The sequence below is a fragment of the Dama dama genome, chromosome 23 (assembly GCF_033118175.1).
Source record: "Dama dama isolate Ldn47 chromosome 23, ASM3311817v1, whole genome shotgun sequence".
Lineage (NCBI taxonomy): Eukaryota > Metazoa > Chordata > Mammalia > Artiodactyla > Cervidae > Dama > Dama dama.
Genome location: NC_083703.1, coordinates 53,457,535 through 53,599,520, shown reverse-complemented (window position 1 = coordinate 53,599,520; position 141,986 = coordinate 53,457,535). Strand labels below are relative to the sequence as shown.

At 49.0% G+C, this 141,986-nt stretch overlaps 2 protein-coding genes across 9 annotated transcripts; one reads left to right on the top strand and one right to left on the bottom strand.

Moving 5' to 3' along the window:
• Window positions 1-25,477: 25,477 nt before the first annotated feature.
• On the bottom strand, window positions 25,478-26,055 carry LOC133044399 (large ribosomal subunit protein uL22-like). Its single transcript, XM_061125782.1, has one exon. It carries the CDS (start codon window positions 26,045-26,047, stop codon window positions 25,493-25,495), a length of 555 nt encoding a protein of 184 aa, XP_060981765.1. The 5' UTR covers window positions 26,048-26,055; the 3' UTR covers window positions 25,478-25,492.
• Window positions 26,056-69,052: 42,997 nt separating this feature from the next.
• Window positions 69,053-112,937, top strand: SIRPA (signal regulatory protein alpha). Of its 8 annotated transcripts, none has more exons than XM_061126760.1 (9): window positions 69,054-69,205; window positions 70,079-70,166; window positions 90,316-90,672; window positions 95,137-95,457; window positions 96,022-96,351; window positions 98,144-98,257; window positions 101,428-101,452; window positions 107,843-107,894; window positions 110,404-112,937. In XM_061126760.1, the coding sequence occupies exons 2-9, from the start codon at window positions 70,088-70,090 to the stop codon at window positions 110,656-110,658; spliced, it is 1,533 nt and encodes a 510-aa protein (XP_060982743.1). In that variant the 5' UTR covers window positions 69,054-69,205; window positions 70,079-70,087; the 3' UTR covers window positions 110,659-112,937. The 8 variants fall into 8 exon arrangements, with proteins under 8 accessions (XP_060982750.1, XP_060982743.1, XP_060982751.1 ...); XM_061126765.1 differs by having other exon boundaries at window positions 69,055-69,205; window positions 107,843-107,882; XM_061126762.1 differs by lacking the exon at window positions 69,054-69,205 and adding an exon at window positions 69,267-69,368.
• The last annotated feature ends 29,049 nt before the right edge of the window (window positions 112,938-141,986 follow it).

The following is a 141,986-nucleotide window of genomic DNA, read 5'->3' as shown; positions in this document are numbered from 1 at the left end:
TGGCAGACTCCAAACTCTCATTCCTCCCACGGAAGCACCAAAAACAAAAATAAAAACCCAGAAACTGGGCCGAACTAATATAGGAGCTCTGAAAAACAATCAGAAATTTATAGCAACTAAATGAACACACAGTCAAGAAAAATCCACCTTCAAAACAGTAGGAAATGTTTTGCGGTGATTTTTATTAGCTCTTATTCCATCCTCTCAGTGGCACAACAGTGATCTTGGTCTGGGGGAGACAGCAGCCCAGTTCCTAGTTCCCTCTCTCAAACCAGAGGTTGCAAGGCAGATCTTGTTTGCAACTTTCTGACCTGATGAGAGCTCCCTGAAGAACTGGTCCTTGTTTCATCTAATTTGGACCTCAGGTAGGGAGAAGCAGCAGGCACTGCTCATGAAAGCTTCAGGGAGAAGATAGAACCAAGACGCCTGTGTCCATAGATGGTCTGTTGTATGTGCCCACCCATAATCACTTGCCCCAGACATCTTGATTGGATGTTAACTTGGTTGCTGTAAACCTTTGACTGTTTTCCAGAGCTCCTATATTAGGTCAGTGCAGTTTCTCTTTTTGGTTTTGTTCTTGATGCTTCCATGGGAGGGATGAGAGCTTGGAGCATCCTAGTCTTCTAGTCTGCTGCCCTTGATGGGCAATACTGAACAGCCTGAAGAAAGATGCAGTGAACCTGAAGAAAGTGCAACTGAAATTATTGAGCCTGAAGAGCAGGAAAAAAAGAATGAAGAAAAGTGAATAAAATCTAGGGGACTTGTAGGATAGCATCAAAGGACCAATATATGTATTATGGGAGTCCCCAAAGAAGAGGATAAAAAGAGGCAGAGAAACTATTTGAAGAAGAAAATGGCTAAAACTTCCCAAATTTGATGAAGTACATGTATCTACAAATCCAAGAAGCTGAATAATTTCCAAGTTGGAAATTGGTTGCACTCTAACCAACCCACTCTGAGCTGCATTATAATAAAATTGTAAAATGCCCAAGCCAAAGAGAAAATCTTGAAAAACAGCAAGAGAGAGGTGACTCATTATGGACAATGGAGTTTTAATGTGATTATCAGCCTACTTCTCAGCAGAAACCTTGAAGACTAGAAGGAAGTGGGAGAATATATTTAAAGTGTCCAAATAAAAAAATTTCAACCAAAGAATTCTTATCCAGCAAAACTATATCCTTCCAAAAAATGAAGGAGGAATTAAGACACATCAAGATAAACAAAAACTGAGGTAATTCATTACCACTAGACCTAACCTATGAGAAATTCTAAGGGAATCCTTCAGGTTAAAATAAAAAGATACTAGATAGTAGCTCAAAGCTGTATGAAGAAATAAGAATATCTGATAAAGGTAAGTACTTGGGCAAATGTAAAAGCAAATATTATTGTAACTTTGGTTTCTAACTCTACCTTTTATTTTTTGTAAGATTTAAAAGACAAATGAATAAAAATTAATTATAAATCTATGTTAGTTGGTACACAGTGTTTAAAGATATAATTTGTGACATCAGTAACTAAAATGGGAGAATGAACAGAACAATAAAGGAGTGGAATTTTTGTATGCAATTGAAATTAAGTTGGTATCCATTCAAATTAAATTGTTATAACTTTAAGATGTTATATGTAATCCTCATGTTGTTGTTGTTCAGTAGCTCAGTCTTGTCCAATGCTTTGCAACCCCATGGACTGCAGCACCCCAGACTTCCCTGTCCTTCACTATCTCCTGGAGCTAGTTCAAACTCATGCCCATTGAGTCGGTGATGCCATCCAATCATCTCATCCTCTGTTGCCCCTTCTCCTGCTGCCTTCAATCTTTCCAGCATCAGGGTCTTTTCTAAGGAGTCAGCTCTTCCCATCAGGTGGCCAAAGTATTGGAGCTTCAGCTTCAGCATAAGTTCTTCTAAGGAATATTCAGGACTGATTTCCTTTAGGACTGACTGGTTTAATCTCCTTGCAGTCCAAGGGACTCTCAAAAGTCTTCTCCAGCACCACAGTTCAAAAGCATGAATTCTTCTGCACTCAGCTTTCTTCATGGTCCAACTCTAACATCCATACATGTCTAATGGAAAAACCATAGCTTTGACTATATGGATCTTTTTTGGAAAAGTAATGTCTCTGCTTTTTAATATGCTGCCTAGGTTTGCCATAGCTTTTCTTCCAAGGAACAAGTGTCTTTTCATCTCATGGCTGCAGTCACCATCCACAGTGATTTTGAAGCCTAAGAAAATAAAATCTGCCACTGTTTTCATTGTTCCCCCATCTACTTGCCATGAAGTGATGGGACCAGATGATATGATCTTTGTTTTTTGCATGTTGAGTTTTAAGTCAGCTTTTTCACTCTCCTCTTTCACTTTCATCAAGAGGCTTCTTTAGTTCCTCTTTGCTTTCTGCCATAAGGGTGGTGTCATCTGCTTATCTGAGGTTATTGATATTTCTCCCGGCAATCTTGATTCCAACTAGTGCTGCATCCAGCCTGGCATTTTGCATGATGTACTCTGCACATAAGTTAAATAAGCTAGGTGACAATACACAGCCTTGTCATACTCCTTTTCCTATTTGGAACCAGTCTGTTGTTTCATGTCTGGTTCTAACTGTTGCTTCTTGACCTGCATACAGGTTTTGCAGGAGGCAGGTCAGGTGATCTGGTATTCCCATCTCTTGAAGAGTTTTCCACAGTTTGTTGTGATACACACAGTCAAAAGCTTTGGCATAGTCAATAAAGCAGATGCTTTTTCTGGAATTCTCTTGCTTTTTCTATGATCCAACAGATGTTGGCAATTTGATCTCTGGTTCCTCTGCCTTTTCTAAATCCAGTTTGAACATCTGGAATTCCATGGTTCACGTGCTGTTGAAGCCTAGCTTGGAGAATTTTGAGCATCACTTTGCTAGCTTGTGAGATGAGTGCAATTGTGCAGTAGTTCTAACATTCTTTGGCATTGCCTTTCTTTGGGATTGGAATGAAAACTGAGCTTTTCCAGTCCTGTGGCCACTGCTGAGTTTTCCAAATTTGCTGGCATATTGAGTGCAGCACTTTCATAGCATCATCTTTTAGGATTTGAAATAGCTCAGCTAGAATTCCATCACCTCCACTAGCTTTGGAGTGATGCTTCCTAAGACCTACTTGACTTTGCATTCCAGGATGTCTGGCTCTAGGTGAGTGATCACACCATCGTGGTTATCTGGGTCATTAATATCTTTTTTGGATGGTTCTTCTATGTATTCTTGCCACCTCTTCTTAATATCTTCTGCTTCTGTTAGATCCATACCATTTCTGTCCTTTATTGTGCCCATCTTTGCATGAAATGTTCCCATTGGTATCTCTAATTTTCTTGAAGAGATCTCCAGTCTTTCCAATTCTATTGTTTTCCTCTATTTCTTTGCATTGATCCCTTAGAAAGGCTTTCTTATCTCTCCTTGCTATTCTTTGGAACTCTGCATTTAGATGTGTATATCTTTCCTTTTCTCCTTTGCCTTTTACTTCTCTTCTTTTCTCAGCTATTTGTAAGGGCTACTCAGGTGACTATTTTGCCTTTTTGCATTTCTTTTTCTTGGAGATAATTTTGATCACCACCTCCTGTATAATGTCACAAACCTCTGTCCATAGTCCTTCAGTCACTCTGTCTATCAGATCTAATCCCTTGAATCTATTTGTCACTGCCACTGTATAATCATGAGGGATTCGATTTAGGTCATACCTGAATGGTCTAGTGGTTTTCCTTATTTTCTTTAAGTCTGAATTTGACAGTAAGGAGTTCATGATCTGAGCCACAGTCAGTTCCCAGTCTTGTTGTTGCTGACTGTTGAAAGCTTCTCCATCTTCAGCTGCAAAGAATATAATCAATTTGATTTCAGTATTGACCATCTGGTGATGTCCATGTGTAGAGTTATCTCTTGTGTTGTTGGAAGAGGGTGTTTTCTATCCCCAGTGCATTCTCTTGTGTTTATACTAATATCAGACAAAATAGACTTTAAGCCAAAGATTGTTATAAGAGACAAGGAAGGACATTATATATTAGTGAGTGTCAATTGAACAAGAAAATAACAGCAATAATAAACATATATGTACCAAACATCAGAGCTCTAATGTATTATCCATCCTACTTCCTGAATGTTAGTTCCATGAGAGCAAGAACTGGATCTGTATTACTCACTGCTTTACTCCAGTGTTAGGTACTGTGTCTAGCTCACTTCCCACTATTCCCAGCAAGTGACTACAGAGAAGCAGGCAGATAGAATCTGGGGGTTGTCACCAAGCTTCATTTAGGGAGCACTGGCCACTGGTTGTCCTCAACTCTCCCAACTACCCTCTCCAAAAGTTTGAGATCTTTTCTTTGCCATCCTTGGGCATCATGAAGATGAGAATTAAGGTGTTTAGGAATTGTGGGCAATTTGAGCATCCTCAGCCTAGCTGCATAATAGGAAATCTGAGGGACCAAGGGAGGGTGAATCATTGGAGGGCATCCAATCTAATTGGCTGTTACCTATGAGGACACTGAGGCTTAGGGATGGCAGGGGACCAGCTAAATTTCACACAGGAAGCTAATGGCAGAGCTGGCATTCAGACTCAATTCAACTGACTGCCCACCCCATGCTACTTCTATAAAGTTGCCCAGGGGACTGTCCAAGGCACTGCCCATAGCTTGCATTTCCTTAAGTCATTCCCTCCTTCCTTCACTTTCACTCCTCCCTCTCTTCTCCATTTCTGCATGACACTATTTGCTCTCCATCCTCATACCACACAAGCTTCTTATTTGACTTTCACAATGGCCTTTAGAAAGTGCCTTTCTAAGCCCCATTTTACAGATAAAATAACTGAATAACTAAAACAGGAAGAGGTCAGCCAGTGAAGAAATGGGGGGCTAGAACCTTGCCCAGTTTTTGACTCTAGGTTTCAAGGTCTGGTCTGCTTTATCAGATCCTTGCACGTATCAAGAATTTGTTTCAGCAAAACCCATCACACTCATTGTCAACTTGCTAGGAAAAGCTTCTTCCAACCACAAAGACTCCTGGCTCCCTTTCTCCTATGGATATCCCCTTTTATCTCAGGATGACCTTGGATGACCAGGTACTCTCCAAACAGAAGCATGCAGAAAAGTTGGGGCCCAGACTCCAGGTTGGAGGCATAGGTGTGGATGTGGGGTCTCCCAGATCTGGACATTCTCAACCTCAACTAGCTCAGTGCACCTGCCATTTGTAGGTGCTGAGCTAAATGCTTTGCAGCTATTATATCAAGTTCATGCCCACCATGCCCAACAAGATCAAAACCTCTACCCCATTTTGCTGCTGAGAACACAGAAGAGAAGTAGCTTGCACAAGCACACTCATGGTCATTAGCTGGCTGGCCAGACATGCTCTTAACCCCTTCACTGTCTTAGATCATAGACTCCTGAGGTCTGTGGGTTGGTGGCAGTGGATATAAACCCTGAAAATGTACAGAACAGTATGTGTGAGCATGTGGCTTCTCCCAGGTCACCTTGGCAACACTCGTTTTTTTCTTCTCAGGAGTAAGGAGCAGTGAGGGTTGGGGCTGAGGAATCCCAGGGTATTTTTGCTCAAACTCTGTTCAAAACCTACTTCTGAAGGGGCCTGACCCACATGAAGAAAGGGACAGACACGAGATGCTGGGGGTCTGCCCGAGGTCTGGGGTTGGGGGTTGGGGGTTGGGTGTATCTCAGAACTCAGCAATTCCTCCCTTTCATCAGTGGTGGGAATTCCAGGACTACAGTCAGGAGAGGACCAAGCGGTGTTGAAGGTGGGGTAGAAAGTGTTCCTGGGGGAAGGCAGGGGACCCTGGTTCTTCCCCAGTTTGGGGGAGGGATTGTTTTGCCTTTAGGGAGGCAGTGGGCTACTGGCTGGAGGTCCCGTGTTCTGGCTGCAGTCACTTGATCCTCTTACTTTTCCTGTCAGTGAGGAAGCTGTTTACTCCCAGAAAGTCATTTATTCCCTGATAAGATCAACCTCATTGTTAAAGAGAATTTTCACTTCCTGTCCGGGAGGAGGCGAAAGGCAAAATTCCAGCACTTGAAGCCCCATAAACAGTCAGTGTGAGAGAGGCTGTAGACAACACTGTCCAACAGCCCCTGTCTCCAAAGTGGGGAAACTGAGGTCAGGAGAAAGGGAGAGTTGGGGAAAGAGTCAGCGGCAGAGCTGAACCCAAGTCCAGCCCTCCTGAGATGGCCAGGCCCCCCATTGCCCTGCACCCTGTCAAGTGAAAGTGAAAGTGAAGTCGCTCAGTCGTGTCCGCCGCTTTGCGACCCCACGGACTGACTATAGCCCACCAGGCTCCTCCGTCCATGGGATTTTCCAAAGCACCCTGCAATTGCCATCCTTAGAAAACATGCTAGCAGAACATTTCAACAATATTTTTGGGTAACGCTCTAATATACTACAATAACATAACATTCAAATACTACATTCTGACACAGCTTAATATTCGACTTCAACATTTTAGCACAGTTCTAACCCACATTCTAATCTAACACTCTGAAGAAACATACTATTATAACACACAACATTACATAATGTCCTGCTATGATAAGACAACATTCTAACCTAAGGATATGACATTTCTGTATTATTTGACTACAATTCTAAGGCAACACTCTAAAGTAACTTTCTAAGTAATCACTCTAATGCTGAGGACTCCAAGAGCCTAAGCCTCTGAATTTCACTGGACAAGGTGACACAGAAAGCTCAGTTAGGCTGACAGGCTCATGACTTCGATACAGACCAGGCTACTTATCGCACATCTGCCCATGCCCAGTCTGCTTCCGATCTGTGAAGCCAGAGCATCCCTTAGCTCTGGGGACCCCAGGATCCAGGTCAGATGTCCCCAAGGCACACTGTGGGACTCCTTGACCTCTGGTGACCACCCCTCCCCTCACTCCTCCGAGCCCCATGTTTCTATGGGCTGGGGTAGAGTGAGGACTGGGTGAGGGAGAAGGAGAAAGAGACTCATTTGGAGATCTCAGTTGGAGCATCCTGGGAGAGCTGAAGACAATTCCACTATTTGGATCAGGTTTTCCTTATTTTTCAGCTTGGGTTACTAGGGCTACAGTAGGAGGATATGCCTGGAAGGTATAGCCAGGAAGGAAGAGGAGAATCAAGACCTCAGAACAGCATTATCTTCTTCAAGTCTAAGGAAACCAGGATGTTGGAGCTTAAGGATCGGTGAGAGCAAGAGTTTCAGAACTTTTTCTGGCCAAGGATCGAACTGTTCACCTAGAATTGTACCCTGGCTGCTCCCCACACTCAGATTTCCCATGTTTCATTCCCTCACTTTCTTTGGGCCCCTCCCCTTCCAATGTCACCTCCCTGAACAGCCCTCTATGACCCTAAACAGCGAGCCCCTCTTGCTGGGCCCTCTTCCCTGAAGAGTCCTCCTTCAGTACCTATCCCAGCCTGATGTATTTATGGTGATTTCTTCATTTGTCTCCTCACCCAAACCTGTGGTTCTTTAAACATCAGTGTACACTGGAGTTGCCTGGGAGCTCTTTTTAAAACCCTGATCGCCCACTGCAGACCATTGAAACCAGATCACTGGTGTGAGGCCCAGGCATCAAGGATTTTTTTTTTTTTTTAAAGCTCCCCAAATGACTTCAGTGGGCAGCCAAGGCTGAGAGCCCGAGTTAGAATGTCAGCCCCTGGTGGCAGACCTCGTCCTTATTAACAGTATCTGATGAGTAGTAGGTGCTCAGTAAGTATCTGTTAAGTAAATAAACACATTCAACAAAATACTTCTGTTTTAAATCTTTTCCACAGAGGAAAAAAATTTTAAATAGTACCAAAAAGTTTCCCAGGGAAAGGTGAATATTCTCCTTCCCTAGACTGAGTCTCAGAAGGTGTGGCAGCATTAACCTGTCCCTATTCCACCCAAAAAGGAAAGGAAAGTGCATTCCCTACAGAAGGCATAGCACATGCAAAGGTCCTGAGCATTAGTCTCTGACTGTCTCAACATTTCTGCCTTGGAGATTCTTTTTCCCTCTCAGGATCTGTTGGTCTGTGAAACTCATGACCTTGTGGGTGTCCTTGCAGAAAGCTTCCCTAGGAGTTCTACTTCTCCAAGCTTCAGTTTCTTTTTCAGTCAATGGGGATGATTATCCCCATAGCCTCCTAGTCTGGGAGAGTGGTAGTGGTATTCTGAGCATGTATTGACATAACAGATGTTATCTCAATGTAAAGGACTGTGCATCATAATGACCAAGAACGCTCTCTGTGCCAGGCATGGGCCTTGTTTTTTAGCAATGCCACCTCACTGAATCTATTCAACAGCTGTAGATGAACCATTGTTGTGCCATTTCGCAGATGGGGAAAGCAAAACTCTGAAAAGTGTGAGACTTATCCAAGGCCATCCAACCTGGAACCAAAACCCAAGAAATCTGTTCATCTCCAAAGGCCATGGAAGCCTCAGAGTCTTTTGACCTCATAAGTACTAAGTCTAAGATTTGAGAATGTCCAACTCCATGAGTACCAGGTGGCCAAGACAGAGCAGACAGTCTGGTTTCATGATTTATTTCACTCCCATCCAATTGTTTGCCAAACGAAGGAGTAGGGGGTGTGGGGTGGCTGGTGGCTAGGAGCCTGGGCTGCCCAGTCACGGGGTGGGCTTGTCTGACCGCCAGCCAATCCGAACTACCGGAGCTGGTGTTGGAAAGGCGCTGGCCCCATCTTGCTGGGACACTCTATCTTTGTCCTGGGGCACAAAAGAGGCCTTGTCTTGGCCCGGCAGTGCTTATTCCACATGCTCCCGACTGCCCCAGCCCCTCTGCCTCGAGAAAGGCCCACTTTGTCGAGTCAAAAGACTAACTTGTTTCTTTTTCATCAAAACGTGTTGACTGACCTGGTTGATTTATCTTAGGAAAGTGGTGGATGAGGGAGGGGAGTGAGGTGATAGAGACCAGCACAATCTAGAAGGCCATATAGTCCATCCTGACTTGAGGGTGGACACCCAGAGGGTACGAGAGACAGGGGGATAGCTGCACACTGAATGTGCTCTCAGGACAGTCCCCCAATCTCACTAGTGCAGTGATTCCACTATTAGCAATTCACTTATTTGGCTTCAACCTTTGAAAGTAGCTAAAAAAATAAAATAAAAACTTCATTTCAATGAGACTGCTCTGTTATCACATCTGAATGTGAAATATTTTTTCTGAGAATAAAGGTGAGTCAGTAGCAGGACAGAGCAAGCAGTAGAAAGGGTATGACTAGGAACCCAGAAGGAAGGAGGAGGGTACTACTCAGATAAAAGGGGATTAAGTGAGTAAAGAAATATAAGTAGACTTTTTCTTTGGTAGTTTTTCCCTGAAATCAGTCCTCTCCCTCCACATCTACCAAGTCTATTGTTCAGTCTTTTCATTCACTCGTCCATTCTTCCATTCAAGAAACTTGCTGAGCATCTATCTACTCTGTGCCAGAGACTGTTTCAGGCACTGGAACCACAGTGGAGAATGAGACCCCTGTCTTCAGGAGGCATCCGCTCTGGGGAGCTACAATGAACTGACAAGTAAGCAAATGCAATAATGTGATAACACAGTCATTGAGCTGGAGCTATGAGCTGTGAGGAATAAGACAGGGTGGCTAGAGAGTGGCTAGCACGGGGGAAGAGCCATTTTGGCCCAGGCTCCCTGAGGAGGGTACGTTTGCCTGTGGTTGGAAGATGGAAAGAACCAGCCATGGGGAGGCTGGGGGACAAGTCAGAGGGAACAGCACTCATGGAGGTTCCGAGGTGGACTGATCTGCAATCTTCCAGATGCACAGAGAAGGCCAGCATGATTGGAATCACATGCCTGGGAGGAGAGTGGTAAGGGAAGAATCCAGGGGCAGGACAGACCATGGGACTGGGAGGCTCCTAGTTACACCCTTGGATTTTTATTCTGGGTGAGATGGGTGTGCCAGGGGATAACATGAGCTAATCCTTATTTTTATGTCCTCCCCCCACCACTCCTGTGCTGTGTAAGAACTGATTGGATAGAGGCTGCTGCAGCCATCAGGTGATAACTATGTAGCTGGGCCCACAAGGGTGACAGTGGTGAGGGGAGAGTGGAGAGAACTGAGGCATACTTTTAGAGAGGGGACACAGAATCTGAATGAATGAATGAACCCTCGAGGTGGGGCCTGGGAAATGTAGGTTCTATTTCCTATTCTGCCACTGAATTCCAGTGTGACCTGGGCCAAGCCTTCCCCCTCTTGGGCCTCAGTTTCTCCATCTAGGAAATAAGGTCCAAGGAGGTTGGAATAACAGAGGCCAAGGTCTCTTACAGCAGGGACTGCCGGCCTCGGGGTTCCTGAGCCCCTAATGCTCTCAGAGGCGGGGACTGTGATCCAGTTACTAATCCAGTCAGGCCTTGTTGGCCCAAGGGCAGCTGCGGAAACCTGGTGTTGATGCAGTGACTCAGGCTTGGTCCTCGCTGTCAGCAGAAACTGGGACAGCCAGGGGCCTGAGAGTCGCCTGCAGGCTCGGAAAGGCTTGGCAGGATGCCACCACACAGCTGGGGGAAGGAGCGGGCTGCCAGCACCAGGCTTCCTCTGGGGACTGACGTTCCAACCACTGCGGCCACCATACCTTTCCACCCGGCCCAGGCTTGGTACTGGGACTGAGCCCAACCTCTGTGGGATAACAGGAGACACTGGCAGGAGAATACAACCTGCTGTGTGACCACTCTATCCCCTCTTTTGGTGAAGTAGACATTTCTACCCCAATTTTATTGATAAGGGAACTGAGGCCCAGAAGGTGGTAGGTGGCAGAACAAGGAATTGGAAACTAAATTTGACTAATTTCTTTGTTGTTGCTTCATAAGTATGGAGAGAACAGGAGCGAAAAAGAAAGAAAGGGAAGCTAAATATGTTTTAATAAATATAGAAACTCAAAGTCACACCTCATATTTAGCTGGGGCTGCGGACTTTCAAACAAAAACTCCTTCATTTTATAGCCTAAAGTACATCCTTTTTGCAATGTTGATAAGCCACTTGACCACTGTTCACAGCTCTTTTGCTGCTCTTTTATTCGTTTGCACTTTCAGCAAATATTTCATTGCCAAGGATTCTGTGAGGCTCTCATGAGACCGTCACAACTGTAAACAAAAAGTGACTTAGTGCCTGTATTGACTGGCTCACATAGTATAGAGGGTGAGACAGATATGAACAAAAAATTTTGGAGACTCTACAGTTATTTTCTTATTGTGGGTTTGAGTAAATTATCTCCTCTGAGCTTCTTCCTCCATGGGGCAGCAGTAGGGATTAGATAAGTTGTTCTTATCATTTGCTGTGACTACCTTCAACCAGTGGATGACTGTGTGAGCGGAGTCCGTGTGTGTGAGATGTCAAGACTGGATGAGATAGGCTAGAGATTTTGAGAGAGGGAGCAGGGCAATTTGGCGAGAGATTTCAGACTGGAATGATGCAGGTCTAACACTTGGGGAGGGGGAAGGGAGAGAAGGCAGGTTGCATAGTCAAGAATCTTAGACTACAGCATGACTCCAAGAAAGGTTCCACTATGTTGATGGGGCATCCTTGAGCAAAGGCATAATCAGAGAGTCTCTGCATCTCTGCAGGGTGTCCTGCTTCAGTACTCCTGCCTTGCCCAGTCATTGGCTGAGAGCAGCCCACAGGAAGTAGGGGCTCAACAGAAGCAAGGTGGCATGTCCCAAGAGGCAGCAGCTGCGGCTTTCGGTCAAACCCGCTCCCTGCAGAAGCAGACCTGAGTGGTGCGTTTTCATGGCTCCCACAAAAACCAGACTTGGCTCTAGCGCCAGAGTCTCCAAATCCCATGCTAACCCATCAGAACAACTCAGCGCAGCGTGCTACACCCTCAGCGTGTTAAGTTCACTGGCTAGTGGAACTTCGGGGAGGGTACTTGGCCAATGTCAAGCACACACCCTGGACAAGTTTTCGATTATGCAAAGTGGAAAATATGATGAGAAGCAGACCGAAGCAGGGCCCATTTGGACCAGACACTGCTGACTTCAGGAAGGGGAAGTTGGAACTACTGTTGCAACAGTAAGGAGAATCCAAAAATATACCAAGGAGACAGCTGCTGCGAGCCCTTGCTGCTCAGGGGAAATGAACTCTGGGAGGGCTCCCCCCACCACAGAGGAAAGGCTGCTAGGGTGCTTGGGTCCCACTCAATCAGAAGGGGCTTGGGGTTTCTAGAGAAACTTCACTGCTCAGTGCAGAAAGGGACTTCTTCACTCATAGAGTCCAATCTTCATGGGGAAAGTGAGCCCCGAATGGGGACAAGAGCTTCACAAAGCCCCCTAAGAGTTACAAGCTGCTTACACCCTGCTCTCTGGGGCACCTGTGCCGCCACCGGACGGGGAGGGACTGACGCTCTCAGACATTAGTCAGCTCGTGGTGGCTAAAAAAAGAAGCCTCATGGCACTTGTGAGGAACACATCTCAGCTTCAGGTGCCAAGGGGCTGCTGGCTCCCCCTGCACCAGCAGTTGGGTTCCACCACTGGGGCCAGGGTAATGGGCACAGAGGAGGAGGGGCCTGGAAAAAGCAAGAACCCCCACTCCCGGGAGGCCTTCCTCCTCCAACCTCGCAGCTTTAAAATGATAAAAAGGACACAAAACCACTGGCAGTAGAGGTTGTGAAGTCATCACTCTTGCCACTGGCCCTGAGGGGGATGGGGAGAGCTCTGACCCCCACCCTGCCCAGGGGCTGTTCACATCCGGAAACCCCATCTCCTGGGCATGAAGAGATATAGTCAGCATGGCCCTGGCCAGAGGAGTGGCCCGTGTATAGCTGAGAGCAACTGGGGACCTCAGAGGTCCCTGGCTTCAACTTCTACCTCACACTTTGTAGATAGGAGAGCTGAGGCTCCTGGAGGGGAGTGACAGTCCACTGTCACCTGACAAGTTGCCCAGGGTTATCCCCAGCCCAGGGGTAATGCCAGCAAACCCAGAGGTGCTCAAAGAGCCTTCCTGCCACCTGACCCTGGCATGAGCAGGAAAAGTGATGGTTACTGCTCATTAGCACTAACTCTGTGCCAGGCACGTGTTAAGCTTCCTGCAGTCCTTGGCAATTCTATGAGGCAGGCATTACTCTGAATCCCATCTTCTATATGAGGATGTTTAGATGAGGTGCCAAAGGCCACAGGCTGAAAACTGGTAGAGCCAGGACTTGAGCCCAGGGAGGGAGGCTCCAGGGTCCAGGCAGTTAAACACCAGATGCCTGCCTCTTGTTGAACAGGTGAAGACAAAACTCAGGTACTAATAATGATTGTTTACTTGAAGCCGCCATTCACTGGCACTTATAATGGGAGGTGCTGTGCTAAATGCTCTACATAGATACATTCATTTACCCAGTAAACACTGGGCATCAACGTATGTCAGACACCAGCATACAGTTGTCAAAAAGAATCAGGGCGCCTACTTTCCTGGAGCTTGTGTTCCAGTCTTCACATGTTGAAGGTACACTCATCCCCATTTTTAGATGAGACACAGAGAAGGGGTATCACTTGCCCATGGTCACAGAGCAAGGAGTGGCAAAGCCCACATTTGAGCCAGCCCTGGCTGAGGCCTCATCCTCTGCTTTTAGGGACTCCTTTCCAGCAGCATCTCCAGAAGGGACTAAACCAAACATGGCTACACCGATGTCTATTCAGGGTTCAGACTCTTTCAGAGCCCCTGAACACACCATCCCACTCAGCCTTAGCCTCGGTTCCCAGCTGGCATATATACTAATGGTTCTACTCTCTTCACGTTGTTGTGAGATTCCTTCCATCCTCCCTCCCTCCTTTCTTTCCTAAAGCTAATTATGATGCTTCCTGACATTGTATAGACATCACAGGTTTATGAAACCCCTCCTCCACTTCTGGAGGTTATTTTTGCTCAATTGCGCAGAAGAGAAAACCCAGGGGGTCAGAAAGATGAAGTGATTCACCCAAGGTAGCAACCAGATCAGAATTGGAACCCAGACATGTGTACCTCAAAGGGGTCCCAGTCAGGGTCATGGCAGGTCCTGGCAAGAGCAGATGGCACCAGTCAGTTGAGTTGTTTGATCCTAGTTTCATAAAGAGATGATTTACAAGTGAATGGGCAGGGCATAGAAAGCCCCAAAAGATAAAGCAGTACCCCAGAACTGATGCAAATGGATTATCAGCCTAAAGGGTGAGAGGAGAGAGAAGCTACTGTCATCCAGAGACAGAAAGCTCCCAGAGAGCAGCTGTGCCTTCAGCTGGAGGACATAGCCCATCTGAGGTGATCCTGCCGGGAGAGAGCTGGGGAATAGATACCCCAACCTCACCTCCTCCCTCCCACGTCCTACCGTTGCTCTCCATGGGCCAGGTCCAGCTGAAGGCCAGAGGGCAAGGGAGGTCATTGACATGGTCCCTGAAGACCAACCTCCTAGGACAAAGAGCAGGGAGCAGGGTGAGAAGAGGACCCAGGAGGGAAACCACAAGATCTCCGGCCAGAGTCAAGTGTGCCTTCCCTAGTTACTGCCCTGCCCTCGCATGGGCACAGCAGGCTCTGTTGCCTGCACAAGCAAGGCCACAAATGCATAGTCAGTATGGCTGGCTCATGACACAGAAACAAACAACCTGCAATTCTCAAGGCTTCAGGCGGTGGAAAGTTTATGGCCTGAGAGCTGGCCACTTTCTTCGGTAAATTGAGTCTCATCGGAACGTAGCCATGAGCACTCATTGACGTCTGATGCACAGCTGCTTCCTTGCTACAACATCAGAGTTGAGCGGCTACAACAAGCCTAAAATATTCACTTTCTGGCCAAGAAAGTTTGCCAACCTCTGGCTTCAAAAAAAAAAAAAAAAAAAAAGGGTTTGTTTCTTACTCATGTTACATGTCCATCTGCAGTTGGCGGGGCCTCTGCTCCATATCGTCCTAGTCAGACACCCAAGCTGGCCGCCCTCCCATCCAAAGCCCACCAGTCTCCCTGGCAGCGTGTAGAGGAAGCAAACACTCCCCAACCCCAAGGCTCCACCAGGAAGAAGCGTGCCTCACTTCTGCGCACAGATCTTTCACTAAATCAAGTCCCATGGCCATGTTTAACTTCAAGGGAGCCAGAGAGCACAATCCTACCAGGTGCCCATACGAGGAGAACCAGAAATAGATTGCAGACAACACCCCTGACAACCGCAGCCTCTGAACACAGTGAATGGGTGTAAAATAAAGAAATGAGATGCCATGTGTTACAGCAAAACTCACCAGACTTCCTGCTGGGCACAAGTCTCAGCAAGCCAGGCAGGATCAAGGCTGGGGGTGGAGAAACTAGAGAAACATACATGGCACTCCAGCCTTGCTCCCTGGCTTTATTATATTATCTGTAGAAACAACCTTGAGACCAGACAGGCCCTGGGTCCTTTCCTTAGAACCCAGCCTTGAATATATGTGTATGGATGGAGGGATAGGGGCAGTCTTGGGCTTAGACTCCCAGGGGCTCCCTTCTCTCCCTATCAGGGAGCAGAAGCTGGCCAAAAACCCAAGAGATCTTGTCTCAATCGCCAGCTTCATGACTAGACACTTTTCAGCTGTGTGGACTGGGCAGGTCACTACCCCTCTCTGAGCCTCCATTTTCTCAGCTGTAACAATCACGTCATCATTTGGTTCTCAAGGTGAGCTCCTGGGACCAGCAGCCTCAGCATCACCAGGGAACTGATTAGAAATCAAAGTCCAGGCCCCGCCCCACCTTCACTGAAGGGAAACTCTAGCTGTGGGGCCCAGCATTCTGGGTTTTAACAAGCCTCTCAGGTGACTCCGGTGCTCGCTCAAGTGTGAGAGCCGCTGGTAGAAAGTGAGGCTTAAATGAATTGAGATGTGCAAAGCCCAGGCACGAAGCCGCTCTCCCTGCAGCTTTCCCACCTCCGTACGTGACAACTCCATTCTGGCTTAAGCCAAAAAGCCTGCAGTCATCCTGGATCAGGGTTCTCCTACCCCAAGCCTGCGGTTGAACCTTTAAAATGTAACCAAAGGTGCCCGCTGGTCACTGCCTCCTCCCCTCTAGCCGCCCCAGCCTCCATCATCCTACCGCAATAACTTTTCAGTCCACCTTCCTGCCCTCGCTCCCTGCAGCACCTCCTCACCCCAGGCACCAGAAGCATCCTCTTAAAAAACGAAATCAGATTATTCCACTCCTCCGCTCAGAGCCTCCAATGATTCCAACTCACTCCGAAGAAAATCCTGTAGGACCCTGCTAGGTCTGACACCCACTGACCCCTCCACCTCCTCCCCACCAACACACTCCCCTCTCTTGCTCTGCTCCAGCCACAAGGACGTGCCCTCTGCTCCTCCAACATGCCAGACACGCTCCCACCTCAGGACCTCGGCTCCGGCTATTTCCTCAGCCACAGACCCTTCTCTGAATATCCCCATATGGCTCATGCCCTCACCTCCTTTGGATCACCATTCAGATGTCACCACCTTAGAGAGCCTTCTCTGACCCTGCCATCAGGCACTGTCCCCATCTCCTGCTGTTTCTCTCTATAGCACTTATCAGTACCTGGCACACATCTTTATTGTTTCTCTATTTACCGTCTGCCTCTCCCGACTCAGAGGGAGGTCCATGAGGCCAGGGACTGCCTGTTTTGTTCACTGCTGTATCCTCAATGCCTGGAATACTGCCTGCACAGAATAGGCCCTTAATAAATATTTGTCAAGTGAATGAATGAAAAAGTAAATGAATTTTTAAAACAACAACAACAAACAAGTAACTGCTATTTCTCCTCCCTGCTCCCACTGTCAATGACTTGATCCAGGGCCCTGACTGGACCCAGTGTGAGGCTGCCCCATGATCACTCCCAAGAGTTACACTTCAGAAAGACCCCAGGATTAAGGACTAGGGCTCTTGAGTACCACTCTGGAATCAACAGGCCTGGGTTCACGTCTCAGTTCTCCCACTGTCTAGCCCTGTAACATGGGGCAAATCACCTCACCTCTCTGATGCTCAATTTTCTCATCTCTAAAATGGGGATTGTGTTAATATTGTCTAAGTTACAGGGCTGCTGCAAGAACTACAAAAGTGCCATGTGAAGGATGCAGCATTACACCTGGTACCAACTAAGCACTCAATACATAGAAATTGCTATTCTTCTGCTTTCTTCTACCAATACCCAATGGCCTGAGGTATCTGGGCAGTGGGAAGGTTTACCAGGGGTATACCTGGCTTCAGGAAAAGGGGCCTGGATTTGAGTCCTCGCAGCTGCCATCTTGCTACATGACTTTGAACAAGTCACTAGCCCCCTCTGGGCTTCCACAACTCCATCTGAGCGATGGGAGTGGGAGGTTTTGCAGGAGCTGGTCTCCATAGTCCTTGCAGCTTCCTCCCCAAGTCCTTCTGGAGAAACACACCCGAAGTCTGGGTTCACAGAGCCCTCTGTGTGGCCCACACATGGAAGCCCCTGGGCTGAGCCGGCTCAGCGCGTGCTGCCCCCTCCCACCTTCACTGGCTCTGTGGGGGCAGGGTGCAATGGGTGCAGGGCTCCATGGTCTATGAGGAGAGGCCCCAGCACCCACTTGGGCAGTGAGCCCCTCCTTCAGTCTGCAACTCACCCCCCCTCTTCCCATCCCTCGGCTTTATGACCTGTTTTATGAGCCCGGCCTGGCGGCTTCCACGTTGCCATGGGAACCAGCCTGGTGCAGGCTCCTGGCAGCACAATCTGAGATTGGCAATTTTAAGTCAGAAACCAATCCTGAGGAAGAGGTGGTAGGGGGGCTGTCCCAGGGTTGGGGTCTATGGGACCCCAAGGATGCATGGTGCCTGCCTGCCCCCTCTGCTCTGCGCCAGTTCCCATATGCCACAAATCTCAGGGACTTCACACCTGGGAGATTGTGGAGCTGTTGGAGCCCTGGAGGGGCCTGGAGCTGGCTGGGAAATGAGAAGGGGAACCGAGTAGGGTCATGGAAAGCTAACAGAGCTAGAGGGGTGGACACACACGCTCAGGGACACAGATACAAGGACAGACAACGCAAATGTCCTCACAATGGTATATGTGGACACACAGACTCAGACACACACAGAGAAACAGAGATATGCACACAACAGTCACGGGAACTATGCAGAAATCCAGAGGGATACTCAGGTGCCCAGACACACAGACACCCAGAGACACATGCAGATACACACAGACACACAAGGGATATATAGACATACACACCTCGAAAGCCATGTGAACCAGGCACACTGACCAACCTCTCCAAGACTCAGTCTGGTAAATTGCCAAATGGGTACCATAATCCCCAGCATAGGAGGACAGGGGAGGAGTAATGGGTGGAACACCTACAAGTGCTTAGACACCTTCATTCACCCACAATATGTACCAAGCTCCTGCTCTGTGCCAGGTATCTCCTCTGAGCTGCAAGAGAGCTAAAAGACCAGCTTAGGAAACTCATAGGTGAGTCAGTAAGAGAATAAACAAATGCACAAGCAAAACAATTTTAAATTGTGAGACTTGCCATGAGGATAATAAAAATAGGAGTGACTTGGGATAGAAATGAGTTAGGGTAGTCAGGAAGGCTTCTCTGAGGAGGCAATACTAGTCTGAGATGGATGTGATGGAGCTGGCCATGCAACAGTGTAGAGAAAAGTTCAGTCAGCAGGAACATCAAGTACAAAGTCCCTGAGGTTCAAAGGCAGGGCTCCATGGGTCTAAGAGCACCAAGGAGGCCAGGGCAGCTGCAGCAGAGGGAGTGGGGCAGGCGATGAGTCTGAGGGAAACTGGCGGCCGGGTCAGGCAGGGCCTTGAAGGCTGAGTTATGGACTGTGAATTTCATTATGTACGAGGCGGGACCCACTGAAGGGTTTCCATCGGGCAATGACCTGATCAGAACTGCATTTTAATAGGCTACTTGGGCTGCTGGGAGGAGACAGCCTGGATGAGGCAAGACTGGACGTGGGGAGATGAAGGTGAGGCTGTGGCAGCATCCAGGGGACGGATGACCACAGGCTGGACCAGTAATGGCAATGGCAGGAGAGGCGGTCCATGAGTGCACACATTCAGCGCATTCTTATTGGGTTTCTACATTGTTGCAGGCACTGGAGACACAGCAGCAAACAAAACAGAAATGCCTGCCCTCTTGGAGTGTAGGGTCTAGAGGGAAGAGAAAGGTTAATCAGTAAATAATTTTAACAGAATACATCAGTGGGTGATGGTGGTGCTGAGCGCTGTGAAGAAAAACAAAGCAGGGAAGGGAGAGTGTGGGGAGGCCAGGGAGGGATGAGTCAGTTTGTAGTTTTAAACCTGAGTTTTGGGAAAAGTTTCACTGAAAAGGCGACATTTGAGCAAAGATCAAGTTACAGGAGTGAAACTGGGAGTTGGTGGGAGCAAAGAATTGCAGTCAGAAGGGTCAGCGAATGCAAAGACCCTGAGGCAGGATCATCCCAGTGGGTTTGAGGAAAGCAGGAGGTCCACGTTAACTGTGGTGAAGTCAGATGTGGGATGCAGGCAGATCACTGCAGGGAGGAGAGGAAGGAGAGAGAGAGAAGGAAGAGAGGGTGGGGCTAAGTGTTTGGGACACATCACAGGACCGGACGCCTACACTGGGGAGGGCGAGAGCTCCAGGTCAGCCTGGGGCAAGGAAACAGAATCTCCACCATTCACCCCTAAACCTTCAACAGCCAAAGAGTAAAAAAGTAGGGGGATGAGGGGAAAGACATTCCCATGAAAGGAAATTAGTCAGAGGGTACCCTCATCCAGGACAGATTCCTGTCCAGGTCAGAACAAATTTCTCCTAGTGGCTCTGTCAGAGCTCTTGCTGCCCTCAAGATGCAAAGAGAGAGGTGGTGGCAGCCACAACTTCAGAATCAGGATGACTTTGGGTGGAGCCTAGAACAAGTCACCCCCCCCGCCCCCACCGCCCATTTGCTGCTGGCCTGACCCTACCTCCCTGGGATATCAAGATGGAGTAGGAACATGTACATATAGGACCTGTCCCAGGACATCAAAGGATGCTGGTCTTCCACATTCAGGAAACTGAACAGGTATCTTACGGTGGACTGGAGTTGGGGGTCTGATGGGGCCTCAGAAGGCAGAGAAAGGGGGTGCATGGCCTTTAGTAACTGGTCTCAGGGCTCCGAACCCTGCCCAGAGACACCCCAGCCTTGACACAGTGCAGCAGGGGGTTCCCGGGGTGAACCCCCTAAGCTGCAGGTGAGCGGAATGGATTTCCTGGGCAGCAGGAGGTTAATCTGGGCACTGCTCCCATGGCTCTCTAGGGCCTAGATGCCCTGGGCTGGATTTCAGGCTTGTTAGAGGCTTGACACAAACCCCTCTCTGGTTTCGAGCTCTTGGCTGCCCAGCCCTGCTTGAGGAGAGCAGGGTGGCTTGAGGGGGACTCACAGTGCCATGGTCCACCCCTCAAGTCAGCCCCAAGCAGACCCCACTTCCACGCAGCTGGCTGAGAAGCCCTCCCTCCCTGAGCCTCATCCTTGTCTGTCCAGAGGGGACTATGAGCCTCATTCACCTGCCTCCCAGAGCTGGAATGAGGTGAATTAAAGGATGGAAGTGAAAGAGCCTGAATCATTAGAGAGTCAGGGAGCCTCTGTATGCCACCCAGAGGGATCTGTGGTGAGTGAGGAAAAGAGACCTGTGCCTGCTGCTTCCGAAACCCCCTGCTTCTGGCCTTCCATGGGGCCTCTCTGCCAACAGTCCAGGGATTCTGTTCTGTAAAACACATAGGATCAAGCAATTCCACTTCTGGGTATAAATCCAAAAGAACTGAAAGCAGGGACTTGAACAGATACTTGTACACTGTGTTCACAGCAGAATTATTCATGACAGCCAAGAGATGGAAGCCACCCTAGTGTCCATTGACGGATAAATTGGTAAACAATATGTGGTCTATACATACAATGGAATACTATTTAGCCTTTAAAAGGAAGGAAGTTCTGACACTTGCTACAATGTGGATGAACCTTAAAGGCATTATGCTGAGTGAATTAAGCCAGTCACAAAAAGACAAACACTCTTTGATTCCACTTACGTAAGGTGTCTAGAGTAGTCAGGTCCCTAGTGACAGAAAGTAGAACATTGGTTGCCAGGGCAGGGGGTGGGGAGTACCGGAGTTATTGTCAACAGGCACCTAGCTTTAGGTTTTCAAGATGAAAAGTGGACATGGATGGCTGTGATGGTTGCACAACTCATCAATACACTTAATGCCACTGAACTGAACACTTAAAATGGTTAAAATGGTAAATATTTTGTTATACATATTTTACCACTATAAAAAAATTGCATGTACATCACATACACACACACACACACACACACACACACACACACACACACACACAGCATCACCACCACCACCACCTCTACCCTCCCCCTCCCCGATCAAGCCTCTGCTCAATATCTTTCTGTGGTTCCCATCACATATCCCACAACACCCCCCACCATGCTCTGCACCCCCAACCTCTCTGCCCAGCCTCCTACTCCTCCCCTGATTCATCCACTCTGGCCCAGCTGAACTTGTTCTTTTTCCAACCCACTAATTTCCAGCCTTAGGGCCTTGGCACCCGCTGTCCCTTCTGCCGGGAAGGCTCTGCCCCAGAAATCTACAAGTCCTGTCCCTCCTCACCCTCCAGATCCCATGTCATATGTCACCCCCTCAGAAGCTGCCCCCCCAACCACCTGAACTAACAGCCCCCCAGTCCCACTCCTTTCATTCTTTATCCCTTTATCTGAGTCTATGTCTCTTTACAGTGTCTATCACCACATGAAATCATACTTTGTACTTGTCTGCTCTCTACTTGATTAGAAGTCAAGACCAGAGGGCAGGAATCTCACACGAGTAGCCCTAGAATAGTACCTGACACATAGTAGTAGGTGCTCAATAAACAGTCGTTGCGTGAATGGAGGATGATCCCATAGATGTACAATATTTGTTTACACTTTTTTATGTCAATGCAGGTGTAAACATGGAGGAAAGGCCTGGAAGGATGCCCACAGGCCTACAGCAGTGAATCAAGAAGGAGAGTGGGCAGAAGGGGCTGTGGGCCGTGGTCGGCAAAGGACCTTTCACAGTTTACTCAATGCACCCAGGTATTGCCTGAGACCTACAGTGGAGCATGTGGTCACATGGTACCTCTGTAATAATTTTTAAAGAACTCTGAGATAGCGATCCCTGTCCCGTGTAGTAAGTATCCATGTGTGATATTCTCACCTCACTTCCTAGCAAGCCCTTGGGGTGCTACTATCACCCTCATTTCATAATGAATCTCATTCTCTATCCCCCAGAGGGTCCCTGTGCTCCTGATACACACCAGGCACCGTTCTAGTCTCAGAGACACCAGAGTGAAGACACAGTCCCATCTTCATGGAGCTTTAGTGGGAAGCAAGCAATAAACACATAAGTAAAACATGTCTGTGGGACAAGGATGCTATGGATGATGCAAAGTGGTGATAGCTGAGAATAGCAGAGCAGGGAAGGCAGTGGAAAAGGGGTTGCAGGTGAAGGAAAGAGATCAAGCAAGCCCTCGCTGGAAAGGTGACATTGGGGCAAAGACCTGAAGGGGCCAAGGAGGGAACCATGTGGATCCATGCAGGCAAAGGCCCAGAAGCAGAAGCACCCCAGTCCCCTGCGTGCTGGAGCACTTGTTAGGAGGCACCCGGGCTGGGGCAGGCTCCAGGGGAGAGAGGCTCAGAAAAGTGGATTCCCTTGCCTCACAAGCAGGAGGGCGCCTGTCTGACTGCAAAGTTAGGGCTCTGAGCCGCCAAAGGCCTGACACGAGCCCTAGGGCATGAAACCTCATGGGCTGAGCAGGTCTTAGGTGCCAGGCGCTGCACTGGGTGCACTGGGGAATCACACTGGTAAAGCCCCTTCTCCTGGGGCTGCTGCTCCCATGGAGGGTTGAGAGGAGCTTGTGAGAGGCCAGCAGAGAGTCAGGCCGGTTTCCACAGAATCGTGTGACTGTCATTTCCATTTATGTGTGTGCTGAGGGGGGCACGTGGGCACACAGCATACATGTGCCTACCTCCAAGTATGTGTCTTCTTGAGCCCACATGCTCTGGCTGAGCAGGGGTCTCGAGTTAGATGGTAGTGTGCTTAGCCCTCTGTGTCCAGGTGAGTGTGATGCAGTGGGCATCCTTGTGTGGCTCTTGTGTTTGCACATCCTGGAAGGGCTCCAGGTCCATCAGGGGGCACTTACCTGTGCTGCAGTGGTTCAGGCTCTGGAACATGGCTCCCCGGGTTGGAATCTATATTCTGCCACTCACCACTTTGCCAAGGTACAACCTTGGCAAATCGCCTAACCCCTCTCCACTTCACTTTCCCTGTCAGTAAAATGGAGACATTAATAAGACATACCCCATAAGGTAGCTGTGAGGATCAAATAACTTAATACGTGTGGAATACTTGGAACAGCACCTGGCAGATGCTGAGAGCAGCGTGTGAGCTGTTATTACGTCAGGGCTCTGTCTGCAGGTGTGCCTCCCAGGGCGGGCCCTGTCTGTGTGTCTGTCTGCGGGCACAGGCCCAGTCTCATCCCCGTGTTCGGAGTGCTTACTCTCCTCTCTGGCCAACGAGAGTGAATGTGGGGGCCAGGGGAAGGACTGGCAGGAGGGGGCTGGCCAGCTGGACTTTTCACAGCCCAGTGGCTCTCTTCCTGAGCGGCCAAGCAGCTAGATGGGCGAGCAAAGGAGGGGCTCCTCTTCTGGGTTGCCCTGGACCTGTGCTGGAGCCAACCCTAGTCCTGATCACAGGGCCTGATGCCCCTTGGGATTGGGGGATCTCAGAGGGCAGAGTCATGTCTGAGCCACCTCTGTGTCCCCACATCACAGGATTCACTCTTAGTGACAGCTGACACTTAGAGCGGGCCAAGTGTCAGGCCCTATACTCACACATGTCCTAATTCTCTGAATCCTCACATTAGTGCATTGAGATAGGTCTTTCCATTATTCCCACTTTACAGATGGGGAAGTCTAGGCACAAAGAGATGAACTGTTATTAAAGTTACACAAACCAAGCTGTCTGGCTTCAGAAGCTGCATTCTTTTATCATGTCTCTTTTACTGCTTTGGGCTTCCCAGGTGGCTCAGTGGTAAAGAATCCACCTGTGAATTCAGGAGACATGAGTTTGATCCCTGGGTCAGGAAGATCCCCTGGGGGAGACAGTGGCAACCCACTCCAGTATTCTTGCCTGGAGAATCCCGTGGACAGAGGAGCCTGGCAGGATACAGTCCATAGGGTTGCAAAAAGTTGGACATGACTGAGCACACAGGCTTTTTACTGAGTTACATATACTGAATTAAATTTACTAAATAAGCTCTGCGAACTGGCCGGCAGTGTGTTCGGTTAGCGCTTTTTGCTGGTTAATTTTCTCTCTCTCTCTTGCTATCCCACAGTTTAAGTTACTATCTCACGTTAGCTCCCTCCGATTGCCCTCAGGGCTTTCAGGCCCGGTCCTTAACCTAAGCAATGCTGCCCGCTCCTCTCTGTTCAGCCCCCATTTGCTGGTGGTGGATACAAGCGTCTGGGGTGCTTTTCTGCTGGGAGTTGCTTTTAGGCATGTAATCTGTGGGTTTTATTTATTTTTCCTCCCAGGTAGGTTGCCCTCCGAGATTCAAAAACTTCCCCCAGGCCTGCCAGTGAGAGGGTTTCCTGGTGTTTGGAAACTTCCTCTATTACGACTCCCTTCCCGGGACGGGTCTCCGTCCCTAGCTCTTTTGTCTCTCTTTTTATCTTTTATATTTTGTCCTACCTCCTTTTGAAGACAATGGGCTGCTTTTCTGGGCACCTGATGTCCTCTGCTAGCTATCAGAAGTTGTTTTGTGGAGTTTGCTCAGCGTTCAAATGTTCTTTCGATGAATTTGTAGGGGAGAAAGTGGTCTCCCCATCCTATTCCTCCAGCAAATGAGTAAATCAGTGAACTAAAAACAAAAGAATAAAGTTTGGGGTGGAAAGAAGTGGCTGAGAAAAAGGTGGATAGTGATTCTGGCAGAGGAGGGGACCAGCTTGGCACCCTGCTGCGAAGCCCTGGGGAGGGGAGGGGAAGGTAGATGGGGCCAGATGGTGGGGGTCTGGAAGGCTGAACAGAGGGGCTTGAATCTGAGCTGGCTCCACTATTCAGAGACCTGGCCACAGTTATATGCCATGGGGACAGGCCACCTGGATCCTTCTTTGTGGATAAATTGGTGAGCTGAATCCAGGCCTCTGGGAGAGCTCATGGCTGAAGGTGGAATAACAACAGAGTTGGTTAGAACAAAAGTCCTGCTGTCAGTCTGGGGCTGGAACCCTGGTGCCCTTGCTTACTGGCCAGGGGACCTTGGAACAAGTCATCTACCTGTTAGTTAGTTTTAAGTTTCTCATCTCAACCAACTTGTTGAAGAGATAAAAGGCATTAAACCCAATGCCTGACACAATGAATTCACTCAATAAATGATCATTTACTATCAGGCAAGAACTTTAAAATAACTATAATAAGCTGCTTAAAGGATCTAGTGGAAAAGGTAAACAATATGTATAAACAGATGGGGAATTTAGGAAGAAAATACACTTTTTATTTATTTATTTATTTAACTTTTATTTGCATTTATTTTCTGTGGCATTTATTCCCAGACCATAAGTTTTTGTTTCTTCAGTTTCTTCTGGGATATCTTTTTCTTCTGTGCAACCTCCTCTTCTGGTTTAGGAACAATCTGTTCTTTTTCAGTAAGGATCATCTCACTGTGGCAGGGAGAGCTCATGTAGGGGTTGATCCGACCGTGAGCTCTGTAAGTCCTGCGCCGCATCTTGGGGGCTTTGTTCACTTGGATGTGCTCAATGACCAGAGAATCTACATCTAAGCCCTTAAGTTCAGCATTACTCTCTGCATTTTTGAGCATGTGTAGTGAAAATTCAGCACTCTTTTTGGGCCACCGACCCTGCGTCCAACCCCATTGTCTGGCCTGTGCACATCTACCAACTCCACCATTGTAACGACGGAATGGCACACACTGCTTCTTTAAAGTGACATCCTTCAAATACTTGGTGGCTTTTCGGATACGCATACCCTTTATGGCCTGGGCAGTTTCACGAGTGTTCTTAAAGTGAACACGAAGATTTGAACCTCTTGATTTGCATGATTTTGTGGGGTTTTCTGGGTCGAGTGAATAGTGCACCATTTTTAAGGGTCAGCTCAGGCCACTTACCGGAAAAGGAGAATATACTTTTTAAAAGGGAGTTTTCTTTTCTAGCAAGCTAGAATCATTCTCAAAAACAAAACTATGATATCAGAGATGAAGAACCCTTTTGATGAGATTATCAGCAGACTATGCCCAGGAAAGAAAAATGGATAATGGGTCCAGAGAAATTCTCCAAACTGAAAATAAAAATTCATAGTGCAGTTTTCCTAGATTTGTTTAAGATAGTGCAGCTCAGAGGCAGACACACGGCGCTCAGTGTTATCATTTCTTCAGTCATTTAACAAATACGTTGTTGTCGTTGTTCAGTTGCTAAGTCGTGTCTGACTCATTGTAATCCCATGGACTGTAGCCCACCAGACTTCTCTGTCCTCCACTAACTCCTGCACTTTGCTAGAATTCATGTCCATTGAGTTGATGATGCTATCTACTGAGCACCTAAAATGCTTCAGACAGTATTTTCTGTCTGGGATCTCAACAGTGATCAAGAGGACAAAGGTCCCTGCAATGATGGACCTCACGCCTAAGGAGAGAGTCAGGTTAATAAATAAGTAAAACATACAGTCTGTTACATGGTGTATGTCCTGTGGATAAAAACATGGGAAGGTTCAGAAATTGTAGAGGGAGATGCAATTTTAGATAGGGTGGTCAGGGAAGCCTTAATAAGAAGTCAACATTTGAGCAGAGGTCTAAAGGAGATAATGGAGGGAATCATGTAATTATCTGAAATAGCATTCCGGGTAGAACGAATGGCTGGTGCAAAGGTCCTGGGGCATGTATGCTTATAGTAATTTAGTGGAAAAACCAGAAGGTTGGGATGGCCAGAGTGCATAATTGAGAATGATGAGAAATAAGGTGAGAGAGGAAGTGGGCATTTGAGGCCACCTGTAGGGGAGCAGATGAGCGTGTTGGGATTTTTACTTCAACTGTGAGTAAGATAGGACCCGTTGGAGGATTTTGATTGGAAGAGTAGCAGGACCCTTCTATGTGGAACAGATTGGAGAGGGCCAGGTGGAAGCAGGGAGGCCAGTGGGAGGTTTCTAGTAACTGTCCAGGTGAGATTATAACACCAGGAATGAAGGTTATGGCAGGAGAGACAATGGCAGGCTTTAGATGTGGGGTGCTGGGCCGATGTCAGGAGAGTCATAATTGTTATTGTTGCTGTTATTAGGGCCCCTCACAAGCCTTCTCTGGGCATCCTTCTCCTCACCCCCTGCCGCCAGACAGGCAGGAGCAAAGGGATCCACCTGGTCCCTTCTCCCAGGAGAACCTCATTGATCTTGCTGGGTGGCCAGTAGTCAAGAACAATCCCCCAGTGAGGCTCCTAGCCTTCCAGGCAGCCCTGGGCTGGAGGCAGGCTCAGGTCTGCTCCTCACAGCCTCAGTTCCACAGCTTCAGGGTTGAGTTGTTTGCTCAGAATAGGCAAAGGTCAACAGCAGATTCATCTGAAGAAGCTGGCCCCGCAGTGCCAGGCAGCTCCTTTAGCCCCCAAAGCCTCATGGAAAGAGGAAGGGGACAACCACTTCAAGACACCCCAATATGCTCAGTTCCCAGGCCCCTCCCCCTCCTTCTCCACAGCACTGCTCAGTCCAGCCCCTGCCCCCACCTGGCTGGGTGTCCGTGGCCTCTTCCTGGCGCCTCTGCATTTATCCCACTCTCTTCCACCCACCCCACTAAAGGCGGGAGAGAGGACTTTGGTCAACAGCATGGAATCCTCTTTCCACTTCTCTATGCTCAACAAAGTCCCATTGGTTTCTTAATGCCTTCTTCTCCAGAAGGTCCGCCTCGACTACCCCCAGGCCAGGTTCTCCTCTGGCCCCCGCAGCACCTTTGATCACTCCTCCTTATCCCATTCACACTGTGTTACAAGGACTAGACACATAGGCAGGCATGCCCCTGCCCACCATTCACGGCAGACACCACTGAACTATCAGGGCTCTCTTCCCCACAGAGCACAGTATGGCCTCAGAATCACAGCATTCTAGGATTAATAGTGCTAGAAGGAGGTGAACGGGTAGGTTAAAACCTTTTATTTCATCTCCAGTTGTTAATTATATGCACCACATACACACACACATTCACACATGCACACACCAGCACCTTTAGATAATTGCTTCCTGGAGGGTAGGGTTAAGTCTTATTCATCTCCCTGTCTCTCTAGGACACCACTGAGGCCTGGTATTGAGAAGGTGTCTGCAAAGGTTCATCCTACACCAGCCCTAACCGCTCCCTGGGATGGCTGGGAGGAACATCACAGCAAACTGGCCCGCTCCAAACATTCCAGTTGAGACAACTAAAGTCCAGAGAGAAAGCATCCTCCCATAGCCGCCCAGAAAGACAAGCTGCTCCATCCAGGACTCGAACTCCTATCACTTCCACCTCCACCTCTCCTGCCGAGCCGACACTCTGCATTACACTGAGCTTCCTGGAATTTTCTTCGTTCCAAATTCCAGTTAACATTTGTGTCTGACCTGTTTGATGTTGGGCTCCCTCAGAGGAAACTCACAGACCATGTGGGGAAATTTTGGGGAACCGAAACCTTTACCCTTTCTCAATTTTCTTCCTAACTCTGTCTACAATAACTGTTAATTTCCATCTCTTGTTGAAAGCCAAGGTCTATACCGTAGGGGTTAGTCTCAACAAGTCCCAGGGATGACCCATGTCTGACGGTAAAAGCATTCTGGGGACAATATATCTTGGAAATGACATGTGAGATCTTCCCTTTTGTGCAGCGTCATATTACATATTAGCATATATGTAAAAGAATCTAACTCAAGCAAAAAAAAAAGATGTCAAACTTGCATAATCTTGTTCTTCAAACTTATTTAACCACACAATTTTTTTTTTTTTTTTTTTTTTTTAGTTCCTGTTTGCATCTCTATTGGTTACAATTCTTTGAGTTGCATCAGAACCTCAACTGAGTTTGTTTCTACAAGGGGAGTATGTTGGCTTTGGTGACTGGAAAGTCTAGAAGTAATGAGGGCCTCAGGTATAATTAAATCAAGATTTCAGCACCATTTTCCCTTCCAAAGGGAATTCCCAAGATCCCTTTGGATAGCTCTTCCCTCCCCTGTGCATTTGTCAGCTTCATCTTCAGTTTGGCTTCTCTCATAGCAACAAAATGGCTACAGCAGTTCTGGGTATCACATCTGAGTACCCCACAATACAGAGGAGGAGCCTCCTCTTCTCCTCATTATGGACTGGATGTCTTTATCCTAATTAGGCCAAGTGTTCATCCCCAAGCCAATCACCAGGCAAGAGGAATGGGAATCAGCCAATGAGAGGCCTCCCTAGGGATGAAATCATGATGTCTTCCACAAAGCCCATGGCAATGTCCCCTCCCTGTTGCTATTCATCCCAACCACCCACACCCCATTTTTTCCTGAAAAGAAAAACTTGCTTTTTCCTATAGAGTTCGTGATCCACTGATCTCAAGGAGGGTAGATCCCTACCTGAACCCTGAGAGTGAATTCTGATTGTTCCAAAGGACACATAACCTTATTCCTCTTCACCAGCAATTGATTCTGGAATGGCTGTATGACTTAGTTCTGGCTCATGAGATGCAAGCAAAAATCTGCTAGATGGGGCTGCTAGGAAAGCTTTTGCCTTTTTGATGTGAAGAACAGACCTGGCTGGCATGTCCCTTTGACCCATTACCATTCCTTTTTCTTCAAAACGAGAATGAGGATTTGATACTTGGAGTTGTGGCATGGGACCGTGAAGCAAGAATTGCAAAAACAAATGCTACTATACCAGAGATAGCAGAACAGAAGGATTGTACCTAAGGCCTACACAGCATCATTGTGCACTTGCACATACCCTGGACTGCTATCTTAAGTAAAAAAATAGAAATTCATATTTGTTTAAGCCAAAGGCATTCCTAACTGACACAAAGCCAAGTCACTTTTTGCAAACTAGGACTAGTGAGAGCATAAAGACACAGCCTTGGAGACATAGCTCAAGTTTCACTGAATCCCAGATACTTTCTTAAACACATTTTTCTCGAGGGATATTTTTGAGAAAGCAACCTTCCACTCTAGCAGAGAGTTGAGTGTCAGGAGCCACAAAACAGTAAGCTGTAGAAGGGGGCCACTGTCGTATATACTGACATTACAGGGTATCCCAAGGTTGCTTTAGGGCTTATTTCAGAGGGTTTCAGTTATGCCAACACAAAAGCACATTCTTGAACCCAGATACCTAGTTGGTGTTCAGCAAAATCTATCCATAGCCTCAAACTTATCTCCCCTTTCTATCCCAGTCATCTCACTTCTAGAATCTCCCTTGAGAAAATAACCCAGAATAAAAGCAGAAAAAGCTAATAACTTGCCATTACAGCCACATATACAATAGCAGGGGGGAAAAAAAAACTAGAGAAATATAAATATCCTAAACCAGGAATGATTAAGAATGGAATATTACATGGACATGAAAATGAAGTTTACAAAGTTTGCAAGAGAATAGGGAAATATGATATTTGTTAATGAGAAAGCCAGCTTCAACGTTTTATATGTATATGGTATGATCTCAATTATATAAAAATTGCATTGGCAAAAATAAACCAGGAAAAAAATATACTGATGTGTTAACTGTGATTGTGCCTGGTTGGAGTATTATGGGTATGTTTTAGGGGAATTTTTCCTGCTGTTCTATATTTTCCCATTTTGCCTATATGTTCTACTTTTGTAAGCAGAAAGAATAAAATTGACTTTTCTTTTCAGAGCTTCCAGGACCCTCTGTGTGAGATCACTGCTGTCATCCCCCCCTCCAGTAATGCAGATAATCAAGCACTTCCTAGAACGGGTGACACCCTACTGCACTGGGCCAAAATAAAAACAGCTTCCAAACCTGGCAGATCTGATTAATAGCCTGAAATGTTTTCAATAGGCAAAGGGAGTGTTGGAAAAAGGGGAAGATCAACACCCTATTTTTAAATGGTGACGTGAGCTCACAGGAACTAAAAGGCAAGAAGAGGTACACACCATTCCAGGCCTTATGCAAAGCTATGCAAATGAGACACACTCCCTGGCTAACAGAATTCCGGGTCTGAGTTTCCACCTGGAATCTTGGGACTCACTGAGCTGAGCTGGAAGAGAAGACAGAGAGGAGGGAATGGTGATAACAACCATTCATTGAGCACCTACTAAATGCCCAGCTTGCATAGCATTGTCACAGCCTGGAACCCTTCTGACCCTCACCACACCTGTGGTTTAGGTAAAAGGATCATCTCTACTTTGCAGGTGTATCAAATGGAGGTCACAGAGGGATCAGCCAACGCCAAAGCTGTGGTGTCTGTGACCAGGCTAGGCAGCCCTGGGGGAAAAAGACAGATCCAAGGGGGTCAGTCCTTAATGGGGAAGAGAGGAGGAGAGAAGAGAGATGCAGGCTGCTGGGGGCCCAAGGAGTACAAAGGTCCAGAACCCCTGGATGCAATGCCGTTAGACTTGCAGGTGCTATGTATGCCCTGATCTTGCTCATCACCTGACGTTTGTGCCTGGAACACCCTCCCTTGGTACACCTCCTCGGTCAGCTTTCCACTCCTAGATCACCTTACTAGAGGGGCCTCCACTGATTACCTAAAAGAGCATCACCTGTCTGTCTCTCCCACCCACAAAACCTACACCCTGCTCTGGTTGGATTCTCCTCATAGCACTTACACCTCTCTGACTTATATATTTGTTATGGCAAGAAAGTGTGCTTCATGAGAGTAAGTTTAGCTTTTGGGCTCACCTCTGTGTTTCTAACACCTGGCACATACTTGATGTTCAAGGCATATGTGTCAAAAGAATTAATGAACAAATAATGAATGAACAAACAAATCTCAGTTGCCCTAGGAGCAAGTTACACAACTTCAGACAAAGACCCAAACAATAACAATAACCTTGTTATTAATGGTACATTATTATTGTAACTCCCATTTCTAAGCACATATTTCTACATTCCTTTCCTCATTGAATCCCCACATCACTGATCCAAGGCAGGAAATATAATTATTCCCACTAGACAGCTGCAGAAACTGAGGCTCCAAAAGGTCAGGAAAACTGCCCAGAATCAGAGAGAGTAACCAGCAAAGCCAGGTCTTGAATCAAGCCTGTCTTATTCTAGAACATGCTTCTCTACGCACCACATGATGCTCCAGGTGGATGCCACCCAGTGAGAGGGCAGGTGCTACAGTTCATTATTCATCACTGTATTCCCCATGCCTGGCATGGAGTAATTTGCCCTGGATGCTATTGCTGCTGCTTAGTAACTTCAGTCGTGTCCAACCCTGTGTGACTCTATGGACTGTAGCCCACCAAGCTCCTCTGTCCATGGAATGCTCTAGGCAAGAGTACTAGAGTGGGAACCTGTTGGAAACATTAGTTCTCGGGTCCTACTCAGTTCAGTTGTTCAGTCATGTCCGACTCTTTGTCACCCCATGGACTGCAGCACATCAGGTTTCCCTATCCATCACCAACTCCCAGAGCTTGCTCAAACTCATTTCCATTGAGTGGGTGATGCCATCCAACCATCTCATCCTCTGTCATCCCCTTCTCCTCCTGCCTTCACTCTTTCCCAGCATCAGGGTCTTTTTCAATAAGTCAGTTCTTCTCATCAGGTGGCCAAAGTATTGGGGCTTCAGCTTCAGCATCGGTCCTTCCAATGAATATTCAGGACTAATTTCCTTTAGGATTGACAGCTTTGATCTCCTTGCAGTCCAAGGGACTCTCAAGAGTCTTCTCCAACACCACAGTTCAAAAGCATCAATTCTTCAGCGCTCAGCTTTCTTTATGGTCCAACTCTCACATCCATACATGACTACTGGAAAAACCGTAGCTTTGACTAGACAGATCTTTGTCGGCAAAGTAATGTCTCTGTTTTTTAATATGCTGTCTAGGTTGGTCATAGCTTTTCTTCCAAGGAGAAAGCATCTTTTAATTTCATGGCTACAGTCACCATACGCAAAGATTTTGGAGCCCAAGAAAATGAAGTCTGTCACTGTTTCCATTGTTTCCCCATCTACTTGCCATGAAGTGATGGGACCAGATGCCATGATCTTCGTTTTTTGAATGTTGAGTTTTAAGCCAGCTTTTTCACTCTCCTCTTTCACTTTCATCAAGAGGCTCCTTTAGTTTCTCTTCACTTTCTGCCATAAGGGTGGTGTCATCTGCATATCTGAGGTTATTGTTATCTTTAATGGCAATCTTGATTCCAGTTTGTGCTTCATCCAACCTAGCATTTCTCATGATGTACTCTGCAAAGAAGTTAAATAATCAGGGTGACAATATACAGCCTTGACATACTCCTTTCCCAATTTGGAACCAGTCTGTTGTTCCATGTCCAGTTCTAAGTGTTGCTTCTTGACCTGTGCACAGATTTCTCAGGAGGAGGGAAGGTGGTCTGGTATTCCCATCTCTTTCAGAATTTTCCACAGTTTGTTGTGATCCACACAGCCAAAGGCTTTGGCATAACCAATAAAGCAGAAGTAGATGTTTTTCTGGAACTCTCTTGCTTTTTCTATGATCCAACAGATGTTGGCAATTTGACCTCTGGTTCCTCTGCTTTTTCTAAATCCAGTTTGAACATCTGGAAGTTCTCTACTCACATACTGTTGAAGGATGGCTTGGAGAATTTTGAGCATTACTTTGCTACCGTGTGAGATGAGTGCAATTGTGTGGTAGCTTGAACATTCTTTGGCATTGCCTTTCTTTGGGGTTGGCATGAAAACTGACCTTTTCCAGTCCTGTGGCCACTGCTGAGTTTTCCAGATTTGCTGCAGGGTTCCACTGCAGACTCCTGAATCACAACAGTGTACACTGGAGTGTGAGAACCACGGGGATAAGTGAGTGAGGGCCTACAACAAATTGCCCTATCCCTAAAGGAGGGCTGATCATCCAGTGGAGTCATTGTGAGGCTAAAACGAAAACCTCACCCAGCCCTGGTTCTGGCAGGGCTTCAAGCTCCTTCCCACACACAACTGAAGGAAAAGTTTTCAGCTCTAATTTCAGGCCTTTGATTTCGGCCTCATCTGGTTGAGAAGATGCCAGCTTGTCAGAAGGAGCAGGGAGCCGGGAGTGCTCGAGTTGGAGCAGGAGGATCTATTATTAATTGCCATGTAACATTGATTAAGAGCCCACAGGGCACTACATCTGTGAGGAGCTTGGGAGAAACTCCACTCCTGCCTGGAGGGGAAAATGATTAACCACGTTATGAAAGGAAACATTCATCCTGTAGCAGCCCTGAGCAAACACCTCCAGGGGTGGGGAACATTCCTCTCCCAGGATCTCTCTTCCGGGAGCAGGGAGCTGCTTCCAGGGTTTGGGGCAGGCTTGCTGGGGCAGGAGGATGGACCATCTGACCTCTGACCCACCTGCAGGCCTGGGGCAGATGGATAAACTAGAGAACATATGCTCCTCCACCCAGTTCTAGGGGGTGGAGATGCCCAGCTTGGCCTCTTGAGACAGCCGTGCAAGACAGAGGCAAACTAGATTTAGATGCTCAAATCTCCCAATTTTTAATCCGGGTAAGACAAATTCTGGGTAGGCAAATTTTCTAGCTACTCAGCTGCCAGTGTCAGACTTAATCCTTTCAATAACCCCGTCTCCATCTCTCTGATAAAAGTGAGGCTCATGGCTCACCATCAAGTTTGTGGAGATCCTGGGTTCCAAGACCACCCATGCTTCCTGAGACCTTGCTTTCTCCACCAGACTACTTAGGCACCCTACTGTTTTGTCCCTCACCCCCTAAAAATATTTCAGAAAGTCTGTCTTTGCCCAGTCCAGGCTACACTTGTCCAAACTGTGTCTCACCCCAGATACAGTATAGAAACCCTTAGACAACACATCTAGGTGTTCAGATTTGAACACCAGCTCTAGCCTCTCATGGAGTCTGCTTCTGAGCTTCGACCCCATGTTACCAAGAGTGTCTGGTGAGACTGACCAATTACGTCTCACTTTGCACTGCAGAACTCTATTCTCTCCAGCCACTGACTAGGCTCAAGCTTTAAGCAAGACCACTCTTCTCTGGGACTCGATTTCTTCTCTATGCCAAAGAGAATTCTTGGGCTTGGACCCAAGAATCAAATTTCTGACCTTATTAATTGTGCAATTAAGCCACTAACCAAATCATTACTAAACTCTGGAATGAGAAGACAGACTTCATATGTGGTGATGATGATGGTGATGATGATACCAAGTAGTAACACTGTTTTGATGCTACCTGTGTGCCAGGCACTTAACGTGGATTATCTTACTTAATCCTCATGCCAGCCCTATGAATAAAGTGGTATTATAAGTGCCATTTCAGAGAAGATGAGATTAAGACTGAGAAGGGGAAAATATTCCAGAGCTCACAAGCTCTGAGCCACAACCCTAATGTCCACCCTGCCTCCTCTCCCATCACCCCAAAGCCACGTGAGGCTTGTTGGCCCCTCTAAATCCCTCCATCTATGGTCCAGACCACACCAGGTCCCTGGGGTTGAGCAAGCTGCTCTGTTTCCCAGGAAACCATTTTGAGCCCTTAGGACTTATTAAGGAGCCCATGAGTTTGGGGATGAGATTTCAAACTGGTACAGTTGACTATAGCTCCCCAGAGAAGGAACGAGTTCCCCACCCCTGCGAGTGTACAAGCTGAGAACAGGCAATGAATTTGGGAGAATGTTGCAGCAGGGATTCCCACATCAGATGGGACGCAGAGAGGATGAGCTAAATCAGTAGCATTCTGGGAGAAAACAGTAGTGAAGAGCAAGCTGCCTGGGTTCAAATCCTACTTTCTTCACTGTGTGACCTTGGGCAAGTTCCTGAGCTACTCTTTGCTCAATATCCTTAGCTTTACAACAGAACTAGTAAATAGGCCCTGCTTCACTACATTGCTGTGAGATTACACAAATTAACACGTCTGAAACATCTAGCAGAGCGCCTAGCACATGGTAAACCTATAAAGTCAGCTCTTACTTTCAAACTTTTAATTTTAACTTTGGAGCGCTCTTCCAGTCAAAACTTCAGTGGATGCCAACACAAGAAATAGATCAAAGAGAAGCTGCCTGCCTGAGGAGATGGGGGCTGGTGGCATAGGAGCCCTGTTGAAACCACGCCTCCTCTTCCCACAATAGTCTAAGCACCACATCAAGGGTCTGCAGGGCCAAGGGGACAGGTGACAACCACAACCTGTGTCACAGCACGTCCTCCACCCCAGAGCCTCAGAAAAGTTCCCTGCCTCTCAAAACCCATTGCATTCAACTGCCACACTTCACAGATGGGGTAAGAGAGTCCCGGAGAGGAACGGGAACTTGCTGAGGTCACGAGTATGTATTACATAAACGTGTGTGTTACCACGAGAGGGCAGAGGGGCTTCCCAGCACCCTTGTCAGAAAAAGCGAACACCAGGTCACAGAGGGACCCCCGGGGAGCCTCTTCAACACGCTCTCCCCAGTGCGGGGCCTCTCACTGTGGGAAGCTGGCTGGCGGACGGTCAGAGCTGGCTGGGATGTCAGCAAGAGGAAGTAAGTTTTGGAGAAGGAAGGAAGGGTGGCAGGAGCCTGAGAGAGGGAGGGATGAGGAGCCGAGGGTGGGGCAGCTCAGGCCTCCCAGAGGCGGGGGGCCTCCACCAGCGCCAGACACTGAGCTGCCAGGGAGGCACCTGGAGTCAGCAAACCTAGAAGAGCCCCCAAATTCACCAAGATTCCCCCTCCTGGGACCCTGCAGCTCTTCACAACAAGACCCAGTCTCAGGGAAGGGACGATCACAGGCTGCGGACGTGTGGTGTCTGAAGCCCATCAGGGGAAGCCTGCAGCAACCCTAGGTTCCAGACACTGTTTCTACAGAGGGGACTCTAGCCCAGAGAGGGGCAGCAGCTTACCCAAAGTTACACAGCAAGTGGGGGCAGAGCTGGGACCACCCCACAGACATTGGGTCCTCATTGTTTTCAGTGGCATCCAAGCCTTATCCTAGGAACCATAGTTATAATAATAACAACAACAATTTAAGGGCCACATTTTTTGAATGCCTACTCTATAGGGCAGGCGCAATCCTAAGCCCTGATAAAACAAACCCATGGGGAAGGACCATGATTCCCACGAGGCACATCAAGATAACAGAATCTGCCTGAAACCACACAGTTGGTACTCAGTGGAGCAGTAATTACACAACCCACATCTTGATCAATACTGTGTTCATGGGAGAGGATCTTTCTAGAAGTTCAGCATTGGTGCGCATGGGCACAGGGAACTTCAGGGTTTGAGGAACCATTCTAGAGCTGTTGAAACCACGTATGGGCATGGCCAGCATCTTTCCACACAGACAACAGGTCCTCTCACACTGGCTACAGAAAACAAAAAAGAAAGAAAAACACAAACCCAGAAAACTGGTTTTCCCAGCTTCCTTTTTGGCCAGCAGTAGCATGTGACAATGATCTAGCCAATTGCTTTAGGAAAAGCCCAGAGACAGCATTCCTCCACAATTAGAAAGTCCTTTCCTTTGAACTTAGCACTTCGCCTTCATCCTACATGGAACAAAGAGGCAATGTCTGAGTCGTGGCAGTCATCTTGGAACCACGAGATACCGGAAATGAGGACAAAGGGCTACACATCAAAGATGGCAGAACATGGCCGACCACAGTGAGAGCCACGCTGGTCCCAGTGACCTTCCATGGACTTCTTGCCATACAGGGCAATGAGCACCCATTGGGTTATACCTGAATAGTAGGGTTTCTGTTATATGTGGCTGAGTATGTTTCCACCTTTCCTAATGATGGAAATGAGATGGCTGACCCCAGACCACACTCTCGCCTCGGGTTCACGCTGCCTTCAGGCAATATTCTTCCTCCCTGTCTCACCAAAAGCACTAGCATAGGCCTCTGCTCAGAACTGGGCTCAGAACACTGAGCAACCGCCTCTCAGGCCACACTGTCACCAGCCACCAGGCCACCGATGTAAACCTGGTTGGGAATTATGAGGAACAGACTGGGGATCCTGCCTGAAAATTACAGGGTCCCAAATATCCAGCAAATTGAATTTCCAAGCAGCACATTTGACTGGGCCCACAATGAACACCTGCACCTACATGCATTCCACTGTTAAACAAATATGTATGGAAGGCAGGCTGAGTTCCTGACGCTCTGGGGTGAACATACCAGCCAAGCCTCTGCCGTCAGATCTCACGTCAGAGGCAGACAGTAAGCAAGTGAATAACAGGTTCTCCTGGAATCCACCCTCACCTCTACAAGGCACTTTACAGTTTACATTATCTACCTTCATCCCCTCAACAACCCTGTAAAATAGGGACCATTTTACAGATGAAACAAAGGCACCAAATGGGAACTAAGAAGAGACTTCCCGAAGAGCACCCAGCGTGTCTGAGGGGCAGCAGGATTTGAGCCCAGCTCTGTCTGGCTGCAACTGCCCTCCCCAAGCTGTGCCCTCTGTCCACCAGAACAAACAGGTCCCTGTGCTGACCCGAAATGAAGTCAGGCTGGGACACAGTGTTGCCAGCTACATAGCAACCCCCTGGCCAAGCTGTTGGTGCCTGATGGTGCTTTAATTATTCATTCTATTCATCCCTGCTGAATGCGCAGGCTCAGAGCTTCAGCCATGCTTTTCAGAGCTTGCCCATGGGGCAGCTGGGTAATGAGTCCAGGCCTGTCAGGAAGTTTGGAATCTGTCTGCCTACAGAATGTTCCCTGGTCCTCCCACAGCAGCCCCGTCAGGCCCAGTGCAGGATGACAAGGAACCAGGACGCTTCAAAGACCAGGGCCCGGGGTGGGCTGCGGTTTTGATGGCCTGATTTCCGTTCCTTCCAGGGCAAGATCCTTCAGACTCTGACTAAACAGACTGTCGGGCAAGTTGAGAGGGTTGGTGAGGGGAGAGGGTGGGAATGTCATTTCTTCAGGGGAATGGGTGGAACACAGTGACTCAAAGAAGCATCAGGCAGGGAGAAGGTCTCCTTTTTCAGCATGGACAGAGCCAAATAATGTTGGCTTAAATGTTGGCTCTGTTACTTGCTAGCTGTGTGTCCTTGGATGAGTCACTCATCCTTTCTGATTGGGCACCTTGAATACAAAATGGAAAGTCACTCATATCATAAGCAAGTATTGGACCCCTAATATGTCCTAGGGACTTCCCAGGTGACGCTAGTGGTAGAGTCCGCCTGCTGATGCAGGAGACATAAGAGACATGGGTTCGATCCCTGAGTTGGGAAGATCCCCTGGAGGAGGCCATGACAACCCACTCCAGTACTCTTGCCTGGAGAATCCCCATGGACAGAGCAGCCTGGCGGGCTACAGTCCACAGGGTTGCAAAGAGCTGGACACAACTGAAGCAACTTAGCAGACACAATATGTGCCAGGCACTGGGGATACAGCAGTGAGGATGACAGTCCCTGACCTCAGAATGGGCCTTTTGTAAAGATCACAGTTCATATGTCTAAAGCATTATACATAATAGGGCTCAATGTATGGTCATTATTACTACTTTTACTATTATAGAAAACAGATTTAATGTATACAATTATTTTCTCTAATTTATCCTGTATTGTCATTTTTACCACAACAGAAAAGAATCCCCCTTATGCCACAAGCACACAAACACCCACACATACCCCACAACACACACACCACCCATTTTGAAGGAATTTATTTCCTCTTTCAAAGTTGCCTCTGACATTCATTTCTCCTAGCCTGTGAGTTTTTTGCTCCATTCATTTCCCGTAAGTCCTAAGCTAGTCTAACTTGTCCTAACCTAACCTGACGTTTAGCAGGGAACAATAAATGTTTTCTTCACTCACTCATTCATTCATTCATTCATTTGACAAACATTTATTAAATCCTACAGTGTGCCAGACCCTGCCATGATCAAGACAGATGGAGTCGCTGCTCTCCTGGAGTTTACATCCTCCAAGGGAAGACAGACGGCACACAGACAGAAAGTACGCTATATCCCGAGGCACAGAAGAGAGGAGAGTGGACGGGTTCTTTCGGATTGACTGGTGAGGGAAGGTCTGGATGAGAAGGTAACATCTGAGGGTAGGCCTGGGTGGGGTGGAGAAAGTGGCCTTGTGCACTCCCGGGGAAAGACAGCTCCAGGCAGAGGGAACGGGAGGTGTCAAGGTCTAAGGCTAACAGAAGGCTGGCAAGGAAAGGGAGCCTATTGGCAGCTGCCCTGGGTCTCCATGCTGCCTCACTGCATAGTCAGGTAGAAGCACAAAACTAGGCACCAGTATGCCTGGAAACCCCTTAGACTCACTAATTAATGAGTCTTGGAATGGGGACCTGAGGGGATCCCAGACTCGAAACCCTTCCTGATGAATTGGGAGAATGGGAACCAGAGAGGGAAGGAGTTTCCCAAGGTCCCACAGTCAGCAATGGCTGGTTGGACCTAGGTTTCATATGTCCTAACTCCAGCCAGTGTTGCCTCCACAAAACCGCTCGTTTTCTTTCTGGCTGTTAAATTAAGGGTTCTGGGAAGATCTCAGGAGACGTAGGGGGTCACAGAGTTTCAGAGACAGACAGGATAGAGAGAAACTCAGCCTGCCTCACCCCCAGTGCTGCTTGTCCTCCTGCTCAGAGAACCGCGGGGAACCAAGAGAGATGAGCCCTCATCCTGGCTCTGCATCTGGGAACCATGGTTACAGCTGCCTTTTGATTGGCAGGGGGTCTGGAACGCCTTCGAGCCACCCCTCAGTTCCTAGATGTTGTGTCAGAAGCAGGAACAAGGGCCAGGGGACAGGCTGAGGGTCACCAGTTGCCCCGGGATACCATTCACTTCACCTTCCCCTCCGAGCCGTTCATCCGGGCACCTTGCACCACCGCGAAATCTTTTTTGGAGCTCTGAATTAAAAATAAATTTGCAAGCACACAACCAGATGTTACATGGGAAAAAGATAAATAACTCTGCCTGTCAAGGAACTGCCTCATCTCAGTCAACCCTCTCTCTTTCACAAGGTTTTAATTTTTAATTTCACAGCGGTAACTATAGCAACCTGCAAAAATAATATATTCCAAAGCAAAACAACTTTCTTGGCTCTGGCTCGGCATCTCCGTGTTCCCTCCTTCCCTCCTCTCTACCAACTTCACGCAGGTCTGTGCCCAGAGTTGATGAATGCTCTCAACTTTGAACTCTCTCAATCATTAAGTCATTAATTTATTCACATACAGGTATCTCTAGCCACTCACACCCATGCTACTCACAGTTCAGGGGTCAGGATGCTGGACAATAAATTAGGATCACAAGGACCAGAATGCTCTTTTCATCCATTTGGTTAATAAGTCTTGAGTTAATAGGAGCAAGAGTTTGGTTAGCAAGGGATACCTGTATTCACAGGAAACCTAATTTGTTTCAGGGACAATGCTGGACATAAAGGAGAGACAGCTGAGGAGGGACTGAGCCCACTTCCGAGGGGAGACAGACATTTAAGCAGATGATTATAAAAAGGTAAGACAAGTCTTGGTTAAAAGAGGTGAATAATGTATAAAGGAGCACAAAAGAAGGGAGAATTATTGATAGCTGAGATGGTCTAGGAAGGCTTCAGGGAGGAGGTGACTGCTGAAATATGTCTTGCTGGATGAGCAGAAGTTTTCTGAGTGACAAAAATAGGAAAGGGCCTGCCAGGCAGATGGAACAACCAGTGCAAAGGCAAAGACATGAGAGACAGATGCCCTGAGTCCAAGCACAAGGTGAGCGTGGTGCCTGAAAGGGATGCTGGAGGGACTGCTGGAGCAGAAACACAGAGAGACTGGGATGTTGTGCTGAGGACTTTGCTTAGAAGCAAGGGGAAATCAGTAAAGTAGTGGGATGGACAAAACATATCTTTAGAAGGTGTCTTTGGGGACAACTATGAATTTCCCAGGTGGTGCTAGTGGTGAAGAATCTGCCTGCCAATGCAGGAGACTCAGGTTCAATTCCTGGGTCAGGAAGATCCCCTGGAGAAGGGCATGGCAACCCACTCCAGTATTTTTGCGTGGAGAATCCCATGGACAGAGGAGCCTGGCAGGCTATAGCTGATGGGATAACAAAGAGTCGGACAGGACAAGCGATTTAGCACACACGCACACATGGAAAACGGATTGGAGAGGATAGGGATAAGACCTTGGGGAATGCGAGTAGCCAGAATGGGTGGTGCTACAGGGAAGAAGAGGAGGGTAGATGTCTTAGTTTGGGTTCCAGGAGAAGCAGACCCTGAGCCAAGGATTTGAGCTGACGTGGGAGGAGATCCCAGGAAGCGCTGATGGGGGCTGGGGAAGTGAGACAGGGGAGGGAAGGAAGCCAATGAGTGGTTATTACTAAGTCAGTTTCCACCTGGCCACCTGGGGCTGAGCCCTGCCGGGGAGTTCAGGGAGCCAGTGCCCAGGGCGCCTCAGAGTTGTGCCCCCTGAGGGCAAAGGAGCTGGAGTATTTAAATGCCCATTTCTGTATTAATTGGTTGAGGGCTGCTCCCAGGAGACATTAATTCCCTGGTGCTTCTGACCTGCCATGCAGGTTGGAGAGGAGAGCAGACTCCAGGGCCAGAGAAAGTGCCCGCAGACTCCAGTGCTAGCAGCTGGACAAGGGCCAGTGTGCCGTAAAACAGAGAAGAAAGGCCCAGGGGCCAAGGGTAGGGCCTCCCCAGCTTCTGCCCCAGTGAGTGTGCACGGCGAACAAGCCCAATGTCTGGAAGGGTGGGCAGGCACATGGGCATATACAGCCAGGTATGGGGATAAGGCAATATACCCAAGGAAGGATGGACCCAGGGCCATGGTGGATGGGGCTGGCTAAGACTGGTCACATGGAAACTGATCAGTGCTGGGCAGCAGGCCTGGTACAACCCTCAGGACCCTTAAAGCATGGGCCAAACATTTCCAAACAGAGAGTCCTGTCTCAGCCAAGCAGAGATGTCCCCTCAGTCCCTGATTAAATGTGGAATGTGGCAAGAAAATGTATCGAGTGAGAGTTTTGCATTTTGTGTGTTCAAGGTTGTGTTTCTGCAGAGACATAGCAGGGATGTGTGACCTCAGGAGAGGGACATCACCTCTCCTGGCCTCGGTTTCCTTGTCTGTAATGAGATGTTCCCAGAAGCACCTACTGCATAGGCTTGACATAAGGATGCAATTAGGTGATGTGTTGTGATGCCTAGAAGTCCCCTAATAAATATTACCTGTTATTATTGTTTTTTTCAACAGTATTTTTTGAGCATGGTACACATTGCTAGGCCCTGGGGGCACAGCATTTATCTAAGAGACACAGTTCCTACCCCACTCTCATGCTGCCTACGGCCTCATGGACGTGCTGAAATGCTTTATATAGAATGTTAAAGAAAGCAGGATAGGAAATTATGCATAAAGCATGAGTCTAATTTTGTTTAAACACACACACTCACAAAGGCCCGAGGGATATACACTAACATGCAACGACAGTTAACACTAGATGGTGGAATTGAAAGTGGCTTGCATTTTTACAATTCTTTTCTGGTTTTTGTCTTTTAAAATTTCACAGTGGGTTGTATTATCTGAATAGTCATTTTCTGAAAAGAAACGAAAACAAATATGCTTCTTTCTCTGACTCCCTGTCCCTCACAAATTTCATCTGCTTCTAAGGGAAGTAGGAGCTCCCCCCATCAGGGGGCACTTCGTGGTACTTCCCAGGGTCCCAGGACCTGACCTTTCCTCCACTTTGGTGCACTTTTAGGAATGGGCTGGGGGCCACCATGAGAGCTACAAGCCTGTATCAGTGAGTGGAGAGTGGGAGTTGAATTCCCCATCCTCCTGCCCTCAGGGTCTGAGGACAGTGGTCTGTGCTTGTCTGTCTACCTGTGACAGGTGAGGCAAGGTGTCCAGTGCTGAGGGTGGGTGCTGACACCTCCATCTGCCCGCAGGCCCAGTTCACATTTGCTCATCTCTCGCCTAATGTGTCTCCTTCTATTGATCCTGAACTTAAGCGAGGGAAAAATAAAAGTCATGTCGACACCACAAAATCACCTGGCTCCTAGAAATTGCCTTCTAATAAGGATATTAATTAGCTACTGATTTTTCTCAAATTTCCTGTCCACTTTTACATCTAGGACACTGTGATAGACTCAGGGCTCTTGGAAAGTTCTAGTAAGGTCCTTTTTAGTGGACTTGTTGGTATTATCTGTCTGGGTCCCTTTTTGAAAAAATGAGACCTCACCTGTACCATGCAGGCTTCCATCAAGGTCACCCAAACAAGGGTGGTCACAGGTCCCAGGCAGGACCTAAGTGATTTTCTGGGCTTGATATACAGACATACACGTGAATATACAACGTGTGAGGAAAGGAATCCTCTCTTCTGCCAGGCTACTGACGTTGGGGCACATGGGCCTGGGCCCACCTGTGAGTGGCCATCTTCCCTACCACACTCTGAGAGCCTGCTTGTAGGGTAAGGCCAAGCCGAAGAGATGAGTGTGTTGAGTCTCTCTGTCCAGCCATTCCTGAAAACACCTTTCTCAATCAGAGACAAAATATCCAATTTTTTTTTCGTAAGTGAGTTCAAATTGGGCTTTTATTAATATCAATTGACTCCAAAAGAATCTTGATTAGCATCATGGAATGGACATCTATTGATTATAAGCTTGTGACCCCCTCCCCCAAATCCTCGTTCCCTTCCTAACCATCCTCATTGTTTAGGAAAATTGTCTCTCCAACATTGAAAATATCTAGAGGAATGTCCAGGTGCTGACACCACACCTCCTTCACTCGTAGATCTCTATCTCAATCCCCAAACAGAGCGGGTGAGTTGGTCATAAGTCCCTTACAAGCCTGCCCTCCTGCATGGCCCCTCAACACTCTACACTTTCCTCTCCTCTGCTGGGATAACACAGAAAAGAATCCCAGACCCCAGAGGAGGATAGAGGCACCAGAGGGAAGGGCCTGGACCTCTGAGTAACTGTGAGGGCTTGACTCGTATTGGACTGACACTCTGGTGTTAAGTCACTAAGATCTGGCGGCTGCTGTTACAGCAGCTGCCCTGTCCTGATCAATACAGCATGGTGGTACTTGGAGATCGTATCTGAGAGCTATGATGCTTCGAGAGACTCAAAGCTTTTCAACTACAAATATATATTCAGCTCCTATTTCTGTGCTTGTGTAGCCCCTGTGTTTCTCTTTATTTGACCCACAATTGCCTCCTTCCTCATCTGTCCTCTCTACCTGAACCATAAACTCCCTAAGAGCCAGGTCCTCCTCTGCCCTCTTCCTCTATTCTGGGCCCCAAGGATAGTGCCAGGCTTGATAGATATTGATTGATTGATTGGCTTTGCAAAATGACCAGCTGCCCAAAATTGATGTGAGGCTCAAGAGAGGTTCTGATGGTAATGTTATACAGCGCTAGTAGATCCTCAGCAAACAGCCCCAGAGCAGAAAAGAGCTAAATAAAGACACATGTGTTCCGGTGAAGGCTTCAGAGGGAAGGCTGGGACTCATCTCACCCCACACGCTCCAGAGTCAGTGCTCTCTGGTCCCTGGCTGGCCCCTGACTCTGTACACACAGCAGGGCAGGGGAGGGGACCCACTGCTTCTCTGAGGAAGCCCCAGTCCCAGAGGGTTTGGACTTTGATAGGGTGAGGTGACACTTCAGAAAATCATATTCCAGAGGCTTTTGCTGTGCGTGCAGACTTCTCACCCTTGCCTTGGCGTAAAGGTGGGTGTGGGATGCCTGATACGATTCTGGGGTAAAGCTTCCCTTTCACAGCTTGAAATCTCATCTCAGGAAAGGTTAACTCCTTGTACTACATCCTACTTACCAGAGACAGGCTCTGGGGATCCAGAAGACTCCTGGAATAACATCCAAACTGCACGACAGGGCGGGGATGAAGGCGGGCGTCCAAGCAGCAAAATGTAGTCATTAATGGCTCATTAACAAACTCTGGACCAGAATTCTTGATTTCCAATTCCACCGCTGGCTACTTATTAGCTGTGAGATTTTGGACTATTTAGATTATATGAGTCTCAGTTTTCTCATCTAAGAAGTAAGATGACAGTAATAGTAAACACACTAGAAGGTTGTTGGGAAAATTAAATGAGCTGATACAAGGCAGGTACATGACACCTTACAACCACTGGGGCTTCCTCTGGTGGTGGTGGTGGTGGGCGGTGTGAATTTCATGTCTTTATTCTTATGACAGTGCAAACCAATTAAAAGCTCTGATTTTATTAACCCTGTGATTGCCCTATGCTTCATTGTGAATCTCTGTGATTACATGTTTTGGATCTTTATGGCTATGCTTACTATGTCCCAAAAGCCAGGCAGTAAATCCTCCCTTCCTGGGGGTCAGTTGGACACCCACCGTGTTCCTCTACTTGCTCTGTGACCTGCTTTCTCTGAGCCTCAATTTCCTCATCAGCAAAATAGAGAAAATGACTTTGGAGGGGTGATGAGGATAATGTGAGATCATTATTGCCATTCGTATTGATTTGACAATTGCGCTTGTTGAGCACTTACTATGTGCCAGGCATTGTTCCAGGCTCCAGGGATAGAGCAGTAAACAAAACAGACAAGAGCCCGGTCCTGATGAAATTAACATCATCACAGGGACCTCCAGATGCTAAACAAATGCGCAAAATTACGTAGCATATCAGATGGTGATAACTGTTGTGTAAAAGTAATAATTGAGCCAAGAAGGGGAATAGAGAGTGAGGTGAAGGGGCAGTGTCATTTTAAATAGGATGTCCAGGGATGGCCTCACAGAAAGGAATTTGGCAAGGCAAGGAGGCCACGTCCGTGTCTCAGGGATGAGGTTTGCAGAAGGCAAGATCAGAGGAGTGGCAGGGGTCAGTGGTACAGGGCCTTGGGGCCACCACAGGGACTATGGCTTTTCTCCACCTGCCCTGGGAGCCACTGGAGCGTCCTGAGCAGAGGTGGGTGTGACCTCACTTTCATCTACTAACAGAGCTGAGCCCATGTGACCAGAGGAGATTGCAGCCACCATCCCCCCTCTGCAGAAGAACCCCAAGCCCTGTCCACTGGACCAGATGCTCCGCTCACTCTGCCCTCCAGCCCTCTTGAGCCCCATCAGCAAGCCAGTGCTGGCTCCCCACATCCTTGGCCTGGGACTCTGGCCACACTCCCCTCCACACTTCTCCATCTTGACTTTTGTTTGTCTTCTGGTGTAGGCCATACCCACCTCCTCTGGGAAGCCAGCCCAGAGCCCTAACCTGCCGTCATCCCTCCCTTCCCAGAGAAACAAGAAGAAGGATCAGGGACAGGTCTGAGCATTGAAACACAGGTTCAAATCCTGCCTACTTAAAATTCCTATGCCTCAGTGCTGTTCATCTATAAAATGGAGGTAATAATAACAGATTCACCCTCATCTTAGAGGAATCCCAAAGGTTCGGTCACACGAAATGAAGCCCAGGGAAGTCACAGAGTTAGTGAACATCAGAGCTTTAGCAAACCTGTGCTGTCTTAAGAGTAAAGACATGGAACTCACACTGCCCACCACCCCACAAGGTTCATTTCCTAACCTTCCCACTTGCTTCCCCCTCAGCTAAGGACTGTCCACATTTCAGAATAGGTGCTCGACCAAGGCAGGCTGCTCCTAACCAGTCAAATTATGCTCACCACCTGTGGAGGGGGGTAATGGGTCCATATGTGACACATCCTTGGGGGTGTGGCTGGCATGTTTGGTGAGTGTCAGCTGCCCATCACACCTGGGAAGGCCCTCCTTCCTCCTCAGCTTGATTCCAACCTGTGAGAGAGATGCAGGTAATGACCACGCGTGTCACCATTGCCTGGTATACAGCAAGAACTCAATAAATGCTCCTTGGAGGAAACAAGGGCACAGCTAGAGGTGGGTGTTTGGCCTGGGGCAGGTCTACTCTGAGCTTCCACTTCCTCATCTGTAAACGGGAGGACTCGCTCCTCCCGGTGGAGTGAGTGGGGCACCCCCAGGGCTCACGTGCTTCAGTTGTGCACTTCACCGAGCACCCAGAGGGTCTCTGGCAGGGCCCCAGGGGACCCGGTGAGCCGCCAGAGCCAGGGCAGCATCCAGGTGAAGATGGTGTGAGCTCTCAGGAGTCACAGGTGGGGCTCCGGATAAGACCCGGTGAGGCTCGCTGGGGTTGGGGGGCTGCAGCAACAGGTGGGGGTGTGAGCAAAGTCGTTGTTTCTGCTCTATCAAGGATTCTGGGTTTGGTAGGTTTTCTCTGGGATCAGAGAAGAGCAAGACTCACTGGGATCCTCTCTCCCTCCATTGAACCAGTTTAGGGCAAAAGCCCCAAGAAATGCCCTGTTAGTGAGGACTTTGTGGACCCTGGGCTCCTAGATAATTCCTAACAGCTAACTTACTGACTGCAGGTGACAGTTGCTGAGCACATGTTGGCAGAAGGTCTGCTCTGTGCACATCTCACATTCCATCTCACGTGAGGCCTCGCATAGCCCTTTGAGCTCAGTCTTACCAGTATCTCCAGGGCCACACAGGTAGTAATTGCTGGAGCCAATTTTGGGCCCATGGCTGACCCCTTCCGTCCACCTGATGGGGAACCAAAAGCACACGGGCCACCAGCCTGCGGCTCCCTAAGTCGGAGTGGTCTTGGGACGGGGGAACTCTGCTGCCCCTGGGAGCAGAAACCTGACCCTCCATCTGGTTTCTCCTCCCCCCAAGTAGCTTTCTGCTGGGAGCAACCTGGTCTAATGGTTAGAGCCATGACCTCGTCCAAAGCCAGGCACCAGGGTGCAAAGCCTGGCTCTGCCCTTTGTTCTCAGGCCTCAGTTTACTCGCCTCCAATGGGAAGACCTGTCTCATTGGGCTGTTGTGAGGGTCGAGCAAGGGCTGTGTTTAGAGTAATGGACAGTCCATGGTTAGATCTTGGTCCCACTGGATCGCCCCCTTCGCTTAGTCTGCAGACTCCTTGCCGCGTGTCTCCTCTTGCCTTATTCCTCTCTTGCTCTCTGCCTTCTCTTCATATGAGGCATATCTGTCTTGCTTTGAAAAGCTTCTCTTTGTCGCTCTCCTCTCTTTGTCACTCCCTTCTGGGTCCTAAATCCTGGCTCTGTATGACATGCTGCATAAACTTAAGCAGAGGGCAGAGCAGCCATCCTGACAGGGGACACCTAAAACTTTGCTCTCCAGAAAATTCTCCTGGGGCATTCACTAAATGTAGGTTCCTGCCCCATTTCAGAGATTCTGACTCCATAAGTCCAGGGTAAGCCAGGGAACCCGCATATTAACCAGCACCTTCTTCTGCCACCTTCCACATGAGATAGGGTGGCTCTTGGGCTGCACTGTGAGAAGCACTGCAGTTGCCCCAGTTTCTACAGTTTCATCTGTAAAATGATAGTCAACAGAACCCACCTCCCAAGGTTGTAAAGATGAAGTGATTTGTCTGGAAAAGAAGACATGCATCTTCATTTTTTTCTGTCATAGCTTTTGTAGGATTTCCTTTGTCTCTGTCTTTCCCATCCTCTGTTTCTGGTGTTTACATATATCTTTCTCTCTCCTCTCTCCCCACCCTCTACCTGAAAGTGAACCTGACTCCAGAGCTAAAGTGGAAGAATTAAAAAAGAGTGACCTTTTTGTAGCGGCTGGGGGCCCCAAGACCATCCAAATGACCTGTCAGTTCCTCCTTGCCTGGCACTCTGGCTGTCCCCAAAACAGAGCCTCTCCCGCCCCTGCAGCCCCCACAGAGGCGGCAGCAAAGCCCAGGGAAGATGGGGGGAGCCATTGTGCAGGAATGGCCCTGCTGCTATGGAAACCAGTGCTTAGGAACCGCTCAGAGCAGATCCATTCGGGGAGCAGCCCGGCCTTGGGGGAGGGGGAGAGGCCAAACTGCACCCTGGACTCTGCCCTCCCCATTACCCGCCCTATGATGCTGGGCAAGTCACTTAACCTCTCTGAGCCCTTTCTCCCGCACCAGCCTGGGGAGCAGCAGCCCCCATTAGTGATGGGTGATAACGGCCGCAATGACTGAACGCCGCTGCGGCTTTCAAGCCTAAAGACACGTCAAATTGCCGTTTGCTTTCATTACTGCGAGCTCGAAATATTCTAGTGCCAGCTTGCTGTGTGACCTTGTGCCACCCGAGGGCTACCCAAATGATTTCCATGATAGAATTTCGTCTCACAGAGGCGCAGGTCCACTCTGAGTCACCCTCGAACACACACGCACACAAACCAGCCACCGAGCTAAGCTGCCTAAACATCCTGTGACCCCAGTTGAGAGGAAGGGAAGAAGTGGCTCCATCTGCAGCCGCAGTGCTTGCAGCAGCTGCCACAGTGTCAGGCCCCTATCTGAGGGTGCGTTGCCCCTTCTCCCTCCTCCCCAGCACTCTGGGCTCCTCAGGCCTCCAGCCCTAAGTCTGGGGGCATCAGCCTGAGGCCCCAAGCACTGGCCTGAGAGGTTGCCCTGTCCCCCTGCTCCACGGCATCACCCCCTGGACTTGGCCCACAGAGAGGTGGGAACTGCCTGCCCTTCCTCCACTGAGAAGCACGAGGCCAGGGCTTTCCCTGTCTATGCCTTAACTTCCTCATACACAAGCCAGTGCAGAGCCAGCCCCAGTCCCACAGATGTCTGGCCGTCCCCTGAACAAGCCTCCTTGTCTTAGCACACATACCTCCAGAACTCTCTGGGATCCTCTGCATGCCACCCTTCCTCACTGACCCACCTAACTGTGACTTGCCCAAGATCACACAAGAAGCATGTGACTCAAGAGCCTGTGTCAAATCCCAGACCTCGGGGGGACACTGAGTCCAGCTGCTCCAAAGAGCATCCATGCATTCACTCAGCCAGCCAGGCGTCTGTTTGTTTGTTTTCCCAGCAAACATTTATTACGCCCCAGGCAGGCTGCTCAGTGCTGGGGACCCAGCCACGAACAAGGCCAGTAGAGAGAGCGTGCAGCTCAGAGAAGCAGACAGATGCTAAACAAGTAATTACAAGTGTGATGGATGCCACAAAGGAAAAGCAGGCAGAGCTCTGAGAGGGGACCAGGAGGGGGCCACTGATGTCTCCCATTTGTACAAGGTTTTACCCCAGGCATGGTCCTCTAGCCCCTTGCATCCACACCTCTGGGAAGTCTGTTTCAGTCCCCCAGGCCTGCAGACCAGCATCCCTGGGGAGAGATGCTTCCTTCTGAACATGCACCCAGGGAAGGCTGCTCTGAGGTGTAAGGACCACAGCTTAAGGGGTCTGGATGGATTGGGGGGGTGGGGGGCACATGTTTTCTAATCACCCAGCACGTCCTGAGCTCATCTGTCTCTTGCTAGGCCTCTGAGATAGACAGAATAACCTCAGTTTACAGATAAGTCAAGACCCAGAAAAACCCAGTGACTAGTGAGTGCAGAGCAAGGATAACAACCCAGGCCTGTCAGATCCTAGATCTCCAGAAGGCTCCTCAGAGATGGACCTGCTCCTGGATGTCCAGCACACAGCCCTGCTGAATGTGAAAGAGAAAACAACCAGCCCCTAGTGAGGCCCAGATTACTGATTACAAGGCGCTACCTGTACTTCACAATCAAGTATTTTCGTAACATGGTGATAAGAGGCTCTGGCATCAGGACAAGTGGGTATTTGATCAGCTGCCTCTGTTTACCAGCTTTGTGGCCTCAGGCAAGTTATCTAACCTCCCTGAGCTCAATTACCCCATCTGTAAGATGGAGATGATGATGGCGGGACTGCCTCCAGGGTGGCATCACCCTGGAGCCCTCCTCTCTCCCTTCATTCTCTCTCTCCATTCCTCCACTCCAGTTGCTCTGGCCTCCAGGCTCTTGTCAGACATGCCAGGTCCTCTCTTGCTCAGAAGCTTTGCACATGGTATTCCCTCCAACTGAACACTCTTCCTGTAGATATCCACATGTCTCTCTTACTCCACTGCACCCTCTGGGTCTCTGCTTAGGTGTCATCTTTTCAGAGAGACACTCACTCATCCTTCTAGTAAAAATAGCCCCTGCACCATCACCTGTGTCCCACCGTGTCACTTTATTTTTCTCCCTTAGGCTGCCTCCAGCTTTTACATCTCCCTGTACAAGAAAATAGACTGCAGAGGGGCAGAGACATTGTCTTGTTCGCTGCTGTTTCCCCAACCAAGGCACCTGACCGGTGCCATCCAAGTTACACAGACTCATGCATCCCATGGCCTGCGTAAACCCTGAGAGCCCAGCACTCCACCTTTAGCCTGGCAGACAGTAAGGCCCAGGCAGAGCATGTCCGCTGCTGTGCAAACCTGCTCCGGCCTCCTTGACCACAGCTAAGGCTCTGGGGACAGGAGCAATGCATCCCCCGGGGTCCCCTCCCTGAGTGCCCTGGAACCAGCAGGCAGTGGAAAACCAGGCCCAGGCTTGGCAGGCAATTGGCTAGGGCTCAGTGCCGAGGGGCAAGGACCTGCCAACCTCACTCCCCAAACAGCAACTGATTGTCCCAGCAGCTCCCAAGTCCCCTGAAGACCTCCCAGTGGCCACTCTCTCACAGGGACACTTGCTCTGAAAGGGGCAGGCCTCCTGGCTGCTTCCGGCCACAGACGGGGCATGGTGGTCCCAGCCTCGCGGGAGATCCTAGGACTTCCGGGCCTGCTGGGAACTCACAGCCTGGTGCCTGGCAGAGAGCAGGCGAGGACAGATTCCGGGGCCCACTGGCCTCTTGGCATTTGTATGCAGGTGCTGGTCCCATGCATGAGCCGGAATCCATCACCAGAAAATAAAACACTCAGGGAGAGCAGGCCTCAGAAGACAAACGGCGGCCGGGCGAAGTTAGCACCCGCCCTGGCTTGCCGAGCCCTCGCTGTGTCTCCCTCTCAGGGGGCCTCTGGATGGAGAGAAGCCTCCAACCCTCTCAACAGGGAGGTGGGATCCCCATTTTCCAGAGAGGGGACTGGGGCACAGAGAGCAGAGGCCACTGGCCCAGAAGAAGGAAGCCAGGATTAGAACCCAGGCCTCCTGAATCAGAGGAGGGCTTTGACTTCTCTGCCACTTCCCAAACTTCCCTGCTGGTGCAGTGGAGTGGGGTGAGGAGAGGCTGGTTACGGGAGTGTTTCCATGGCAAAGCTCTCCTTTATGCCCCTGTGGAGCAGTGGGTTTGCATTTGGCCTCAGACCACCTATATCAGAGCAGAATGCAGAGAACTTGCTAAGAAGCTTATTCCCAGGCCCACCCCAAACCTGCTGGGCTGACTAATCTGCCTTTCTTAGACAATTAATTCTGATGCTCATCTGAGTTTGGGAACCAGTGACTTAGAAATAATTCTGACCTAGACAGAACTAGCCTCTTATTTCTTAGATGAATAGACCTTTAAAAGTGCAGCTTATGTGGAATGTAGAGGTGATAATAAGAGCTACTATTTATTGAGCATTTACTATGTGCCAGGTAATTTTCTAAGTGCTTTATGTTCATTTCACTCTCAAAACAACCCCACTGAGGAGGTAATATGATTATTTTGCTCATTTTACAGATGAAAAAGGTGAGGCCCAGGGACTGTAAGTTCTGTTATACAATGTTGCACTGCTAGAAAGTGGCGGAGATAAGATCTGAACCCAGATCCACTCAGGTGGGGGCTCCAGAGCCTATCCTCTTACTGCTAAGATAAAGTCAGGCTTTTATCTTCAACTGCCGCCCCACCCCCAACCCCAGCCTTGTCCTGAAGTCCAGGTGGAAAAGGAAGAAGCAGGCACAAGTTGCCAAATTCAAAGAGATGTTCACTAATGGAGGGGGACGCATGGGCTGGGGAAGCACAGGAAAGGGACCCCAACCCAAGAGGGGGAGCTTGTTGGAAAAGCCTCCTTAGAGGAGGATCTGACGGGTGAGCAGCAGTTTGCCAGGCAGAATGGTGCTTTTACACAAAGACAGGGAGGCATATTCAGAGAAGTTCCATGACAGACATATGGTCCTGGGGTAGCACTTGATGACTTAGGCCTTCAAGTCCTGGTTATGGAGTTGGACTGCACCCCAAGGACACCTGAAGTGTCCCTGAAGGGTGGAGGATGAGCATCACGTTCAGAAAGCCTGGCCTATGGCATGAAGAGGCTGGACTGAAGTCAAAGAGTCTGCAGGCAGGAAGACCCTTGGCTCAGGGAGCAGGTGGGGCTGAGCTGGAGCAGCCACAGTGAGAATGGGGCAGATGGACTGACTGGGGAAACACCTCTGAGACAGACCAGGCAGGACTGGGTGGCTACGGAGAGGAAGGGAGGCAAGCAAATGGTGTGTGAACGTTCTGGAAACCGGGAGTTCAACGACACAGGAGAAAAGCAGGTAGGGGAGATGGTGAGGTCCTTTACAGGCACTTTGAGTCTGAGGGGTACCAGGAGGGGCATTCAGGAAGACGGTGGGGATACTTGAGTGGGAGTCATCAGGGTGGGCAGAGCTTCAAGGCTGATGATGGGTGAGGTCACCCACTGAGAGATGAAGTGGGGGCAGACTTCACCCACACTGGGTGTCCCACCCAGACTAGACCTCTCCCTGCAGAGTGGCACACCCTTCCTCTCCCTACATTCCTGACTGGGGAAGGGTGAGGAGATGGATGGGAGGGGGAGACATCACTTGTCCTGTTGTCTGTCCTGAGACTCACACCGTCATTTGGAGATCTGTCATCTTCTCTCTGGTAAACTTCCAGGGGTCTTGTACATGCTTGAGGCACTAAACGTGAAATAGGTGATTCTGGTGGTATGGGGTCACGGGATGGAAGTTTCCAAGGGAGCAAACTCTGGGGGCTCTCCTACCCCCACTGCACCCCCACACTCATACATCTACCCTCCTGGGCTCCCTGGCAAGGGCACAGAGTCTCACTCACCATCGGGGAGCAAGTTGCCTTCTCGTCTTCATCTACACACAGATGAAGCACCAAATAGAGAAACAGGGTCGAAAGAGATCACACAGATAAAGCCCTTCCCAGGAATGAATGGGAGGTGGGGTCCAACTGTGGCATGCGTGTCCAGACAGACCTCAACTGGACACCTGTTTGAGGGCAACACAGACTTCTATCTCCAAGTCTGCACAATGCAGATTGAAATTGCACACGATCATCTGAAAGTTGAAAAACCAAAAGATCAGCACACAGTGGGCTCACTGTATGGTAGCTAGAAGAAGGGCTGGTGCCTGTCTTCCTGGACCCAAGCACTGCAGGGACTTCTGTTGGGGGGATTCCCCCAAGCTGGTCTCAGCTGGAGACTGGAGCGGGAGGCCCATGGACTAGGTAGCAAAGAGAGATGAGCTGTGGGGAGCTGGCACTGGCAACAAAAGGTATTTGCATCAGATAATGGGTAAAGTGTCTTGTTATTCCATTAACTTGTGTAGCAACGACTGCGGCAGAGAGAAGGGAGTGTTGGAAACCCACAGGGTGGGCGGGAGCTGAGATCGCTGATCAGCAATCAGACTGGGGGCTTCCAGGGGGCTGAGCATCCTCAACAGAAGCTGCAGCAGGTGGCCTTTGGACAGAGGGGTACGGGCAGAGCTGGGCTTCATCCTAGACCCTCAAGACCACTTCAAGGCTGGAGACCCAGCTGGAGGCAAAGTCGAGAAGCACATCCCTGGTACCACTGCACCAGCCGTCAGGAGCAGGTCTCAGGGAAAGGGAAGAGCAAGCACAGAGCCCCAGGCTGGACTGGACCAACATGTTCAAGGACAGGAACAAGGCCAGTGTGGCTGTAGCAGGGTGGGCAGTGAGTGGTCCCACCTCAGGATGGAGAGGATGGAGGGACAGGGCACATTGAGCAGGGTCACTTGTAGGACTTGGGTTTGATTTTAAGCACCATGGCAGGCCCTGGAGGTTCAAAAGCAGGGAAGAGACATAATCCTATTTAGACTATTCAAAGGCCTCCTGGAGGCTGGTTGGAGATGGATTGCAGGGACCAAAGCTGCAGGAACAGAATTGCTGAGAGGAGGCTGGTACAGTGTCTGGGTGTGAGCAGATGGTGGGCAGTAAGAGTCATCCTAGGGGAGGTGGAAAGAGGCAAATGGACCAGAACTGGGTTTTAAAGGTCAACAGGACTTGTAAATGGACAAGGGGGTGAGGCAAAGAGGGGACAGGGATGACAGGGATGAAATGAGATTATGGATGTGGGTAAAGGGTTTATTTAGCATGGCACCTTGTACACAGTAAGTGCTCAGTAAATACTGCCCATCATAAGAGCCAAACGTTCTGCACCAAGCCTAACCTGCCACCCAAACCCGCTCTGCCAACTCTGTAGGTGGAGTCTCTGCTCGGTTTCCTGGGTTGGGTCAGATAACCTCTAAGAGAAGGAAAACTCCCCTCGCTGGCAGGGGTTAGGCAGTCATGCTAAGTAGTAAGTGCAGTGCCCGTGTGAACACCAGGCAGGGGCTTCCCCAGGTCACTGGGCTTGACAGAGGAAAAGAAAGACCTGGAAACCAGTCTCCTGACCCTGGGAATCCCCTCTGGAATCTGGAAAGTCAATGACGCCCAGGCATGAATTCCCAGCAGCACCTTCCCCCAGCATCTGCTGAGAAGTCCGTTTCCTGACTCTTCTCTGGACTGCAGTGGTTCTAGCAGCCCAGCCTCAGAGACTTTGCACTTGCTGCTCCCTCCTCCCGAACCTTCCCATGACTACTCCTCTCTCTCGCCCCAGCAACCCTGCAGAGGTCTGCCTGTGAAGGGGGCTGGCCTCACGGCCTGCAGGATTTCCCAGGACTAGGCAGCTGCTTGGGCAAACCCAAGGGTCGGGTCATTACCATTGCCTCACCCTCTTCCACAGCCCACTTGGAAGGACTCCCCAGCCCTATGCCAGGACAGGCCAGCACAGCTGCTAGCACCCACTCTGTGGCGCCACCAGCCCCCACGTGGACTGGCCCTGGACTGTGGGGGCGGAGCCACACAGGATAGACCCACCTTTCCTGCTGGGACGCAGCCCAGGCAGAATCCCCCTTTCTTCCTTCTTGGCCAGCTAGAATATGAGTCAGAGAAGGTCCCATTGACATTTTTCCTCTCTCCTCCTCCCCAGCCCACGAGGGCATGAGCAGGCACAGCCCTACATAGCAGGGGAGAGAGGTGGAACCAGCTGGAGTCAGTGCTCAACCTGCCTTGCCTGGTAAGGCCATCCAGGAGCTTCAACCCAGTGGGCAGCCCTTCCTCCTGTCTCTGAGGCTACTGCCTTATGCTGGCTCCAAACTCAGGACACGGGCTTTACACTTAACCCCAGAGCAGTCCCTGCCTCACTCAGGGCCAAGTTCAGACAAGAGGCAATCAGGGGCTTAAGTGGCTGCCAGAGAAGGCCAGCCGCCTAGTTATTAAATATTAAGTGGCAAGAGCCTAGGAATGTATAATTGCAAATAAAACTTTGAAGCAGATGTTGCCAATGGCTTGGACTGGCGCTCACAGTTTGGACCAACAGGGGATTGATTGCAAGTCACCAAGCTTGGCTGCTGGCAACTGCCCTGTGTTTACTGGGCACCTGCTGGGTGTCAGGCTCTGAACTGGATGCTGCAGGTAAAGGTTAACCAGACATGATCATAGCTTCAAGGGGTTCCAGCTCTAGTAAGGAGACAATGTAAGCAAAGACCCAAAGCCTCAGGTGGTAAGGGTTGGAGAAGAGAGGAGAACCATTTCTCCAAATGGTGTAGGATACTTTCAAGCATTTGTTGAATACCTACTGTGTGCCGAACATTGTTGTAGATTCTGGGAAATCAAGTATTAAATAAGTCAAACTTTTTTCTTCATGGCACTTACAGTTGAGTGGGAGCTTGCATTCCATGGATGAATGAGCGTGCACCATGAAGAAGCAGAGGGGAACAAGCCCATGCAAAGATTTGGAGGCATGAAGATGTAAAATAGATTCAAGGCGAGTAAGGAGTTCAGCGCAGCTGGTTGCATGTGGGAGGGAGAGATGAGATGGTTAGTAATTGGGGCCTGAAAAGCTGCCATGCCAAAGAGTTTGAGTCCTGGAGTTCAAAGTAAGTGAAGTGAGCTCCCTCAGGGACCATCCGTGGCTCCTGGGATCACTGGGATAGGACATAATCTGCCTTTGAAGCTGTCATCTTGAGAAGAGTGAAGTGGAAGGAGACACCTCAGTGGACATCCTGGGGTGGGAAGTAGCTGCCTGGTTGGTGCCCACTCCAGTTTCCACTGCCCGGCCTTCAGAGGAGCCCTGCCCCTTGGCTCTCCTCACACCTGCAGCCTGTTACACCAGTTCCTGAAAGGCTGAAAACATAGCCTGGGAACATAGGCGCCTTTGTCTCAGTCCCTGCAGAAGGTAAAGGGGTAATATGAGCCCAGACCATTCAGGAGACAACTTGCCAAAGGAAGATTCCAGTTCAACATCCCCAAGAATGTCCAGTTGACTGGGCCTCTCTCTCCACTGCCCTGCCCTGATCAGGGTGAAGTGAAAGCCTATGTGGATGAGATGAACCTTCAAAGTCATTCCTTGGCCATGATTTTATACAGAGAAAGGCGAGAGAAGAATGACCTTTGAAGATGCTAATCCAAGAGGATTAGAGTTCTTAAATACACTTCTGAGAGTCTAGAGTTGCATAAGGCTGAGGTTCTAGAATTCTGCAGATTGAAAATTCTAGGATTCTAGGATCCTGTGATTCTAAGCTGCTAGCTTGATTAGGGAAAGGGAAAAATCAACCATCATATCCTCTTAATAAAAATTATGCATCTGGAGAGAACCTCAAACTAACACTGAAGCCAAGGAGGCTTGTTTTCCCCCTTTCTGCCTTTAAATTGTCTTCTCACTCCTCCTCGGTGTCTGCTCATCTGCATACCCCCACCACAGTCCCTCCTCCAAGCCTGGCAGCCACACATTTGTCATCTGCATATAACCCAGTGATTAGCGCAGCCGAGCAGGAGAGGAGGGGTGTGAAACCCTTGCTGCCTGCCAGTCAGGCGGCCTGAAGTCGACCAGGCTGCAGGGAGTCACCCAGCTCCCTGAAAACGGCTGAGCAGAGGAGGAGAGACACATTCACTCAGACACACACACAGAGCAAAACGCACCAAGAAAGGCCCCAGATACACAGACACACAGAGACAGAGACATGCACACCACACGTGGACATCTACAGACAGCACACACACATGCAGCACACACACCCAAACAAACCAAAGGAAGACACACAACCCTACAAGCGACACATTCCTGAACACACAGACACGCAAAGATTCAGAGAAAGATGCGTACAGCACACATGGATATTTGTAGTACAACACACACATACACATCCATAGAGACATGGCCACAATAGCAAAACACATCATGGCACTCACACAAACACCTGTGTACAGACAAGCACATGAAAACAAGTGCAAACAAATAGACGCATACTATATAGGTGGATACACGACCAGGAGGACACAGTACCGAGTTTTTAGTGAACTCTCCAAATGAGGAATGACAGGAAAGTCACCCTTCCCATCCCCTTCTCATCCCTCTCCTCTCCATCTCACTCATGGGACATTACTGAAGGCATCCTATGCACACAGCCTGGCTTAGGGCCCTTGGGAGCCTGCAGAGCTATGATGCATGAAGTGGGGGGGAGCAGTTGAGTTAGACTGTGGGAGCTCAGAGTGGCTGAAACACAAGTAGGCACTGAGTTTAAGAAACTGTTCCCAGAGCTGCAATGGGATTGCCCAGGAAGGTAGTGAGCTCCCCACTGCTAGTGGCAATCTAGTGTAACAAAGAGATTTGCCCATCAAATGAGAGAGGGAATGATGGGGGAACTGAAGGCCTTTGAAATTCCTTCCAGATCTAATATTCTCTCCCAATTTCACCAGGCTTAAAAATCAGTCATGTTTTAAAATGTTTTAATCATATTCCCATCAGTAAAAACATTTTAAATATACACCCTAATGTACATTTGTTTATTTTATAAATGTGCTATATACTTTTAGACTAATATCCACTTCATAGAACAGACACGGAAATAGAAAAACTTGAACTAATAAGATGAAAATATTTCTGATTATGCACCTTAAAGGACAGGCAGAAATGGAGGGAGTGATGTAACATTTATTGAGTACCTCCTGTGTGCCAGACTTGTTATATATATTATTTCTTTAAATCTTCAAAATAGCCCTCTAAAAGGGGGCAGTATTTTTCCTTTTTACAGATGAGAAACGGAACACCTGAGGCAAAGTCCCTTTCCTGAAGGCACGTCACCTAGAGCTGGCAGGGCTTGAATGTGGACACCAGCAGGCTGGCTCTGGAGTCCACTGCTCCCACATCATGCAGGCAAGGGGTGGGGCTTGCACAGAAGGGAAAGACCCATTGGTTCTTGTGGACAACAGGCCCACAGGTTCAAAGGGCACCCCGATGATTTAGGCTTAAAACTGAACAACAGGTAGGATTCTCAGGCCACGGGCATGGATGGGCACCTGCTACTCAAAGTGTGGTCTGGGGACAAACAACTACAGCTTCACCCAGGAGCTTGTTAGAAATATAGGATCTCAAGCCCCACAGGGACCTACTGAGTCAGAATCTACATTTAACTGGGTTAAAACCTGGGAAGCCCTGGTGACGTTAAACTCCCCTGGTCTGTGATTGTGTCCACTGGAATGAGGGGAAACAAGTTTACCGTTGGTTCGTTCTGGGGGCTTCCTTCTCTCAAGAGTTTGCTCAGTTCCAGAGTATTAGAGAGGTGGCTTCCAGGAATCTGTCTACACTGCTTTCCCTCTAGCTCCAAGTGAAAACTGAGGGCTTTGCCTTGCTTGTGAGACTGTGAGCCCTGCTTCCTGTCCAAGCTTGCCTCCCCACCACTTCCTCTGCTATAGTGTCCTGGCTGCCCATGTCCTTGACCTTGCCACCCTAGGGCCTTTGCACTGGCTGCTCCTTTCGTTTTGTGGCTCTCCCTCTCACATACATCAGGAAACTCCATTCTCTGAGCAAGACCTTCACTGCCACCCTGCACGAGAGAGCAGCACCCCCTCCCACCATCAGTCTGCGTCCGTCACCCTGCTTCCTTTTTCTCGGCAGCTGTCATTGTTCACATGACATGCAGTGTATGTCAAAACTCACACATTCATTTTTCCACCTCTCACACTAGAATGTGAATGCCTCCAGCACCCAACACACCCCAGTCCATAGTAGGGGCTCCATAAATATCTATTGAATGAATGCAGGCCATGCATCGTCCCACCCCAATGGCCCCACTGGCTCAGCAGTGCTGTGGGGTTGCACGATCTGTGAGGAGACCAGAGGCCTTGGTCAGGCTTCCTGGGGCTACCAGGAAGCCTGCCCTGAGGTCTTGCCCTGCCCCCGCCATCCTGCTAGGGGAAGGGCAGCATCCTCTCCTGTCTGGGACCTGCCAGCAGCCTCGTCCAGTACATCTGTCTCCCTCCAGTCTCTCCCACTTTTCTCTGGCAATTTCTTCAGTTTCAGACTTTACAAAAACCAAGGCCTTACTCTGGGTACCCTTCTGCCAAATCCCTACAACTCCTGTTTACTAAACCCCAATATTTGCTTGAAACTGGGGAGCAGAAATACCAGGAGAACAACACAGACCAATATCTTCCAGTGTGGCCAGCCAGGCATCTAGGGGGAGACTTTGGGCTTCCCCATTTCTCTCTTTGCCCCTCAGTCCTCTTATGCATCCCATGGGGACTGTTACTACTTTCCTCCTGGTGAGGGAAGAGAGTGGACTGGGGATAAAGATGAGGAGTAAAGGATTTGGTATCAGAAGATCAGGGTTCACCATCTTACATCCACTGGCCCAGCAGTCTCTGCCTCTCCTGAAGCTTCAGTTTGTTTATCTGTACAAATGGGTAGACGTAAGTGGAACAAATTCCAGCCAGGTGAGGCTGACATCCAAGCCCAGTCTTTGCACAGCATGACTGTGAGGCTTCCATGAGGTAAGAGGCCGAGGAGCTCTGGAAATGAGTTCTGGGTCCTCCATCCCACCACCCTCCTTGCTTCAGTAGCATGGTACCAGCATGGCCACCTGCCGCCTGAAGCCACAGTGCTAACTCCTCAGAAGCTGGGAGCAGAGAGAGTGGTATGGGTTGCTTTGGCTTCCCCCTGAGAGCCAGGCCAGTTCCTGCCTGGGGACAAATACTTCCTCTTGGGAACAGGAATGAGGCCAACTGGAATGCCTGGCCTCCCAGCCTGGGAAGGAAACCCAGGTTCAAGGAGGACATCTGTTTATTGGGGAAACCCAGGCCAAGCAGGGGCAGGGGCAGAGGAACCTGTGCCACCCGGTGGAGCCGCCAGCACCTCGTGGACAGAGCTGCTCCCTGCCTGGCTCCTTTCACTGTGTGGGCAGCCACTCTGCAGGCACGGCTCCAGGTGCTAGAGAGCAATCAGAGTCCGGGTGGAGCTCGAATCAGGTCGGGGAATCTCCAGCAACCGAAGAGGGTATCATATTTACATGCTACCAAGAAAAATAAGAAATGATAGGAGACTTTTTAAAAAAGTGGTCAGGACAGGATTCTCTCGGGAGGGGACACCTGAGCAGAGGCAGAGTGAGGCTGGTGGCTGGCTGGGAAGAGTAGGTTCTAGGCACAGGGAGCAGCAAGTGCAAAGGCCCTGAGGTGGGCACCTGCTGGGTGGATTCCTGGAATTCCAAGAAGATGAATATGGCTGGACTGGAGTGAGCTGGGGGAGAGGTGGTAGGTGAGATCAGAGAGGGGGCAGTGGGTGAGATCATGAGGGGCCTTTGGGGTTTATTCCTCTTTCCCTTCCTCACTCTCTTTTACCCATTAGTCCTGACCTCAACCTATTTCCAGAAGAGGAAATGGAGGCTGAGATCCACCCAAGATCACACAGCTAGTGAGGGGCAGAGCATGAGTTGAAAGCATGCCTCTCAGCCACTGACCAGTATTGTCCCACAACTGGAAAGTCAGACTCATCTGCAGATTCTTTATTTCATTCACCAGATACTTTCGTTCCTATGACACATCAGCAGGCCTGGTGCTCAGCACCAGGGCCTGGAAGTCAGCAAGCCCCTTGGTGTGATGGACACCCTGAGAGGGCACTCTGGGGCCTCTGAGCTCATAGCAAAGTAGAAGGCAGAATGTGCAGAGGTGAGGAGCAGGGGCTGGGGGATGATAACTCCTGGATCCAAAGCCTAACTTTGCAACTCACAGGCTGTGTGCTCTTGTACAAGCCCCTTAACCTCTCTGAGCCACAGTTTTCCTATCTGTGAAATGGGGATAAGAATCGTGTCCACATAAGAGAATTGAGTGAGAAGCATGAGAGAATCCACTGAAATCCTTTAGGCCTGGGGCTTAGTAAGCAGTCCTAATATTTTAGCTATGATTCGTGTTACCATTAGGCTGAGTCAGCACTTGAACTCAGGTCCCCCAGTGCATGCTGAGTCAATCAGCTCTGTCCTGACGCCACCCTTGCACACCCCCCCACCCTTCAGGAGACCCTGCCGCCCAGAGGGTTGGGGGAGGTTAGATTCTGCACAGCTGAGCTCAGCTCCAAGCAGAGCCAGATCTTCAGAGCCTGAGAACAGTGTTTAGGGCCTGACAGTGCGGTCCCACCCCTGACGAGCTCAGGCGAGCTGCCTGCCTGCCTGCCAAGTCGCTTAGTCGCTGACTTCCCCTGGAAAGCACTAATTACATACAGCACGGCTCTCTCAGGCCCTGGCTCTGAACTGTCACAGCCCCTCAGCTTTGGGGGCACTACCTGCAGCCTCTGAGCCAGTACTGTTGCCCTCTCTGTTTTCCCCTAGGTGGGGAGGACAGAAAGCAGAAGGACAGCAGAAGACTGCCAACCAGCCAATAGGAAAGCTGAGACTGGGCTCATGAAACAGTCCAACCAGTCTATTCAGTGGTCCTACCAGTCTATCCACTGGACTGCAACATCAGCATCACCTGGGACCTCGTCAGAAATGCAAGTTCTCAGATCTTACCTGATACCCATTGAATCAGAAACTGGGATCTGTGGTTTAACAATCATTCCAGGTGAGGATGATACCTGCTCTGTGGCGGGAAGGTGGGGGCTGTGGAGAGGTGATTATAAAGTAGAGTGCACTGATGCACAGGCTCAGAGAAACACTTCCTCAAATCCAGACTCTGCCGATGGATGTTTTAGATGTCTTACCATGGGATTGTGGGCAGGTTGCTTTTGTAATTGAATAGATATTTATTGATAACCTACTGTTCACTATTAAGGCGCTGGAGCCTCAGTGCTGGGAGAAAACTATGGCAACAGCCAGTATCTTTCCCCAGATTAACTCATTTTCCTTACTAGAGACTTTTTAGGTCTGATTCCATCAGTTCCTGAATCTGGGTAAGTGAGGCACAGATGAGCAGAGAACCTTGCCCCATGGCTGGTCAGAGGCAGTGCTGGGGGTTTCACCATAGTATGTGCTCCCAAGGCCGGGCACTGGGCCCAGGGATAAGCTGACCCACGACTCATTAAAGAGATGGACAACATGCAGGGCAGAGGCACAGTGCTGGCAGTTGTGATGCCTGTGATGAACACGAAAGAAAGTAGAGAAGGAGGCAGAACACACTGGGGTGGGGGAGGGGATCTTAAAAGGATGGTCCGGCAAAGTGACCTGAGAGCAGAGACCCCTATAATGCAGCTTAGAGGAATTCTTAGTACCCAGGAGTGGTTTGAATATGTCACAAAAAACATGCCAGTAAAGCACAGCAGGAGACTTCCCAGGTGGCTCAGTCGTTAAAGAATCTGCCTGCAATGCAGGAGACCCTGGGTTCGATCCCTGGGTCCGGAAGATCCCCTGGAGAAGGAAATGGCAACCCACTCCAGTCTTCTTGCCTGGGAAATCCCAAGGACAGAGGAGCCTGATGGGCTACGATCCATGGGATCACAAAAAGAGTCAGCCATGACTTAGCGACTAAATAACAACAACAAAGCATAGTAGATGCTGAACAAATGGGAACTGCTATTATTTGGAGAAGTGAGTTCGAATCCTAACTGGCTTGGTCGCTCACTAGCTGTCTGTCCCATGTCCAGAGTAAGTAACTCCATCCCTTTGAACTGCAGTTTCCACAGCTATAAAATAGCTGCATGACCCCTGGAGATGACCCACCTGCAGGTCAGAGAACAGGGGGGCGCAGTGAGGACACTCCTTCCTTCAGCCCCCACCAGCTTCTCTCCAGCCCTTCAGCAGCTCCTCGCTGGGGCAGTTGGCTCCCTGGTCCAAGCTGCCCAGGAGTCCTTGCTGTTTTTATTTTTATTGTTCTGGCTCCGCAGCTGAGGCCTCTAACTTCAAATGGCTCCTCTTGCCCAGAAAAATAGGTCGTTGGCAGCTCCGGCCTCCTGACAGGCCCCACACAAAGGCGGCTGGCGGGCCTGCCTGCTGACGCCAGCCCAGGGTGATGGGAAACGAGGGGCAGAGCCTGCAGGGCTGGCGCCCGGCAAAGCTGGGTCTCTGCAGGCTCCTGCGTGCCCTGGCAGAGTGACCCTGGTCCAGTCGCTTTCTGTCCCTGGCCTTGCTTCCTTACCTCTGGGGACACGGTGGAATTTCTGAGGCTTTGACAAGACGATCCCTGTAAACAGGCCTGGCACACACAGGGGCGTCATCACCCTACCAGCAGGGACAAACTCCACAAAGGCTCCCACCACAGCAGCTTTCATGTTTGTGCCACCACCAAACCCTTGACCAGGGTGGACCTTGTTATTCCTGTTTCACAGATGAACAGACTGAGGCTCAAAACAATTTTTTCCCCAAGTTGCATGAATCAAATAGGCAGAGTCTTGACTTCAAGACCCTGACCCTCCCCTCCTCATACTCTTTCACATCTTCTTTCCACCAACGCTGGACAATAGGAGAGGCACATGGTCTGACCTCTGGCTGCTGAGTGGAGAACGCACAGGGTGGGAGATGGTGGAGGACTGGACCTGACGCGGTAGAAGGAAGGGGCTGAGAAGTGCTTTGGCTCTGGATGTGGAGGGATGGTACAGCAGGGGATGTGCTGACGTGTTACACCAGGGAGTTACAAAGTCAAGGACCAAAGCCTGATGGAGCTGCTTCTGGCTCCATCTCACATCTTTCAGGTCTTTGCCCAAATATCACCTGTTCTGAGGCCTCCCCTGATGCCCTCCCCTCTCATCATCAGTCCTGGGCCCCTCAGTTCAGTTCAGTCACTCAGTCGTGTCCAACTGTTTGCGACCCCATAAACCGCAGCACCCCAGGCCTCCCTGTCCATCACCAACTCCCGGGGTCCACCCAAACCGATGTCCATAGAGTCGATGATGCCATCCAACCATCTCATCCTCTGTCATCCCCTTCTCCTCCTGCCCTCAATCTTTCCCAGCATCAGGGTCTTTTCCAATGAGTCAGCTCTTCGCATCAGGTGGCCAAAGTATTGAAGTTTCAACTCAACATCAGTCCTTCCAATGAACACCCAGGACTGATCTCCTTTAGGATGGACTGGTTGGATCTCCTTGCAGTCCAAGGGACTCTCAAGAGTCTTCTCCAACACCACAGTTCAAAAGCATCAATTCTTCAGTGCTCAGCTTTCTTTATAGTCCAACTCTCACATCCATACATGACCACTGGAAAAACCATAGCCTTGACTAGACGGACCTTTGTTGGCAAAGTAATGTCTCTGCTTCTTAATATGCCTTATATGTCTAGGTTGATCATAACTTTCCTTCCAAGAAGTAAGTATCTTTTAATTTCATGGCTGCAATCACCATCTGCAGTGATTTTGGAGCCCAGAAAAATAAATCCTGGGCCCCTACCCACTTAAGTTACCCCTGTAGCCTGTCCTCCTCTGTAGACTAGCTATTTTACAGACTGACTTGCTTGTCCCCACAAGAGTGTTAGTTCCTTGGGGTGAGATTCTTGTCTGTTTTCCTCAATTGCTGCATCCCCAGTGCCCAGCCTCCCATGGAGGGGGTTGATTCACCTCAATTATCTGCCATAATCTGCGTGACCTCAGGCATATTGTCCCTCTACCTCAGTATATATCCAGATGCCCATTGGTCTCAGTGATCTCCCAGCCCTGGCTGTCGGCCAAGGGTGATTTTTATGTAGATGCTGATTCAGGAGAACAAGGCCCAGACCCCCTCCTGGTGAAGAAGGAAGGCTGTTGGGAAGCCCTGCTGGGTGCCCTGGCCGAAGGTGCTACATAAATAGCAGCTGGTTCCATTATTATCCTTCCCTAATCCACAGGTTCCTAATCCCAGGCAGGTCTGTGTGTATGTGCGCAGTGAACAACAGAGCCTTCTGGAAGCCCAGGCCGGGAGGCTGCCTCATCTCTGACCTTCAGCAGCAGCCCCTACCCCACTCCCACCCAGATAGATTCGGGTGATGGATTTACCCAGGAGCCCCACTGGTCACCTTCATGGTTTCAGTCAGATGTGGCCTTGAACAGTTGGAAACTCCCTACCCTCACCTCAGATACTAGGAGGACCCCCAGAACATCTCCTTGATTCCACACTCTCCTCCCTCCAGCCCACTCTCCACTTGTAGCCACAGTGGCCTTTTAAACACATAAATCAGACCATGGCGCTCCCCTGCTTAACAGCGTCAATTATTTCTTCCCTGCAGAATAAATGCAGGTACTTTACCAAGGCCTGTGAGGTCACCCATTTGGACCAGTCTCCCCCATCCTTTGCTCACTCCGCTCCAGCCAAGCTAGCCCCCGGGCCTTTATATGTGCTGGTCCCTCTTCCTGGAACAGCAAATTCCCAAATCCTCACCTTGTTGCCCCCCTTTTTTGTGTGTGTGTGATTCAGCTCCCAGTCTCAGGACTTACCCTTATCCAAATCAGCGCACCCTTCTCACTGTGTAAGCTCGACCTTCTGTTGTTCATTAATTATTTCTGCTTGTCTACTTATCTGTCTCCCCACTAGAATGTAAATTCTTCGTGGACAGGGACATGGCGTGGGTCCCTGCTGAATTTTCTGCACCCAAAGAAAATCTCCTTACACTTCACATACTGCCCAGAACCCTGTAGGTTCCTGAGGACTGCTGTCAAATGCTTGACTTATTTGTCAAATGCCATGTGGCAGTTTTTAAATGTTGTACAAATACCAACTCATCTAATCCTCACTCCAGCCTTTTTAGGTTGATACTCCTGTTGGCTCAGGAAATGGAGCCACAAAAATAAGGTATTTTCTCAAGTCTACACAGCTCACAAGAGGTGGCTGGCAGGATTTGAACAGAGGCAGCACCCTGCCTGCCTCCTTGTCTTAGCACCACATCAAGACCAGGCATTTAACAGGGAGGCTGGGGTAGGGCCAGGGAGGGATGAGGGTGTCCTTGTACAAAGATCTTTAACCTGGGAATCAGAAATTCAAACCTTGTTTCTACCCCAGGTCTTGCTGTGTGACCTTGGGCAAGTCCACACCCTCTCTGGGCTTCAATTTCTCCTCAGTTTATAGGACTGACCCCTCTCTCACCTTGCTTCATATCATCCTAAGGGCTTTTTGAAGCCAAATTGGTTATTGTTTATTTACAATTAGAGGGTCTTTGACTCCATTCCCTCCCCCAGTCTGGAGTCTTCTTTGGTCTGGTGATCAGAGCATTCTCACCCCCATCCCTGCTATTGGGAATACAGCTTTCCCTCAAAGAAGGGGACAGAAAGAGGAATTGAGGGAGGAAACCGGCTGCTTTTTTCTCACCAGCAGGCTCTGTCCTGCCTCCAGGCCTCTGGCTCCTGCTCTCCTCCCATCCCCTCATCTTCCTCACCTCCTGCCATCTTCCCGAAGCACAGGCCTTCCAAGTTCCCCTGGCCCCGCACCTCTTCCTGGCCCCTCCCCATCCCTGAAGCAGCCATCCTTGGCAGAGAGGCACCTCCTTGACAGACAGGCACCTGGCGGGGAGAGCCCACCTCCCCAGAGAGGCCCGGACTCTTTTCCCCGGTTTCCTGGCCGCAGCCCCCCTTCAGCTCCCTCTCCTCCCCGCGCCGCTTTTCCAGGCGGTACTGAAGTCCTTCCTACACACACGCTATTTTTGTACCATCACTCTCTCCTTCCTGCCCCCTTCCCCCTACCTTCACTTACTTCCTGCTTTTTCCTTCACCTCGGCCCAGATCTGAAAGGATAGGGACCCTTCTGGCCCTCGCCCACCCCGAGAGGGGCCTTGGCTCTGGGGCCCGGGGACAGGGCCTCAGAGGAGGGGCGAAAGGCAGACTTCCCCCTCCTCCACTCCCCGCGCTCCTGAGCCGCCTCCAGCCTCCCGGGGCGGGAAGCCGGGACTGGCCGTGGCCAGAGTCCGGAGGTGAGGGGAGGCCGGCCGCAACTTCCCCAGTCCACCTTAAGAGGACGATGTAGCCGGCCTGCGGTGCTGACCTTAGAAAAACAAGTTTGCGCAAAGTGGAGCGAGGGGCCCGGCCTCGGGGCAGCCCCGGCGACGCTTCCACCGTCTCGCAGCTCTCGTCCGCCGGGCGGCGCAGGTCCGAGCCCGGCTGGCCGAGGGAGGGGGCGAGGGGGAGGCGGTTCGGGGCCGGGGCCACCGCGCGGGCGTCTGAACTGGCACAGTGTCGGAGCCCGGGCTCGTCCAGTCCCGAGCCGAGCGGGGCGCCGGCGGCCGGGACCACAACCCGGGCCCGGGCGAGGGTGAGGGGGTGCCCGGGCCTTGCGCACCGCCCTCTCTCTCTCGCTCCCTCCCTCCCCGGGGCGCGCAGCCGGCGGGCGCTCGGCAGAGGTGCCCGCGGGGCCCGAGCCCCGCAGCCTCCAGCGAGGCCGGCGGGAGGAGGGGGAGGGAAGGAGGGCGGGGGCCCCCTGCCCGGACTGCGGGCCGGAGGAAGCGAGCCGCGGCGCCGCGAGGAGCCCGGGTGGGGCAGGTGGGCAGCGGCGGGGGCGGCCGGGCCCGCTGCCCCTCGCCCTGCCCTCGCGGTCCTCCCTCTCCCGCGCTGTCTGTCTCGATCTGCGCGCCGCCTCGCTCACTCCGCGCGCGCTCTCTCTCTCTTTCTCCTCAGCTCTCGCCTCTCTGTGTCTCTGGCTCTCTGCCTGGCTCCCTTGGGTCTGTTTCCCTCTCCTGCCGCTCTCGGGCCGTCCCTGGCTTCGTTTCGCGCGCGCTTGGGGTCTCTCCCCTTCTCCGTCTCTTGATCTCTCCGGGGTGGCGGGGCTCGGGGGAGGGGGGTTCCTCCGAAAACCGCGGCGCTGACGGCGCCTCCTAAGCCGCTCCAGGCGCCTGTTCCAGGGAGGGGGGCAGCCTGGCCGGGAGGAGAGGTGGGGGGAGAGGGGGGAGCCTTAGTCATTTCCCCGCTCCAGCCCGCGCCCGCCCGAGCGCGCACTCACGGCCGCTCTCCCTCCTCGCTCCGCAGCCGCGGCCCATGGAGCCAGCCCGCCCGGCCCCCGGCCGCCTCAGGCCGCTGCTCTGCCTGCTGCTCGCCGTGTCCAGCGCCTGGACAGGTAAGCACCCGCACCGCCCACCGCTGCCGTCCCCAAATTGCCGGCCCAGGCCTCTCAGCCGGCCACTCGGAGCCACTCGGCTAATGTCGAGCAGTAATAGGGGGAGAGGTGCCTGTAACCAGGATTACAGATGAGGAAACTGAGGCCCAGAGAGGGACAGCGACTTGCCCAAGGTCACACAGCCAAGGATGGAACCCAGTCTCTCTGGACTCAGACTGTGCGCCACTAGGCTGGGCATCAGAACAGACCCAGAAGAGCTGGTTCACTGGTCCCTGCCCAATATGATGGGGGAGGCGGGCTGTCAGTGGCTTTCAGAGCAAGGCGCCCTGGCTCCTCTGGAATCTTTCTCCCAGGTCTTATGTTTTCCACATGTTTGACTTCAGGGTCTCAGAGAACGGGATAGGGCAGAGGTCCTTCCTGTACTGGCCAGGATGGAACAGAAACAGGCTATGACAATTGGGGAAGAGTGAGCTCTCCCTCTGGTGCGCAGAGTAAAACAGTGTTTGTGGGGGAGAGAGAGGAAGGGAGGCCAGGGTAACTCCGGGGTGAGCGGCTGCGATCTGCAGATGCCGATATGAAAACACAGCGGATTGTCCCTGAGGTTGCCAAAGCCTCTGGGTGGATGGTCGTGCTCCCAGCTGCTCTGTGGCCCCCCTCCTTCCTCCTGCCTTCCCCAGGTTTCCAGGCAGCTTGCTGCAGCTCAGGTGCTCAGTGGGGCTGTTACCTGTGGCTCTGAGCATGTCTTTTTGTTGGCCTACATCAAACACCTGGCTGTCTCCAGCAGGCGGGCTCTGAAGGCTACCGTGTGTTCGCCAAAGGGTGAGGTCACCATTCAGGAGCCCTGCTTCTTAAAGGGGTTTTGCAGCACCCTGAGTCTCCTGGGAGGGTGTGGAGGGCAGAGAAACTGTGTTAAAGGAGTTGTTGGGGGGAGAATGGGATTTTGTTTTTGGCTGCTTGAAGCAGTGTTGTCAGCAGAGGGGGTCTCTGCACCTCCCTCTCTTGAGGGAGGGAGGTAAAGATGAGCTCAGTACCCACCTCCCCCCTCCTTCTGCATTTGCCTAGAGACTGGTAACCATCTGATAGCGGTGAGAAAGGGAGAACTAGCAAAGAGTGGGTGGAGGGAGAAGAGGGGGTGGACAGCAGCTTCTTTCTGCCCCACTGTTTCCACTGAGCCCCCAGAACCCACGCAGGCACCCCACACACACATCCACACCCCCACTCTCCAGTATTTCAATTATAGTTGGGCCCTTGCTGGGCAAGAGGAAGCCCTAATAGATTTCATGTCTCTATGATGAGTCAGTGGTATCTCCTATCTACTCCTTCTCGCCTGAGCTGACCATTTACACCCAGTAAAAGTCTGAGGCCCTGCCCTGCCCTCCTTCCTGGCCTGGGATGCACGAGATTCTCTCACAAGTGCTTAATTTCCCTGAAACAGGGAACTGGGCCCAAGTTAATTTCTAAATGTCTGTTTGAGACCCTTCTCTAACCAGGACCCTGTGGTTCCGTCCCTGGGAAATTCAGGGTAATGCTTATTAACAAGTGGGCAGCTGCCTTTCCCAGGCCTGCCTGGGAGCACCAACACCCTTCTTATGAGGAAATTCTCCCCCTGTTGCTATAAAAACAATCTATAAAATGGTAAAGATTAGGCTGTAAAACTTCCGTTCCAATCCATTCAGCATCAATAGCCTGAAAAAGTGGGAGCAGCAGAGGGGCCAAGATTAACTTTGAAATAAATAAATCTTAGGAGGGAAGAATAAATTTCTTGGTTGAGAGTGGTGGGGAAGGGGTGTCACCCCCAGAGCTCAAGTTTCTTAGCATCCTTCACTCGGTTCTAAAGGGTCCTGGTCACCCTCGGCCCTGGCATGGAATTCACCTGGTTTGGCTGAAGGATGGGGCTTCAGACCCTTCCCTCAGGTCTCCAAGCATGGACTTTATGACAAAGCAGAAGAGAGGCAGGGCAGAAGAGCAGGAAGGTAGAAGGAGGCAGTTGTCCAATTTTCTAAGAAAATGGATTTGTTTGAGTGAGGAACTCAAATGTCAGGCTTGGGAAGGCGTCTTTGGATTGAATGACTACTAGTGTCTCCGGCAGAACTATCGGCCTAGGAGGTGTCACATGACTGCTATGGTTTCACATGATCACTGTTTGGAGGGGGCTACTCATGTGAATTCTCTTGGATAGGGGAGGCAGGGAAGAAGTTTCTAAAGATTGCTTTCAGCACAAATATTGCCAAAGAGAAGTTCTGAAAAAGAGGCCAGTGAAGTCACCAACTTGTGTTCTTGGAGCGTGTTTCCTCAAACGACTTCACCAAGGGAGATTCTGAGGTGGCAAGGAGGGCAAGGGGCCTGGGCTGGGGGCACCTGGGAAGCTGGATTCTGTAGTCACAGCAGCGGTGCCTGACACACCGAGGCTGCAGGCTCCTCACTTGGCCCCTCCGGGTCTGAGGACCTCTGGGACCCCTGCTGGACAGACTTTAGATAAACTCCCATTCACTCCTTGCTCTGATTTGGAGAAGGCCAGGCCAAAGTGGGTGTCAGGCTTTGGGGAACAGCTGAGCGCTCTGGGGAACCTCTCACCCTTCGGAAGAGGGTAGCATGCTGGTGATTCCTCTGTACTTTCCTAAGTGGTGAAGTTCAACTCACTTCCTCTTTCACAAGAAGAAGAAACGGGGCAGGGTGCCTTGGCCCCAAAGAGTCTGTGGAAGGTCCTTTAAGGTCTTGGTGTTCTCTGGGTACTTTCTTGCCATTAATTACTCCTTTACCAACCCCGTGGAAACTCGTGGTGTGATTCATTCCTTTACTTGCCATCACTTAGCAAGTATGAAGTCCTAATGGAATCCATGTGTTGAGAGAAGGGAGGAGAACCAACATTCCTTGAATGTTGCCTGTGTTCCTGGCTGAATCCTAAGTAGTGCCTTATCTATATAATCCTATTAGTCAGCAAAGCAAAGTGTGAGTTAACTATTATCCCCATTTTGCAGATGAGAAAAATAGCGTCCAGACTAGGGAAGTAACTTGTCCAAGGGGTAAGTGGTAGGCAGCCTGGATTTTGAATCTTGGCCTTATGGCTGGGTAGCCTTTGAGGGGAGACATTTGATGACTTAATCAAGGGTATTTTCCAATGGTGTGAGAGGGTCCCCCTATCCAGCTCAGATAGCAGTTTGTGAAAGGGTTCCTTCTGGGGCAGAAGTTTTTAACTGAGCCACAGTTGTTTCTCTGAAAGTGCCCTGAGGATGGGAACACTGGCAGCCGCTTGGCCCTCCTAAATGACAGCTCCTGGAAGCAGTGTGGCTCCTGTCAGAGCCCCTGATCTGGGCTGCTGAGCTCTGGAGCCCCTAGAGCTGGAATCTTCCTCCCTGCATCTTCCTGGTGCCCTTTGCGACAGATGGAGAGGGGGTGTGTGAGAGGAAGGCAGTCTAAAACTGTTGTATGAATCCCACACGCATTCGCTTGCTGCTTCCAATGGCTCCGTGCGACAGATTATTTTCTTATTTGTAGTCCTGAACTGATGGAAGGTGCCCCCCCACCCCCGCCTCTTTTTAATGCGTTCAGATTTTTGGTCTGTCAACACAGTTCTGATTATGTCACTCTCCTGTTCAAAACTGTTGAGTGGGTCCAAGTTTTCTTAAAAAAAAAAAAACAAAAAACAAAACCTACAACAGGGTCTGGGCTCCCTCCCTGACAGGCCCTAAGAGCTGACCTGTTGAGATGCTGCTAGATAGCCAGACTTCCGCCCTGCAGCCAGAGATTTCCTGGCAGCTCAAGTGTATCAGCATCTGAGAGACCCTGAGATGGCCTCCACTTGTAGAAGCCCCAGCTGGACCGTTTTCACTCCAGGGTTCCCCAAACATACGAATAAGAGGCATTGGGTTTGTTTAATGGCCATTAACACAGGGCCTGACCCAGTTTGGTAAATGTGTGTCTGTGTTAGTTGCTTAGTCGTGTATGACTCTTTGTGACCCCGTGGACAATAGCTCACCAGGCTCCTCTCTGTCCATGGGATTCTCCAGGCAAGAATACTGGAATGGGTTGCCATTCCCTTCCTCCAGGGGATCTCCCCAACCCAGGGATCGAACCCAGGACTCCCGTATTGCAGGCATACTTTACCAAAGTTTGGTTAATGCCTTTGTACAAATCCATAACCTCAGCTGAACTCTCTCATCTCTGTGCCTTTGCTTATGCTGTTTGTGCCACCCGAGATGCCCTTTCCTATATGTCCCTATTACATGTCCGAACCTACTCAGCCTTCCCTTTGTGCTGCCTCTTGTTCCATGGATCTCTTCCTCCTCTGAACCCTCACCCCAGGATTTATCTGAGGCTACTTATTACTTTTCCCTTGTTTTTTTAAAATCACATATTAGTGCATGTTTAACTCTGGTTGACATAGTGGTTCTGCACTGTAGCCTTTCCACACACAGACACAGCCTAGCCTACTTGGACAATTTATTGAGCCAGGTGGTTGGGTTTCCTCATCTGTAAAATGGAGATGACATCAACAACTGTATTTCAGGGACTAAGTTAACCCATGTTTAATGCTTGAAGCCGTGCCTGGCATGCAGTAAGCACTTAGTACCAACTTACCACACGTTACATTCAGTAGTCGTCGTTTCGTTCTGTTTGAGTTTCCTCATCTATGGGAGTGGGACTAATGTTGGTAAAGAACCCTGCAAAAGTCCTTGCACACAGAGGCGCTCACAAAACAAGAGCTGTTGCAAGTGAACATGAGCATCATGTTTTTCCCTGTGGCTTTTGTGCAGTCAGGGAAGACAAGTTGAGCAGAGACTGGCTGGTGTGACTGAATAGTTCCTGGGACTCAGCGCCCGCCGTGGGCACAGCCTGCCTCTAGGTGTCTCTGTCTCGATCCACAGGGCTAGAATTGTGGATTCCCAGACCTGGAAAGCTGGAGGAGGCCTGAGAGAGCTGCCGTCAGTCAGCACCTCTTTGTGTGGCTAAGAAAACTGCAGCCTTGAGAGAGGTCAGGGCTGGCTGGGCTCACACAGCAGATCCCTGGCAAGGCCTGCGTGGCACGCCAAGCCCCCTGTCATTCAGGCCAAGGCTCTTTAAAACCGAGCTGGGTTGGAAGTTTCCATCACTAAAGCTAGAAATCTGACAGGATGCCACATTCCATGGAAAATACCAAAGTGATAATAATGGGAAGCATCATTCCCGACCCCTTACTGGGCTCAACACTTGGCGCGTAAGATCCCAGTGGTACGTACAGTTACCCTGGGTGATGTGCATGGTTATCATCAAATCCATCTGACCAGTGAGGACACTAGGCTCAGAGAGGCAGAGCAACTTGCTCGAGGCCACACAGTAAGTGTTAAAGAGTCCAGATGACCACAGCGCCTATGATGTTCACGCCCTTGGTGTCCCTCCACCCTGACCAGCAGAGAGACTGAGGTGCAGGGGTGCTGCTCCCCTGCCCTCTTGGCACTCCTCGCATATTTTTGTCAGTCAGTCCATCCTTCTGGGAGGCACAGACAGCGGCTGTTCCCAAGATGTGTTTCCATCCCATACTGAAGAAGGAAGCATCTATTTTCACAGCTGAAAGTGCTTTCCTGTTAGCTTGAGTGTTCCTGGGACAGGTCTTTTGATGGCTCCCTCCCCAAGGTGGATTTTCCCTTCCAGGTGTCCTGCCAGGCCCTCAGTCCAGAGAGATGCAAAACAGCTGAGGTGGAAGTTGGCGGTTATACAGAATTGGTTCTTTGTGTCTGTAAGATTTCCTGGCACACCCGTTTGGGGGCACAGACTGTGAGATAGCTGCAGATTAAGCCAGGAGCTGAGGGAGGTCAGGTGTGTGGACCAGGGGGAGATTGGGAGCCAGGAGTGAGAGACGAGCCTGCAGGCGGGAGGGCCGGAGCGTGGGGGTATCAATGCCAGCCTACGGTGTCCTTCAGAAGTGGCAGCCCAGGCCGGAAGGAAGTCGTGTACGGTGTGCTCGGGCACTAGCTGAACTGGGAATCTCTGCTGCCTCTTCCTTACCTTTTTATTTTAGAAAATTTCAAACATTTGTGAGATGAGGAATGGTGTGAGGAACCTCAGCGTCAACACTCATCTGCCATTCGTGTTTCACCTGCCCTTCATTTTTCTGGGAAAAGCAGGAGGAGGGAGGATGGGTAAAGACTGCTAGATATGAGACATCATTTCATCCATCGATACTTGGACATGTGCCATTGTCTAATCCTTATAATGAGCCAAAATGTATGAAGTCCTTCATCCTCCTTTTACAGATGAGGAAACTGAGGATCCCCAAAGCTAAGTTGGGCTCCTCCCAAGGTCACGTGGCCAGTGAGAGTTAAATAAAGCTAAATCCAAGCCTCGGTTTACTCGTGATCACTTTTCTGTCCTTATTATGGTCATTTTAATTATAAATATCCATTCAAAAAATATTTTGGGGCATCTATGTGCCAGGGGTGGCTCTAGGTGCTAGGAATACAGCTGCAGACAGACAAAAACACCTGCTCTGATGGAGCTGACATTCTAGTGAGAAAGGAAAAACAGACCCAAGTAAACGTTGCATCAGGGGGAGACAAGTGCCATGGAAAGAGCTAAAGCAGGTCAAGAGAATAGAAGGTTGAGTGGGGATGGGGTGGGGGTGCTCTCAAAAGAGCAGAGGCCTGGGTAAAACCGAGGGAGCAACCAAGGGAATATCAGGTTCAGCAGGCCACACAGATGGAGTAGCAAGTGCAAAGGTCCTGAGGCTGGGATGGGTTAGCTGTGTTTCAAGACTAGCCAGTGAGGCTGGACTTAGGGAGATAGGCAGTGTGGGCGTTAGGAGAGGTTAGGGCCAGACCAAGGAGGATCTAGTTCACTGAGCACTTGACATTGAACATGTGAGGTCATGTGATAGGATGATCACTGTATACCTCATCTCATTTAATTCTCACCACTGCTCTGTGAGATGGGAACTATTGTTATTTGGGCAGATGAAGAAACAGATATTCAAAGAGGTGAAGGGACTTGCCTAAGGTCACACAGCTTGTAAGTACAGAGCTAGATTTGAACTCAGGCCCCTAAACGCTGCAGCATCCTCATCACTGCTGTCTTGTTTCCCCTCTTACCCGCTTCAGTCTCTACCCATAGCACCTGGAGTGAATCAAATCCTTTTGGTCTTTCTCTGAACTTTTCAGTGATGCCCTTCAAATAAAATCAAATTCCTTACTGTGATCCCTGAGACATGGCATTTTCTGGAAAACATCCATCTCTCCAGCCCCAACTCGTACCACACTCATCTTCCTTCAAGGGCTTCGGCCACAGCAGTCTTCTTTCCGGACCTCACATGCGCCGGCTGCTTTCCTACCTCAGGGCCTTTGCACTTGCTCTTCTCTCCTACCAGAGCACCTTCCCTGGCCTTTGCTTCCTTCAGCCTTCAGCTGCCATCTCACCTCCTCAGAGATGCCTTTCCCAACTGCCCCATTCTAAAACTGGTTCTGCTTGTTATTCTCTTTCATGGTGCTAAATGTATTTTCACTCCTAACCGTTTTGTTTCATTATTTCACCCCTGTCTCTCCCACTAGAATATAAGCTATCTGAGAGTAGGGACTATGTCTTATTCACTGCTGGGCCTCTGGGACCTTATACTGGGCCTGCTAAAAGTAGGCAAATTAATATATATTGTTTGAATGAAGAAAAATCCTCATTTTTTAAAAGGAAGCTCAGAACCTTGAGGTCACACAGGCAGTAATCCTGGTCAGAAAACAGACCTGTGCCCTAACCATTACACAGTTCTGCTTCTGTAAGGGGACCATGACTACAAATCCCTGCCCATCGTGTGAAATAGCTCAGTTGGTAAAGAATCCACTTGCAATGCAGAAGACCCCAGTTTGATTCTTGGGTCAGGAAGATTCCCTGGAGAAGGGAAAGGCTACCCACTCCAGTATTCTGGCCTAGAGAATTCCATGGACGGGATAGTCCATGGGGTCGCAAAGAGTCGGACATGACTAAGCGTCTTTCATTTCACTTCAAGATAATCAGGAAGCTCAAAGTATCAGTGCCATCTAGGATGGAGGTGAGGGGCCAGAAACGCCAGAATTGGTACTTAAACTCTCTCTGTACTGAGCAGCTTGCCCAAGTGTAAACTCCGTGGTGAACAAGCAGATAAACCATGAAACACAATGCAGTTCATGCTATACTCTCTTGGCTGGGATTCAGCTTGGAGGGCCTGATTCAGTGCCAGCCTCCCCCGAGGGTCCTTCATCACACCAACCCATCTGATGCAGTGGGTAAGGATGTGGGTGGATTCTCACTGCTCTGCAGCCTTGTGACTTGAGCAAGTGGCTGTACCTCCCCAAGCCTCAGTCTTCCCCTCTGTGAAGTGGGGGTAGGACAGCCTGTGTTGCTGGGTCCCAGTGGAGGGTGGTAAGGCCTGTCGTGCTCCTGGTAATACCTGTGTTCCATGCCTGTTAGCCATCGTTACTATTACTGATATTACCGTATAGTCATCATTTTCTGGTTGGGGCTCTAAAGAGCAGGTGGAGGCCCTGCTCTTTCACTTACCAACCAGGACTTGGAACCACCACGCTGTCCCTCTGAGCCTCAGTTTCCCCTTTTGTGAAGCAGAGGCTCAGCTTGGCTGCTCTCCTGCTGGTCCCTTCCAGCTCAGATGCTCCAGCCAGGATGCCTCTCTCACCCTCCATCTTGATGGTACCCCAGACCCTGTGTCTAGCAGGGGAGGCAATGGAGAGGCCTCCACTTTGGAACACATTCCTGAGTGAATCCAGGTGAATGTGCCGTTTCTTGGCTGTGTGCTCTGGAGCAGGTGTCTTTCTCTGCTCTGAGCCTCGGTTTCCTCATCTGTAAAATGGAAATGCTACCAGTCTTTCCTCCTGCACAGAGACCTTTGAGGGTTAAGGGAATGAAGAGCTGTGGAAAGTGCTTTCGTGAACTACAAAAAGCACTATAAAAGGCGTCAGCGAATAGTGTCAACTTGGGGAAAAATCTTGTCCGGAGACTGCTGTCGGCCACAGAATGTGCTGAAACCTTGGCAAATGTCATTTAATAAATGCGTGTCGCTTTAAAGGGGACTTTATCTCAACTGGGAAAATGTGTGTGTGTCCTTGGCAGCCTGAGAATCCAGAAGCCTGAGCCGGAGGGGACCTGGTCACAGAGGGAAGAGGTTGCATGTGTCTGACGTTTGTGTTTGAGTCCTGCTTCTGCCCCTTCCTGCCTCGTCGGATCTCAGCTTCCTCACCTGGAGGAAGGGGCTGGTGATAACAGCACTTACATCACTAGGTCGTGACAGTTAAATAAATGAGGGCTTCCTGTTATGTGGCCTTATCTGTGTGTTGTACCCATGAGAGCGTGGCCGGGAAGCACCAGGGCTTGTCCTAGAGGAACAGCTGGGCCTGGAGGTTTGGGGTTGAAAGGACACACCAGGGTTCTCGGCCTCTCCAGGCTTCACTTCTGGGCCTCAGTTTCTCCTTCTGCAAAATTGGGAAGTGGAAAAAGGTCCTTAGGCTGTCAAGAAAGTGGATGGTGGATGTTACACCCCCTGCCTGCTCTCCTAGCCTCGCCTGGCCCCACCAGACCTGGAGAATGCAGAGGATGCTTACAGCACACATAGAATGGTAGTTTTTTCCCTGCTGCTTTGAAAACGACGGCACCGTGAGCATTTCTTCATTACATCCAGGTCCCGTCTAAACCCAGCAAATACTCACCAGGGCCTCTGGCCCTCCCAGCCTCCTGCCAACAGTGCACACAGCCTATGCACAGGTTCTGCTCCAAGTGATCTTGTGTAGACAGTGAGGCAGAGCTGGTTCTGCCTCAGAGAAAATCTTTAGCTTCTCAGGCTTAAGGCTGCAATCGTCTGTCTTCCTTTTCATTCATCCTTAAATATCCACTGCCGTGGTAACGCCCTGCACCGAGCACTTCCTCTGTGCCAGGCACAGCACTGAGCTCTTCACACACATTAGCCTGTTTCATCCTAGAATAGCCCTAGTGTTATTGTTATTATTATTATCGTCATCATCCTCATTCTATTGATGAAAAACCAGAGTTCCAAGGGGGTCAAGACACTTTCTGGGGTCTCATGTGTGGCAGAATTAGAATCTAAACTAGAACATACATTCAGCAACTGCCAGTCACTGGTATAAACCTGGAGGACACTGCAGGGAACAAAACTTGAGTCCCTCTCAAAGGATTTATAAGTCTAGGTGGGGATTTAGAGGCTGATGAAGTTGACAAATGCTTGTAATATGTTGGGTGGTGGGTGATATGTATTGTAGAAAAATAAAGCAGAGCAAGGGACATTGAGGGGGGTAGTGCTTTATACACAGTGCCCAGGAAGGCTTCTCAGGGCTGAAGAAGGTGAGGGATCCAGCATACAGATATCTAGGGGATGAGAGTGCCAGGCGGAGAGAGTGGCAAGTGCAAAGGCCCTGAGGTGAATAGAGAATCCAGCACAGTTGCTGGCAAGGCTGCAGGAAGGATCCTGGGTCTCACTGTGAGAACAATGAAGGCTGCAGGAAGGTTTTGCACCAAGGAATGATCATGTTACCTTAGGTTTTACGAGCTCTTCTGGCTGCAGGGAGTGTACATCACAGAGAGGTGAGGTGGAGCAGGGAGGCAGGTTTGGAAGCTGAGATAAGGATCTAGGTGAGGGATGGTGTCACAATAGAGGTGGTAAGAAGAGGTCAGAGTCTGGCCAGATCTTGGAAGGTGAGCCAGCTGCTCTGCTAATAGCTGGCTGTAGGTCAGGAGAAAGATGGGAATCGGGGAAACGTACAGATCTCAGGCCAGCTCTTCCAACCATTGAGCATCTGACCTTGAGGAGAGAGAGACAGTGATACCCCTTTGTTTACAGGTGAGAAAGTGGAAGCTTTGAGAAAAGTGATTCTGCTAAGTCACCCTTCTAGGGCTGATATATGCATCTTCTGATCCCAGCATCCAAGCTTCAGACTGTCTTGGCACCTTAAGAGTTTACCTGCTGCATGGAGGGGGATACCAGGGTTTGCCCTTTACCTAAATATGGACAGTGTCCAGTTCTCTGAGTTGCCTGGAGTGGCGATGGAGGAGAGAGTACCCTGATCCCAGTGGGCCTGCTCCCATGTTATTCACAAGGCCATGTGTATCCTCATTTGTGCTGGTCCCAAGGCAGGTGCTAATTTCCACTGCAGCATCTGGGGCATCTCCACCTAACAGGTACCAGTAGGCTGCTCCCAGTGATGGCCTGCTCTTTAGATGGCATTTGAAGCCATCCTTTAGGGTCCTAAGTAGCTCAGTCCTGGCCTAACCCTTTCCCAGCATGCTCACAGCTATTGAGTATGTCCCAAGGACTCTGCCCTGGTCCCTTAATTGTGCCAAGCCTTTTCTCTCCTCTACACCCATGCTCACATGGTTCTCCCTTCTTGAATGCCTTTCCTTCTCCCTAGCCTTTGTCAGCTTTCAAGACTCAGCTCAGGGACCACCACCTCCAGGAAGTCTTCTCAGATCTCTTCCAATACCCTTATTCCCAAGCCTCTTCTTACTGATCACTCTGCACATGATCATTGCCTGTGTTCAAGACTGCCCCACAAGAGTGAGAACCCATCTTACTTGGCTCTGTGTCCTGTGGCATCCAGGACATGACCTGGCTGTAGAGTGAGGCTTGAAAGGATGTAAGTGAATCAGCCTGACTCCAGAGGAAACTCAGCGCCGAGCTGCAGCTGGTACTCCTGGATCAGAGCCCCAGGCCCCCTCCTTGGGAACTGCAGAGTCTACCCAGTCATCACCCATGCAACCCCCTCCTGAATGCATCCTGGGAGCCGCCTGCCCCACCCAGGGTCATGAGCTCCAGCAGGGCAATTCCAGGCTGGCCTCTTTACCACTGTGCCCTGCGGCTAGTGCCTAGTAAGCAGGTGCTCAGTACAAGTTTGAGCCTCCTGTCAAGGGCAGGACCCTGTGCCAGGGGCCACACAGGGCCTTGCCCACCAGGAGCCAGACTTGAGGGGGCATCTCCCCCACCCTCCTTCCTCTCTCACTACCCTGTGTGTGCCAGGCATGTTCACAGGGCACGTACACACACAGTGTACATGACAGTGATCCCCACACACGATGTGGCCCCTTCTCCCCAGCACTTACGTCAGCACACACACCCTCACATTCACACTCATGTACACCATTCCCATTGCACACATGCCCTCCCTGCACACATATACACACACTCATGCACACACCCCACTTCTCTCCTCCCCTGCGTGCACCCACATTTGTATGTACCCACATGCCCACACCTCTCCCAGACATCTATCTGTTCACACCTTGGGCACAGACACACACCAACAGGTTCACACCCACATTCAGATACTCTCCTGTGCACAGTTCATGCCCCTGCCCGGCCTTGGTCCCCGGTCCCCTTCTGACACACTCCTAAGTTGCACCAGAGCATGTTCTTGCACATGCGAGCATCTTGTACACAAGCTTATGTGTGTCTGCACCCATGCACACATGTGTGAATACTTGTGCTTGGCACACCCAGGCATACATGTGCACACCTGTCTTTCTCCTGTGTGCATACTCCCATCCACCCTCCTCACTACACACACATACAGAGACAGCAACTCGTAACCCAGAAGATGCCTAAGGCAGTGCCTAATGAGGTGCTGCTGTGTTGAGGGGGTGGTAAACCAACACTCCCCTCCCCCAAGGATGGCCAGTAACAATCAAAACCAGGAAGGGGGATGCTAAGCCAGCTAGGGCCAGGGTGGATGTTTTCTTGGGATACTGAGCCCCAGGTGCTGCCAGAGCTCCCACCATAGCCTCCTAGGCCACAGGCTCCTTGTGTTTGTGGACATCTGAGGGGAGGCCCCCAGCCTGTCCCTAAAGCCCCTGCTCTGGTGACCCACTGTCCAGGCCTAGGCTCCCCCACGAGGGGCAGTGACGCCCACCAGGAAAGGCTGGCTCTTGGGAAATGTGTTTCAGCTTTGCCTCTGTGTCCTGATGAGGCAGGAAGAATCACACCCAGAGATCACAGTGGCCCTGTTTCCCTCCCGGCAAGTTTCAGTTCTAAGTTGATTTGTTTTTTCCATTAGAAAAGCATCCATGCTTGTTTCTTTACTTCTGATTAAATTGTTTTTATCTTTTTCTTAATCTCAAAAACTACACATGAATGTTGTTTAAAAAAAAAATTCAAAGATATATTTCCAAGTTCAGTGGTCAGTTCTCAGTCCCCATCTTATTTCGTCTTTTACACCCTCCTTGGTCTATTCGTGGAAGACCAGGGGGGTTGGAACAGGTCATGCGAAGGGGACGGGAAATAGGATCAAAGATGCCAGCAGGAGTCCCTTGTCTAAAGGGTTGGGGCTCATTCCAAATGTAAGCTTTGGAGTTATTTCTTTAAAGTCTATCTTCTCCACTTGTGTGCAAGCTCCATGAGGCCAGGACAGCCATTGCACAGCCCTGAGCTGAGGGCCTGGAGCACAGCAGATTCTCATCATTCATCACTATCCTCCCCTGTCCCGTGAGTTCCCTGCTCGATGTCCCCGTGGACATGGAGTTCCTCTTACAACAAATACACGGGGCAGTTCCACCCACTGTGATGACTTCCTCCAATAGATAACTTACATGTTTTATTTCCTTACTTAGTATTTTTCCAAAAGCGACAAGTTTGTTCACTGCAAAAAAAAAAACAAAAAACAAAAAAAGAGAGGGAGACTTCAATATATTATTTACTATAAAATAGAAAACACGCCCATCCTTGTGCCCACTCACCACTCATCCCATTTCCCAGTCGTAACTCACCTCAGTGTCGTGATGATTAGCACTCTAGACCTTTTCTTTTTTTTTTTATTTTTATTTTTTTTATTTTTATTTTTTTCCAGTGAGTTTTGTCATACATTGATATGAATCAGCCATGGATTTACATGTATTCCCAATCCCGATCCCCCCTCCCACCTCCCTCTCCACCCGATTCCTCTGGGTCTTCCCAGTGCACCAGGCCGGAGCACTTGTCTCGTGCATCCCACCTGGGCTGGTGATCTGTTTCACCATAGATAGTATACATGCTGTTCTTTTGAAATATCCCACCCTCACATTCTCCCACAAAGTTCAAAAGTCTGTTCTGTATTTCTGTGTCTCTTTTTCTGTTCTGCATATAGGGTTATCGTTATCACCTTTCTAAATTCCATATACATGTGTCAGTATGCTGTAATGTTCTTTATCTTTCTGGCTTACTTCACTCTGTATAATGGGCTCCAGCTTCATCCATCTCATTAGGACTGGTTCAAATGAATTCTTTTTAATGGCTGAGTAATATTCCATGGTGTATATGTACCACAGCTTCCTTATCCATTCATCTGCTGATGGGCATCTAGGTTGCTTCCATGTCCTGGCTATTATAAACAGTGCTGCGATGAACATTGGGGTGCACGTGTCTCTTTCAGATCTGGTTTCCTCAGTGTGTATGCCCAGAAGTGGGATTGCTGGGTCATATGGCAGTTCTATTTCCAGTTTTTTAAGCAATCTCCACACTGTTTTCCATAGCGGCTGTACTAGTTTGCATTCCGACCAACAGTGTAAGAGGGTTCCCTTTTCTCCACACCCTCTCCAGCATTTATTGCTTGTAGACTTTTGGATAGCAGCCATCCTGACTGGCGTGTAATGGTACCTCATTGTGGTTTTGATTTGCATTTCTCTAATAATGAGTGATGTTGAGCATCTTTTCATGTGTTTGTTAGCCATCTGTATGTCTTCTTTGGAGAAATGTCTGTTTAGTTCTTTGGCCCATTTTTTTGATTGGGTCATTTATTTTTCTGGAATTGAGCTGCAGGAGTTGCTTGTATATTTTTGAGATTAATCCTTTGTCTGTTTCTTCATTTGCTATTATTTTCTCCCAATCTGAGGGCTGTCTTTTCACCTTACTTATAGTTTCCTTTGTAGTGCAAAAGCTTTTAAGTTTCATTAGGTCCCATTTGTTTAGTTTTGCTTTTATTTCCAATATTCTGGGAGGTGGGTCATAGAGGATCTTGCTTTGATTTATGTCGGAGAGTGTTTTGCCTATGTTCTCCTCTAGGAGTTTTATAGTTTCTGGTCTTACATTTAGATCTTTAATCCATTTTGAGTTTATTTTTGTGTATGGTGTTAGAAAGTGTTCTAGTTTCATTCTTTTACAAGTGGTTGACCAGTTTTCCCAGCACCACTTGTTAAAGAGGTTGTCTTTTTTCCATTGTATATCCTTGCCTCCTTTGTCAAAGATAAGGTGTCCATAGGTTCGTGGATTTATCTCTGGGCTTTCTATTCGGTTCCATTGATCTATATTTCTGTCTTTGTGCCAGTACCATACTGTCTTGATGACTGTGGCTTTGTAGTAGAGTCTGAAGTCAGGCAGGTTGATTCCTCCAGTTCCATTCTTCTTTCTCAAGATTACTTTGGCTATTCGAGGTTTTTTGTATTTCCATACAAATTGTGAAATTCTTTGGTCTAGTTCTGTGAAAAATACCGTTGGTAGCTTGATAGGGATTGCATTGAATCTATAGACTGCTTTGGGTAGAATAGCCATTTTGACAATATTAATTCTTCCAATCCATGAACACAGTATGTTTCTCCATCTGTTTGTGTCCTCTTTGATTTCTTTCATCAGTGTTTTATAGTTTTCTATGTATAGGTCCTTTGTTTCTTTAGGTAGATATACTCCTAAGTATTTTATTCTTTTTGTTGCAATGGTGAATGGTATTGTTTCCTTAATTTCTCTGTTTGTTTTTTCATTGTTAGTATATAGGAATGCAAGGGATTTCTGTGTGTTAATTTTATATCCTGCAACTTTACTATATTCATTGATTAGCTCTAGTAATTTTCTGGTAGAGTCTTTAGGGTTTTCTATGTAGAGGATCATGTCATCTGCAAACAGTGAGAGTTTTACTTCTTCTTTTCCTATCTGGATTCCTTTTACTTCTTTTTCTGCTCTGATTGCTGTGGCCAGAACTTCCAACACTATGTTGAATAGTAGTGGTGAGCACTCTAGACCTTTTCTCAAGACACTTTGATCAGCGAGTCTGCAGATATTTATTGAGCATCTACCCTACGCCAAGCACTATATTGGGAGCTAGGGAAAAAGCAGCGAATAAAATAGACAATTCTTAGGAAGGTTCATTCAAATAATCAATATTCATACCCATGTAACATACATATTACATGTATAGGTTTTTCTTATTACAGGTGGGATACTGTAAATATTCCTTAATAGCTATCCAGTTTAAAAAATCTGAAAATACCCAAAATAGAAGGAATAAAAAAGAAAAAGCCCGTTAGACTCATGATCTAAAGAGAGTTGCGTTTTATAGCCTTGTGTAGTACCTTGCAGTTGTTTGTTTATATATAGTTTTAGTTTATTTTATGAAGTCATGATCATACTGAAAGCAGTTTTCCTGCTTCCCTATTGTACAAGTAATGCAAACAGAAAACATAAAAGGAGAATCCCTTGGAAGTCTGCTACTCCCAATTAGTCATCTTAGTCTTTAAATCAGATATACATTTTTTTCAAAATTAGAAGTTTAAGATTGCATGAAAAACATCACTTAGTAACTGACTCTGATCTTGTCATCTATTTCTGTGTTCGTAATTATAATCCTTATATGTAGGTGTGGTCATCATAAATTCATCATCTTGGGATCAACAGTCTCCTTTTCTTGGAAATTAGAATACTTGCAATTTTTTATTTTTTATAAGAACACCTGAATGAATGATGCAAAATATTTGCAAATATCCTTAGTAATATGAGTATGATTTTACATTGTTTTTATTCACTCATTTTTTTAACAACATCAAAATACAGTTATCTTTGATGGTATTCTATGAGATTATTATTTTGTTTTTATACTTTTGCTTTCTCTAAATATTTTGCAGTGGACAGGTTTTATTTGCTAACCACAATATCATTTAAAATTATGCCTTGCAAAAATGTCCAGATTACCAGTTTCACACTGTTTTTTGATGGCTGCTTGTAATTCCATCTAGTGACCAGGCCACAGTTCCCTTAACCATCCCTGTCACTGAGCACTTGAGTTTTTTCCCAACTTTTACAAGATCGTTCCATGGGGACCCCACTCCATATCTGGGGTCGCGTCCTTGTGGGACAGCCCAGCAAAGGCTGGTGAACAGCCTTCATACCTGTGCATCTCCTGCCACACTGTTTTCCTGAAAGGATGGCCCAGCCTCCAGTCCCACTAGCATCGTGGGAGTATGCCTGCCCAGTCGCCCTCCTCTCCCTGAGATGGTTCAGGCTGCTGAACTATTGCCAGGAGGGCAGGAGAGAGTGGGAAATGGGTTTGTCAGTGATGCCAACATGACGACCCCGGGCCCAGAACTGCGGGAGTGATTTTTAACAAGCCCAGTTCCCAGAACAGAACCTGCAGAGAAAAAGAAAAGCAAGCAAGTGAGGGAAAGACTCTGCTGGAAAAAAACACACAGAGATTAAAATAATATTTGGCACTTACGTCGCACTTTTAAAATTCTTCAAACGCTTTATAAACACTGGCTAATTAATTAAGCCTCCTAAATCTGGCTGCAGTTGGTGGAGAGAGCTTGAGAAGAGCTAAAAAAAAAAGTGGGGGGGACAGCCCTCCACAATGCTAGATTTGATTGTCGCCTCCCTGGGTGTGACTGCAGGCCTCCGGGTGCAGCACAAGAATAACCCTGCCCCAGCCATGCTCCTGGCTCCGCACCCCGTGTCCTGCTCATGGTCCCTCGCCAGCTGCTGACTCACAGCCCCGTGCAGTGGTATTGATGAGGATAATAATAACCACCACTGATTACATGCATCTATGGTCCAGGCCCAGTCCCAGGCTCCAGTCTCCGTGTCAGACCTGCCTCTAGCAGCTCTTTTAACAGATGAGGAAAGAGGCTCAGAGAGAGGATTTGCCCAGGAGCAAGTGAAATCCCTCCTTCCTTCATTTTTGTGTTCATTCAGAGTGTGTTTATCAAGGGCCCAGCGTGTGCCAGGCAGTGTCCTAGGCAGGGGGTCAGAAACACTTCCTTGTGGATCCTGTCTCCTGCCTGGGAAGAAATGTCAATCCAGAGAAAAGTCAAGTATAATGTACCTTTGATAATGATGGGAACAAAAGCTAAAGTTTAATCAGCACGTGTGCTGTAGGCACTTATATCCAACCATTTCCTCATGACTGTCCCGGGGGGATGGGTGTCAGGAGTGGGTGATGGAGACCCACAAGGGCAGGTGCTGAGCTGGCTGGGTGGGGACTGTACTCTCACCCAAGCCTGCTGGCCCCAGCACCTGTACATACTCCAAGCTGCATTTCTAGCGTTGTCTCTGGTGTGGAATGTGGGCTCATTGGGAACGTTCCTAGATGGATGCTGTTGGCAGCTGCTAATGAGGCCTGAAATGTCTCAGGGTGCCCGCGTGTCTCCATGGGCCTCCTCCCTGTGTCTCCCACACACCTGGCCACCCACTTCACCCCAAGCCCCTGCCTTCTGCGGATTCTGGTTTCTTCCCTGCACCACGAGGGTTGGGCCGCCCTCAGGCTGCCACTCCTTCTCTGATCACCAGCCAGAACTGAGCATGGAAGTTAGAGCTGGGATCATGGGCAGGGGGACGAGAGGCCTGTCTTGAGGTCCAGGCTTGCCCGCAGTGAAGGCAGACAGGAGTCTGTGGCTGGACAGAGTCACAAGGTCACTCTCCTGCTCAGCCAGAGGCGAGGTCCTGCTCAGGGCATCAGCTGCAGCCCAGTCTGATGTACAAAGCAAGGTGGCCTAGGTCAGGACAGGACAGGGTCACATCAGGTCAGTGGAGCAACCAGGCAGAGGCCATTTGGCCCATCTGCACCTCTGCCAGGTTGCCATCACTCTGTGTCTCTGTCTTATTCTTTTTTCTCCCTGCATCTCTGTCTCTCACTCTGTCTCTGTCTGCCCCTCCCTCTGTCTATCTCTGTGTGTATGTGTGTTTCTCCAGGGTCTTCATGATTTGTCCTTTCTCCCTACCCCCACCATGCTTAGAATCAGGGCCCCAGCTGCATCTTACTCTGAGCAGCCACAGCACCTCCTATAGCATCTTCACCCAGCCTGTCCAGCTTCCTTCTGTGTCCCCCTCCCCCGACCTCCTCTACTGGGGCTCCCCAATCATGTACCCCAGTCCTCTTCAGTCTGGGGCTCAGGCCCCTCCTCACCGCTAACCTCCTGGACTCCTTCCACCTGTCCATCTCAGGAGCCCTTGAGGCCTGACCTGGATCCAGCCCCTGTGTGTCCCAGTGTCCAGCCTGGGCCAGGCCCACAGGAGCATCAGTGAGGGCTGGTGGGAGTGAAGTTCATTTATTCACTATGCCCAGCTTGGCGCTCATTGGCTCCTGTGTGTCATCTCACTGTCTTTTCAGAACACACAGAAGGCTGTGGGTGTTCTACCCTTCTTGTGAATAAGGTAACTGAGACTGAAGCAGTGGATAAGGTCATGGGTGAATAAAAAGTGAGCCAGGTCTCAAACCAGTTCAGTTGGCTCCAGACACTAGACCCTTCTTTTTGACCCTGTTCTGGCCTAGGTATATTGTTTGTTCCTACCAGAGATCCATGGAGACAGGGCCATAGTAACTGACAGATGAGACCAAGGCCCAGAGGGCAGTAACTCACTCCACGCAGTGCCTGGCAGCATCCAGCACACTTACCGGCCTCCCTGTAGGATCTTCATGGTTGCCTGAGTGATGGCCAGGGTCACTCAGCAGGACTGAGCCAGGACTCACACCCAAGTCCTTGTACCCAAGTACTTCACTAGTCCATGGCCTGCAGGGGACCCAACTGCCGAGTGTAGTCTCTCTGCCCAGGGCCTGCTTGCTGATCCAGACCTGAAACAGGATAGAGCCGCTCACACACACCATGCTGCCACCCACTTCTGAGCCTTTGCCCAGGCTGTCCCTTCTCTCAGGGACGCTTGTGCCCCTTTCTTTATTCCAGGTAAATTCAGACTTGAATTCAGACATGACTTCCATAGATGGCTCAGGTACTCAAACTTACTATCGGCCACATTTTTAGCCTCTGTGTGCTTCAGTTTCCTCCTTTGCAGTAGGGTCTCATGTTACAGGTTCATTGTGAGGGTCACGTGTGATACATGCGCAGTGGGCTGAGTTCAAGGCCAGCTCATGGTGTGCTCAGTCACTGAAGGCTGTCCTTGATAAACACTTGAGAAAACCTACAGGATCACATGAGGGTGAATAAATAACTACTTTGTGTCTTCCTCCAGGAGCAGCAGGTAACGGGGAGCTGCAGGTGATTCAGCCTGAGAGGTCTGTGTCAGTTGCAGCAGGAGAGACGGCCACTCTGAACTGCACCCTGACCTCCCTGAGCCCCGTGGGGCCCATCAACTGGTTCAGAGGAACTGGGCCAGGCCGGGAGTTGATCTACAGTCAAAAACAAACCCCCTTCCCCAGAGTTACAAATGTTTCAGATAACACAAAGAGAAACAACATGGACTTTTCCATCCGCATCAGTAACATCACCCCAGCAGACACTGGTGTCTACTACTGTGTGAAGTTCCGGAAAGGAGAACAGGGTGACGTGGAGTTTAAGTCTGGACCAGGCACTCATCTCACTGTGAGTGGTGAGTATGGCCTGGGTCTCCTTTGTCCCCTGGTCTGTGATAACATGTCAACAGGAATGCCCTTCACTCTGTGAACCAAAAAAAAAAAAAAAAAGCAGTCAGATGCAGCAATGTGTGCTTATATCATGATCTAGACATGATATGATTTCACTCCCTTCTATAGATAGAGAAGTTGAGGCCTGTGGGGGTCATGCTACTTGCTCAAGGAGCCACAGCTGGTAAAGGTGGGAAAATTCTAGAACCCCAGTCTGCCTGACTCCTCATCTGTTGTCTTTTCCATCCCATCCAGCTCTTTGGTTCAAGGGATGAGGGAACTGAAAGTCTGAGTGACTTTCCCTGTCACAGGTCAGATCCTACCACCTGCCTCCAGAGAGTACTGCCTTCAATGTGGCTGAGTATTCCATTTATTCAGCACTTACTGAGCATCTACTGTGTGCCAGGCCCTGCTCTGGATGCTGTGGAGCAGCAGTGAGCAAAGCAGACACAAGCTCTTCTCCTGTGAAGCTTATGTCCTCCTCTCTCCCAAAGAGGAGAAATCCATCCAGGGAAGGGAGAGGAGATGTGTTTATATCTTCTTCAAACAGTACACACAGAGAAGAAATTTTTAGGGCAGAGGCTGAGTGTTTACTCATGGCTCTGCCTGGAGGAGATGCCCAGAGATTGGGTGTTTCCTGGGGAATCTGTTGAAAAAACCCTTCACTGAAGGCTCCCAGCAGAGCTGGGTCATCTCAGAAGATGTTCCTCATGTGGGTGACTTAGGGGCAGTCCCATTGAGGTAGCAAAGGTGCTTATTTAGGGTTTTCTGCCAGAGGCCCAGGATCCTCTTTCTAACTCCTGAATCCTGGACTGTCAGCACAGGAAGGACCTTTAGATACCATCCTCCAAACCCCCCAAGTACACATGGGGGCCTGAGGCCAAGAGGTGACAGGGACCCAGACCCCAGTCACATGGTCAGTGAGGGGATCCTTCCAGAACCCCATCTGATTCTTGGCCAGTCCCCTTCCTCCACCAACAATGAGACTGGTTTCATGAAAGAGCCTGCTACAATGAGGGAACAAAATAAAAACCCCTTAATTTGAACCATTGATCAGGCAGCCTTTTCATAGGGTTCCCAAAGGTTCATAATGCCACTTACATGCAGGCCCTGAGACCCAAGGTGATTTGGAACCTCTTCCTACTTTTGTTTTAACCATGAATCCCTCATTCCAAATCATCACCTGGAGCTGCCCAGTATTTCAACAGCTGCAAAACACTTGGCATATGGAGACAGCATCTACCAGTCTTTTGTTAATAAATAAACAAGTTGTTCCCAAACTTAGGTCATTAAAACAGAACTGTAGTGGATAACCTTGTCTATACATCACTCTACTCAGGTGGGAGATGCCCACTGTAAGTGGCTTTGCTAGTTCAGACAGTATGTGGATTTAAATTTGGGTGGAAATTGCCCCAAATTTCTCTCTTAAGATGTGGTAACAATTGAATCTCTGTACAACCCCTGGTCATAGGAGAGGAAGGTGGCTTTTTCCTGATTTTACAAATATTACTTAATTTCCCAGACGGTGGGCTCCTTGCTCACCAATCACAGCTAGTAAGTGGCACACCGGCCGCCCCCCCCCCCACCCCCCCCGCCCCCGACTCAGATCTGCTGCCTCCCAGGAGGCTGCTCTGCCTTTTCCCCAGGCCACCTGCCCAGATGATTCCCTGGATGAGAATGAGGGAGGGGAGGGGAGCAGCCTGTTAGGGTGTTCCCGAGCTCTGTGCACAGTGGTTGAGCCCTCTGCCTGGGCCCCCACTCCAGCTCTGCTCCGTCCTGGCTCTGTGACCTCTGATGAGTCCCTGCCCACCTTGGAGCTCAGTGTCCTTGTCCCCTGGTGACAGCCCCAGCCTCACAGGGCAGCTGCAGGGACTGAATGAGGACACACATCAAGAACTTAGAGCAGAGCCGAGCACGCGGGACAGGTTCCACCAATGTGAGCTCTGATGTCCCAGAGCCAAAGGACCTTGAAAGAGTCACTTTCCCTCTAGGACTAAGTGTAATGGGTTGGGGTGGAACTAGGTGACTTTCAACCTCAACTGCTCATTGGAATCACCTGGGAGATGGTGACAAGATCCAAGGACCCTGTCTCCACCCTAGAAATTCTAGTTTAAGTGCGCAGATGTGGCCTGGGCAGCTGAGTGTCTTAACTCCTGCAGAGGATGCTGGTGCCTAGCCAGGGCAGAGGAGCTCAGAGCTACGTGTTCTCTGAGGTCACAGAGGGAGAGCTGTGGTTTTTCCCTGAAAAAGGTAGGTTCCACTTGGTGCCCAGGTTGTAAGAACAGATCTTTTGGGTGTTAGTACTTCAGAATAGCCTGTGATGGTGACAGCTCTTAGGAGGCCCAAGAAAGTCAGCCTGAGTGGGTTGACAGGGACACCCCTCACTTCCAACAGGACTCACCTAGGCTGAGAGGGGCTTCCTGCCCACTCAGACCACCTGTTCAGACCTGAGGTTCATCACTAGGGAAACCTTCCCATCTTTAAACATGTGTGTGTGTAAACAGGTGCTGGAATCCCCAACAACACTCCATGCTCAGCTCAGAGCCCTCCTGCCTCAACAACCACAGTGACACTGATGAACTCTGCCCTCCCTCCTTTCAAAATGCTTCCAGCTCTGAGAAGAGCTGATCTTTAGGAAAACACCTGTGATCCCTTGTGTGTTTTGAAAGCCAGTTTCCCCAACTTTTTTCCTGAGGGGGTGTTTTTGAAAAGAGGGAGAGGATGGTAACTTGGTGGTTTTCTATACCTTTATTCATGTGAGTCTTTCATGGCAATTGCAGGGAACAAGGTTTGAGACTTTTCTTGTTTTTTCCACAATACTTTGTTTTGCCTTCTTACTGCCTAGAGAATAAATACCTAGGAATGACCTAGGTATGACCTGGTATGACCTGGTCAGACCTAGAAATGACCAGATATGATGACAATCTTGGTTATTATTGTTTAAGCACCTACTATATGCTAAGCTCTCTGTTTTATATACACCCTCACTCATCTTACCAGGTGGTGCTTTATCCGCTTTGTCTAGTGTCACTGAGGCCTAAGAGTAAAGATCAGAGACGATCAAATCAATCAGTCCCATGTGCAGTGAGATGAACTCTGGTACTTACTCTCTGGGTGTTCTTGGCCTCATACCATAATGCATCTTCCTGGGCCTCATCCTCTAAATGGGGCCACACTCAGCCCTTGCTCTCAGAGTTGGTGGAGGGACTAAAGAGCTGAGGCTCCTAGAGGGATCAGCCCAGTGTCAGGCTCCCAAGATACTCTTGATAAGTGGTAACTAATCACAGCATCTGCTCCCCTTACATTCAGGATGCTGACGTTTTTATGACTTGACTTACTCAAGTAACACCCCTTTACCATGTCCTCAATGAGTTTTAGGAAGCAAGTTAAATATTTACAAGCGTAGATATTTATATAGTTGCTATCTGCCAACTTTTACAGGAGGTGTTAGGTAGTAATGGACAAGTTGGAGATGTCCCACAGGACCTTTCTAAAGGGAGAAACTGCCCTCACTTTTGACTTGCTGATTCGTATATATTTTCAGGATACAAAAAGTGCTTCTGCTGCTTCACAAGCCCATGTCTGTGTGTCTTCTGATTTAATAACAATTAAGAAATTAACCACCATTGGTTTCTCAGCACTCGGTGATCCTTGTTTCAACCCAAAACTGATCTAGGAGAAGAACCCAGATTCAGAAAAGTATTTGTTTGCTTCCTTTCTTTCAAATTTAAGGATTGGTACACATTAGTCTTACTGGAATATTTGTGGAAAGAGTGAAAACTGTGGAGTAAATTCATAGGTACCTGAAGGGGCAGCTCTGGATATAAGTATAGTCTGGGTTAAAGAGAAATCTGTATTTAGTTTGGTGAAGCATATTGTGTTTTACTCATGGCAAAAAATGCTGCCACTGACTGTTTAACTCTCACTGGAGCCCCGGGAGGAATAATGCCTGCTGTCCCACTTCATAGATGAGGAGCTAGGAAGTACCACGGTCACACCTCTCGTTGGATGGTCAGCCTGGTTAAGCTTCCGCATGCTCCCACTGTGCCCTTGCTTCCCTTGCATTCACTTCTATAAATGCTTTCTCTGAACTTAAGTTTTCCAGGAGAGCCCAACTAGGAATAGCAAATAGGAAGAATGTCTGAGACCAATCAGTACTTTTTGTTCCTGTGCCCAGACTGGTGGGAAGTCACCTTGCAGAGGAAAGAATGTGGACTTTGCATTCAGACCTGGAATTCCATACCCCTGACTCAGTCACCCCGGGGAACCCGTGTGTCTCCTTTCAGATGAGGATGATGACAGTGCCCTCCCAGAACTACTTGAAGAATTAAAATAATAGTATATGTGATAGTTCCTAACTATGTTACATATTTTTCATTAGTGATGATAATCACAATGGTTTTCAGTGTTTATAAATGTTCCTTTCGTAGCCAAGCCCTCTCCGCCCATGGTATCCGGCCCTACAGTGAGGGCTACACCTGAGCAGACAGTGAACTTCACCTGCACATCCCACGGCTTCTCCCCCAGAAACATCTCCCTGAAATGGTTCAAAAATGGCAACGCGCTCTCAGCCTCCCAGACCAGCGTGGACCCACAGAAAGACAACGCTTCCTACAGCATCAACAGCACAACTAAAGTGCTGCTGGCCCCAGGGGACGTTCACTCCCAGGTCATCTGCGAGGTGGCCCACGTCACCCTGCAGGGGGGCCCTCCTCTCCGTGGGACTGCCAACTTGTCCGAGACCATCCGAGGTAGATGCCCCTCACATCATCTCAAGCCCATACCTGCTCCCAAGGCCCCAACCTGCTCCTTCCCCCTGATTTTTGTTCCAGGCCTTGAATTGCCTGGAATCTACTTCCCGACAATCCTGCCCAGTCATCAGGCTTCTAGATGAGCTGGTCACTTATTACTGTTTTCACGGCAGCTGCCAGGTAGATGCCTGTCATGTGCCAAGCACTGTGCTAATAGTTTACCAATAGCTTCTTCAACTACTGGGCACCTACTGTAAGTCAGGCCCCTATGTGTTTAGTGATTTCATTTATTTTGCTGCAGTTATTATAGTTCAACTGCATACTAGGGCTGTGCTTATAGATTGCACACATGGTTAGCCTGATAGGAGCTCAGCCTGAGCACCTGCTGTGTGCCCTGCACTGTGCTTAGTGTTTTCATTCATATGCAGAGACAGCCTCAGTGTTTAAGCACCTACTGCATGCCTGGCTCTGGGTGACTCCCTGGCTGTGCTGAGCTGTTATCCATCTCCTCCCCTATGACCTGTGTGTTCCATAAGGTCAGAACTTCTTCCTGTGCTATTTCAGTTCCACCCACCCTGGAGATTACCGGATACCCCCCAGTGGGGAACCAGGTGAACGTCACCTGTCAGGTGAACAAGTTCTACCCCCAGCGCCTGCAGCTGACCTGGTTGGAGAACGGAAACGTGTCCCGAACAGAACCGGCCTCGACCCTCGTAGAGAACAAGGATGGGACCTTTAACCATACAAGCTGGTTCCTGGTAAACTCCTCTGCCCACAGGGAGGCTGTGGTGCTCACCTGCCAGGTGGAGCATGACGGGCAGCCGGCGGTCTCCAAAAACCATACCCTGGAGGTCTCTGCTCCCCAGAAGGACCAGGACACAGGTCAAACCCCTGGTGAGGTCACCACTGCAACTGACCCAGCTGTTCATCTTTTTTTTTTTTTTTTTTTTAACTATTGAAGGTAGTAATTCATACTTAAGAACAATCTAGAAGCCAATAGATATAGAATTCCCACCTCCAAGAGTGACCACTGGCAAGAGTGTGGCATATTCCTTATAGATCTTTGGACATAAATATCCTTGAAAGAAAGAAAGCAGGGAAGGAGAGGGATTGTCTTGCTCGTGGTGTACTCTCTTGCTTTCTTCTACTAACAGTTTCTGTGTTCACCATTCCCTGCCCACCCACCTCCTCCACCTTGCTCTTTGTGACCTGAGCCTACTCTCCCTGGCTGCCACACTGGAATGGGGTCGGGGGCTTCAGGCCATCTATGATTTATCTCAAGTATGATCAGTGCTGCACTAACTGCCCTTGTACATATTCTGTTATATGCGCAGCTATTTCTATGGGACAGTTCCCAGGGAATGTTGCTAGGCCCAAGTGCATGCCCATTTAACATGATGGTGATGCTGCCAGCCTCCTGGGAGAATGACAGGTGTCAGGGTGTCATTGTCTCAGCCCCTGTCCAACCAGTTGTCGGCATGTCTCCCTTTCTTCAGAATGACAGTACCTGGTTGGCATTTTGGTGCCACTGTGGAATGTTCTGTCACCTGTACATGTGTACATAGCAAACCCTTTGAATGGATTAGAATAGAGGCCATTTCATTCCTTCGTGCATCCTGAAAGGGACAGCTCTAAAGAAGCCTTGGGGTCTGTCAAGTTGCCCTTTGCTGCCACCATGAACCCTGCCCTGGGGGACAGGATGTGTGGATCCACTGGCTGTCCGTCTCACTGGGGAGCTTGAACAAGTCGGTGCCTGTCTCTGGGCTGCTCCTCCTGCCCCAGGCAGTGGTGAAGGAGGTGACCCTGGTGACCTCTCAGCTTTGATTCTCAGCTGCTGGGACCATGGCTGTCTCAGCATTGTGGCTTCAGGGCTGGGTAGGTAGTTGACACCCAAGAAACATTTCTAGAAAGGATGAAAGAGTGAGTGGTTGGTTGGTTAGTGAGGTGTTCCTCAGAGCTATCCAGTGAAGTAGAGATTACTATTGGCCTCAATAACATAAGAGGAAGCCAGTGGGTGAGGGGGTTTAAATGACCTGCTCAAGGTCGCCCAACGAGGGCATTGATTTGAACCTACATTTCTGTGGCTCCGAGCCCTGCTCCTGACTGCACACTGTGTCCTCCTGTGGGATCCCCTCCTGTGTCTGGTGCCAGCCCCTGCACTGTCTCCATGGCAAGTGTCCTGGGCTCAGCCCCCTGGGGCCAAGGACCCAGGACCCAGGCCCCAGACCCCAGGCATGGACCAGGGCACTGCCTCGGGGTCTGCATGTCCAATGGCAGGTCACTCTCCTCACAGCCTTTCCCCCTGTGGTGTGTGATGCCCCAGCTGCAATTAGGAGATCCAGGCAGACCTGTGTCCCCAGGTGGCCGCTCCGTGGCTCACTCAGGTGAGGAGGAACATATGTCTATTCCTCAGGAGGGCAGTTCCACCCGCAACCTGCAGCCGGGGTTCCTCCACGGCTGACAGCAATGTTTCCCTCCTGGCACCTCGCCACAGTTTTTGCGCTCCCTGTGGGTGACCCACAAGGGGAAGTGTGTGCAGATCCATGAACATGCCCACGGGGCCGAAACATCTGAGCCAGATGTTCTCAGTTAATGATGCCTGCCTCGTGGTGGAAAGGGGCAGTGTCTTTTCCTTTTCTTTGTTGTAAGTTTTCGTACATGAAGCCTCTATTGTGTGTGGTCCTAGGCCCGAATGGCAACAGCTGGAACAGCATCTTCATCGTGGTGGGCGTGGTGTGTGCCTTGCTGGTGGCCCTGCTGATCGTAGCCCTCTACCTCCTCCGAATCAGACAGAAGAAAGGTGGGTGGGTTCCCTGGTTCCTCCCTGAGAGTTTACCCCTGGGCTGTCCTTCCCAGACGGGGAGAGGTCTCTGCTTTGTGCTATACGTAGTTTAAGTCATAACGATGTCCAATTACTCCCAGTAACAAGAAGTCCAGGGGCACCGTTGCCTTGGCTGTGCAGCCCCTTTACCAGGCTGAAATCTGGGTGGGCCCCCTACCCTGCAGCATCACTGCTCCAGGCCTCGCAGTCTCACAGAACCACTGCTGATGTGGGAATTGGGGAGATGCCGGGGTGGCAAAAGGGTCTCAAGGAGGAAACAGTACTTCGCAGGAGCCCCTGGCAGACTTCTGCTTTCCCCTTACCTGTCCAGATTACATGCCCAGCCCCTTGGCAGGAGGCTGGAACAGAGTGGGGAGAATACCACCACCTACCTCCCAGGCTATTGGGAGAATTAAATGAGTAACTGTGGGTACAGCGTTAGCAAGATGCCCAGCACAACAGCAAGTTCTCAACGTTAGCTCCTATAATCAGTATTGTACATGAGACCGAGAACATGAACCACCTCCCTGGAAAGCTCCCCTCATAGTGGCAAGGTGTGTGGCCTTTGACTGCAGCAGGAGGGTGTAAGTTCAAATCCAGGACATTGTGCCCTGTTTGCACGCTCATTCGTGCAAGTGTGTGTGTGTATGTAGTTGTTTCTGTTGCCAGGCCTCTTGACTTTGGAGTCAGACGAATCAGGGTTCCAGATCCTTGTTTTATGCTCTAAACAATCAGTTTGGCCTCCATAAGCCTCAGTTTCCTCACCTGTAAAATGGACGTGGCAGTGCCTGCCTCGGAGGATAGTTATGAAACAAATAAGCTCATGTGCAACAACAGCGCTGACACATTGTCAGACCTAAAAAAATGCATGTCCTCTTTCCCACTCTTGAAGACTATTTTAAGCCAGTGTTGCTGAAACCTTTTTGGCTACAAGTGGATAGAAATACATTTCATGTCTCAACCCAATGCACACACACCCCATCTATAAAATTGGAACTCTGATATTTTCCTTTTTGTCATATTTTGTACTATATTCTCTTAAAAATGCTGTTTGTGACCCAGCACCACGTGCTGCAGCCGGCAGAGTGCCAAATGCCATCCTGAGCTGCATTTCTGCACCCAGACCTCCAGGCAGAGCTTGACAGACTTTCTGTGCCTCAGCCACACACCCCTCCTGTACCCCCTCTCCTCTGGTTCCCCAAGTTTCCCTCCCCGCTGGACAGCCTGGAGGACGCAGCCCTGAGACACTGCCTGAACCTCACACTCCCATCTGGGAGGGCTGGCATCTCTAGAATCTAGAAGAGGTTCTTCAGGTGATCTGCAGGGTGGTTTTCCTAACATTCCTGGAGCCACCACACAGGCAGGACTCCTCCTTGGATGAGGAAACAGGGTCTCTTGCCCATCTTGGGAGACAAGCCAGCCCTTGGATGGAGCACTCATAGTGTCTGCTCATAAAACCCCAGCCTCCTTTGGAGCTTTATCCCTGGGCACCATGGTAGGCTCTAGCACATAGGAGCTCATTTCTGTAGGCTCGGGCATCAGCCATCCAGTGTTCTGGAGAAGAAATGGGGGTTGGAGAGCTGCAGACACTGGTGAAGGCCACCCAGCCCTGAATGGTGGGTCTGCTTGTGTGCAGAGTCCAGGTCTCAAAGGTAGACTTCAGTGACAGTGACAGCTGGCCTTCAGTCAGCTCTTTTGATGTGTCAGGCATTGGAGTCACCACAGACCTCTAACTCCACTTTATAGACGAGGAAACTGGGGCACGGCAAAGTTATAGAACTTGATCAGGTCTCACAGCTGGTGAGTGCTTGTGCCAGGATTCACATGACACTCCAGGGACCATGTTTGAGACCACATTGCCCTTTACCGCTGCCCTAATGAGACACCCTCTCTCCCTTGTCAATCCCCAGAGGTGTCTGCCATCCTCTACCTCATACTCACAGTGAAATATCCTAATTTCAGCTCTATCACTTACCCGTTGTGTGACCTTAGGGAGTCATCCAGTGTCCTTAGTGTGAAATGGAGATGATCAGTGTCCCATCATTGGACTCCCTGAGATGACTCATGTCCCAGCACTTGGCAGCCCATCAGCCTCCATTCAAATGTTAGATGCTGAGCTGCTGCATCTAATGGGTACCACTCACCCAAAAATCCAATACCTGCCCAGACACCAAGCGTTCATCTCACCAAGCAGTGAGAATTGCAGTGTGGCAGCCTCCAGCCTGCTAATAAGTGATACAGAGCACACTTGCCTGTGCATGTTGCTTTTTAATTACAATTGTACAGCAAAGTCAGAGTCAAATGGTGGCGAACCCCAGTGGCTTCTCTGTGGGGTGCCCCACATCACAGGCTCAAAACTTCTGAGCCAGACAGACTCTTTCTTTCCTCCCATGGTCCTTTTTGCAAAGGTGGTGAGTGAAAATGAATGTCCAGCCCACCGGTGTGACTTAGAGCACTGAGATCTAACCTCAGAGAGGGAAAATGACCCACCCAGGGTCAAGCAGCATGTGAGTGGGTGACAGAAGTGGAATTTGCTTCCCTGGTGGCTCAGACGGTAAAAGCGTCTACTTACAGTGCGGGAGACCGGGATTCAATCCCTGGGTAGGGAAGCTCCCCTGGAGAAGGAAATGGCAACCCACTCCAGTACTCTTGCCTGGAAAATCCCATGGACGGAGGAGCCTGGTGGACCGCAGTCCATGGGGTTGCAAAGAGTCGGACACGACTGAGCGACTTCACTTTCACTTCCCCCAATTAGCAGTTCTGCCAGAACCTGTTCTCCAGCAATGAAGGGTCCTGATGGGCACCCAGGCTTGCTGTGGGGTTTCAGGTAATGGGTGTGATGGATGGAAGTGAGGCTCAGCCAGAGGTAGGGCAGCTGGTCCTCAAAGGCTGAAGGTTGCTTTGGTATCTGACCTCTGGCAATTCCCAGAAATGGGAAAGCTGGCAGGCCCAGCTCTTCCTGCTGGAAGATAATGGACCACCCACCCCACTGGGGTGGGCATGGGGTTTCCTGTGGTTTGGAGGATATGATTTCAACAATTCCTCCCAACATTCTGGGGGCAAGCCTCTGCACCCTCCAAAAAGGAATTAGAAAAGTGTGTTTCTAAGTTGAATAACTGGCTTTTTTTTTTTTTTCTTTTCTCTTTCAGCCAAGGGCTCCACTTCTTCTACAAGGTAAGTACGTCACTGGGCTGGAGTGCTTTTGCAGTTATTTGGTTGTTTGCCCCCAAAACTGCCAAGCAGAATCCGCACCCACTGACCCTCACTCCTGTGCCAGTCAGCCTTCCTGTTGCTTTCCTTTGTAAGCTCCTCTCACCAGATCTGTCTTTAACTACTGTCTCAAGTGAGGGCATTTCAGCACACAGAGGCACTGGTTTCCTGCCTGCTGCCCACAAACAGTGAGACCCTTACCAAATCCTGTTTGGACTGTGGCAGAAACTCCTGCACATGCCATCCCCAAATCTAATTGTATACTGTGCTCTTTCCTTCGTTCATTAAGTTTTTATGGAGGGCTTTGACACAGGTAGCCTGGGCAATGCCAGGGTTGGTGGGTATGACAGATGCATCTGTGCCTCCTGAAACCTGTACCTTGGTCAGAGGCTAAACCGATGACATTATATCATGGAAGGTACATTAGTTGGTTGATTTAACATTTGCAGTGAGTTTTGCTGGGTCCCTACTGTATGCCAGCTCTGTTCTGAATGAACAAGACTCAGTCTGGACCTTCATGAAGCTCAGATGCCTGTGAGAGAAGCAGGCAGTAACTGTGGAGGTGAAACAGTCTGTAATGTCATGTCAGGTGGTGACAAATTAAACACAGCAAGGGGATGGAGAAGGGGGCAAGGGCAGGGTCTCCTCTGAAGAGGGAATATGAGCAAGGACCTGAAGCTGGGAAGCCGTGAGGGGGCATAGGCTGGGCAAGAGAGCAGGCAAGGTGAAGGCTCAAGGTGGGCAGTGCTGGGAGGATGGGGGAGGCCAGTAGTTGGGGCAGAAGAAGCTAGGGGACAGGAAGGGATGAGGTCAGAACATGCAGCCCACGTGTCTTAGCTGCAGCCCATGCAGCAGGTGGGTGACTAACCCAGATTCTGCTGCTTTGGGGAGGCCCCCCTCCACCAACATTCACCCCAGCAGAGTAGAGACCACACCCCATCACCTGTGACGTGAATGTGCCTGTGTGGAAACATGAACATCGACTCTGAGTACGATAAATACAAAGTATAAACCGCTTCATGTTCATTCAGAACAGGTTTTGCCATCAAATGGCTTTTGCAGATCTTTTGATTCTTTTAGCACTTTGTGGATTTCAGAATTGCAAAACAGAACTGAGGATCTGGAGTGGAAGCCAGTGTCTAGGGGCTATGGCTGTTAAGACTCCAGATTTGACTCCCAGTTGGATGAGGGGGCATAAGAGGGAGCTGATCTGACTTTGTTTTAAAGGTACCACTCTGTCCACCATGCGAGAGCCAAGCTGTAGGAGGGAGGGTGGAGGCAGAGAGGCCAGTGAGGAGGCTGCCGCAGTGGTCCAAGCAGATGGCTGTGGCCTGGATGGGCTTAGAAATGGTCAGATTCTGGATATATTTTGGAATTAGAGCCAAGAGGACTTGCTGACAGGTTGTAGGGTCAGGGACAACCACACAGTTGGGGGGAAGGGAGTGCTGTCATGTGTTTGGGGGGGGTCACAGGTGACGGGTATGGTGGGGGGCAATACCAGGCCTGTGGTTGCACACAGCAGGAGCACCTAACCCATCTGAGGGGCCCTGGGAAGCCCTGGGCCCTCCTGCCACACCAGGAGTCTGTGGTACCCTTGGGAGAAAGCCTTGCTTTCTGCTCTGACCTCCACAGGTGGCTTCCTGCTCTGAGCCCTGGCCAGCCTCCCAGCCTCCTGGTCCCTGAACAAACATAGCCACCATTCCAGCAAAACCGGGCTCCTCACACCCCCGGGGAAATGTGTTTCCTGTGTTGCCATTCCTTCACCTGCCACACTTCCCACACCAAGTGCACTGTTTCCCAAGAGCAAGGGGAAGAGTGGCCTTTGCCTGGAAGCCCTCAGTGACTCCCTGTGGCCCTCTGGACAGTCCAGATGCTCTCCTGAGGCCCTCAAGCCCCTTGCAGTGCAGCCCTGCTGAGCCGGATAGTTTCACTTCCTTCCATTCCCAGGGCTCAAATTCCATGGCTCAGCTTCGGCCTCCCACCTCCTCCCTCACGCTGCATTCTCGTTCTCCTCACCCTTATGCTCCCCACCCCTGCTCCTGAATCACCCAGGGTCTGCACAACTTCAGGGCCCGGCAGTCACAGCAGGTTCTGAACAGCACCCCTTAGAGTGGGGCTAGCGTGGGTAACCCTCCTTTTTACTTGGTTACCTCCTGCTCTTCCTTCTGGGCTCAGCAAGGGCATTACCTCCTCCAGGGACAGAGGCTCCTCCTGGGAGCTCTCCTGGTGCCCCTGGATTGACAGCCCGGTGTATTCAAGCTGTCTCTGCACTTGTCCCTGTAGTGTGACCTACCCCTCTTCAAGGCAGGGTGGGTTACCTCCCTCATGTTCCTTGCTGATTGCTGCTGAACTTGGCACTGTGCCTGGAATGGAATAGGTGCTCAGTAAAGGTTTGTTGAATGAATAAACGCTACCCCAAACCACTCCACTAATCCCTGGTCTCTGACCTCATGAATCCCTAAAACTATCTCTGTCAGTAGCTTCACAACCCCAAATATGGAAGGAGCTCTCTTTTTTGTTTCATTCTTACTGTTGTCACTATTTTTATATGTCTTATCTCCCCAATTATATAATACATTTCTGGAAGAAAAGGGCTGTGTCAATAATAATAATGACAACAGCATCAGCAGCTAACGTTTATTGAGCATTCACTGTGTTCTAAGCACAGATCTATGATTTTACCTATATTAGCCCATTGGTGATTTGATTATCACAAAAATCCTGTGGTTTACTATTATCCCAATTTAATTCAACAGAGGTTCTCAAACTTGAGTGTGTAGCAGAATCCCTGGGAGGGCTTATTAAAACGCAGATTATTGGCCCCTTCCCTTGAGTTTCGGATGCAGAATTTATATTTATAACAAGTTCTCAGGTGGTGCTGACACTGCTGTTTCTAAGCCAGACTTTGAGAACCCCTGCTTTAGAAGCTTATTATTGTCCCTATATGTTGTTGAGGAAACTGAGGCTCATAGAAGTTTTGTGACCTTCCCAAGGACCCACAGCTAGCAAGTGTGGAACCGTGAGTCAACCCGGGTTTCTCCGATGCTGAAGCTGAGGCTCTTCATCACTGATCTAGTGCTTCTTTCTGCCTGTTTTTCCTTCCCCAGAGAAGCCAACCGTTTTCTGCCTGTTTTTTTATTTTCTTTTAGTTTTTGAGCATGAGCCTACCCAGGGAGCCGTGAGATCACTTGCTCCCTTTGATCTCTCTAAACCAAAGCGCTAGCTAGTGAGCGGTACTGGTGCTTTTCCACGCAGCTGCCAGCTTCAGCTCGGCTGGCTGGGATCAGACACTTTCCAGAGAATGTTGGCGTGGGTAATAACCCAGCTTCCCGGGAGGGGGAGGGGCAGTGGCAAGAGTTGGGGGTGCCTCTGCTTTGAACTCAAAGGGCCCATCAGGTTGCAGGGCCAGTGGGAGGACTGGCTATTTCTAACTCCCTGGGTTAGGAATGTACAGGAGAACATTATAATCTTCCCCAGCTCAGATGAGAGGAAGATGTGGCTCTGCTCCCTTAATTGGGCACTGGGGTTCATTTGGTTGGCCATTTGTTCACTTGTCAGACATTCACTGCGTTTATTCTTAGAATAGTTAAGGCTTCCCTGATTCTTTCATTTATTCATCTGGTTTGAGTGCCAGGCCTTAAGCTGGGGGGATTGCAAAAAGGAACAAAAAAGACACTAGCCCTGGTCTGTGGCACTTTTGATCAGATGGGAGAGATGTTCAGTCATTCATTCAACAAACATCTCTAGTGTGCTGATGATGCACCAGCCCATTACTAGGTGTCAAGGCTCCGGTGGTAAACAACATGGACCTAGTCCCTGCTCGCATGGAGCTCATGGTCCATAGGGAGGCAAGTTACCATACTAGCTGGGAGGTTAATACGTGGTGTGCTACAGGTGCTGACTAACACATAGGCTCAAAGTAGAGGCGGGAGGGGAGGGTGCAGTGGGTGGTCAGGGAAGGCCATCTAAGGCGGGGACATTTAGATGACAGCTGAGGCTCTAGCCTTGGGAACATCAGGGGCAAGAGTGGACCAGGCAGAGGGAATGGCCAGTGCCAAGACCCCAAGGCAGGAGCAGCTGGACATGTTCATGGACTGAGGAGGAGGCAGAATGGGGGAGAGGCAGGGGGGAGGGCAAACACTATGGAGTGAGCAAGGGCAGAGACAGAGGACTAGAGCACATCACGTGGGCTGGGCAGTCAGGACACAGAGATGGATTTTACTGTGTTGTGAGAAGGAGTTGAGGGTTTTGAGCAGAAAAGTGACCTGACATCACACATGCATTTTACATGTGGAGACTGGAGTGTGGGGGTTGGGGGGACAGAAATAGAGCAGAGACACCAGGGAGGAAGCTCCTCAGAAATCTGAAACCTGGATGGTGGCAATGATGGTGTTGGGTATGTATTTTTGGAGGCAAAGTTGACAAGCCTTGTGGTGGATTAGACACGGGTTGTAAAGGAGGAGGAAGGAGAATCGGGGGGCGGTTCCCATTTCTTTAGCTGAACACAAGGTTGAGTAGTAGCAATGCCATTCACTGAGATGGGAGAGACCTGAGGAGAGATAGACATGACAAAATGGATAACTGCTTCCGATCTATAATTATCTCTCTGAGAGAGGAGCCCAGTGTTCTGAGAATGGATTTGGGGATAGTGAAGGTTTCCCTGAGAAATGACCATTTGAAACCACTTTGGGGGAAGAGAAGGAGTGGATCAGAGGAAGTGGCAAGGTGGACTGAGTATGCCAAGGCATTGGGGCAGACTGATTGGCATTCATTCCAAGTCACTTTTGAGCACCTGTACCCATGTGGTGAGGAAGCATAGCAGACAGACAGACATACAAACCCAATGGGAAAATATGCAAGGAGTTTGAAACTGTCATGGAGGGACAGCCCAGCCAGCTTAGCACTGTCAGAAGCCATCCCAAATAGGTGACAACATAGTTGTCTTGAAGGATGAACAAAGGTTAACCAAGAGGAAAAGTAGTTCAGGAGGTCCTTCAAGGCTGTTGACATGTAAAGTGCATCACAGTGAGTTGCCCTTGAGAAATATTGGGTGGGTGTGATAAGTGGGTGAATGAGGATGAGGGAGTAAATGAGTCTGGGTTGGTGGATGAGGGGCAGGTGGGGTGGTCAGCCAGGGCCAGACTCCATGGGACATACAAGCAGGTTGAGGTGTTGGACTTGAACCAGAGTCAGTGAGGAACCAGACAGGTTGGAAGCAGGAGGGGCATGGATGGAGCCGAGTGAGCAATCTTCTCCAGACAGCGTCCCTGCTCCCAGAGGGCCGTTGCTGTGGCCACGTGGGGCCCGTCATGCCCCAGAACTGCTTTCTGAGCCAAGCACTCATGCCAAATCCATTAATAACCCCGCTGCCAAGCCCCATTGCTCATTTCTGACATGAGCCAGGCTAACGTCCCCAGAGTGGCTGGCTTGAGAATTTACACAACTGTCGAACCAGTGGCTCCGGTTTACTCACCACCTTGACTGTGACCCTGCAGTGAGCCAAGCCACAGACTCCAATTACAGGATCAAGTGCATGAACGGCTTCTTTGATTAATCAGAACACATGGCCCTCCTCTTTTCTTTTCTTAATGATAGGACTTAGGTGTATAGAATATAGAACATTAGGAAAACATGAGAAACTAAAAAGAAGAAAAAATACCACCCCAAGACCACTGCTGTTAGCGTTTTACTGTTTCCTTCCAGTGTTATCTACACATTTTTCATAACTGAGATCTTTCCACAGAGAATTTTATGCTTATCATTTTAATGTAACCATTTGTAATAATAAAAAAAAGAAAGCCTCCTCATAAACCTCTTAAGTCTTTATCTACAAAATCTATCCTGATTTCCTTAACCGGTCCCAACTGGTGGAGCTGTGAGATGTGAACCTCCCTCTCCCATCTCATTCTGTGGTAAATGCTTTAGTGCACAAAGCTTTTTCTATATTTTGAATACCAATACCCCACAAATGTGCAGTTATGAGTCAAAAGATGAGGGCACCTTCCAAGTTCTTGACTTTGACAAGCTGTTTCCAGAGAGCATTATGCCGGTCAGCCCCTCCACCAGCAGTGCATGAACCTGCCAGTCTCACCGCACCTTCCCCAGCACCGAGTATTACAGTTTTTAAAGATCCTTGATGATAAAGTAGGTTAAACAAACAAACAAAAAAAGTAGTGCATTGTTGAAAAGTCCTTTGGTCCAAACATGTGATCAGCAGTTGTGTTTCTGTTGGGAACAGCTCATCCATGTCCTCCACCCGTATAGGAAGTGGAACCTAAATGTTATTCTTATCCATGTGCATGAGCACTAGAGATAGTGAGGGTATTTTTATCTGTGCGTCTCTTTCCTTTTTAGGCTGCACGAGCCCGAGAAGAACACCAGAGAAACAACTCAGGTACAGTCCTTGGTGAGATGCCCTTCCTGGGAGATCGGTGGTGTGATTTCCTTGCATCAACAGGAATTGCAGATTCTGTTCTAAATTAAGACTTCTTCACCAGGGTGGGTGGGTACCGGAGGTGGAGGATCCTTACATTCATTCCTGAGTCCTCCCCTCCCCTCCTCCCTCCGCCTCCCCCCATCCTTCCACCCACCCCACACACACCACCACCACCACACACACCCCCCACCCCCTACCCCGGCTCCAGCCTGGAGAGTCTGTCCCAGCCGCTCTCAGTGCCAGTCACCGCACAACTTGGAAGGGCACCATCCGCCACGTGTTCTGTGTAAATGGTGCTTCTGGAGTTGGGCTTAGTGTTCATCATGCCATCTGGCCTCCATGCCTGTGCCCAGCCAGTCCCTCTAGTGGGAGCACCCTTGCGGCCCTGTGTCTCTCACGTGGGGGAACACACAGCACCGTACTGCCTTTGCTGATGGGAAGACCCCATATCATTGATCACCTCATGCAACGGCACATGCCCCTGGAGCTGGCAATTCCACCCCAGCATTATTGAAGAGGCTTTGCAGTTGGTGGCCTGTTTCTGAGAACCCTGGCCCTGTCTGCACTGGCTGATGCTATCAGACCTTGGGAGGCAGAGGGCTCCTCGGCATCTTATAAGGAGACAGGCCCAGCCCTGAACCTAGAATGAGAAAAGCCAGCTGTCCTTGACATTTCCCTGGCAGTTGTCATCGCTGTAGCTGTAATTTGTTGAAGAAGCCAGGCTGGCAAAATGCACAGTGTTTGTAGGCCAAAACTCTCCCGACTCAGTGCCAACTTCCCCTCCCCCACCTGCAACCATAGGCACAAGCTCAGGCAATGATTAGAAATACAAGACAATCTCCAATCATGGGGCGGGAAGGCTTTTTCCCCCAGTCATTTTACTTTCTGGAACTTTAAAAGTCAAAGTTCTTTCTGGAATTTTCCAGGGAAAGAATGATGGTGAAAAGAGCTGGTCCCTGAATCCTGTACAGAATTTACAGTCAGTCAGGACTTACTGAGCACCTACTATGTGCCAGGCCCTGGGCAATGAGCAGGGCTCTTGTGAGCTCGCAGCCCTGTAACTAGGACTCCCAGCCCAGGGCCAGCCCTTACTGCTGGCATGGGTTTCCCAGAGAGAAGTGAACAAGCATGCAGGGTTGAGGACAGGGGCCGTGTGTTCGGACCACAGCTTTAGAGGCCAGCAGACCTTGACTCTTTTCTAGCTGTGTGACTTTGACCCAATTATTTCACCTCCCTTGCTATAAGGTTCTTCACCGTAAAGTAGGATAAATATGTTTTACCAAGCAGGGTTGTGATAGTACCTAAATCAGGTGATCCACGTGAGAGCAGGGTACCCATCAGCCGTTAGGGTCTGAGGTTATTGTTGTGCGTCAGGTGGGATCATGGGTGTTGGTCACTCCCCTCCACTTCCACAGTTAAGTTGCTAGGCACAAAGAAGCCAAGTGTGTCTTTCGTGATGGGTAATTTCAAGATGGCAGTTGTGAGTAATAAGACAGGCACATAGGAGCAGCTCAGGTTTGCCAGGTGGTAGATGATTGCTGACATGTGCTGAACATCCATGCACCTGGCATGAGCCAGGCTCTGTCCTGAGAGCTTCACCTGGACCACCTCATCAGATCCTCCCAGTGACCATGGCAACAGATACTGTTATTAGACCTCCTTTAAAAATGGGGAAACCAAGGCCCAGAGAGGGTAAGTGAACTGCCCAGTTCCCTCAGCCAGAGAGAACAGAACCAGGATTCACACTCCGACTTCTGCCTACAAAACCTTTGCCTGCTGTTAACTGCTGGCCTCATTTTCACAAACTCCCATTCTCTCTCCCCCAGTCCTCAGCTTCACCTAGAGTGGGGCTGGAAGAGTTGCCATCCATTTATTGATCTACCACTCATTCATTCATTCAACATTGATTGGTTTTTTTCTGTGCCAGTCTTGATTTTTGCATCATAACAAATGCCTACTAAATACTTGTTGAATAAATGAGTAAATAAATGAATGTTCCCACCAACTGGGGATCAGCAGCTACTCACACCCCTGGACAGGCATAGACAGTCCTAGCTAAGGGGTGGGTGCTGTGATGGAGAAGCACAGAGGGAGGTACAGAGTCATGGTCCTGGACCCAGCTGAGAAGAAGGTCTCAGGATGAAATTGACAGGGTGTGTTGGGTTTCATTATAAGGAGAAAGGGGGCTGGATACTCTCAGCAGAGGCAAGAGCATCAGGAAAGGCAGGCAAGAACTGCAGGAGGGGTGACATTGAGGTAGGGCTTTGAAGTGACCACACTGACATTTAGGAAGAGCCTTGAGGCTATATGAGGAGGCTGACTAAAAGAGCAAGGCTGGAGACAGGTGACCTTGGCTGGAGAAAAGGGGACATGAATTAGCGCTGAGCCAGTGGAGGCCAAGAGGAGACAGAGCATCCGGACTTGGTCCCAGTGGTGACTGGCAGGGGCTCCAGAATGACCTTCTCTCTATCTCATTTAGATCCAAGACAACAATGACATCACGTATGCAGACCTGAACCTGCCCAAGGGGAAGAAGTCAACCCCCAAGGCCAGTGAACCGAACAACCACACGGAGTATGCCAGCATTCAGGCCCGCCCGCCACCCGTATCTGAGGACACCCTCACCTACGCTGACCTGGACATGGTCCACCTCAACCGGACCCCCAAGCAACCGGCCCCCAAGCCTGAGCCATCCTACTCGGAGTATGCCAGTGTTCAGGTCCAGAGGAAGTGAACAGGGCCGTGGTCATCTCTAGAGTCTGTTCCCATGAGCCTTCCTGTCCCACACGGAGCAGCCGTAGTGAGGACAACCAGCCCAGTTCCTGGGGGGCTAGGGTGGCAGAGGCCCTGGGACCCAGGAATGAGGGTAGCTCTTGTCTCCTCAACCCAGTTGGCTCACCAGCATTTCCAGGGTAGCCATGACCCCTCCAAGTGGCCACACATGGAGGCTGGTGTTGCCAGACCAGGCGGGGAGCCGGCCTGGGAACTGGCCAGAGCCACAGTGGGTGCGAGAACTCTCACGCCTCTGTCCATCAACTGTGGGTCTTGGTCATGGTCTTGGAGACCCCTGATTGCCTCCTTGACGCTCCGCAGCTTGATCTTCCAGAGTGAGGAGGGAGAAAACATACCTCCTCTTCCCCCCGGCACCACCAGTTGTGGCTTTGGGGAAAGCTATCCCCTTTAGATTGAACTGCCTGTCCATGGGGAAGCTGGACCTGCCTCCTGAGACCTGGTGTAGTGGCTGCCAGCAGTCCTGGCCTCCCCCGACCTGGAGTAATCGGCCACAAGCCCTGGGAAGGAGAGAACCCTCTGAGGAACTCCTCCAGCACCAAGGACTGAGGGACAGAAACACCCTTCCTCCTCGCAGCCCTCGAGACCTAGAGGGCCCGTCATCCTGACTGTGATGCTCCATGTGGCCCCAACTCTCCTTTCCAGACCTGAGCTCGCTTCCTCCAGCAAGCACTAACTCACAACATCTCGCTGTGGACGCCTGTAAATTATTGAGAAACGTGAAATGTGCAATCTTGAAACTGAGGTGTTAGAAAATTTGATCTGTGGTGTTTTGTTCTGGTTTTTTTTTTTTTTTTTTTTTCTTAAAACAACAGCAGCGTTATCTTGGCTCTTTGTCATGTGTTGATGTGCGTGGTTGGTCTTGCACAGTCTGAGGCTGAACGGTCGGTTGTCCTGGAGAGAATCACTCATGGCAGAAACTGAGTTCCTCCTGGTCCCATAGCCCTGAGGGTGGGGCAGACAGTTCCAGGTTGGCTGCTCCATGGAGACACTTAGCCTTCCCTCCACGTGGCTGGTTCTTCTGCTTCCCGAGCCCCCAGTGTGGTAAGTCTGAACCCGCCCCTACGTCTCCAGGCTGCCTCCTTCTCCACGCGGTTTGGTTAAGACCTCATGCTTCAGTCTGCTTACCTGTAAAGAGGAGGGAGGAAAGACGCCGTCCCTCCCCTCCATCTCTCACAAGCACTTTAGGGCCATGCAGGGTAGGAAGCTGTGCCTGGCTGTCCCCCCTACCCCCGCCCCCTGCCATTCCAGCTCTCTGAAGACAGAATCTTCCATTTCTGTTCCCAAACCCTATTAGGATCAAACTGGAATAAATCAAAGACAGCCAGGAGGCCTGGACATCTATGAAGCCAGGAATGACCCACCGTCTGTCCCTCTGTCTCAAGAGGTTGGGCAGAGGCTCTGACCCCATTACCCTCAGAACCCTTGCCCTTCCAATTCAATGTGGCAGCCCAGCTGGGCCCAGGGCAAGCAGGTGTCACAAGCCCTGTTTATTCAGTTTTCACGTGTAACTGATCCACTCTCAGAACTGAGATGCTAATCTTCACTGCCCCCTGGGTCCAGCCATTGGATGCCCAAGGGAGTCCTGGCACAGGCTGTCAGAGCCAGAAGCTGAGCCATCCTGCCTATCAGCAGGTCCTCCAGGTAGAACCCTGGGAGGCCAGCACAGACCTGCCTCTCTGGGGAAGGGTGATTTGTATTACACGATGGCATCCAGGAACTGGCTGAGCCGACAGGCCATGTGAGCAGCTTTGGCCCCATGAGCTGGAGTTTCTCTGTGGCATCTGGGAGCTCAGTGTCCCAGCCACCTGGCTCGAGCTACTTCCAAATTCCACAAGGTTGGCTTGTAAACCCTGGTCTCCCTCTCTTTTACCCAGAGAGAGCACATGTGTGTGAGCACACACAAGCACACACATAGAATTTTAAAAGAATGTTTTCTTGGTGCCACTTTAATTTTATTTTGAATTTTGGAAGAGGAGTAAGGAATGAGGCCAAGGAAGTCGTGTAGTTTAGACTTAGCCTGGCAGCCTGGAGATTCCCATACCTTGTGTATCGAACCCCAGGAAAAGGAAACGGTCCAAACAACAGGACGGAAGGAGCATGGTTTCGGGAGTTTATTTTCAGACTGTGGGGAAGGAAACAGGCCCCATTTTGTATATAGTTGCAACTTAAACTTTTTGGCTTGCAAAATATTTTTGTAATAAAGATTTCTGGGTAACAACAGCCCCTTTGGATGTTGAGTATCCTTGTCTCTGTGAGTTTGTCCTGTCCCCATGAGCTTGGGAGAAGATTGCCTGGGCCCCAGGGCTTGGAAGCAGCCTCAGCATTTGGGCCTGTCTCTGGGGCTTTCCAGGGAGCTCAGCGGTAAAGAATCTGCCTGCCAGTGCATTAGACACAGGTTCGATCCCTGGGTCAGGAAGATCCCCTGGAGAAGGAAATGGCAACCCACTCCAGTATTCTTGCCTGGAGAATTCCATGGACAGAGGAGCCTGGCAGGCTACAACCCATGGGGTCGTAAAGAGTCAGATATGACGGAGCAAGCACACATGCACACTTGGATTTTATAGACACAAAGACTTCGTTTCCCCTGGTTCATAGGGAGTCAATGTAAGAAAGCCCAAAACACCTGCTTGAGCAAAATTCCAACAGAAAACCAAGTTTGAATCCCAGATCTGCCTCTTTGTAGCTTTGAGAACAAACCACTCACCTCGCTGAGACCCAGGGCAGTTGTCAGCACAGTGGGGATGTAATACCCTTCCAGGGTTAGTGTCGGCATTAAAGGGTTGGCACATGGCAGGCCTTCGCTGAGCATTGGCTCTTTCCTTTCTGCCCTAAACACTGCACAGAGGGGGACTGGTTGCCCCTCACTACCTGTAGGATTTTGGACAAATGGGTCACCTTCTTGGGGCCCCACTTTCCTCCTCTACCAAATGAGGAGCTAGTGCTTGTCCTAGACTATCCCTGCCGGATAATTCATATCTAGTGCTAGTAGGTGCTCAATAAATGTTGATGTACCCTCCATAAGAATATTAACAATATGAATGACAATTATATAATGATGTCAACATAACATTTATAGTCAGTGCTTACTGTGTGTTGGCACTGTACGTTGATTAACCCTTTCATACCTCACAAGTCCAGGTAAATAATAGTGCTGACCTCATTTTATAGACAAGGCACAGAGAGGTGATGTAACTGATGGTAGGGTCACACAGCTAATAACTGACACTGCTGAGACTCAAACTCCCGCTGCCAGCTTCAGAGGCCAACTTCTAGCCACTGAGTTAATAGCATCACATTACATATTAGCACTGACTATGCAAAAGTATTAGCAATTATAAAAGCCAATACCTGCTATGGTAAGTAATATGCCAGTGCTTTGTGATTATTAACTCATTTAATCCCCCAACCACCATGTGAGGTAGGAACTCTTTTTATCCCTATGTTACAGATGAGTAAACCAAGGCACAGAGAAGTGAAGTCCTTTCCCTAATGCCCCACAGCAGAGCACTAGGAGTCTGGCCCTTCCCCATCACGTTTAATTCTCCTAATTGTCCAATAGCAGTGGCAGCTGTGTGCCCATTTTGCAGAGAGAGAAAGTTGAGGCTCAGAAGTACCCATGACCTGGCCAGTCTCACACAATGAATCTTTAGTGGAGTTCAGACTTGTACTTGGATCCACAAGCCCACGGAGGATCAGTCCTGAGATCTTTGCCTGGTCCATGTGGTCACACAGGAGGCAACGAACTTCCTGCGGGGCTCGGAGAGGTTGCTTGCCTCACAGGCCAGGACCTTGGCAGGTGACAGAGAATTTAGATCCCCTTCCTCAGCCCCAACCTGTGAAATTATGTGTGCCCATCGTGGGATGAGGTGTTCCAGGCAGGAATCCAGGCCCAATGGGTGGGGAAATGCCTTTGTTCTCTGGGAAGGTGGGGGTGGAGGACTGTAGGTCCAGGCAAGAGAGGTGGGGATAGAATTCATGCAGCACCTGGGCCTTGCTTCTCCACAGCCCAGATCTCTGGGGCTTAGGTTGGTGGGCAACCTCTAGTTGATGAGAGCCAAGTGACCCTCTCCCTCCTGCCAGCATTCGGCATTTATCAGGCATCTCCTCTGTGTTCCTTGAGCAAAGCAGAGCGATAACCCCCCCACCCTGCCCCATCCATGAGGACCCATTGGCCTTGACTTCTGTAGCCCCTACCCACTTTACATTATAATCGGGAAAATCTCTGCTCCTTCTCAATCCTTGACCTGGTGACTCAACTGGTAAAGAATCCGCCTGCAATGCAGGCGACCTGGGTTCAATCCCTGGGTTGGGAAGATCCCCTGGAGAAGGACTGGCTACCCACTCCAGTATTCTGGTCTGGAGAATTCCATGGACTGTATAGTCCCTGGGGTTGCAAAGAGTTGGACATGATCACTTCACTCTCAAGATTCTAATGCTCAACAGTAAAAATCCCTGCATCTTTCAGCATGTTCCCGCCAGCCAAGATTCGATCTAGATTTCTTTATTTAGTTTTAACATAAGCCCTTACTGCATATTACAAAGTCTCCTAAACTCTGTCCAAATATTAACTTATTTAATATCAGTTCATCTGTCCTCTTAACAAAGCTTTAAGGTAGGTCCTATGATTTATCCCCCATTTAACAGAAAGATTAGGAGTCTTGTTCAAGGGCCAACATCTGCCTGGGCAGTGGTGCTGCTGTGGGTATGGGTGGGCACCAGACAGACATGTTGGGGGCTGGAGGTTGCTGGTGAGACAGTGGGGACCACAGACAATGATGGGGTACACTGGGCTCTATTGGGAGCCAGGAAACACAATGTGGTCTCACCCCCAAAGTGCCAGGGTGGTCTCGCTCTCCTGCCTGGTCAACAGCCAGCCCAGGCAATTTTGGGCCTCCCCAGGGTTCAGCCTGTCACCACTGGGGTCCCCACTGTGGCCCTCTTAACCATTACACTGTGTTTGATTAGGGACTGGATTTGTTTTCTGAATACAGGATTATGAAACTTAAAGTGTTTTCCAAAAAGATATGGGCCCCAGATGTTCAGAAACAGGCAAAAGCTTGGTGACAGAGGTCAGTGGGGGCTACCCTTGGAGGAAGCAGCAGAGGGGAGGGGGCTGAGGGCCCTCTGGGGTGAGAGGAAGCTGCTTCCCCACCCAAGTGGTGGTTACATGGGGACTTGCAAATGTGAAAAGCCATCAAGTACACACTCAAGGTCTGCATTTCTCTACATACAAGTTACACCTCAGAGTCTTAAAGAGACTAGTGCCCTAGGGATTCAACCCCACCCCCAAATTGATGCCTGCCCCAACCTGACACTTTCTTGAGATGGTATCAGTTCTTTATCTTTGGTCCAGGAGTCCAGCCCTGGGCCTTGCTCAGCTGAGGGCTTAGAGAGCATTGCTAGATTCCTTTGAAAAATAACATCCAGGTGACGAAAAGAGCAGGGCTTCCCAGGTGGCTCAGTGGTAAAGAATCCACCTACCAATGCAGGAGACACAGGAAACACAGGTTCGATCCCTGGGTCGGAAGATCCTCTGGAGAAGGAAATAGTAACCCACTCCAGTATTCTTGGCTGGGAAATCCCATGATGAGAGGAGCCTGGCAGGCTCCAGGCCATGGAGTCACAGAGTCGGACACCACTGATCATCTGAGCAGACACAACCAAAATAGCAGACGAAACAGTGATAAACCATTTATCATCTCTTGGTCTAGTGAGACTCCCTTAATTACCCCCCTATCACCCTGTGCCCACACCCCTCCTCTTTCCACCCAGGGTTGTCGAGACAGCTGCTCACAGCCCTCACCCTGTGACCCTGGACAAAGGGCTTCACCTCTGAGCCTCCATTTGGTCACCTGTGAAATGGGGCGGGGGTGGTAGTCTTCACTTCAGGGGGTTCTGTGATGTGCTGCACTCAGTCGATTCAGTCATGTCTGATTCTTTGTGACCCTATGGACTGTAGCCCTCCAGACTCCTCTGTCCATGGGATTCTCCAGGCAAGAGTACTGGAGTGGGTTGCCATGCCCTCCTCCAGGGGATCTTCCTGACCCAGGAATTGAACCCATATCTCTGGTGTCTCCTGTGTTGCAGGCAGGTTCTTTACCCACTGAGCCACCTGGAAAGCCTAGGGGGCTCTTGTGAAGGTTAAATAGAGAATAGATCAGCCCTTTGCAATCGTGTGGCACAGACAGCAGTCCACACACACACACATTCACGCTCTCACACCCACACTCACATATTTGCATATACCTTCACACACATTCATACCCACACACATTCACACCTCTACACTCACACACCACATACACAGATTCATACACACAATCACACACACGAACACACACACATTCACTCTCTCACACCCACACTCACATATTTGCATGTACCTTCACACACATTCATACCCACATACATTCACACCTCTACACTCACACACCACATACACAGATTCATACACACATTCACACACACACACACACACACACACACACACACACACACACACACCAAGATCAGATTCTCAGAGGAACTCAATAATGTTGGCTCTCCTCTCCTGGCTGAAATGATTTTATCAAGTCCCTCCCTCCGTCAGTCTAGGATGTCCCACTCTTACCAACTTTGGGGAATCCAACATGCCAGCCTGGTTTCTGGCGTCTCTTCCTTATACCCCACCGGGTCTATTTAAGGACACTTCCTGCTCCTCCCCAGCCCAGACTTGACTCTCCAGCCAGGCTGATGTCCCCATCCCACCAAACACCAGGTGGAGCTGCCTTTGGCTGCCCTGACCTCGCAGAGAGTTACCCTTCCTTCCTCCAGTGACTAAGTGTCCCCCCAACCATGAGCTCCCCACATCATATCTTCATTTCCTATCTTTGGAATCCAGCCCTGGGAGAAGGGGCACTGAAGCCCACAGGATCACAGGGAACTGACGTCTGTATTTCACTGAACCTTTACTTCTTCTGCAGATGGGTGCTATGATATCCATTTAACAGATAAGAAAATTGAGGCTCAGAGACATGAAGAGATAAGGTCAAGATCACTCATTCAGCTGATAATTATTTCTCAGGCTCCTGCTGTGAAGCTGGCTGGCCCTATGCAAAATTCTGAGGATAAAATGTTGACAGAAGATAGCCACACCCTTGTGAGCTCCTGGGGGTGTGAGGGAGCCAGAGCACCTGTAGTAATCCCTACGTTGCTAAAGCACCACTAGAACAAGGGGATGTCAACTTGTAATTTCAGGAAATGATAAATCATGATGCAAATACAGAATGACAAAGTTAAAGTCGGGTGTATTCCCCACAGAATTAACTAATCCTTTAGCGGGCCTTTTAAACAATGGTAATGAAAGGAAACGCCACCTTCTTTGCCTTATTTCTAAATTTTGGACACTTTTTCCTATAGGAGAAAGTCACAGGCCTCTTAGCCTGCATAGAGCAGAGAGGCTTCCTGGAGGGGAAATTCCTGAGCTGAGCGCTAAAGGATGAGTAAGAATGAGCCAGAGGAAGAGGGTGTGGAGGCGCTGGGTAAGGCTCTGCCTTCCCCGTGCGGGCTGGCCCTGCGTTACTATCCCCATCTGGCCCTGCTCTGGCAACACCAGTCACCTGACAGTTCCTGGCAGGAACCACAGGGCCTTTGCACATGCTGTTCCCCTGCCAGGAACACTTGTGGGCTCTTTCCTGCTAGTCCTCTAAATCAAAGGTGGCTTGGGTTCCTTTGCTGACACCACAGTAACAATCCTGTCCACAGCTTCTGCTTTGCAGCCCTGGTCACAGTTTGTAGTGTACACTGACCTTGTGATGGCTTAACAGCCCTCTTCTCACTGCCCTGGGAGTCGCCTCAGGGCAAAGGCGCAGTCACCTCTGCTTACTAATGTAACTCCTGCACTCAGTCCACAGGGTGCATCCAATAAATATTTATGAGGTCACTGAGTAGAAGGATAGGGGGATGGAGGCCTGGAGAGGAAGGAAAGGAAGAAGGAAGGAAGAAACAGAGGGAGGGAAGAAGGTTAGGGAAAGAAGAGCATGCACAAAGACCCAGAAGTTGGAGACATCACGGCATCATAAGAGAACTGAAACCTGCACCAACTGGCAGGTTTGGAACTAGGACTCAAACCCCAGTCCGTCTGACTTTCCCTACTGAGTCTCTCTGCCTTTCATCGTGATCCTGGGTTCAAAGTAATCACTTTTTAAAAAATTGATGCACGCTTCCCACCAGACAAGGAGCCATTGACCCTTCTCTGAGCCTTTGATGCCTCATCTGGGGAAACTGGGACCGCACTTAGAAAACAGAATGAGAGATTGCAAGATCTTTCTCTCCCCCGAAATCGCACTACCCAGGCACAGCTGGCAAATGGCCCGGCTTGGAGAGCCGGCAGGGCTCGGCCACTCAGCAGACGTGTCCTCCTGGCCACACTTCAAGGACAACAGGGCAAACCCTCGTGGTGGAGGGGCCGTTCCCAGGCGCCCAGGCCTCCTGCCCCCGCAGGCCCGCTCGGGGCAGGGTCAGCTGGTGTGGCAGCCGGCTGCGTGGATCTGGGACACAGACCTGCCTCCAGAGTGAGGCCGGGTGAGAGTTTAATGGTGAGAAGGCGGTGGCCTGGCTGAGGCCATCGGCTCCGTTCTGCCCCAGCTCTCTCTTGCCAGTAAATGGACCCTATGCACATGCAGATGAAGGCATTACCGCTAATGTTATGTGCGCAATGCGAAAGCGCTCAGGCGGCCAGGCCGGGAGCTGCCATTACCGCAAGACCTTTCACTGGAAAATTTTTCTTGGGGCAATTAAATCTTCAGCTGTCTCCTCGCAGGGAGTGCCAGCTTGCATTTTAATTATCCTTAAAAGAGAGAAGTAGGGGAAAGGACACAAGGCAAAGAATTAAAAAATAACAATCTGCTTTATAAACATGGCCATCATCTCGCAGCTGTGCATCTATTCAGAAGGTCCTCCCCCGTCAACCCTTCGGGCTCCAGGCTCCCTGTGACGTTGGAAGGGCCCCTCTCTGGGGACCAGGGGGCGGCGATGGGAGAGCTTGATTGGGCCCAGGATGCAGGGTCCCCCATCTGGGAATCGGTGATGCGGCTATACCACTCGGTCTCGTTTCTCCTTCACCACATTCTATGAGGTGGAAATTACTAACCTCATTTCCCAGAAGAGGAAACCAAGACTGAGAAAATCACTGGCAATAGCATGAGTTATAACAGTAAAGAGGAACAAATTACCGATACACGCAACATGGACAAAAACATGATGAGAAAAAGGAACCAGGGGCTACTGCACATGGTATAAGAGTCCATTTATATAAAGTTCCAGAACCATCAAACTGAGCTATGGAGACAGAGAGCAGACCAGTGGGCCGGGGGAGAGGAAGGGGTTTACTGAAGGGCAGAGGGAACATTTGTGGAGGTGGGACTGTCCTTTGATCGAGGTGGTGCTTCTGTTGTAGGAAGGGGAACCCCCTTCCAGGGCCCAAAGTTGGGCTCTTGTCTAACACTCGGAAAAGAATTGTCCGAGGAGACACGTGCTGACAAAGCAAGAGATTTTATTGGGAAAGGGCACCCGAGTGGAGAGCAGTAGGTAAGGGAACCCAGGAGAACTGCTCTGCTGCGTGGCTCGCAGTCTTGGGTTTTATGGTGATGGGATTAGTTTCCGGGTGGTCTTTGGCCAATCATTCTAATTCAGAGTCTTTCCTGGTGGCGCACGCATCGCTCAGCCAAGATGGATGCTAGCAAGAGGGATTCTGGGAAGTGGACGGACAGGTAGTGTCTCCTCTCGATCTTTCTCGAACTCTTCCGGCTGGTGGTGGCCTATTAGTTCCGTATTCCTTATCAGGATCTCCTGCCATAAAACAACTCATGCAAATGGTTACTATGGTACCTGACCAGGGTGGGCGGTTTCAATCAGTGTGCTTCCCCTAACACTTCCATGGGTGTATATATCTATCAGAACTCATCTAACCATATTCTTAAGATCAGTGCATTTTATTGTTTGTAAGTTACCCTTTAATAAAGTTGATTTAATAATAATAATAATAAAAGAATACGAGTTAATATTTATCTAGACTTTACTCTATGCCTGGCCTTATTGTAAGCACTTGCCAGGTGCTGAGCCATTTATCCTTCATGCCAATCTGTGACGAAGGCGCTGCAAGGGCCCCATTTTCCAGAGGAGGAAACTGAGGCACGGAGAAGTTCAGAAACTTTCCTAAGTTGACATGGCTAGTAAGAAGCAGAGCCTGGGTTCAAACCCAGGCAACCTGACTCCAGAGACTTTCAGCCTTGAAAGCAAAGTTCAAAGTTACCCAACTAGTCCCAGAAGCAGGATTAAATTCCAAGGCCTTCTAACATGATGAAACTGGCAGAAGGGGCAATCCATTCATTTGAGGAGTACTTACTCAGCATTTACTGTGGATACACAGAAAGCAACCGACAAGGTCCCAGACCTTTGGGGGAAGGGGAGGAGACAACGGGGTATCAGCAAATATCCCAAAAATAGATGTGACTTTGAGGCTTAGGGGGGAGGTGCAGGAACCCAAATGCGCAATCCACACTGGGAGCCGCCCAGAACATTCCCTCACCCACTTGTGTGGAGGCTGTGCTGCCCGGCAGGCACCAAAGGCCTGGGCCGCCTGCTCCTGATTTGACTTCCTTTCCAAGCTGAGTGTTCTGCTGAAGCAGGACAAGTTTTAGAGTCTCATCTTTCAAGAAAGATGCAGCAAAGGCCCTTTGAAATCGCCTGCCCTGCCTGCTCTTAGCACCTTGTGCCCAGAGCTCAGCTCTGTCAAGAATGATCGCTGTGCGTGGTCCCCTGGCTGGGCCGTCCAAGGAGTCACATTCCAGCACAGCAGCAACAGATGGAAGCCCTGGGACCCCACAGGACAGTGACCTTGAACCAAACACCCAAGCCCTGGGGAGATCCTCTGTGGCATTGGCAGCAAAAAATGGAACAAGGCTTTCAGGCTGCCAAGGTCAAGTCTGCTTCCCCAAAGGTTCACAGCCTTTGCGGGTGGCTACCATGTGTTGAGGGGCTTCCCTGGTGGCTCAGAGGTTAAAGCGCCTGCCTGCAATGCGGGAGACCTGGGTTCGATCCCTGGGTCGGGAAGATACCACATGTTGAGGGCCTATGCTGTGCACTCTGCCTACATTGTCCAGCGCATTCTTCTCAGTGGCTCTGGACCACCAGCCTGGGTTCCCCGGTGAGCACAGATAAGAGAGCTGACTTGCCTGAGGTCACACAGTGATCACTCTACACCCATTTAGTGAGTATATTTTTGGAAGTCAGACTCTGGATCCATTCTATGGCTCTCAACTTTCCAGCTGTGTGACTTTGGGCAAGTTTCTTAACCTCTCTGTGCCAGTTTCCCCCTCTTATAGAAAGGTGCCCAAAACTGGGCCTACCCCAAAGTTTCTGTGAAGATCAAATGAGATAAGACAATCAATATAAAAGTGGTTACAACTCGGCCTGAATGATCATTAAGCCCTCAAAACCTGGGAGCTCTTCTTACTGTATAAAATATGTTTAAAAAAAAAAAAAAAGTCTATGCAATAGACTTGCCGACCCAGGAGTTGAACCCACATCTCCTGCATTGCAAGCAGATTCTTTACTATCTGAACCACCAGGAATGCCCTTCTATATTTATGCATTTGTTCATTTATTCATCCACTTGCCAAACATGCATATAATGGCAATTTCTAGGCACCAGATGAGGACACACAACACATTAAGTCCTTACTCTCAGTTCTGGTGGAAGAGACAGTTAACAGGCATACAAATTACAGATCAGTTCATCTTATGCTGAGTGCTATGAAGAAAGCAAGATGTGACAAAGTGATGGAGAGAGCCTGGATTGGGGGGTGGGAAACTAGACACAGTGCTCTAACTCCCTAAAGGATATGGCATTATAAATGCCAGTAGTAGAAGAAGAAAAAGGTAAGGTAAGAACCTAGCCTCAAACATTCCAGGCAGAGGGAACAGCAAGAGCAAAGACAGTGAGACTGGACTGAACTCAGTGTGGTTTGGCTGGAGAAAGTGAGCGTTTTGAAATGGTGGAAAGGGAGGCTGGGCCCCAGGACATGGGCCCTGTAGGCCTGGTGGGGAGCCAGGATTTTATCCTGAGGGAAATAGGAAGCCAGGGGAGTGGAGGAGCAGCCTGCTCTAACACACATTTATACACACCACTCTGGCTGCTGGAAAGGAATGAGTCTCGGAGAGGTACTAATAAAGGAAGGAGGAAGGTCACAGATTCCCTGCTGATGGAGACTTGGGTAGTTTCTTTTCTTTCCCTACTTCCAAACAATTTTGCACAGAACGTCATTGTACAGAAACTCCTAGAAGTGGGATGGCTGGATGTAACACATGGACACTTGTTATCATATCCAGATTGCCACATCGCCTTCCATTTCACTCCTTTTGGACACAGGAGCCCCAGGTTCCAGTGGAGCTAACTTTCTCTACCTGCTTTGCTCCTGGGAACACGTCTCCCAACCTCTCCAGCCCTGGCACAAACCCAGCAGTCTCAGGTGCAGTTATATTTCTTGTTGCAATCCGGAATTACAAGTTGCTAAGAAGAAAACCTCAGAATCAGGCTAAGTGGCTAAAAAGACTGCCCAGGGGGTGGAGAGAGGTCTTTACACCCCAAAGAGGACCAATTTACCTCTATTTTTTCAACCACAGAGAATTTTCCAGCTTTTTTATATTCTGCTCAGCTGTGAAAATGAGGCAAAGCACCAAGATGGCTATGGAAGCAGGCCCCGAGTTACAAATGATGAAGGGCCGGTTGGAAAACCGTTCTCCCCACCACTCTCTGGGCACCAAGAATGGAAACAGCTGCAATCCTCAGAGCCTTCTGCCGCTCGCCCTCCCCGGCCCCACCCTGCTTCCCTGGCTCACACCTCATCCTGTCCCCTGGACACACCACCTGCCGGCCGGGCTCCTGCCTTCTGTCCCATGCCGCTCTATTGCCAAACTTTCCCTTCTCATAAGCGGCCTTTATAAAGAAAGTGCCTTCTTCTTACCAGCAGTCACAGCATCTGCAGCAGTGTTGAAGCATAATTTTACTCTCTTCTCATCACTTAGGGCTTAAGTGCGTGGTTTATTCGGGGGACGGGGAAGGGCTGCTAGGATCTCAAAGATTCGTAACTAGTGCACATGCGGTGTCTGATTTTACCCTTGGCATTTGGAGATGCTTTTGAAGGTGGTTTATGTTATCTTTCCAAGGCTGATCTAGTGAGTTAATTAAGAGAGGATTTTGGCAGCAGAATGTTTCTTAATATTTTAAGACACATGATTGCTTTTTTTCATAGTGAAATAGATGGATAACAAACTCATTGACACAAAAGGTCATTATTATTCACTAACTGATTAGAAGGTGCCAGTTGTGAGATTGGTCACCTTGTCTCACTTTATCTTCTCAGCAGCTCTATAAGGAAGGTAAGACTTTTGTATACATTTTACAGGTGAGGAAACTGAGGCATCAAGAAGTTAACTTACCCAAGATTACAGAGCTAGTCAAGGGTAGAACTGAATGCAAATCCAGTACTCCCTTCCTTTGTAATCATGATTTTTGCTGGCCCGGGGGACTTGAACTGTGGAATGCTAGCCAAGCTGAAACTTCGTGTCCCAGAACTCATCTCCTGTACTGTTCTGGTTTGACACTGGCCACTTTCCACATCCTGTTCAAGGTTTCTAAGGCACAGGTGAAGACGTCACCGTCATATGATGCTCTGGAGTGGGTGCACAGCGCTATGCAGTGTGGCCGCCCTGCATGTTGTTGCTGATCTGCTGCTCATCTTTAGGTGTAAGGGGGTCAGGGGCAGATCCTACAGCTCCCACCAGACCTCCCTGAGTGGCTGGAGGCCGGGCATGGTGCTTGTGTAGCCCTGAGGGCAAAAGCACCGGGTTCCCCTACCCATCACTGCGGCATCAAGGTTGGGGATGGGGGCAAACAGGTTCCTGTCTGTCCCTGCTCTCCTCTCCTCTCCACTGAGCTCCTTCCTGACCACTGGTCCATACAAACCTCAGCTCACACTAGATGCAGAGGTGGCACCCTGCAGAGATGCCATGCCATCTGCCCTCCTATACGAGGGCACAGTCCTATGAGGGCTCGCTCCCTTGGTCACTTGTAAAGGCCCTTCTTCTCTGATGAGACCCTGACTGAAGCACAGGGGTTGAATTTTATTTGGAAAGTGGCTTGCTCCCCCTCCCCCCTTAATTTGACAAATTTAGCAAATAAAAATACAGGGTGCCCAATTAAATTTGAAATTCACACACAAATTGAATGCCTTTTTTAGTATGTAAGTATTTATAGCTCATGCAATACTGGGAATATGTTTTTATGAAACTCATATTTGTTGTTTATCTGAAATTTGAATTTAACTGGGCATGGGTATCCTGTATCTTCATTCGATAATAGATGCCCTTCCAGGGAGACCCACATACCTGAGCCTCTTTCACTTGCCAGAGACGACAAGAAGAACATTCAACATGGTCTTCAGCTGTGAAGAACTCAGTCAGCACTCAATCAGCATGTGAGAGCCCTGGAGGATGGAGTAGGTGGAGGGCAGGCTGAGGTTGGTCCTGGCAGGGTTATTTCCCCCTCTTAGGCTACAGTGTGAAGCTGGGAAGACCCCATGGAACCTCAAGTGTACACATTGATAATCACCACCTACAGAACAAAGTCTTGGCTCCTTAATGGTGCATCCAAGGGCCTGGCCTGTCCCTCCACCTCATTCCTGCCCAATGCATGCAACCACCTAGGACCTGATATTCCCCAAAGATGATCTCTTCTCACCTAGCTTTACCTCTACTCTTCTCCTTGCCTGAAATGCCTCTCCCTCCCTTGAATGCCATTTAAACTCCTATTGACCCTCTGCCATCTCCTCCCAGAAGCTTTCCTGACCACTGCAGGCAGAGAGGTGCTGGCCTTCACTTCTCTGGTCCTTCTAGCTTCTTTCATACCTTGATTACACTGCAGCCACCACTTATGCAGGATATATTTAATATGTTCTTAAGACAAAAGGAAAGAGAAAGACAAATCATTAAATAAGGCACCAGTGGCCCAGTGGTCATACATATGTCCTGAGTGGATTGGAGATGAAGGCGGGTAGCTGCTCTCTGGGCTCAGTTCCCCAGGCCTCTCATCCTACCACCATCTGAGGATTAACTTAGACTTTAAAGATAAGTGTGTTCTGTTTCTTTTTAAACCAGCAGTGTATAATGAGAAATCAGGCAGACCAGATTTGCCTAAATGTAGACTCCAACTCCGGTTTGCTAACCTTGAGTAAGTTGCTGATCCCTCTGAGCCTCAGGCTCCTCATTTATAATATGGGTGTAAGAAGAGCACCAACTTCATAACGTTGTTGAGAGAATGAAATGAGCTTACAATATGTGACATGCTCACAGCATTACCACCTCATCTTACACCTGGCCTGTGAGCTCTGGGGAAGGAAAAGCAACTTCTCTGGGGCTGTGGGAAAACCTGACTGCTCTGAGACCCACTGGGAGATGATGGATCCACAGGGGGATGACATGTTGGCTCCAAACTGGTGTCTCCTAAGGACATGTCAAGTGTCATGTTGATGATGCTTGATCTTGCTTTCCAGGCTGACTCCACTGACTAACACCCTCAAAGGAGTATGACCAGCAGATAGTCCTGGGCTAGAATCCCCATTCTGCTGTTTCTAAGTGTGTGACCTTGAGCAAGTCATGTCAGTCTTGCTCATTTCACCTGTCAATAAATGCTGATGACCTATAGACATAGAGAACAGACTTGTGGACACAAGGATGGGAAGGAGAGGGTGGGATGAATTGAGAGAAAAGCATGGAAACATATACATTACCATATGTAAAATAGATAGCCAGTGGGAATTTTCTCTGTGACCCAGGGAGATCAACCCAGTGCTCCATGACAGACCAGAGAGAGGAGATGGGGTGGGAGATAGGAGAGGGATTCAGGAGAGGAGGGACACATGTATGCCTGTGGCTGGTTCATGTTAATGTATGGCAGAGGCCAAAGCAATACTATAAAGCAATTATCCTCCAATTAAAAAAAAGAGAGAGAGAAATAAATAAATGCTGATGCCCACTTTGCAGAGCTATGAGGAGTCAACACCTGGGCTAATACATTAAATACTTGGCTGCTTTGCTATTTTACTATGAGTAGTAAATGGTTGTTATCACACAGGGTTGCATTTTCAGTTTGCATATGGTTTCCTACCTCTCCCCCACCACCTTCCCTGACAAACTGGGAACGCTTCGGGAGGAGCTTTAGCTCCAGTCAGCCCAGGTTTCCAAAGTCAAGTCTGTACTCAGAATCAAGGAAGCATCCACATGCATGGAAGGAAAGAGGGAAGGAAGGAAAAACGATTGACTCCTTTCTCCTTCAGCCCCAGGCTTGTCTGACAAGACTCTGATCAGAGGAATGGATCAACAGCCCCTGTTCATTCTCATATCACTTTCTGGAATCACAACTTAGGTTCGTAGCTGTCTAATTTATTATTATATGGTGCAGTGCAGGGTAATTATACGCTGTGGCATAATTTGTTATAACTTGGGCTGAGGCCTATAACTGTATAATTTATTATTATACAGTACAGTGCTGAATAATACGAAGAGTATATAATTTATTTCAGGCTTACGAGCCTAACCTGTAATCCAAATGCAGCACGCAGCCTCTGTGGATGAGTTAATGTTTCTACGGAAACCTCAACTTGGAGATTTCTTCATTCCTAACTGCTTCCCTTAGCTTCTCAGAACCACTCCTGGCCAGGAGTTGCCAAGTTCCTGGGACTCTCTGTCTAGAGTCAGGCTGAAATTTCACTGGGCCAGCCTGAGTGGAACTGACACATCAGGTCTAGAGAAGGAGGTCGAGGGCTGTCTCTCTGCCCAGTGAACATGGGGAGGCCACAGCTTGCCCGGGAGGGTCCCAGCAGCGCCACTGTCGCTTCAGTCGTGTCCGACCCTGTGCGACCCCATGGACAGCAGCCCACCAGGCTCCTCTGTCCACGGGATTCTCCAGGCAAGAATACTGGAGTGGGTTGCCATTTCCTTCTCCAAGCAGGCACAGAACCATGGTCAAAACCCAGTTTCCTGGATCCCCAGCAGGACCCTTGGACTTGAGATTCCTCCATATATTTATTCTTTGTCTGTTCTCAGCACTGGGAATACATCATTGACCCAGAAAAGGCTTCCCCTCATGGAGCTTGCATTCTGGGAGTTGAGGGCTTACATTTCAAAGTTTCTCAAAGTGTGGTTGGTCCCTGGACCTGCATCATCTGGGAGCTGGATGGAAATCCAGAACCTCAGCCACCTAGACCTGCTGAACCAGAGTCTGTGTTTTAACAAGAAGCCTTGCTGATTCATACATGATCAAGAAGCACTGCTTAAGTTTCTACATGACTTAGGAAAACTATTTCCTTCTGTACATCCCCCTACCCTGCAAATATGTACCCACTCGCTGAGGTTTAAAGGAGGGTTCCTTCTTCCTGGGGATATTTCTTCTTATTATTTTAAGAATTTTTTTTCCTGTTCATAAATGTTCATTATGAAACTTTTGAAATTAACAAACTAATAACAACAAAAAAACCTCCCAGAAAATCAAAATCACCCAGAATGCCATCATCCAGAGATGATGCTGTTGATACTTTAGTGACTAATTCATCAGACACTTTTTATTCACCCACATACATTTTTAAAATCCAAACTGCAAGAAAAAGTGTAATAGGGTAGATCCTGGTAGGCTTGTTCAAACATACATCGCTGGGCCTCACCTCCAGAACTTCTGATCGAACAGCCTGGGAATTAGCATTTCTAACAAGTTCCAAGTGATACTGAGCTCTGGCCCAAGGACCACATTTTGAGAACTGACTCTGGGATCTGGTGTCAGGGGTTGAATTCCTTCACCAGCCTCCCGCCTGCAGGGAAGTCAATCAGTCTCCCCATGCTCCAGCTTTTACAAGCCACAAGGATAGCACCTCCCTCAGAAGATTACTGTAAGAACCAAATGGGTTAATTAATTAAGTAAAGCATGTGGGAAGAATTAATTATGATGGATACGCATATACTTTTATAATTAAGTTTTCTTAATTCGGCAATTGTTCATAAACATTTTTCAAGTCATTCTTCTTCTGCATATTTGTTTTTAAAGGCTGTGGCACTGTCTTTTGAATGGATGCATTTATCAAGTCCCCAGTTTTCAACTAATATAATATAAACAGAGCTGCAATGAGCATTCTCCTGGATAAATCATGGTGCACCTGTCCGATTATCACCTTAGGATAGAATGTTCTAGTTGTGAAATTGCTGAGTCAATGGGATGAACATATTTAAGGCTTTTGATAAGCTTTGCGAAATGGCTTTCCGGAAAAATAGTACTGATTTATAATGTCATCAGCAGCATATGAGAGCACCTTCTCCTTGTACTTTCATCAATGCCTGTGTTGTTTTCTTAATTATGCTAATATTTTGTTTGTTAATTTGAATTTTTTGATGACTCCTGAAGTTGAATAGCCCCTCTGCAATATCCTAGGACTTAAAAATTTTTTTTAATCCCTCAAAGATCTCGTTTACATGATGTCAACCAGCTCTTTTCCTCTCTAATGAACTGATTCCATCTTGGTATCACTCCATGCTCCTCACCCCTCTGGTAGCAGAGGCCTCATCTCACTGTTAACAGCTGCCTGATTTAAATCCCACCTGAGCTGCTGGTAGCACACCTCCCACTTAATAGACAGGTGTGGACTAGAGAAGGCATGAAACATTAAGAATGCAAACAAAAGGAGAAAAGTCATTTGTTCCACAAAAATTTCCTCACCTTTGCCCATAGGTCAGGTTCTCTGCTAAATATGAAGAGATGTGGATGAAAAGACAGGAGTTTCAAGGTCAGAGGGGGAAGGGAAGAAGCATACAGGAAAGACACAGAAAATGCCACAAAACACAGCAGTGCAAACAGGGACAAAATGGCAAGAAATGGCTCTGGCTTTGATGGCAAGAAATGACACTGGCTTTGAAGTCAGAGAGGAACTGGGTTCAAATGCTGTTTTGTCCAACTCCTCACTTTGGGTAGGTTGTCTAACCTCTCTGAGTCTTAATTTCTGCACCTGTAAAATGTGAAGACTATTTTGAGGCTTAAACTAATTAGAATAATAAGTAAAAAAAAAAAAATCTAGAAACATGTGGTTATAAGTCTCAAAATGGCTACCCAAGGGCAAAATATAGCTGTGACATGTCCTGTTTCATTCATCCAGTGTATAAAAAAAAATTACAGAGGTTCTCCATCCTAGTCGCCCAATAGAAACAACGGGATCTATATTGATTCCTTGAGAAGAGATCTGAGCTCATTCATTGACTTTATTTCTGGCTAAGAAGGAGTTATAAGTGGAGTTTGTCCTCTCACTTGAAACCAAAAACTGGGCAAAATATACAAAACAACAGTTTTCAACACCTCGGACATCAGACAAAAACGGCAGTGATCCTAGAGGAAGAGAAAACAAAAGAGAGGCGCCCCCAGCCTCATATCTGGAGGGGGCTTTCAGACCACTGTGCAGGAGTGGGAATCTAGGTGGAGCCCCGTAGTCTCCTTGAGGATGCAGCTGGGAGGCCAAGGTGGTTGCAGTTCATAGGGCAGAGTGTCACTGAGGAGAGAGCGGTACAGAAAGGGAGACGGACTGAGAGGAAAGAAAGAGCAAGAGCCGGCCTTGGATATCTGCAGAGGAGCCCGCGAGTCTTCTGAGTACCAAGGAACACATCTGCATTAGCCAGAGAATCAGAAACAACAGGATACATGTAGAGAGATACACAATTGACCCTTGAACAGCACAGATTTGAACTGCCTTCATGCTAAGTTGTTTCAGTCATGTTTGACTCTTTACAACCATATGGACCATAGCCTGCCGGGCTCCTCTGTCCATGGGATTCTCCAGGCAAGAATACTGCAGTGGGTTGCCGTGCCTTCCACCAGGGGTTGAACTTCCTGGGTCTACTCACACACAGATTTTCGACTGTGCAGAGAGTTTGCACCAAAAGTCAACCATACACAAAAAGACGTGCATTTAAGATTTAACTTTTATGCAGAGTACATCATGCGAAATGCCAGGCTGGATGAAGCACACGCCAAAATCAAGATTGCCTGGAAAAATATCAAAAACCTCAGATATGCAGATGACACCATCCTTATGGCAGAAAGCAAAGAGGAACTAAAGAACCTTTTGATGACGGTGAAAGTGGAGAGTGGAAAAGCTGGCTTAAAACTCAACATTCAAAAAACAAAGATTATGGCATCCAGGCTCATCACTTTATGGCAAATACTTGGGGAAACAATGGAAACAGTGTCAGACTTTATTTTATTGGGCTCCCAAATCACTGCAGACGGTGACTGCAGTCATGAATTAAAAGACACTTGCTCCTTGGAAGAAACGTTATGACCAACCTAGACAGCGTATTAAAAAGCAGAGACATTACTCTGCCAACAAAGGTCCATCTAGTCAAAGCTATGGTTTTTCCAGTAGTCATGTATGGATGTGAGAGTTGGACCATAAAGAGGGCTGAGCATTGAAGAATTGATGCTTTTGAACTGTGGTGTTGGAGAAGACTCTTGAGAGTCCCTTGGACTGCAAGGAGATCAAACCAGTCCATCCTAAAGGAGATCAATCCTGGGTGTTCACTGGAAGGACTGATGCTGAAGCTGAAGCTCTAATACTTTGGCCACCTCACGCAAAGAGTTGACTCATTGGAAAAGACCCTAATGCTGGGAAGGATTGGGGGCAGGAGGAGAAGGGGACAACAGAGGATGAGTTGGTTGGATGGCATCACTGACTTGATGGACATGAGTTTGAGCAAACTCTGGGAGATGGTGAAGGACAGGGCAGCCTGGGGTGCTGCAGTCCATGGGGTCGCAAAGAGTCGGACATGATTGAGCAACTGAACAACAACAACAAGAACAACACATAAAGATGAGAGGAGATTTGTATAGTAATTGACTCACATGGTTATGGAGGCCAAGAAGTCTCACAATCTGCCATGTGTGAGCTGTGTAACCAGGAGAGCCAAGGAGCAATTCAGAGTTTGAAGCCCTGAGAAGCTGGGGAGCCAACTGAGCAAAACATAACCCAAATCCAAAAGCTCGGGGAAAAAAATGCCAAGAAGAAAACCAGGAACACTGAAGTCTAATGTCCCAGGGCAGAAGAAGATGGAAGTCTCAGCTCAAGCAAAGAGCAATTCACCCTTCTGTCCTAGTCAAGTCCTCAGTGGATTGGATGAGGTGCACCTGCATTGTGAGGCCATCTTCTTCACTTAGTTCAACAATTCAAATGCTAACCTCTTCCAGAAACAGCCTCACAGACACACCAAGAAATGTTTTACCAGCTCTCTGGGCATCCATCAGCAAGTCAGGTTGACTAAAAACTAACCATCACAACATGCATGTGTGGAAATTATCTGAGGTTGTAAGTCTATCCCTTGTCTATTTGGCACACATACAGTTAATCCTCAGATAAAGTCAGTAAAAGATCAAAATTGTTTGTAACATAAAATTACCCTGTATAGAACCAAAAATGCATTCATCTCTTCTTCAGAAGAGGAAATAAACTTCTTGAGTGAGTTTTACTTGTCTCCTGGTATCCCATAACTTAAATACTTTGATATAAAATAGCAATACTGAAACACTGTATAAAGTCAATACATCTTATGTTACATGATAAGGTAATAAGAAAAGAAAAAAACAAAGGTATTTACTTAATACATGTGCATATACACACAAACACATTCATAATAAAAGAGGAAGGAAATATGACAACTGAAGTCCTCATTTCTGTAACTGGATCTGCTGGACCACTTGGCCTAAGTAACCTGGCAGCTTGCACAGCAGCCTGGACCCATGGCAGAGTGTTCTCCTGTTCAGGGCCTCACTCAAAACTAACAGCCTTTCAGGTCACCTAGTAAATGAGCTGGAGTAACAGCCCCCAAAGAGAAATATGTTTCCTTCAAAATTTAAAGACATGAGGTAGGAATATGTCCCTTTCTTGGCTGTAGGAGGGGCAAAAGGCAACAACTTATCCTTTTCCTTAGAAAGGCTATCTTGACATACTACTAGACCCCTAGAAATTTCACTGAGCTCAAAGACCCTAAATTTTTGTCAGAGTTAATTCCCACCCTCTGATACACAAATGTCTTACCAGTAAATCTAGAGTAGTTGCTACTTCCTCCTCACTAGGTCCTGTTAGCATAATGTGATCGATGTAATGGACCAATGTGATATCTTGTGGAGGAGAAGGGCAATCAAGATCCCTGCAGGCTAAACTATGACACAGGGCTGCAGAGGTAATATACCCCCGAGTTAGGACAGTAAAGGTGTATTGCTAGCCTTGCCAGCTGAAAGCAAACTCTTCTGGGGACACTTTTAGGTATGTACAAATAAAAAGGCCTTTGCAAAACCAATAGCTGCATGCCAGGTACCAGGGGGTATGTTAATTTGCTCAAGGAATGAAACCACATCTGGTACAGCAGCTGTAACTGGAGTCACCCCTTGGTTAAACTGATGATAATCCACTGTCATTCTCCAAGAACCATCTGTCTTCTACACAAGCCAAATAGGGGAGTTGAAGGAGGACACAGTGGGAATCACCACCCCTGCATCTTTCAGTTCTTTGATGGTGGCGCTAATCTCTGCAATCCCTCCAGGAATGTGGTACTGCTTTTGATTGACTGTTTTCCTAAGTAGAGGCAGTTGTAATGGCTTCCACTTGGCCTTGTCCACCAAAATAGCCCTCACTCCACAGGCCAGGGAACCAATGTGGGGATTCTACAAACTGCTAAGTATATCTATCCCAGTTTTGCATTCTAGCACTAGGGAGATAACCACAGGATGGTTTGGGGTACCCACTGAGAGATAGATCTAATCTAAAACTCCATTGATCAATGACCTCCATAAATCCCTACCCTGACTGGTGAACCACTCTGATATTTGGGGTCTCTTGGAATTACTGTCAGTTTAGAACCGGTTTCCAGCTGTCCCCAAAAGGTCTGGTTATTTCCTTTTCCCTAATGAACAGTTACCCTGGTAAAAGGCTGTAGGTCTCTTTGGGGAAGCAGGGAGAAAGATTAACAGTATAAAATTTCAGTAGTGTACTGGGATCCTTCCTCAAGGGGGCATGGCCTTCTTTTCATTCAAGGAGTTCTGGGTCTGTTCATTGACTCATCTGGAGATTAACTGAGAGGTCATGACTCTGTTTCTTTGATTCAAGTTTGAATTTGGTTCACTTGACTTAGAACTCTTCTGCTTATATGGATACACCAAGAATTTAGTAGGTTCCCGATCTATTTCACTTCTAGGGACACCATTATTAACTAACCTGGTATTGGCTAGGTGTACTTGAGTCACTGGGCTTCCCGGGTGGTTCAGTAGTAAAGAATCTGCCTGCAATGCAAAAGACATGGGTTCAATCCCTGGGTCAGGAAGACCCCCTGGAGAAGGAAGTGGCAACCCACTCCAGTATTCTTGCCTGGGAAATCCCATGAAGAGGGGAGCCTGGCAGGTTACAGTCCATGAGATCACAAAGGAGGTGGACACAACTTAGAGACTAATCAACAACAACACAAGTCACACTATTTTGATTGCTTTGATTCTGCGTAGGGTAAGGTGGGTAACCACACCCACCTTGCCTTTGGTGGTTGAGTGTCACCACTTGGCCATAGCCACTCCAGGATTCAGTTGTTCCTATTGCATCCAGGTTTTCCAATTGGTTGGCTTCAGTTCCCACCATAAGGTCCAGCCTACAGAGAAGTGTGATCATGGAGCTCTTTAAGGATGCTGGGACTTGTCTCACAAATTTCTTTCTCAAAGCACTGATGAAAGTTATGTCTTCTGGACCCTCCCAGTGTGAGTGAGTGGCTATTAACTGACAAATCCACTCTAACATTCCAATATCCCTAGGCCTCTGAACCCCTTCCCCTGCGCTGTGCTGTGCTTAGTCGCTCAGTCGTGTCCAACTCTTTGGAACCCCATGGTTTGCAGCCCATGGGCTCCTCTGTCCATGGGGATTCTCCAGGCAAGAATACCAGAGTGGGTTGCCATGCCCTGCTCCAGAGGATCTTCCCAACCCAGGAATCGAGCTCAGGTCTCCCACATTGCAGGAGGATTCTTTACCATCTGAGCCACAAGGGAAGCCCATGCCTCTGAACCCCTTCCTCTACATTAAATCAATTTACCCACCACTTTTTGGTCCATGTTTCAGCTGACCAACCAAACCAATTGTCTGAGGTCTTTCTACCTCCCCAGACTGCAACACTAAATGCAGAATCTCCACTTGTCATTGTTTTTCAGTTGCTCAGTCATGTCTGACTCTTTGCAACCCCATGGACTGCAGCACGCCAGGTTTCCCTGTCCTTCACCATCTTCTGGAGCTTGCTCAGACTCATGTCTATTGAGTCGGTGATGCCTTTCAACCATCTCATCCTGTCATCCCCTTCTCCTCCTGCCTTCAGTCTTTCCCAGCATCAGGGTCTTTTCTAATGAGTTGGTTCTTTGCATCAAGTGGCCAAAGTATTGGAGCTTCAGCTTCAGAATCAGTCCTTCCAATGAATATTGAAGGTTGATTTCCTTTATGATTGACTGATCTCCTTATCATCCCAGGGACTCTCAAGAGTCTTCTCCAGAACTCTGGAGAAACTGCAACATTAAATGCAGAATCTCCACTTAGTGAGTCCATGTCAGTAAATTCCACCTGGTCCAGCTTTACATTCCTTCCATCATTATCCCACTCCTTAAACAATCATTTCTACACATGTTTCCAGGATTTTTGTCTTTATGCATAAATCAGAGAATTCAACTAGTTCTTTTGAAATATGGCTCACCTCCTCAGTGGATCCACACTTTGTACCCCACTTTTGGGGGCCTGGTGGAACCTTAGTCTGGTTATAGGTCTAGAAGCAAAGAGGGGTCATGGGGGTGGGTCCTGAGGAGAATGAGCATCAACTTGCATGAAGACTGCCTCAAGGAAGGCCATTATAGTTTTCTCAGGCAGTATGGAGTTAATCTCCTCAGCTGGTGGCTCAGATGGTAAAGAATCTGCCTGCAATGTGGGATACCTGGGTTGGAACCCTGGATTAAGATCCCCTGGGGAAAGAAATGGCAACCCACTCCAGTATTCTTGCCTGGAGAATTCCATGGACAGGGGATGCTGGCAGTCTACAGCCCATGGGGTCACAAAAAGTTGGACATGACTGAGTGACTAACACTTTCACTTTCACGACATGACTTAGCGACTAACACTTTCACTTTCAAGGGGTTAATCCCCTCAGTTGGAGATGGAAAGGCCTATACCAAAGGGGTGGAGAGGCTACTTCCTCCACTGGAGGTGGGGAGATGTCATCCACTGGCAAAGAAGACCCATTAAAATTTAGGGGTTTAATGTTCCCCCTCCGTTTATCAGGGTCTTCCCACACATCCCCAGACCAATTTACAGGATCCTGTTCTTTCCCAATCGATGCCCTCACACTAATAGCACTTACTGGGTGAGGCTGAGTTCAACTTGCATTGTAATTCATCCAACCATAGGATGATGTTCTGCATTTGATTTTCAGCAATTTCAGACCACTGGCTACAGGAGATAAGGCTCTCCTTCAAGTCACACATAGATGCTCTTGGGCCATTTATGCAATGCTTGAGCTGGGAATCTGAATCCCTGAGCTCATCCTTTTCCTTCACCACCTTGACCAACAGCGTTAGAAGCAACCAACCAGCATTATTATATTCTTAGTTTTACAAAAATGTTTGAAAATATCATAATCAGAGTCACCTAGCTTTTTGATCCTTAGAAATGGTTGTTTAGAAGTATCCAATACAGACATTTTGTATATCCCTATAAGCTATTCACATCAAAACTACTACTGCTATAAAGAGAGCAGCACATGAGCAATACATGAGTATTGCCATACTCACACAGTCACTTCAGTCGTGTCCGACTCTTTGCAACCCCATGGACTATAGCCCACCAGGCTCCTACGTCCCTGAGATTTTTCAGGCAAGAATACTGGAGTGGGTTGCCATTTACTATGAGATACAGTCATTAGTATATATAAATCTAATCATATTAGAGAATCAATTCCAGAAACCTCAGAACCGATTCACAAAACTGAAAACTCTGTCCCTATAGAACCACTCTTGGTATCAAAATCTGTATTAGTCAGGGTTCTCCAGAGAAATAGAATCAATAGAATATACAGATACACACACACACACACACACACACACACACACACATATATGAGATTCATTGGATTGGCCAAAAAGTTTGTTTGAATTTTCCCAAACAAACTTTTTGGCCAACTCAACAGTGTAAGAATTGGCTCATGCAATTATGGAGGCCAAGAAGTTCCACTATTGTTGGCAAGCCAGAGAACTAGGAAAGCTGGTGATCTGATTCAGTCTGAATTCAAAGGTCCAAGAACCAGGAGCACCAATTTCTGAGAGCCAGAGAAGATGCTCTCAGCTCAACTGAAGAGCAAATTCGCCCTTCTGCATTTTGTCCTATTCTTCCCCTCGAGTAGTTGGGTGATGTCCATCCACCTTGGTGAGAGTGCTCTTCTTTACTCAATCTACCTACTGTTCAGATGCTAATTTCTTCCAAAGCCACCCTCACAGACACACGCAGAAATAATGTTTTACCAGTTTTCTGGGCATCCCTTAGCCAGTCAAGCTGACACACAAAATTAACCATCACAACACACATGTATGGAAACTACCTGAAGCCACCAAAAAACTACTTTAAAAGATTAAAGAGAAAGATCTCAGGAGCCCACACAGGACTGGGACATAATTTCTGTTCCCAGGAGACTGGGTGAAAAATTTCATAATTCACAGGGCAATAAGCAGAGTATTTACAAGGTTTATGTCTCAATCAAAGAAAGAAAGTGTTTGTCACTCAGTCATGTCCAACTCTTTGTGACCCCATGGACTGTAGCCCAACAGGCTCCTCTGTCCATGGAATTCTTCAGGCAAGAATACTGGAGTGGGTTGCCATTTCCTTCTCCAGGGGATCTTCCCCACCCAGGGATTGAACCCAGGTCTCCCTCATTGCAGGCTGAATCTTTACCGACTAAGCCACCAGAAAGGACCTATGTCTCAATAGTGGGATAAAATTAGCTCTAAACTAAACATCACTTTGGTCCTATTTTCCAAAGCTTGAAAACAAAGATTAAACTTATTCCAAGTGACTACATGCTATGGATTTGGGGTGATAATAATATGTCAGTGTAGGTTGGTCAATTGAAACAGATGTATCGCTCTGATGGGACACGTTAGTAACGGCGGAGGCTAAGTATGTGTGAGAGCAGAGGGCTGTGGGAAATCTCTGTACTTTCCTCTCAATTTTGCTGTGAACCTAAAACTGCTCTAAAAAATTAAGATTTTAAATATGAAAAAATAAAGTTATAGCTAAAAAGACAACAAAATAGATTAAAATGGAATAAAAAGAAACATCCCATCCAAAAGAAAACAGAGGGGAAAAGGAGAAAGGAAACAAATAAGAAATGGGGCAAATAGAAAACAAATAGCAAGATGGTGTATTTAAAGCCAATTATATCAATTATAACATTAAATGTAAATGGTCTAAATGCCCCAATTAAGGAAAAGAAATTGTTAGATTAAAAATCAAGACCCCATAATATGCTTGGCTCTTTGAGGCACTGAGTTTTTCTCTAGTAACAAAGACTCAGGAAATGATAAAAGCTAACCCTTATTGAACATCTCCAGGGTGTGTCTTGTAGATTTTAAGGGCTTGAGATGTATTATCTCATCTAATCCTCACAAGAGCCCCATGAGGCAGGTACTAATGTCACCCCTGCATTATGACTGAGGCTACAAACTGAGGCTTAAAGAAGTGAAGGAACATGTCAAGGTCACCTCCTAACCCGAGGTGGACCCAGGCAGCCCCAGCAGCTGCTCTAACACCACACGCTGCCATCTGTTGGATGTATAGGCCCTTCCCTGTGGGGCCAAAGCAGAAGGCAGGACCATCTGTGCAAGGCTGAGAAGGGAGAAGACTTCCCAGCATGTGCTACAGGAATGTCAGTATAGAATAGCAATGAGTTAGCCTTGAGAAGCAGCTGCGGGCACACCCGAATGAATCTTCATCTGCCTCCATCTTCTTCCTGCAAGGCCTTGGTTCTGCTTCCAGAGTTCAACTGACTGACCACCCAATACCTAGGTAATCTCTCGGTGGCCTGTCCCACCCTCAGGTGGTTATTCTGCCAGGTAGAGACAGGATCTTTTTGGAAAGACAAGTCCTTGGAAACCATTTCCAAATGCCACAAGCAACCAGATTGTCCTAGCAACCCCAGGTGACTCAGAGTGGGTCTTTATCAAAGGTCTGCAAAACCGCTCCAGTGGCAGGAGAGATGGTCCTCGGAGGACCCAGGAAGAATATAAGGTTATTTTGTTCATTCTTTGTTTGGTGAAAAATTTATTGAGGACCTTCTATGTGCCAGACACTGTTCTTGGCTCAAGAACACAGTGAGAACTGTGAAAAACACTTTGCTTGCCAGGGCCTCACAGTCTAGTGGAGGGAGAAAGACAGATGGAAAATAAATATTGGCAATAAAACATTATGACTGATGAAACAGCCATCATGACAAGGTACAATGAACACACCCAGTCACAGTTTGAAGGGTGAGCAGGAGTCTTCTGGGGAGACAGGGCAAGGAAAGCTGTCACAGGCAGAGGGCTGGCAGCTGCAGAAGCAGAGGCTTAGGACTGGGACATGGTGGGGAGCTTCTGAGGCTTCTGTCGGCGTGGAAGGTACAAATGAGGAGGTGCAGCCAGGCAAGCCTGGAGAAATGGAAGGCGCCAGGTGAGAAAGGACTCTGAAAGCCTGGCCAGGGAGTTTGGACTTGACCTCCTGATCTGGAACAAGATGCCTTGAAGGGTTTCAGCAAATGAGTGATATGAGGCTATTGGCGGTTCAGAGAGGCCACTCTGGAGGCAGAGGAAAGGCCATGCAGGGGCTGAGGGAAGGCGCTGAAGGCAGAGAGAGAGGAGGCTGGTAAGAAGATGTTGGCAAGAGATAACATGGGTCTGAATCTGGTAAATGTCAGTCTGGCTAAGGAGGGTGTGAATGGAGTGAAGAGGTGGAATAGGCAGGGACTAGAGGCTTATCAGATGCAGGGAGCAAAGCGGAAGCTGGCAGGGGTGGAGGCCTGTTCTGGGGTTGATCTAAAAGATATTTCTGCAGAGGCAACACTGCCCAGAGTGTGACCACAAGCAGACAGAACAGCTAAACATGACTCTTAACCACTGGCTCTGACACTGATCAGGAGAGGTGGGTGTCACTGAGGACACTCTGTAGGAGCCTGAGTTTCTCATAGTCCTGCAGGGTTGATAAGAGCTGATGGAGACCAGAAGCTGCTGAGGGCAGACAGAGCTATAAACATGGCCATCCTCACAAGCTTAAAAGCTAAAAGTCACCTGGGAGAGACGGGAGTGATTCCAGGCAGTCGGACCCACTCTTCACTGCCTGCCTATCTTTCTCTAGGTTTATTTCTAATTTCCAGCCACACTGACAGGTCCCCTTTCACAATGCCTGCTCTGCCTCCAAGCCTGTGTACATGCTATTCCCTCTGCCTGAAATTTCCACTGCCTCTCGGATTTCATAAACCCCACTCCAGATGACAGGATTCCTTCTGTGCGCTACCATGCCCTTGTCAGAGTTCTAATCACAGTAAAGTGGTGGCCTTTCTTTTATTCACTGGATTAAACTGGATTTTGTCTACTTCTCAATTTTCAGAGTCAACATGAGTCCTGAAAGGATGGAGGTTGATGGAGGCATGGATGAATAGAAGGAGGAAGTGATGGAAGAATGGTTGGAGGAATTAGTAGATAAAAAATTAGCTGGATGGATGAGTGGATGGATAAATGGAGATAACAGATGGAGGAAGGGATGAATGGATACATACGGGAAAGGCAAAGCAACAAATGGATAGACAGAGAGCTATATAATTAAGCGAGTGTATGAATCAGCTAAAAGACCAGTAAATGAGTGAGTGAACAATAGAGTAAGAGAAAGAGCAAATAATGAGCAGGCAAATAAGTGAATAATCATAAAAATAAATGAGTGAGTAAATTGAGTGGGTGAATGAACAAGTAAATGAGGAAATAAGTGAAAGAATGAATGAATAAATAAACTCTTTGCCTGAATAAAATAAGAAACAAGTAAATGGGTAAATGAGTTGATGAATGAAAGTGGTGAATGAGGAAATGCCATGGGCATCTGGACCCCCAAGCAATGTACCTTAGGACTGTGTCAGATGCATAGTACGTACTCAATTAAGCATCCGTTGAACGAACAAAAGAATGTTGGTAGACCAATTGACCAAGTGCCATGGCAAACACTGAGGCTAATTTAAAAGATTTGGATTCTAATTCCAATTTTTTACTCTTCAGTTATGTTATTTTGAATTCATCATTTTCCTTCTCTAAGTTTCTGTTTCCCCATCTGTAAAATGGGGTGATCATTTTTTTTTTTGGTCAAGGCTGTTATAAAGATGTAATAATAAAAGCAATCTGGCAATGATAGGGGTTTAACAAAAGCTACTCCAGTACCCCCACTCTTTTTGTTGGATAAGACTCTTGAGAGTCCCTTGGGCTGCAAGGAGATCCAACCAGTCCATCCTAAAGGAGATCAGTCCTGGGTGTTCATTGGAAGGACTGATGCTGAAGCTGAAACTCCAATACTTTGGCCACCTCATGCGAAGAGTTGACTCATTGGAAAAGACCCTGATGCTGGGAGGGATTGGGGGCAGGAGGAGAAGGGGACGGCAGAGGATGAGATGCCTGGATGGACCAACTCGATGGACATGAGTTTGAGTAAACTCTGGGAGTTGGTGATGGACAGGGAGGCCTGGCGTGCTGTGATTCATGGGGTCACAAAGAGTCGGACACAACTGAGTGACTGAACTGAACTGAACTGACCGAAATATCTACTGGATATGTTTTAATATTACAAAGCCCCCAACATGTCTCCTGTCTCACAGAAACACACTTTCTAATTTATACGTCTGAGCAGCTGAATTTAACCCGTAGCACCTTCCAGCATACCGACCTGTACTCATGAATGCTCATCCACTCAGACGTTTCAATCTCAGTTGAGAGTCCTCAGCATTTACAGTTTATTATTGTTGCTTTTATCATCATCATTATTATCTAAAATTTCCCCCAGAGCTTTAGGTAAGGATAGATGGACAAAATTAATTGGGTCTGTTTTTATCTTATTTTAAACTTTGAGTGGAGGAAAA

What these genes read in the sequence shown, in the direction of transcription:
- LOC133044399 (XM_061125782.1), bottom strand. Translation starts at nt 26,047, where the DNA reads ATGGTGCACTATTCACTCGACCCAGAAAACCCCACAAAATCATGCAAA.
- SIRPA (XM_061126760.1), top strand. Translation starts at nt 70,088, where the DNA reads ATGGAGCCAGCCCGCCCGGCCCCCGGCCGCCTCAGGCCGCTGCTCTGC. An exon ending in CTTGTCCGAGACCATCCGAG is followed by an intron (nt 95,458 to 96,021) that starts GTAGATGCCCCT and finishes GTGCTATTTCAG; the next exon opens with TTCCACCCACCCTGGAGATT. An exon ending in GGACACAGGTCAAACCCCTG is followed by an intron (nt 96,352 to 98,143) that starts GTGAGGTCACCA and finishes GTGTGGTCCTAG; the next exon opens with GCCCGAATGGCAACAGCTGG.